At 39.5% G+C, this 144,179-nt stretch overlaps 6 protein-coding genes and 1 non-coding gene across 7 annotated transcripts; 6 read left to right on the top strand and 1 right to left on the bottom strand.

Annotated features, from left to right (window-relative positions):
* Nucleotides 1-4,640: 4,640 nt before the first annotated feature.
* On the top strand, nucleotides 4,641-5,573 carry LOC122104181 (olfactory receptor 151-like). The gene has a single exon (XM_042674893.1). It carries the CDS (start codon nucleotides 4,644-4,646, stop codon nucleotides 5,571-5,573), a length of 930 nt encoding a protein of 309 aa, XP_042530827.1. The 5' UTR covers nucleotides 4,641-4,643.
* Nucleotides 5,574-16,779: 11,206 nt separating this feature from the next.
* LOC122104183 (olfactory receptor 151-like) lies at nucleotides 16,780-17,712 on the top strand. The gene has a single exon (XM_042674894.1). The coding sequence runs from the start codon at nucleotides 16,783-16,785 to the stop codon at nucleotides 17,710-17,712; it is 930 nt and encodes a 309-aa protein (XP_042530828.1). The 5' UTR covers nucleotides 16,780-16,782.
* Nucleotides 17,713-48,592: 30,880 nt separating this feature from the next.
* Nucleotides 48,593-57,164, top strand: Panx3 (pannexin 3). Its single transcript, XM_042674826.1, has 4 exons — nucleotides 48,593-49,413; nucleotides 50,833-50,975; nucleotides 54,515-54,729; nucleotides 56,462-57,164. The coding sequence occupies exons 1-4, from the start codon at nucleotides 49,233-49,235 to the stop codon at nucleotides 57,099-57,101; spliced, it is 1,179 nt and encodes a 392-aa protein (XP_042530760.1). The 5' UTR covers nucleotides 48,593-49,232; the 3' UTR covers nucleotides 57,102-57,164.
* Nucleotides 57,165-61,418: 4,254 nt separating this feature from the next.
* Tbrg1 (transforming growth factor beta regulator 1) lies at nucleotides 61,419-73,011 on the top strand. The gene is made up of 9 exons (XM_042674827.1): nucleotides 61,419-61,711; nucleotides 63,460-63,530; nucleotides 64,063-64,295; nucleotides 65,134-65,270; nucleotides 65,559-65,705; nucleotides 68,499-68,596; nucleotides 68,750-68,860; nucleotides 69,517-69,644; nucleotides 70,272-73,011. Exons 1-9 carry the CDS (start codon nucleotides 61,625-61,627, stop codon nucleotides 70,415-70,417), a joined length of 1,158 nt encoding a protein of 385 aa, XP_042530761.1. The 5' UTR covers nucleotides 61,419-61,624; the 3' UTR covers nucleotides 70,418-73,011.
* A 1,658-nt stretch (nucleotides 73,012-74,669) lies between these two features.
* On the bottom strand, nucleotides 74,670-111,381 carry Siae (sialic acid acetylesterase). Its single transcript, XM_042674825.1, has 10 exons — nucleotides 111,271-111,381; nucleotides 106,741-106,902; nucleotides 96,607-96,782; nucleotides 91,281-91,419; nucleotides 86,752-86,929; nucleotides 84,021-84,127; nucleotides 83,221-83,354; nucleotides 78,893-79,050; nucleotides 77,640-77,841; nucleotides 74,670-76,064 (listed from the first exon to the last, which is right to left on the bottom strand). The coding sequence occupies exons 1-10, from the start codon at nucleotides 111,335-111,337 to the stop codon at nucleotides 75,846-75,848; spliced, it is 1,542 nt and encodes a 513-aa protein (XP_042530759.1). The 5' UTR covers nucleotides 111,338-111,381; the 3' UTR covers nucleotides 74,670-75,845.
* A 127-nt stretch (nucleotides 111,382-111,508) lies between these two features.
* Nucleotides 111,509-123,288, top strand: Spa17 (sperm autoantigenic protein 17). Its single transcript, XM_042674911.1, has 5 exons — nucleotides 111,509-111,628; nucleotides 112,700-112,880; nucleotides 116,474-116,544; nucleotides 119,535-119,621; nucleotides 123,032-123,288. The coding sequence occupies exons 2-5, from the start codon at nucleotides 112,727-112,729 to the stop codon at nucleotides 123,173-123,175; spliced, it is 456 nt and encodes a 151-aa protein (XP_042530845.1). The 5' UTR covers nucleotides 111,509-111,628; nucleotides 112,700-112,726; the 3' UTR covers nucleotides 123,176-123,288.
* Nucleotides 123,289-123,541: 253 nt separating this feature from the next.
* Nucleotides 123,542-123,672, top strand: LOC122104232. The gene has a single exon (XR_006146897.1). It is a non-coding gene; the product is annotated as a small nucleolar RNA SNORA51 (small nucleolar RNA).
* The last annotated feature ends 20,507 nt before the right edge of the window (nucleotides 123,673-144,179 follow it).

Genomic DNA, 144,179 nt, shown 5'->3' with positions numbered 1-144,179 from the left:
CATGATGTCTTGTCATATCAGACAGCAAAGAAGGCAGTAGGGCCTACTACTGTTAAGTAAAACAAATTCTAAGACAAACTAAACAAAATTCTAGGGATCAAAGACAGAAAAATTGAGTCAACAATGTAATAATTTTGCTGAGTTTACAATTACTATGTTTAATTTAAGAACTTTATAATGATACTAAAGTAAAATACCTTAAAACTTAAGACGATAACAGAAAAACAAATCATTATTTTACAAATCAGAAAAAGATGATACTTTTTTACCCTCACTGTAGTGATGGAAATATGAAGCCATTCAATTAATAAATAGCAAAGAAAAAAAATATACCAACATATAGACATAAACAAATGAGAACTGAGGAACTATATAAAGCAGGAACTCTAAGAGAAAAGATGTGTCAATGTGGTTATCCTGGATGTGATATTATACAATCACTTTTGCAAGATGGTACCAATTAGTTTAAAAAACAGATAAAATGGGGCTGGGAAGGTGGCTCAGTGGTAGAGCGCTTGCCTTGCATGCCTGAGGCCCTGGGTTCGATTCCTCAGCACCACATAAGCAAAAAGAAAAAAAGCCGGAAGTGGCACTGTGGCTCAAGCGGTAGAGCACTAGCCCGGGGCTGAAGAGCTGAGGGACAGCACCCAGGCCCAGAGTACAGGTCCCATGACCGGACCCAAAAAAAAAAAAAAAAAAAAAAACAGATAAAATAAAACATTGTATCTTGCTATATCTCACCAGCATAGGAATCTATATTCTCTAAATAAAGATTCATTTAAAAAAAAACTTTACTGTAACATTTTTCATAATAACCAGGTAATACAAGAAGTCTAGACATTCATTTAAGATGAACAGATTTTTATTAAATGCAAATATATTCACAATGGAATACTATTCTGTCATTAAGAACAACAAACTCAGACAAGTATGGTGCCTGACCACTGTAACCTTTGCTACTCAGAAGGCACATATCAGGAAACTCAGTATTCAAGCTAATCATAAGGTCTCATCTTAACCAAAAAAATGTTGGTGTGGTGATTCATCTTCATCCTATCCATGCAGAGGGCATAAATAGGATTGTTGTCCAAGCTAAACATGTACATAAAACTAAAACACCTCTAGAGAAAGAATGAAAGCAAAATGGATTTGGGGCATGGCCCAAGTGCTACAGCATGTGCTTATCAGTACAAAGCCTTGAGTTCAAATCTCAATATAAAAAGAAGGATAAGAAGATGAAAAACATGTCATTTACAGCAGAGTAGATAGAAATGGAAGTCATCTTTTGTGAACTAAGCCAGATTCAGAAAGAAAAGTAGCAAATATTTTCTCTCATATGTGGAATGTTTTTAAAAACCATGACAGTGTAAGAGGGAGTACTGGGAAACAGGAAAGGAATCAGAAGACAGGGAGAAAGATAGGACAAGTGTGGGTAATGGAGAGATGAAACAAGTATCTTGTGTCCCTATAGGAAAATAGCATAGTAAAATCTATTGCTTTAAATAACTACTGTATGATATTACACTGAAAAGAAAAATCTGTATCAAAATACATCCATTAGTAATAAGGCATTAAATAAATGGCTGAGAAGTAAACTTCCTGGTGAATAAACTTCCCTAATGAATGAGCACACAGGAATGAAGAGTATCTATGACTCCACATTCCCATGCCACTCCACACTGTCAGTCTGCAGGTATAGCAGTTAGATGATAGACTTATGTGTCTATCACTTTCGTCTCCCTTTACTAAAACTATAGTTTGCTTTTGAAAATCTTTTCATTTGCTTTCAAAATCATTCCAATGTTAATTAATATGAATAATGAGTAATCACCATAATAGAGTAATGTTGATGGTATGTTGATGATAATGACTGCAATAGTTGTGGAGATGGGGAAGAGAAAGAAGGATGTTGGTAATGATGGTGGTGATGATGGTGGTAATGATGGGGGGTTTATGCTAAATATCACAATCTTCACATTGCGTGTTTGAAACTATAAATAAGAGGGAAATCAACATAACTGGGAGCAAAATCATGATTCACAGAGAAGATGTCTAATTGTTCCTTAGAAAGATCAGAGTCTCTAGAGTAGAATGTACCCCAGGAGATGGTCTATGTACACACATGTAAATACACCCAGACTCAATCACTGGTACTCATTCCTCCTAAGTGTGCAGATATTAGATACAAATCCACCTGCTTCTAGCATTTACTGATGATTGAAAGTAAAGCTATCCATCAAAATTTCCAAGAGAAGTTCATTTTTTCTCAGCACAGGTATTTCATTACATATCCTTAAAACTGAATAATAAAAGTCTTTCTTCCTTGACTTCTTTTTATAATGCAGGCTTTATGACCACATGTAGACTATGATCTCCAAGTACTATGCATTGTAGGAGGATGCAATCTTAAGCCTCTGATAGTCTGGTAATTCTGGAGTTAAGAACTGTAGTAATTCGTAGTAAATATGGGATTCATGCTTGCCATATTCACTTATTACAAGATTAAGGAATGAAAAATTAAACCCAGTTTTTGCAAGTTTCTTCTACACATTAGTATTCTCATTTGTATCTCACTGGGTAAATAATGCTGTCTACCCTGATTTACAAAACATTTGTATTAATGAAAATGTTATCCAAGGTGTATTTTCAATATTTTAAGTCATTATGAGGGTAGAGACTGGGTAAAAAGAACAATATACTTAAGCTATCATCTAGATGAACTATTTGTATAAAGTAAATAATATTTACACATTTACTTCAAATGCTAGCCATTACAAATCGAAAATCTCGCTACCAATAAGTTCAGATACAATTTAGTGCATATTTTTATTCAAACAGAATTGTCTTTTGTATTTTAGTGACTGATCTATTTCATATAATTTAATCTACTCAGACCATATACCAAATCAGAACACTAAAAACTCATATATAAGATAACCAGTTAGTTCAGTTATTATTATTGCAGGGATCAGATGAACTTATTTTGTAATATTGCATTAAAAATAATTATTTTATAACATGATATTAAAAAGCAGGCTACAAAATATGGTTGTAAATGAATTCCTAGAAGGAATGAAAATACCAACAAATGTGTTCACATCAGTATTAGGAAAATGTGGGAAGGATTACTCTTACTGTTTATTTTTGTTTCTAATTTACGATACTGCTTGTATGATGCTTGTATATGCACTGAAATTACTATTATGGTCTTCAAAATTGTAATAATACTTAATACTAATAAAGTAATAACATAAACAAAGATTATAATGAACAATAAGTTTAGTAGAACCAAAACAGGTTAGTGATCAGGATTCCTAAAATGTGGGATAAGATCTTCCCCTTTTCTGATTGGAAAACATTGCATAACCCCTGAAATGTTTTAATTTTAATTTCCTAGACATCTCACAGATAAAGAATCTAGATGGGTCATGTCTACCAATAATGCTCCATGTTTTGTGTCCATAATTTCTTTGCAGTTACCAATGAAATAATGTCATATTTTGGAATTACACTCTGAGAACAGAACACTTATCAATAGAACACTTATCTACTGAGAATGATGCGAAGTGCCAGTGCACAAACTGAACCACAGACCAAAAAAAAAGTTTGTGAATAAACCTAAACTTCAATATTTTCTAAATTTTCAAAGTGATTAAAACATAAATCTAACATTGAAAAGATCTACATTACAAACATATCCAGTGAATGCCTAAAGACAATCCCATACAGTTAATGACAACTCACATTTTTATGTGAATCTAGAACTTGAAATAAAGATAACCAAATCTACGATCCTATGTCATTTTGTGGGGGGGGGTCCGGTCGTGGGGCCTGAACTCTGGGCCTGGGCGCTGTCCCTCAGCTCTTCATTCAAGGCTAGCGCTCTACTACTTGAGCCACAGCGCCACTTCCGGCTTTTCTTTTTGCTTATGTGGTGCTGAGGAATCGAACCCAGGGCCTCATGTATGACAGGCAAGCGCTCTAACACTGAGCCACCTTCCCAGCCCCTGCTATGTCATTTTAACAACCAACTTGGAATTGATGTTTCTAGGTACAAAAATTGACTTATCATGTGATAACATCGTGTGGATATATCATGCTGAAAATTCACTTCAATATTCATGTTCCATATCATTGAATATTAGGAAATACATCAATGAAAGAAGAATTACATTGCTGAAAAACTTCTATCTCAAAGTACAAAATATAATATATACTACTTATCATCTACAAAGAAGAGCTTCATAAACTTTAGATTTAAAAATGAGCAAGTTACTAGATCCATCCTAGTGTTCCTGAATCAGTACCTGTGAAATGAGACCTGAGAATTGGCATCCCCAGCAAGGTCAGGATGAAGGTGATGCTGCTGAATCACAGAAGACACATTGAGAACCAGTTATCTAAGACATTGGAAAACAAGTAAGAGATCCAAGGTTTTCCTTCTTTCCTCTCACCTTTAGAATCTTTACAACACTCATCACTGTCCTGCTCTCAGCAAGCAACAGGAGTAGAGGAAACATGCACCAGCCCTGCAGCCAGCCAGGCTGGCTCAGGAGATGACAAAGGCCAAAGAAATCAGAGGAAGAGCAGCCTCTCACTAGTTATCTCCTCTCCCATCACCACAGGCTTCCTGCACAAAGAAAATGGCTACAGAAAACCACTCAACAGTGGCTGAGTTCATTCTTGGAGGATTAACTAACCAGCCAGAGTTCCAGATCCCTCTCTTCCTCCTCTTCCTTGGAATCTATGTGACCACCGTGGTGGGGAACTTGGGCATGATCACCCTGATTGGTCTCAACCAGCAGCTTCATACCCCAATGTACTTCTTCCTCAGCAACTTATCCTTTGTGGATCTCTTCTACTCCTCAGTCGTCACTCCTAAAATGTTAGTCAACTTTGTAAACAACAAGAACATCATCTCCTATGTGGGGTGCATGTCTCAGCTCTACTTCTTCCTTGTTTTTGTCATTGCTGAGTGTTACATGCTCATGGTGATGGCCTATGACCGCTATGTGGCCATCTGCCACCCCTTGTTCTACAACATCATCATGTCTCATACTCTCTGCTGCCTGCTGGTGGCTCTGGTCTATACCATGGGAATCATTGGGTCAACAATAGAGACTAGCCTCATGTTGAAACTGCACTATTGTGAGGTCTTCATCAGCCACTACTTCTGTGACATCCTCCCTCTCATGAAGCTCTCCTGTTCTAGCACCTATAATGTGGAGATTGTTGTTTTCTTTATAGCTGGATTTGACATTATAGTGACTGGCTTAATGGTGCTTGTTTCCTATGCCTTCATCCTGTCCAGCATCCTCCGCATCAGCTCCACTGAAGGCAGAGCCAAAGCCTTCAGCACCTGCAGTTCCCACTTTGTGGCTGTGGGGCTGTTTTATGGATCCACTGCATTCATGTACTTAAAGCCTTCCACTGCCAGTTCCTTGGCCCAGGAGAATGTGGCCTCTGTGTTCTACACCACCGTGATCCCCATGCTCAACCCCCTCATCTACAGCCTGAGGAACAAGGAGGTAAAGGCTGCCCTACACAAAACATTAAGGAGAAAACTCATTTGATGCAAATGTTAGTCTTCTCAGTCTAAGAGCAAATGGCTGTAACCTCCACAAACACCCACAGGGATGCCTTCTGCATGTCAGCCCAGGGGAGGATGGAAACATGCTTCTCCCAATGGCCAAATCTATGCTGCATCTTCTTTCTTCTTCTTTTTCTCCTCGTTTCACATTTTTTTGAATATCCAACTTAAAGTTTTCTTTCATTCACTTTTACTTCTTGTATATTTAGCCTTATGGCTAACATTTTTTATATTAATTATAAGTTGCAATAAATTCTAACATTAGATTTAGTATTAAATTATCAGGATTGAGATTGGGAGTCATTCATGGTCTTATTGCCTTAACTATAGGAAATATTACACAATTCAGTTTTTTACTTTGGAGTGAAAACTAAAAATTTACATGGCAATTATAGTGGAATTTTAAAATCATAAATAAGTACTACTCAATCCTTTTCTTTTTATTTTATTTTTTGCCAGAAGGTATCACTATATAATCTAGGCTGACTTCAAACTTGAAATTCTTCAACACCTTCCATGTTCTGCAACTACAGGCATATCCTACCATACCTTTCTCGTGTAGACTCTTGCCTCTCCTACCTTTCTCATCTCTACTATTCTTCTCTAGAAATTTTCACCTCATACTTTCATGTCACTTTCTGAATAACAGTAATAGCACATGGCTCATGTCTGTAATCTTAGCTATTCAGAAGACTGAAATCTAAGGTTTGCCCAATCAAAGCCAGCCCAATCAGAAAAGTCAATGAGTCTTTTATTTTCAACCAACCACCAAAAAGCAAGAAGGAGAGCTGTGACTCAATTGATAGTGTTAACCTTGCACAGAAAATCTCAGAAACAACACCCACACCCTGAATTCAAGCCCCAAGACTGGAGAAAAAAGTAAAATTTAAAAATTAAAGAATATATTGATAAATGTTCTTTATTGAATACATCTCAAAACTAACCAAACAACATGCTCTCTTAGATATACTCAAAAAGATAAGACCTTCTTATGTTATATATGCCTAAAATGATCTTCTTAAGCTATAAATGTTGTTGCTTTCTCTTCTGTGTAATAATACATGGATATCTGGAAGATTTTGAGCCCATGATTTCATGAATTTCTACTCTTCCATAACTTCATCAAAAAATAAAAATCAAATAGCACAGCCCAATCCCATGAATAGTATCTATAACAAAAATAGTTGCCATATTATCCCCTTTGGTCACAGAAGCAGCTGGATTAAAGCCAGTACATCCAAAAATTCAGTATAGCATTTTTACATGCAAATATGTAACCAGACATCTGGTACATCTAAGAAGCCCAAGTGACTAAAACCATTTTGGAAACAGTACCTCACACAGCAAGGGGTCTGCGTTCTTTACAAGTGGGTGAAATTGAATGCTACTCTCAAGTCAACTAAAGTGTCCTATAAGATTAAGTAGGTGAGATAAACAGTTGAGCTGGTAGCCTTAGTATGGCCTTGTATGTGATCATTCAGGTAAATGCCCAAAAATGGGATTGCTGGGTCATAGGGGAGCTCTATGTGTAGTCTTTTGAGGAACCTCCATACTGCTTTCCAACATGGTTGAACAAGTTTACACTCCTACCAACAATGCAGTATGGTTTCCTTCTGGCCACATCCCCTCCAGCATCTGTTGTTATTAGAGTTCTTGATTATAGCCATTCTAACTGGGGCGAGGTGGAATCTAAATGTTGATTTGCATTTCTTTTATGGCTAGAGAGGTTTGAGCATTTCCTCATGTGTCTATTGGCCATCCTTCTTTCCTCTTCAGAGAAGTTTCTCTGCAAGTCTTTAGCACACTTATTTCTTTGAGGATTTCTTGTTGGGGATTTAATTTTTTGAGTTCCAAATATATTTTAGATATAAGACCTCTCTCCTTTGTATGGCAAGTGAAGATCTTCTCCTAATGTGGGCTTTCTATTGATCTTGCTATGTCCTTTGCCATGCAGAAGCTCTGCAGCTTCATGCAATCCTATTTGTCCAACCTTTCTTTGAATTGTTGTGTTTCTGGATCTCTATTAAGAAATTTTTGGCCTGTGCCAAGGAGACCGAGGGTTTCTCCTGTTCCTTCCTATAATATTTTCAGAGTGTCTGCTTTGACTTCAAGGTCTTTGATCCATTTGGAGTTGATTCTGGTGCAGGGTGATATATAAGGATCTAGCTTTAGTTTTCTACAGGTGAATAACCAATTTTGCCAACACCATTTACTGAAGAGGCTGTCTTTCTTCCATTCTATTTTTTAGTTCCCTTATCGAAAATTAGGTGGCTATAGGTCTGTGGGTTCATTTCTGGGTTTTCAATTGTATTCCATTGGTCCTGAGGTCTGTTCTTGTGCCAGTACCAAGCTGTTTTGACTACTATTACTTTGTAGTAGAGTTTGAAATTTGGTATTGATATTCCTCCAGCACTGTTCTTTCTGTTAAGGATCGTTTTTGCTTGCAGCATTATTTACCATAGCTAAGATATGGAACCAACCCAGATGCCCCTCAGTAGATGAATGGATCAAGAAAATGTGCATATATACACAATGGAATTCTATGCCTCCATCAGAAAGAATGACATTTCCCCATTTGTTAGGAAATGGAAAGACTTGGAAAAAATTATATTAAGTGAAGTAAGCCAAGCCCAAAGAAACATAGGTCCCATGGTTTCTCTTATTTACAATATCTAGTATATGTATGAGTCAAGCAGAAAAGGTCAGATAATGTGATGTTAGGAAAATGAACCCTTAGATATGTATTTAAATGTTTTTTCTTTCATGCATTTGTTTCTAACTCATTTATAAGATTATTTCTTTGTTGCTTTGTATGTTCCTCCCCCACAGTATAACCCCTGCTTTCACTATATTTGATGTCAGTATAATTTGTGGAGGAGATGGGGAAAAACAAGTCGTTTACAGGTGGACCTGTTGCAACTATGAGAAGTACAAGTTGTCATGTCGAAAACGAACTTTACAACTTTGGTGCGGGGGTGGGGGGAGTTTGGTGGGGGGGAGGCTAGGAAGGGATGTGAAAAAAAATGTGATACACACACACACACACACACACACACACACACACTCACACACACACACACACACTGGAATTCTATGCCTCATTTGTTAGGAATTGGAAAGACTTGGAAAAAAACTATATTAAGTGAAGTAAGCCAGGCGCAAAGAAACATAGGTCCCATGGTTTCCCTTATTTGCAATAACTAGTAATGTGTAGGACAAGAAGAATAGGTCAAAAGCTATGCACATATGACCATATAAGATGAAGTTAAGCGAAATGAACCCCAAGATAGGGACCCAAATATCTTTTTTTTCTTTCTTTCTCTTGTTTCTAAAGTATTTATAATATACCATGTGATTTCTTTGTTTGTTCCTCCCCCAAGGTATAACCCCTGTTTTCACTGTATTTGATGCTGGTGTCTTGCATCTTGTATATAAACTTCTCTAAATCAGAGAGGGCAAGAAAAACCAAATGCTTAAATAAGGATACAATTTGACCCATTGTAACAATGAGATGTACAAAACACTATGTTGAAAACAAACTTTACAACTTCTGTGGGGGAGGGGGGTAGTTGAGGAGGTGGGAGGGAAGGGATGGTAGGGGAAAAACAAAGAAGGAGGCAATAATGCTCAATAGGAAATGTACTCATTACCTTGCTCATGTAACTGTAACCCCTCTGTACAGTATTCTTACAATTAAAAACACACACAAAAAGGGGCTGGGAAGGTGGCTCAGTGGAAGAGCACTTGCCTTGCATGCTTGAGACCCTGGGTTCGATTCCTCAGCACCACATAAGCAAAAAGCCGGAAGTGGCGCTGTGGCTCAAGTGGTAGAACACTAGCCTTGAGCTGAAGGACAGCGCCCAGGCCCAGAGTTCAGGCCCCACGACCGGACCAAAAAAACACACACACACACACACACACACAAAAAGAAAAATGAAAAAAAGATTAAGTAGGTAAGAATAAACTCCAAAATCAACATAATTGCAACAACAGACAAAAGAAAGAAAAGGACCAGATAAAAAGAGAAGGGAAGAAAAGTCATCAGGTCTCAGGTGGCAAGGCATATTTTTGAAGTCTTTATACAAGTAACAGAGGGAGTTCTACCAGAGTGAAGCTAGAAAACATTTTAAAGGAAGTATAATGTCAACAGAATAAAAAGGAAAAATAAAATATGAAATAGAGAATTTATTCAAAGTAATGAATATGGAAGCTTGGTAAAAAAAATATTCTAAATGGCATATTTCCATTTCCTTAGGAATGGTACAATATCATTCTTTCTGATGGATGAGTATAATTCTATTGTGTATATGTACCACATCTTCTTAAACCACTGAGGGACATCTAGGTTGATTCCATATCTTGACTATGGTAAACAATGCTGCAATGAACATGATTGTGCTGGTGGCTTTAGTGTGGCCTGATTTCTGGTCTATTGGATAAATGTTCAGGAGAAGGATTGCTGGGTCATTCATAAGGAAATGGAAAAAGAAAAATTTATATTAAACGAAGGAAGTTAGAGCCAAAGAAACAGGCTGCATGGTTTCCATCATTTATGGTAACTAGAATGTGCCTATAAATTTGTAAGAAACACACTGAATTATTATAATATATGTATGTGTGTTTGCATATATGTGTATATAAATGTGCATATATACAAATATGCATACATATGTGTGTATATTTGCATATATACATATATGTGTCTGAATACATTATATATAGGACATGATAAATTATAGAGGACACTGGACATTCATACATATGCACAGGTGTGGTTGACAAAGGCTCAATAGCTATGAGAATATGATCATATAAAATCACATTCTATGAAATGAACTATAAGAAAAGGAAACAAGAAACACTTTAGTTGCCAACTGTTGCAGGGTTTTTTTGTTTCCCAGTTTGTATTTTGGGGGGCTGTAAAGGAAGTTTCAGAAAAGCTGGAACAAGGATGAACAAATGCAACTGTGGTATTGTACATCTTACAGATGGGAATGGCAGAGAACTGCGCATCTTGTGTGTGGGGATGGGTGGAAAAAACTGGGACAGAGTAATGGAAGGGGAGACATGGCTCAAAATGAATTGTACTCATTACTCATTACCTGATTCATGAATATCAACTCTGTATATCAACTCTGAAATAACAAGAAACAGCCAGAATTGGCGCTGTGGCTCAAGTGGGAAGAGTATGCTAGCCTTCAGCAAAATGAAGCTCAGGAACGGTGTCCAAGCCCTGAGTTCAAGCCTCAGGACTGGCATCATCATTATCATCATCATCATCATCTTCTTCTTCTTCTTCATCATCTTCATCATAAAGGCATTAAATGAAAATTTTAAATATAATAATAAGAATAATATGGTTAGAGATTATATAAGATTATATGTATTAAGAATCAAAAGAATTGTGACAATTAGTAAAATATAAATGAATATTAATATAACATGATTACAGTTAAAAAATTAAGAAATGCCAAGGTGTTGAGTATCAATAAAGAAACACAGGCCAAGAGAATTCAGGGAAAAGTAACTATTCCTAGTGATATATATGTAACTTTATATAAATATATCTTCATAATCAGTTTCATAGTAGAGAAAACATGAAACCTAAGAAAATTATCCCAAAATGAGCAATAAAACATGCCTACTAAAGTTGCTAGACATTTTCATTTAAACAGGAGGAACACAAGATTTTTGAAGAACTGTGTAGTCTTACTTTCTAACTTCTGTTTGAAAACACCACCTGGAAACAAAGATCAGTCCATAGACAGGAAGTTTCCCTTCAGTAACAGTGTACAACAGCTGATATTTTTGAAATATCACTTCTCCACTAATAGAAACCAATAACAAATATGAGATAAATCAGGATGCCTTGTCATATCAGACAGCAAAGAAAGCATGAGAGATTACTACTATTGAATTACAAAAATTCTAAGACAAGCTGAAGAAAATTTCAGGAATAAAAGACAGGAAAAATTGGGTCAACATAATGATTGTGTTGGACTGACTATATTATTATTGTTAAATTGAAAATTTATAATGATACTAACGTAAGATAAGTCATCTTAAGAGGATAACAGATATCTAAATCATTATTCTAAAAATTAGAAAAAGCTGATTCATTTTTACCTGCACTGTAGTGGTAGATAAATGAACCAGTTTAATTAATAAAACAACATAGAACAAAACACACAAACATACACACATAAACAAATGTAAAACTAAGGAGCTCTGAGAAAAAAAAAAAGGTTATGTCAATGTCAGTATCCTGGATGTGATACTATACAATTGCATTTGCAAGATGGTACCATTAGGTTAAAGAGGATTAAAAAAATAAGATCTCACATATTATTTATCACAAAGACATTCGAATCTATAAATGACTCTAAATAAAGCTTCATTTTAAAATATTTACTGTAGCATTATTCATAATAACCAAGTATTACAAGAAGCCTAGACATTCATTAAAGATGAACAGCTTTTTATTAAATGCAAATATAGTCACAATGGAATACTATTCTGTCATTAAGAATAAATTCATACAGGTATGGTGGCTCACTACTGTAACCTTTGCTACTCAGGATGCAGGAAGGTCAGTGTTCAAGATCAAATTATTCATAAGATCTCAACTTAACCAAAATAAATGCCTTTATCCTCTCCATGCAGAGGGCATAAATAGGATCGTTGTCCAAGCTAAACATGTACATAAAAGCAAAACATCTCTAGAGAAAGAACATAAGCAAAATGGATTTGGGGCATGGCCCAAGTGCTACAGCATCTGCCTATCAGTACAAAGCCTTGAGTTCAAATCTCAATATAAAAAGAAGGGTAAAAACATGAAAAACATGTCATTTACAGCAGAGTAGATAGAAATGGAAGTCATCTTTTGTGAACTAAGCCAGATTCAGAAAGAGAAGTAGCAAATATTTTCTCTCATATGTGGAATGTTTTTAAAAACCATGACAGTGTAAGAGGGAGTACTGGGAAACAGGAAAGGAATCAGAAGACAGGGAGAAAGATAGGACAAGTGTGGGTAATGGAGGGATGAAACAAGTATCTTGTGTCCCTATAGGAAAATAGCATAGTAAAATCTATTGTTTTAAATAACTACTGTATAAGCCAGGCCCAAATAAAAGTAAGTTGCATGGTTTCCCTCATTTGTAATAAATAGAATATGTCTATGATATTCTTAACAGAGGATCTCAATAGCCCAATTGCTAAGTGCATAGAGCCATCTATAATGAAGCATAACAACATGGACTCCAAGAATTGGAAACAAGGGGTTCTTATTATGTCCTGCATGCAGTTCTTTCTTTTCTTTTTTCTGCTTACGTTTGCTATACCCTTTGTCTTGTACATAAGTTTATCCCATCTGCAGAAGGGAAAGATTATCACAGAAACAGCAGGACAAAGGATTAACTAATGCAACAATGATGCTATGTTGGAAATGAACTATATAACTAGAGGGGAGGGGAGTGGGGACTGGTAAGCAGGAGAAGATGCGGGAGGGGTAACTGTTTAAAAAGAAATGTACTCATTATCTTACTTATGAACTGTAACCCCCCTGTTTATCACCTTTACAATAAAGATACTTTCTTTAAAAGATCCAAAAAATAAATAACTACTGTATGATATCACACTGAAAAGAAAATCTGTATCAAAATACATCCATTAGTAATAAGGCACTAAATAAATGGTTGAGAAGTAACTTCCTGGTGAATAAACTTCCCTAATGAATGAGCACACAGGAATGAAAAGTATCTATGACTCCACATTCCCATGCCACTCCACACTGTCAGTCTGCAGGTATAGCAGTTAGATGATAGACTTATGTGTCTATCACTTCCGTCTCCCTTTACTAAAACTATAGTTTGCTTTTGAAAATCTTTTCATTTGCTTTCAAAATCATTCCAATGTTAATGTGAATAATGAGTAATAATCATAATAGAGTAATGTTGATGGTATGTTGATGATAATGACTGCAATAGTTGTGGAGATGGGAAAGGGAAGGATGTTGGTAATGATGCTGGTGATGATGGTAATAAAATGATTTAGGTTAAATATCAAAATGTTCATATTAAGTAACTATACATTAATCTACAAATAAGAGGAAAATCAACATAACTGGAAGAAAAATCATGCTTCATAGATGTCTAATTGTTCCTTAGAAAGATCAGAGTCTCTAGAGTAGACTGTACCCCAGGAGATGGTCTATGCACACACATGTAAACACAACCCAACTCAATCACTGGGACTCATTCAGACATTAGATACAAATCCATGTGCTTCTACAATTTACTGATGATTGAAAGTAAGGCTATTCATCAAAATTTCCAGGGGAATTTCATTTTTTCTCAGCACAGGTATTTCATTATATCTTTAAAAATGAATAATAAAAGCCTTTCTTCTTTGAATTTTTGTGCAGGCAATTTATGACCACATGTGGACTTTTCATCACCAAGTACTATGTTCCCTGCGTCCTAGGTTGTCTGGGAAGCAACACTGAACCTCTGATAGTCTGTGATTCATGCCTCCCATATTCATTTATTTTTTTTTTATTCATTTCTTCTGTTTATTTGCTATTCTTTTTTTTTTTTTTTTTTTTGAGAACATACTGTACAGAGGGGTTACAATTACATGGGCAGGATAATGCATACATTTCTTACCAAGCACCATATTCATTTATTATAAGATTATGGAAATGAAAAATTAAACTCAGTTCATCAAAGTTTCTTCTACACATTAGTATTCCCATTTGTATGCCATTGGGTAAATAAGGCTGCCTAACCTTCTTTGTAAAGTACTTGTATCAATGAAAATGTTGTTCACTGTGCATTCTGTATTTTTTTTATCATTTTAGGGTGGAGATTGGATAAAACGAACAATATATTTAAGCTATCATTTAAGTAAGTAAGTAAATAATGCATACACATTTATTTCAAATGCTAGCCATTACAAAGTTAAATATCTCTCCACCAATAAGTTCAAATATAAAATACAATTTAATGCATATTTTCTTTTATTCAAATCAGAATTGTCTTTTGTATTATAGTGACAGGTTTATTTCATTTAATTTAATGTACTCATACTATATACCAAATCAGAATATTAAAAACACTTATATAAAAACACCATCATTAGTACAGTTATTATTATTTCAAGAATTAGATGAATAACTTATTTTGTAATATTGTGTTACAAAATAAATATTTTGTAACATGGAATTAAAAATCAGATTACAAAATGTGTTCATAAATTAATACATAGAGAGGATGAAAATACCAAGATGTTCACTATCAGTGTTAGACAACAAATAGAAAAATGGGGAAGGGTTAATCTGCTTTTTTTATGTTTCTAATTTACTATAATCCTTGTATGTACACTGAAATTAGTATTTTAGTTAATATTAATAAAGTAATACCATAAATATAGTGTATAACAAACAGTAAATTTGAGTAGAGCCAAAACAGGTTAGTGATCAGGATTCCTAAATGTAAGACAAGATCTTCCCTCTTCTTATTGGAAAACATTGCATAACCCCGAAATGTTTTAATTTTAATTTCCTAGACTACTATGTAGTTAAAAAACACATATAGTATTCTTTTTTCTATGCTATGCACATACTAAGATGTCAAACATAAAGCATTGTTGAGATACATCTTCTGATTTAGAAGGCTTCACATGGAAGGAAAGGGAAGAAGCTCATTGCCAGGAGAGGAAAAGGTAAGGTTGGTTCCAAGTCACCTGTGAGTAGTAGGCCTTAGGCAGATCATTTGGTATCTGGCACATCAATTTTCCCAAAGTAAAATAAGAATCAAAATGTGATTTAAATCGACATTTTCTCTAGATCAGTATTTTCAAGAGTCTCTGAGATTGACTTTGAAAGAACATGAAAAACATACCATTACAGAAAAGCTTATAATTGTATCAGGAATAATTAACATAGTGAAATTTGTTTACTAATGAGAAATACATCCCACCTGCTGGGCACCAGTGACTCACACCAGCAATCCTAGCTACAGGAGGCTAAGATCTGAAGCTCAGGGTTTGAAATCAGCCTGGTCAAGAAAGTCCATAAGATTCTTACCTCTAATTAACCACCAAAAAAGCTTGAAGTGGAGCTGTGTCTCATATGGTATAGTGCTAGTCAAAAGCTCAAGGACAGTACGCAGACCATGAGCTCAAGCCCCAGGACTGTGACCCAAAAAAATCCCACAGATAAAGTATCTATATGTATTATATCTACCAATAATAGTCCATGCTTCCTATGTTCATTACTATAATTTCTTTGCAATTGGCAATGAAATAATGTCATATTTTGGAATTACAATCTGAGAATAACAATAATCATGTTATCAATGTAACACTCATCTACCAAGGATGATGCTAAGTATCAGTGCACAAACTGAATCACAGACCAAAAAAAAAAATCTATGAACAAGGCCCAGACATAAATATTTTCTAAGTTTTCCAGTGGTTACATGAACCTAACATTGAAAAGACCTACATTACAAACATATCCAGTGAATTCCTGAGAACAATACTGTAAAGATTGCAAAATCCTATGTCATTTTAACAACCAACTTGGAGTTGATATTTCTAGGTACAAAAATTGACTTATCACACGACACAGCTTGTGGATATAGCACGATGACAATTCATTTCAATATTCATGTTCCATATCATTGAATATTAGGAATTACATAGATGAAACAGGAATTACATTTCTGAAAAAATTCTATCCCAAATTACAAAATATAATATATACTACTTATCATCTATAAAGAAGAGCTTTACAAACTTTAGATTTAAAAATGAGTAAGTTACTAGATCCATCCTAGTGTTCCTGAATCAGTACCTGTGAAGTGAGACCTGAGAATTGGCATCCCCAGCAAGGTCAGGATGAAGGTGATGCTGCTGAACCACAGAAGACACATTGAGAACCAGTTATCTAAGACATTGAAAAACAAGTAAGAGATCCAAGGTTTTCCTTCTTTCCTTTCACCTTTAGAATCTTTACAACACTCATCACTGGTCCTGCTCCCAGCAAGCAACAGGAGTAGAGGAAACATGCATCAGTCCTGCAGCCAGCCAGGCTGGCTCAGGAGATGACAAAGGCCAAAGAAATCAGAGGAAGAGCAGCCTCTCACTAGTTCCCTCCTCTCCCATCACCACAGGCTTCCTGCACAAAGAAAATGGCTACAGAAAACCACTCAACAGTGGCTGAGTTCATTCTTGGAGGATTAACTAACCAGCCAGAGTTCCAGATCCCTCTCTTCCTCCTCTTCCTTGGAATCTATGTGACCACCGTGGTGGGGAACTTGGGCATGATCACTCTGATTAGTCTCAACCAGCAGCTTCATACCCCAATGTACTTCTTCCTCAGCAACTTATCCTTTGTGGATCTCTGCTACTCCTCAGTCATCACCCCTAAAATGTTAGTCAACTTTGTAAACAACAAGAACATCATCTCCTATGTGGGGTGCATGTCTCAGCTCTACTTCTTCCTTGTTTTTGTCATTGCTGAGTGTTACATGCTCATGGTGATGGCCTATGACCGCTATGTGGCCATCTGCCACCCCTTGTTCTACAACATCATCATGTCTCATACTCTCTGCTGCCTGCTGGTGGCTCTGGTCTATACCATGGGAATCATTGGGTCAACAATAGAGACTAGCCTCATGTTAAAACTGCACTATTGTGAGGTCTTCATCAGCCACTACTTCTGTGACATCCTCCCTCTCATGAAGCTCTCCTGTTCTAGCACCTATGATGTGGAGATTGTTGTTTTCTTTATAGCTGGATTCAACATTATAATGACTGGCTTAATGGTGCTTGTTTCTTATGCCTTCATCCTGTCCAGCATCCTCCGCATCAGCTCCACTGAAGGCAGAGCCAAAGCCTTCAGCACCTGCAGTTCCCACTTTGTGGCTGTGGGGCTGTTTTATGGATCCACTGCATTCATGTACTTAAAGCCTTCCACTGCCAGTTCCTTGGCCCAGGAGAATGTGGCCTCTGTGTTCTACACCACCGTGATCCCCATGCTCAACCCTCTCATCTACAGCCTGAGGAACAAGGAGGTAAAGGCTTCCCTACACAAAACATTAAGGAGAAAACTCATTTAATGCAAATGTTAGTCTTTCTCAGTCTAAGAGCAAATGGCTGTAACCTCCACAAACACCCACAGGGATGCCTTCTGCATGTCAGCCCAGGGGAGGATGGAAACATACTTCTCCCAATGGCCAAATCTATGCTGCATCTTCTTTCTTCCTTTTTTCCTTCTCTTTTCACATTTTGTTTGAATATCCAACTTAAAGTTTTCTTTCATTCACTATCACCTGGATGTGAGGGCGATCTGGCTGCGACATCTGTCACGCCATTGATCGCCAGGGTTGATTCGGCTGATCTGGCTGGCTAGGCGGGTGTCCCCTTCCTCCCTCACCGCTCCATGTGTGTCCTTCCCGAAGCTGGGCGCTCGGTCGAAGAGGGCGGCCATCCCGGATAGAGGAGGACCAGTCAAGGGTATACGAGTAGCTGCACTCCCCTGCTAGATCCTCCAAACAAGCTCTCAAGGTTCATTCACCATCACTTGTTGTATCTTTAGCCTTATGGCTAATTTTTTATATTAATTGTAAGCTGACAAAATTCTAATATTCAATTTAGATTAAATTGTCAGCAGTGAGTTTGAGCGTCATTCATGATCTTGTTGCCTTAAGTACAGGAAATATTATGCGATTCAGTGTTTACTTTGGAGTAAACACTAAAACCTATTTGGGGAGTGCACAAGGGAATTACAGTGGAATGTAAAAGTTACAAGTAATGCCTAGTCTCTTTGTTTAGTCTCTTTGTTTTTATTTTTTTGCCATGAGGTCTCACTATTTAATCTAGGATGACTTCAAACTTGAGGTTCTTTAACACCTTCCATATTCTAGGATTACCAGGTGTATCCTACCATGTCTTTCTCATGCAGATTCTTTCCTTTCCTCTTTCTCATCTGTATATTCTTGTGTAGAAATTTTCATCTTATCCTTTCATGTTATTTTCTGAATAACAACAATAATGCCTTGGCTCATACCTGTAATCTTAGCTATTCAGGAGGCTGAAATCTGAGGATTTGGGACCAAAGCCATCCCAAGCAGAAAAGTCCATGAAACTCTTACCTCCAATTAACCACCAAAAAGCCAGAAGTGGAGCTATGGTTCAAGTGGTAGAGGGCTAGCCTTCAGCAGAATAGCTCAGGAACAGCACACAAACCCTGAGTTCAAGCCCCAGTATCAACATAAAATATGTAAAATAATAATGATAATCATCATCATCATCATCACCACCACAAAACACCTACCATGCTTTCAGTGGAGCTTTTCTTGGTGCTTTCATTGTATTTCAGTTACAGTCAGGATGCATAGGTACAATTGTGGTCCTACCTTACAGACATGGAGAGTTGACTTGGTAACTTGCTCAAGATGTACAGATGGTATTTAAATGGTGGATGGAACTCTAGAGTGGGTAGTTCTCAAGCTTACACTCAGAATACTCATATATTGCTCCCTTATCTATGTGATGACATTTCCAGTGAAGAGCATGTTAAGATGGCCCTAATTATGCTCTCCCAATTTCAAATACCTCCTGATAGTTTCTGAAATCTCCTCCTCTTTTCCATCTTCCTGAACCTCTTCTTTTTTCACGACATCTTCAAGATGACTAAAGAAAATTATACCAGATAGCTGAGACAAGCAGAAAAGGTCAGATAAGTTGATGTTAGGTGAAATGAACCCCAAGATAAGTATTCAAATGTTTTTTTTCTTTCTTGCAATTGTTTCCAACATATTTATAAAATGATTTCTTTGTTGCTTTGTATGTCCCTCAACCACGGTATAACCCCTGCTTTCATTATACTTGATGGTGGTATACTTTGTGGAGGGGAAGGGGAAAAAACAAATCATTTAAATAGGGATACAGGTGGACCCATTGCAACAATGAGATGTACAAGTCGTTATGTCGAAAACGAACTTTACAACTTTGGTGGGGGGGGGGGGGTTGGAGGGGAAGGTGGGAAGGGATGGGAAGGGATGGGAAGGGGAAACAAAAGAGGAGCCAACAATGCTTGATAAGATATGTACTCATTTCCTTGCCCATATAATTGTAACCCCTCTGTATGGTAGTTTCACAATAAAAAAAAGAAAATTATACTAGAATGATTGAACACCCAATATTATACACTGCTGCAAAATCTCTTGTCCTGCCTAATCACCAATCTCCTACCAAGCACAGTCAATAAGTGCATCCTCCATCCAATATTTTCTTTCCCTACTTGTTTATAATGATATAAAGGAGAAATGCTTTAGACTAAGAAGGATTTTTGAACATTCTTTTTTCATATATATAACAAATGAGTATAATAGTGCATCAGTCAATGTTTCGTACAGGAAGCAGAAATCGCTACTTGTCTTTAGCCAAAAAAAAAAGATGTAATTTGTGAAATTTTGTACTTACAGTTTTGAAAGAGTAGTGGAAGGGTAAGTGACCCCCAGTTGTATTCCACATTAGATATGACCCTGAAGTCAGGAAGCTCCAGCTGTCACTGTCAACTCTGCCACCATGAAGAATGTTACCTTTACTCATGAGACTAGGAAATGAATGAAAGAGGCCTAGATGAGCATCACTTAAAAACTCCTTAGCAACGTGAATTTTCAGACCCCATTGCAGAATTATTGCAATTTTAACAAGCATTGAGAACTCTGATTATACTGACAAGGGAGGGTCTCTTCACGAATACCTCCTAAACTGCACAAAAGTTTATTTAGTTAGTGTAAATGTATTTGCTGCCATTGGGTTTGCTGCAAGGAAATCTGGAAAAATGCAGTTTTCAGCTTTTTACCATGACTAGCAGGTGAGTCAATGAGATATCAAAATGGGAATATTTAAGTAGCTTTTCTAATCTTATTCTTTTGACCTTATTTTAGGGTAAAATTCTGAAATACTAGAAATCTCTACCCTTGTTAGTCTTCAGATAAGTACATACAGTGCTATATAAGAATGACTGAAGTGAAATCTCTGCGAAAATCTCTTGTCCTGCCTAATAACCTGATCTAATCGAAGGTCATTTTCAATTCTTCCTTCTGGCCTCTCAGAAATCATTTACAATGTGCTCCTTTTTTGACGTCTGTGAAACTTCTTTTGTTCTACACATATTTGATAAATTGATTAAAGCTATACTACTCACAAATGCCTTCTTTTTACGTGCCATCATCCCTGGTTTTCAGATGATAACATTGAGACAGTTAAGCAATCTGCCAGCAGTCATACAGCTAATAAGAGCTGCTCTTTGATATTACCCATGTCTTTTCAGACACTTCCACTGGTCATTGTCCTTTTTCTATTTGTGGGTGCTTCAGGAAAAACTTTCAGTTGTTAGGTCTCCTTTAATCTCTTTTAAAACACTTGTTTGAAGCAGTTCATTAATTTGTACTCTTTCCTCTCTCCCAACTCTGATTTTTTATTGCCACCTTCTTTTTGATCTTTGGTTTTTTAAAGGTTCAATCAGCACTGGTGGTCTTCTCGAAAAAAAATTTGACTTCTTTCTTTGATTCTTTTTTATATCATATATAAGTGTAAATGTATTATTCCTTTACTTATGCTTTGTTTCAACTTAATATATTCTTCTTTCCTTTTTCTTTTAAATGTTTTTTATCATCTTTAACTAGTTGTACAAAGAAACTGATCAATGTTACCTCTTTCATAATTTTCCCCATCTCTCCCAACCCCAACCATCCCCTCAATATTTCTTATTTTCCAGCCTAGAAAGTTGGATAATAATTTTTAGATCTTTCTTATTTTCTATCATATGTATGTAATGGTGTACATTTACCTCTAGGCACCATTTTCAATATATACCACAATCTTGATGAGTTTTATTAAATTTTTATTTAGTTCAAGCTTTTTAAACAATTCTCAAGATTCTTTTTCTTTGACCCATATTTTCCTTAGAAGGAATGTGTTGTTCAGTCCCTAAGTATGTTATTTCCAAATATCTGTTACAGATTTTCAGTTAACTGTAATATGATAGTAGCTATTAAATGATTTTTATTTTTTAATGTTTTGTACTGTTTTATTGCCTAGAGTTTGACCTAACTTGGTTCTCCCTAATCTCAGTCTCCATGCATGCTATTTTCTAGTAGATAATAACAAACCACTTACTGTGAATTCTGTGGAGAGTATGGTCTAAGGGTAATTTGAGGGAGTGAGTTAATTGCATGTAATTTTTATCCACATAAATAATATTGCATTTTATATCTTACTTCTATATTCTTGGCTAATCACTAAAGCTACTTTGCCAATGACTGAGCCTAACAGCTTCAGTCTTCACCATAGTTGATCTGTTTCCTTTCCTAAATGTTCCTATCAGAGGCACCTATGTTGCATCTGATTTTTCCAACACCAAAAATAATGACATAATGGATATCTTTGTAAATGTACTCTCATGGGCCTTGGAGACAATGGATAGATAGATGATAGTAGACTGACAGACATCTCAAACCAGCACTGCTGAGTTCCCATGGATACTTTGACTAATCTCATCTACGTAATGCCTTCTTGCTTTCCAGAACAGCCACAGTGCACATTCAGTCCCTAAATCCCCACCTTCTAACTGAAACATGTCACCATCTAGGATTTAAAGTTTTCTCATGGTATAGCTGTAAGAAGATATACCACTGTTTTAATTTTCACATCTATCTTTAGTAATTGGTTTGAGAACCTATTCATGTGCTTGGTGACGCACTAGTCTTTCTCTTCTATAAACAGGGTGTTTTATGAAACTATTACAAATTCACTTTGTAAAAACATCTATCTTTTTGTACATGCAATGCATCTCTTTTTTTTCTTTTTTTTAATACTAGGAATCGAACTCAACATTGCATTTGCTAGGCAAGTGCTTTGGCACTAAGCTACAACCTAGCTCACACATAAGTACATCTACGAAAACAAAACCAAAAAACCTAGAAGGACAGCCCCACCAGTGCTACACTCCAAGCAGCAAGGAAAAAATATTTTGGTTGTTTTTCTGTTTCTTTGCTTATCTGCATTTCTAATATGCACATGGCATGAGAGGAAAATTCAACTGAACTTTGCAATAAGATCCCTATAGTATCTCAAAAAAATTTAATGAAATAATTTTACTAAAGACTAATAATAAAATGATACACAAAGACAAGATACTACTAAAAACTGTGTATGGTTTAGCAAAGACATAGAAAACTAGCAATCAGAAGTTCTATATTTTACTCCTTGCTCTTCCCAACTAGCTAGATTACATTGGATGAGTTATCTAACTTTTAGAGCTTCAACCTTCTAAAGAATAAAAAATACAGAATTCTTCTTTTCTACATGCTATAGAAATACTAAGATATTCAGTGTCAAACATGTTACAGGTACACATTTCTTACAGATGTACAGATTTATAAACCTACACATGGAAGATAAGGAAAGAAGCTGAAAACAGAGAGAACACTGGCAGGTCTCCATTCATTAGTAGTCTTTGAGCAAGTTAGTGTCTGAGACATCAGTTTTTCTCTATGAAAATGTTTACTAAAATCAATTAGCAAATCTATTTTCACTCTATATCCAAAACCTTAGGATTTAAGGTTCATTGGTCTTTGAACTATGGAGCATTATACAATAGTTAGCTATTATTTCGGGAAGCAAAGAATAAGGATTTATGTTTTTAGCCAAGAAATAAATACTCTCACAGAAGATGTTGTATAAACAATATTGATATTGTATCCTGCAATAATAATTCATGTTTCCTAGAGATATTATAATTGAAATGTGCCACTGGGAATCCATAACCATACCTCTTTTGATATTAAAATCTGAAAATAAATTAGAGGGCATTTGCTAAAGATAAGACTGTGTGTTAGTGCCCAAACTAAACCACAGATTACTTATATCAGAACACCTGTGGAAAGAACCCAGCCTCCAATACTATCTAAATGCTCCAAATGGTAATAATATATGGAGAGTATTGAGAACCATGGCTTCAATATCTCAAATTTGATGTATCACCTGGAACACTTTATTACAACTCACATTCTCACATTCTTAGTATTAGAAATAAGATTTTGTGTATTTATGACTTATTTATTGTAAAGATGATGAATGGGGGATTAAAGTTACATAAGTAGGGTAATGAGTACAAGAAATAGATTTGTTTAACCTTTCTCCCATATATTATTACAATCAAGCTTATAATCAATATCCTTAATTTATTCATCTTGGTTATAGAGATTAATTTCTCACTCAAAAATACAGGTGCAGCCAGGCATCAGTGGTTCACACCTATAATCCTAGCTACTCAGGAGGATGAGATCTGAGGATGGCAATTCAAAGCCAGGCCAGGCAGGAAAGTCTGTGAAACTCTTATCTCCAATTAACCACCAGAAAACCAGAAGTGGTGCTGTGGCTCAAGTGGTAGAGCGCTAGCCTTGAGCTGAAGAGCGCTGGGACAGTGCCCAAGCCCAGAGTTCATGACCAACAACAAAAATAGTAGTAGTAGTAGTAGTAGTAGTAGTAGTAGCAGTAGTAGTAGTAGTAGAGGTGTATCTATGCTATAACCTTAACCTTGCTTCCAATTCAAATTATATATTCACTTTAATGCAAGTGTTAATCTTTCTTAGTGTAAGATTATGTGGTTATAAATGCAGAAGGATGCCCTCTGAATGCTAAGTGCAATACCAGCAAGGACACCTACCTACGATGGAAACAATCACTTCTCTTGATGGTTAGATGCACGCTTTTCTCAAGACTCACTATAGGCCAGCAAGACTATGTCCATTTATCCAGAATGAAGTAGAAAGCAGAAGCCCTCTGAGGTCTTCATGACACAGAGACAGACTTAAAGAAAAGGAAAAGGATCTGAGAAGGTGGCTCAGTGGTACAGTGCTTGCCTTGCATGCATGAGACCCTGGGTTCAATTCCTCAACACCACATAAGCAAAAAATAAAAGCCAGAAGAGGTACTATGGCTCAAGTGGTAGAGCGCTAGCCTTGAGCTGAAGAGCTGAGGGACAGTGCCCAGGCCCAGAGTTCAAGCCCCATGACAAATGAAAACAAAAAGGAAAAGGAATCTCCAAGATGGAGTCTAGGTCACTTGCCCAATTGTTTCTTCCCTCCCATAGTCAACTTTACTTCCAAATGTGAATTTTAAAGAATGGCCTTTTTTTTCTTTTCCTCTCCCTCCTACAGAGGATTCAACAAGTATAGAACAGTGAACATAAAGAGCAAAAAAGGAAGAAATGTTTCTGATTTCTAAAGATAAACATTTATTTATTCACTGACAACACTGAAAAATATTTAAACAAAGGAGGGTATAACAATGCTTTATATGAAATGGACTCATTACCTTGCTCATGTAGCTGTAACCCCTCTATACAGTATCTTTACAATAAAAATATATATTAAGAAAAAATATTTAGTAAAACAGCCTTTCTATCTATATGATTAGAAAAATAACCTCTCACTAGAGCACACATAAGGATAATAGGTTATATTCTTGAAAGTTAAAATCATAAATATAAATTAAGCTTTACAGATCTCTTTATCTTTGTGTCTAGATTTATTAATACAGAAATCTATAATTGGAATATAGTTTAGCTATTTCTTACAAAATTAAAGTCTTATAATACAATCCAATTTCACTCCTTTGTATTTAACCAAAAGGAATAAAAACTTAAATACACTAAACAAAAAAGAAAAAAAATCTAAAAATATTAAACAGGTGGATGTAGTGTCTTATGCCTATAATCCTAGCTACTCAGGAGATGGTGATTGGGAAGGTTATGGTTCAAGGCCAGCTCCCACCAATAAAAAGCTGTGGCACTTGTCATCCCAGCTACATAGGAAGTATAAGTAGGAGGATGGTTTTCCAACCACCCTGGGCAAAAAATGAGACTATATCCTAAAAATAACCAAAACAAAAAAGTCTGGTTACATGGCACAAGTGTTAGAATATCCTGAGCTCAAAGCTCAAACCCCACTACCATCAAAAAAAAAAAGGTAAAGCCAATATGATACAATATTGCATCATGTTGTTTATAAAAGGCGAGGAATGGAAATTGTCATGGGGAGTGGGAGGCAGAAAGGCAAGCTGAAATCTAAGTGAAGTAAGTGAAAGTAAGTGAAGACTACCTACATCAAGTACTGACTGGGGGGGCGGGGGGGGATTCTGCTAGCCCTCTAGGACTAGAACCTGGGTTTTCACATGTAAGGGGCAAGAAATGAGACCTAGAACACAGGCAGATGGAGGTGAGAATAGAGACCATGTCTCCTCTCCACTCATCTACAAAAAATGTAAATTCATGTACAAAAAGTGTAAAACCTGAGTAAATAAAAGAAATGCCTCACTTAAGACACAGGCTGGTCTCAGAATAAGCTCTGAGTGTAGCAGGACAGGGGAAGAAAATCCTTGAGAATTCCTAACCAAGCAAGTACTCATACATGTATGAACCTGAAATTTACACTCTATATCTTTAAACCCCGTGACAAACACTTATAAAGAGGTCCTAGAATTACTCCTAACAATAAATTTTAAGTACGGCACGTGCTCCAGAGAAAAGTAAAGGACTTCATGGAAATGGCACCGGAGGCAAACTGAACTGAGATTACAAGTGTCAGGAAGAGCCTCTCTCAGGAAGCAGAATTCAGAGACTTCAAGGATAAGATATAGTTAAGGTTTGGCTTCCCAGCATTAGCACTTGCTGCTCTGTCAAGAGGATTTGTCCTTTGGGGAATCTTATTTTAAAACTTTCAACTTGGTAACTAGTTGGCACAGCTAGTAAGCTGTATTGTCAATGTATCATGTAGTAAAGGCAGAAGCAACCTCTGTCAGTTAGATAGAGGTTGCTTTCTAAGTCAGGACAAAACTTCTGAGCAAGCATACAAAAAGATCAAGGATCACTTTTAATCCATAACTGAAAAGACGAACATGATAACTTTGAAAAATGAGCAGTGTATATAGAAGAATCAGGTGGGACTAATGGCAATGGCCGGTTGCCTGCTCATCTTTAACCCAGCACATTCCTTACTTTTAACCTTAGCTGTGATTCTGGTCCTCTGGCTTCCCAGGGATCCTAATTCTTGTCTGAATCTGGTGTCCCAGGCTTCTTAGAGTTCTATGAATTGCATTTTACCTTTCCAATGAATCCTTTCCTCCCAAAGTTCACCAGAGTCAGATTCTGTGTTTTACGTGAAGAACCATCACTGACTATAACAGAAGCCAGCCAGATGGAGAGCTGAGAAAGTGAGACAGAGTGGGAAGGAGGGCGTTCTCACTCGTACGGCTGGTCACAAACCTCCTCCACCACCCTCTTGTTAAAGCTAAAACAGGCCTTCCCTCTTGACTCCACACAGTATTTATTTGTGTTGTATTTATACTTGTTTCCCTCCTTTTAGTCTCTTTTTGCTGTTGTATTGAGGCCAAAAAAATAAATGTATGAACTGAACAGACTTCAGACATTATTATTCTTCCAGAGAATAACATCCTTGGAAAGACGATGGAGAAGTGCGTGGTTGATTTGTCTCTCAAGAGTTACTTTGTAAGAGATGAAAACAAATATTAACATCCCAGTGTCAATAAAACAAAACAGCTGAAAACATTTTTGCTTGCAACATAAATATTCATAATGTATGAAGTCAAAATTGACTGGAAAGCTTCTTAAAATAATTTAGTACATTCCCAAAAGTATCCCCAAAGTCTAATAAACAACATCATTACATCTTTGTCACTTATCATGTGGTACAGTGGTGCGTGTTTGTGTGTGTGTGTGTGTGTGTGTGTGTGTGTGTGTTTGTATATATTTTTTGTGTTAGTACTAAGTCTTGAGTTCAAGATGGTACTCTACCACTTGAACCACAGCTCCATTTCTAGCTTTTTGGTAATCAATTGCAAATAAATGTCTCAATGACTTGCCTACCTGGGCTGGCTTTAAATCATGATCCTTAGTTCACAGCCACCTGAGTAGCTAGGATTACAGGCATGAGTCACTGGTACCCAGCTTTGAATTAATATTGTAGAACATCACTGCTGCAGCAGAGGCCAGTCTTTTATGTGACACCAACATGCACATGGATAGACACATGCACACATTGCTCATCTGTTGAAATTCCTTAAATAATACATGTACTACTTTCTTTTTGCAAGATTTATTCTATAATTTTGTTTCAAATTACTATAGCTGAAAACATCTGGTTTATCTTTGCTTTCATAACAGATAAGTAGCCATACCTTTATTCGTTTTATGTTTAATCTTTAATCAGAGACATGTCCTATTTTTCAATATCATTACTATGATTAGTGTCATGGATTTATGATACACAGTAATTTATTGCAGATATCCTTCAATGTACAATGGTTTGACTTACAACTTTCTGACTTTACAGTGGTATGAAAGAAATATACATCCAGAAGAACCTGTTTCTTGATTCTAGAATTTTGATCTTTTCCCTGTTTAGTCATATGTAGTTAGATGCTGTCATGATGCTGAACATTGGTAGTGAGACAGTTTCCAGTCAGTCATAACCGATACTCCACAATGTTGCCAGCATTTTTATATTGTTTTCTGCTTTCACATCCTATCATTCTATGAAATACACATCTATGACTCTTGCCTCTGGTGAGAAATTATCTTGAGATGAAACTCAAGATAAGTGCCCAACATGAAGCAAAAAGCCAGTAATTACTTTCACATATAAGTTAGGACTTTCACAATTGATTTCATCAACTATCTCAAAATAAAATAAGTAGCCAGACACACTGGTACCCACCTACAACTCTAGCTATGTTAGAGATGTGAGAGGGGAAGCAGGAAAAGGTAACAAGGTAACAAGGCCATGTCTCAAAAACAAAGAGGCTGGGGTATAACTTGAATGTTACAACACTTGCCTAGCATGCACAATATCCTGAGTTCAATCCCCAGTGCCATAGATAGATAGATAGATAGACAGACAGACAGACAGACAGACAGACAGACAGACAGACAGACAGACGATAGATCGATCAGTAATACAAGGAAATCATCCTCACTGATTAAATCTATAGTAATCATGAAGAAATGAGCTGGTAATCCAGATAGTATAGAAAAGTTACTTTCCACATGGATAGAAGACTTATACATTAGTATATACTTCTTATTCTACTGACAATCCCAGGTAGACAAGTCTTTATTTTTCTTTCTGTTGTTGTTGGTACTAAGGTTTAAACTCAGGGTCTCACACTTTCTAGATAGGCACTCTACTGCTAGGCCATACCTCCATCTCAAGAAGTCTTTCTAAACACAAAAACCTTGTCCCAATGATCCTACACACATACACACACACACACACACACACACACACACACACACATATACACATTTATAGCAAGTTGTAAGGGGTTACAGTGCTTAAAAAGATCATAATTCTCATCACATCAGTAATGTGGCAGTAAATGCTAATACTGAAGGTGTGAAAGCTTTTAAGAAAGAGCTACACATAACAATTATGAATGAGAAATGTCTGTCAGAATACTTAATATCAACAAAACAGGTTTTCTCTAGAAGTGAAGGTTAGAGAATACATGCATTCACCAAGAGTCCAGGAAAAGACCTAGGGATGTACCACAGAGGTAGAATGTTTGCCTAACACATGCAAAACCCTAAGTTTATACCTATCTCAAAAATAACTAAAATAAAATAAAGAGTCCAAGAAATAGCAGGATTCAAGACATTTAAAAATCATGTAATGCAAAAGATAGCACAGACAACACAAATGACTGGGGGAGTGGTTTAATCAGCTTTTTGTTAGTATTTACTATACAAGATAATCACATTTAGAAAATAAAAATTTTTATTTTTGGATTACAGTTCAGTTACTTTTTCAGGTGGAAACATGGCAGTAGAGTGTGGCAGAGGAAATTCATTCATCTCTTGATCAAAGAGGGAGAAGAGGAGACGAGGGTCTAATGATTCCCGTTAAGAGCAAGCCCTTTAAGTAAACCAAACCTAAAGAAACATGTTACATGCTTTCCTCATTTGTAGTAATTAGAATGTGCCTATAAGTCTACAAGTGAACACAATGAATAGAAAAGACAAAAATTACACTTGGACATGATAAATTAAACATGACTCTAAACATTCATAGTGAGACGAAAGGAGGATCTTCTTAGGAGAAGATCACAAACACACAATAGTTATGTGCAATGTCATTCTTTCTGATGGAGGCATAGAATTCCATTGTGTATATATACCACATTTTCTTGATCCATTCATCTACTGAGGGGCATCTGGGTGGTTCCCCATTTGTTAGGAAATGGAAAGACTTGGAAAAAAATATATTAAGTGAAGTAAGCCAGGCCCAAAGAAACATAGGTCCCATGGTTTCCCTTATTTGCAATAACTAGTATATGTCTGAGTCAAGCAGAAAAGGTCAGATAAGTTGATGTTAGGGGAATGAACCCCAAGATAAGTATTCAAATGTTTTTTTTTGTTTTTTTTTCCTTTCATGCAATTGTTTCTAACATATTTTTTTTAATTTAATTTTATTTTATTTGAGAACATACTGTACAGAGGGGTTACAATTACATGGGCAGGATAATGCGTACATTTCTTACCAAGCATTGCAGCCTCCTCCTTTGGTTTACCCTTCACATCCCTTCCCAGCCTCCCCCCTCCCCCCAATCCCAATCCTTCTCTTTCCCCCCCTTCCCTCCCCCCCCCCCCCCGCACCGACGTTGTAAAGCTCGTTTTGGACATGACAACTTGTACTTCTCATTGTTGCAACAGGTCCACCTGAATCCTTAAACAACTGGTTTTTTCCCATCTCCTCCACAAGTTATACTGACATCAAATATAGTGAAAGCAGGGGTTATACTGTGGGGGAGGGACATACAAAGCAACAAAGAGATAATCTTGTAAATGCGTTAGAAACACATGCATGAAAGAAAAAAACATTAAAATACATATCTAAGGGTTCATTTTCCTGACATCACATTATCTGACCTTTTCCGCTTGACTCGTACATATACTAGATATTGCAAATAAGGGAAACCATGGGACCTATGTTTCTTTGGGCCTGGCTTACTTCACTTAATATAATTTTTTCCAAGCCTTTCCATTTCCTAACAAATGGGGCAATGTCATTCTTTCTGATGGAGGCATAGAATTCCATTGTGTATATATACCACATTTTCTTGATCCATTCATCTACTGAGGGGCATCTGGGTTGGTTCCCTATCTTAGCTATGGTAAATAATGCTGCAATAAACATTGTTGTGCTGGTAGCTTTAGTGTGGTCTTGTTTGTAAACATTTGGGTAAATGCCCAAAAGTGGGATTGCTGGGTCATAGGGGAGTTCTATGTGAAGTCTTTTGAGGAACCTCCATACTGCTTTCCAAAGTGGTTGAACAAGTTTACATTCCCACCAACAATGAAGTAAGGTTCCTTTCTGTCCACATCCCCTCCAGCATCTGTTGTTGTTAGAGTTCTTGATTTTTGCCGTTCTAACTGGGGTGAGGTGATATCTCAATGTTGTTTTGATTTGCATTTCTTTTATGGCTAGAGAGGTTGAACATTTCTTCATGTGTCTATTGGCCATCCTAGTTTCTTCTTCAGAGAAGTTTCTCTTTAAGTCTTTCGCCCACTTATTTATTGGGCAGTTGTTTCTTTGAGGATTTGTTGTTGGGGGATTTAATTTTTTGAGTTCCAAGTATATTTTAGATATGAGACCCTTGTCCGTTGTATGGCTAGTAAAGATCTTCTCCCAATCCGTGGGCTTTCTATTGCTCTTGCTAGCTATGTCATTTGCCCTGCAGAAGCTCTGCAACTTTATGCAATCCCATTTGTCCAACCTTTCTTTGATTTGTTGTGTTTCCGGGTCTCTATTCAAAAAATTTCGGCCTGAGCCAAGGAGACCTAGGGTTTCTCCTATTCCATCCTGTAATGTTTTCAGAATATCTGCTTTGACTTCAAGGTCTTTGATCCATTTGGAGTTGATTCTGGTGCATGGTGATATGTAAGGATCTAGCTTTAGTTTCCTACATGTAGTCTAACATATTTATAAGATGATTTCTTTGTTGCTTTGTATGTCCCTCCCCCACGATATAACCCATGCTTTCACTGTATTTGATGTTGGTATAATTTGTGGAAGGGAAGGGAAAAAACAAATCATTTAACTAGGGATACAGGTGGACCCATTCCTACAATGAGATGTACAAGTCGTTATGTCGAATGAACTTTATAACTTTAGTGGGGGGTGGGGGAAGGTCGGGAGAGGTGGGTATGGGAAGGAATGGGAAGGGGAAACAAAGAGGAGGCAACAATGCTTGATAAGAAATGTATTCGTTATCTTGCCCATGTAATTGTAACTCCTCTGTACGGTATTCTCACAATAAAAAATAGTTATGTACATATTATCATATAAATAGATGCTTATCCAAATGAAATCCAAGAAATGGAAAGAGGACTTTTACTTTTTGTAATTTTTTTCTGTTTTTCCCCCTTTGTCACTGTTTTTTATTTCTGTACCTTTTGTCTTATATGTAATTTTATCTGATTTGGGAGGGGAAGGGGAAGCATAAAAATGGTGGGACAAAGGGAGAACTAATTCAGCAGTAATACTCACTAGACACTTCATTGAAAATTAACTATACAAGTTGTGAGGGGGTTAGAAGAGGAAAAAACTGGGAGAAAACAAGGGAAGAGGTGACACTATTCAAAAAGAAATGTACTCATTATCTGACTTTTGTAACTGCAACCTTTGCAACAAAAACTTTTTAAAGAAAACCGAAAAAAAGGAGCAAGGCCTTCATTACCTAAAACTTCTCACTATATCATGTTGCTTAAATATTTCAACTTCAAATAGCAGCAGGGAGAGGAGGAGGGGGAAGAGGAAGAAAAGGAAGAAAACCACCAAAGGCCTGAACATCCTCACTGTCAGATCAAATGACTCCTTCTGCTACTGCCACCTGGTGGCAACATGTCTAAAATCAAAGGATAGTAATCAAGGAACTTGCTCAGCAGCTCCTTATAGCCCAGAAAAGACCATACAATTAAACGGCAGATTGTAAAATGCATAGAAAGGCCAGATTTTTACAGGTATTCCCCTGTAAATCTACAGGGGAGTCCTGCTGTGGCACTAGCTATAAAGAGAGGCTAAAAATCATATAACTTTCTTAAAAGTGAGGATATGGGAACAGAAGAATGAAGGGAAGGGGGGGTCATTATATTAAATGAACATATGTGAAAGTGGAACCACATAATTTGAGGAGCTAAGTGTGGCCAGAAAAAAGATGGAGGGGGGCAATGTAAGAGGTGACATTGATCAAGATTCAATGTACTCATAAACAGACTTGTTGAGTTGAAACCACTTTTGAAACTACTTAAAGATAATTTTAAAAAAGGGAGCACCAAAGGGGCATCTGGAACCAACCCAGATGCCCCTCAGTAGATGAATGGATCAAGAAAATGTGGTATATATACACAATGGAATTCTATGCCTCCATCAGAAAGAATGACATTGCCCCATTTGTTAGGAAATGGAAAGGCTTGGAAAAAATTATATTAAGTGAAGTAAGCCAGGCCCAAAGAAACAGAGGTCCCATAGTTTCCCTTATTTGCAATATCTAGTATATGTACGAGTCAAGCAGAAAAGGTCAGATAATGTGATGTTAGGAAAATGAACGTTTAAATATGTATTTTAATGTTTTTTTTCTTTCATGCATGTGTTTCTAACGCATTTACAAGATTATTTCTTTGTTGCTTTGTATGTCCCTCCCCCACAGTGTAACCCCCGCTTTCACTATATTTGATGTCAGTATAACTTGTGGAGGAGATGGGGAAAAACAAGTCATTTAAGGATTCAGGTGGACCTGTTGCAACAATGAGAAGTACAAAATGTCATGTCAAAAAGGAGCTTTACAATGTCGGTGTGGGGGGGGGGGAAGGATTGGGTGGGAGGGAGGGGGGAGGCTGGGAAGGGAGGTGAAGGGTAAACAAAGGAGGAGGCTGCAATGCTTGGTAAGAAATGTATGCATTATCCTGCCCATGTAATTGTAACCCCTCTGTACAGTATGTTCTCAAATAAAATAAAATAAAATTTTAAAAAAAGGAGCACCATTTCTTGAATGTAAACAGGAAGCAAAAATACAAATATAAAATATATGTATATACAAATTACAGTAAAATAAGGAAGAGATTTAGAGGAAATGTTCTTAGGGCAATAAAGGCATGATTATGTTTGTGACCAAAAGAAATTAGTTATTAGAAGAAGATTCAAGATGCAAAAAATAAAATGGACATTTGAAGGAATGAAAGGGGTTAGGGAGAGTTGAGATCTAGGATACACATTCGCATCAAATTACATCCAACAAAATTCAATTCCCAATAATTATTTTAAATACCTAATGAAAATTAAAACAGACATTTTGTCCAGATAAATGTGAAGATGTTCTTAGTGTAAAGATACTGGATGGACTCCCAGTAAGACAGACCAGATGAGATAACTGCTACATTTTCTACTAAAATTACAAAAAGGAAAAAAAATGCAAGCTGAGAAAAGTTTTTAAAATCTGAAAAGGTAAGACAATTCCGTATATACAGATGATATTATTATATATTCCTGAGGAACTTACAAAAACAGTGAAAAATACTAAAAACTAGTTAAATTGCAGGTATAATGTCAGGAATCAATATACTCTGTGCAAAACCAACCTGCTAGAATATTGTTACAGTTTGATATTGAATATTACCTGAAGAGGTATGTGATAAAGGCTTAGTGCCCAGTGTGTAATGTTGTTGGGAGGCAGGAGAACTATTCCAGGCAGAGCTTAGTGAGAGGATGTGAGATCATAGGGGCATGCCCTTGAAGGTTATATTAGAATCCCGAAATCACCCCCCTTTCTTTCTCCCTTTCTCCCTGCCATGCGCTCAATCATGATGCACTGCTTTCTCACAGGCCCAAATCAGTGGGGCCAATTGACCATGGGACCAACTAACCGTGGACTCACACCTCCAAAACTGTAAGCCAAATCAACCCTTCTGACTTTTAAGTTGTTTTATTTTGTCATAATAATAGAAACACATTGCACTAAATGTGTAATGTGTCACATTACATCTTGTCACAATAGGAAAATTAAATTTGTTTTCAAATACCTAGTAAGAAATGAAGAAAACATATGCCACTCGAAGTATAAAATGCCTAAAGGCCACAAAAGCAGATCTAACTAATGGAAAGGTATATCATGTACTCCATGGTAATGATTCAATATACAAACATATCAATTCTCTCTAAATTCTCTAAATCACATTATATATGATCTCAATAGATGTAGCATTAAATATTTTTGTAGGATACAAGTTGTTTTTAAAGTTTGTAGGAGTTCGTTTTGCAGCTATTTCTTTTTTTCTTTCTTTTCCTTTGGTTTATCTCCTGTTGTCACTGTTTTTTATTTCAGTACCCTTTGTCTTTTTTAAATAAGTTTTTTATTGTGAAAATCCCTTTGTCTTATACATGTTTATCTGATTTGGGGGTGGGATGAGAAATCACAGAAATGGTGAGACAAAAGACAAAGGGTGAACCAATGCAACAGCAACAATCACAAGACACTATGTTAGAAATGAACTTGTGGGGGAGAGGAGTGTGGGAAGGGAGCAGGAGAAAATATGGAAGAGGATAACAATGTTGAATAAGAATTGTTCTCATTTATTTATTTATGTAACTGTAACCCTCTGCGCATCACCTTTACAATAATATAATAATAATAATAAAGTTTTATAGGAAATAATAAGAACTGATAGCATGGAAAGCCTACGGAGAAGGAAGAAGATATGACATTTACAAGCTAACCCTAACAAATATGGAGACACTCTAAAGCTTCTCTAACTAAAGGAAGATGTTGGCACATGAACAGAATGGTAGATCACTGGAACAGAATATAAAATTGGATAGAGACTCAAAAACAAATGGAGTCAACATTGCTGCAGGTAGCATCTTGAATCAATAAGGGAAGGGAAGTGTTATCATTTTTTGAGAGCATGGTATACTGGATATGCTTTTTGAACATAAAATCCACTCTCACCACCATATACCATACAAATTGCAAATGCATCTAAATGCAAGAGCTAAAATGATTCAAGTTCTGGAAAGAAACATGAAACACAGGTGAAGTTATAACTTGGAAGTACAGAATACTTGGCAGAAGGTAATTTAACACCTAGAAACTATAAATAAGATATTGATAAATGTGGCTATATTTTAAAAAGCACTTTTTGCCTGGGAGAAAATCATTAGAAAAGTCAAAAGATAAATTAAAAAACAGTGAAAAAGTCTAGTAGAAATCTTGGATGCAAGCATCTTTTAAGGAGTTTCCAGAATGTGCAATAAGAAGACCTACAACTCAAAGTAAAAGATAGGTGGAAAAAAACATGAATATTTCAGAGAAAACAGAAATGTTGATGGCTCTAAAGCATACAGAATGTCCAACTTTCCTGATATAAGAAATGTCTATTAAAACAACAAGTAAGGGCTGGGAAGGTGGCTCAGTGGTAGAACACTTGCCTTGCATGCATGAGGCCCTGGGTTTGATTCCTCACCACCACATAAGGGGGGGAAAAAAGCCAGAAGTGGCGTTGTGGCTCAAGTGGTAGAGCGCTAGCCTTGAGCTGAAGGACAGCGCCCAGGCCCAGAGTTCAGACCCCATGACCAGACCCAAAAAAAAAAAAAAAAAAGTAAGATACTTCAAAAGGAAGAGGGACTAAGACAGTCTCTCTTAACCATGATAGAGTAACAGGGCTCAGATTTTCCCTCTATCATCTATCCCTAGAAAACCAAACAGACTATATGCAAAAATGTTTTCAGACATTGAGAAAAGGCAGAAGTGAACTGCAGTTATAAGAGAAGAAGTAGAGAAGCAAAGGTGACCTTCTGCCTAGACACAATTTCAAAACAGGGATGAAAGAATCGGGAAACAAACTGAGAACAGACTGGTGTTGAGGAAAACCAAAGAAGCCTGAATTTGTGGACAGGGAAACTGGAGGAGATGAAGTTATGCAAAGAGCTTCATGGAGAATGGAACTTCTTCACAAACGTTCGGTCATTTCTCTGAGAAAGCAAAATAATGTGGAAAAACACTGACATACAATTTCATCACTTTTGGTTGCTACTTGCAAAAACAATATAAAAAAGAAGAAAAGACTTGCAAAAGCAAGTCTGGAATCATTCGAGTTCCTACAAGCCAGTGGAGCTGAGGCTCAAAGTGGTAGGGTGCTAGCCTAGAGCAAAAGAGCTCAAGGATAGTACCCAGGCCCTGAGTTCGAGCCCCATAACCAACAAAAAAAAGAAGAAGAAAATCATATAAAATTATGACTGAAAAAAAAAAGTTCCTACAAGCCACCATGAAGATGTTCCAATAAACATTCAATACAAATAAGGAACTCAGTACACACTGTGTACTGGGATTTTATCCTGTCTTATTCTAGGAGTACTCTAGAAAAGCTTAAAACAAATTTCCAAAGACTCCAGATCCTTAAAAGGCTCTCAAAAGAAGCTCACACATACTTTAAAGAAATACAACAAAATCCAGTACTCAAGCACTCAAGAACATAACATATAAGGTCTATGACTGAAAATTACTAGATATAGAAGAGGTAGAAAAATTTGGCCAGTTACCAGGAGAAAAATACTTCAACAAAAACATCCCAGAAACCACACAGGAAATGGAATTAGCAATTTAGGCTTTAATAGCAATTATTAATATATTTGAAGTTGGGCACGATGGCTCAAGCTTGCAATCATAGTTGCATGGACAGATAAGATCGAGATGGTCATAGTTCAAGACCAGCCAAACCATTTTTAAAAATCCATGAGACCACTGTTGGTAGGAATTTAAAATAGAACAAACCTCTGGACAGCAGTCTGGGGGTTCCTCAGAAAACTAAACATAGATCTTCTCTTCGACTTAGCCATACCACTCCTGGGCATCTATCCAGAACATCACAAGCTAGGATACCATGAAGACACTTGCACATCCTTGTTCACTGCTGCACTATTCACAATAGACAACCTATGGGAAACACCCAGATGCACTACAATAGATGAGTAGATTTTAAAAAATGTGTACCTAGGAAGTGGCGCTGTGGCTCAAGCGGTAACGCTCTTGCCTTGAGCTGAAAAGCACAGGGACAACCCCCAAGCTCAGAGTTCAAACCCCAGGACCGACAAAAAAAAATGTGTACCTATACACAATGGAGAATTTTATACAGCCAATAGAAGGAATAATATGTTATTTGCAGGTAAATGGATGGACCTGGAACAAATCATGTTAAGTGAGGGAGCCACACTGAAGAGAGACAAATGATGCATGTTTCTCTCATATTTGGAAGCTAGATCTAAAATACACTGAGATATGATAAATCATACAGGATTAGGCATTTACACAGAGTGAGACCAAAGGAGAATACTCTTCGGAGAGAAACACAAAGGCGCAATGCCTATGTACATCTGATCATATAAATAATATTTCTCCAGGAAATGGAAACAAGAGGTTTTCTTTCTTTGTTTTTTCTTTTTGACTTGTCTGTCTGTGGGATGGTAAGGGGCACAGAAATAGAGGAACAAAGTAAAAGGGTGAACAAATGTTAGCAATGGCATTCACTAGACACTATGGTGAAAATGATCTATACAACTGGTGGGTGGGGACAGGAGGGAAAAACTGGGAAAGAGTGAGAGACGGGTGACATTATCCAAAAAGAAATGTACTCTTTATCTGACTTAGGTAATTATAATCCCTCTGTACATCACCTTTATAATAACAATTTTAAATTCTTTTTAAAGAGTCTATCAGACTTTCTCTCAGTTAATGGCCTGGCAGTGATATGTGCTAGCTATCTAGCTACCAGGGAAGCACAATGGTTGGGCATAATGGCATGTACCTAATAGTCCCTAATACAGAGAGAAGCACAAGTAAAATGACTGCAACCCAGGACATTCTTGATAAAGCAGCAAAGCCCTACTTCAGGTAATCAATGAACAAGAAAACTGGAGCTATAGCTCCAGTGGTAGAGTACCTGCCTAGCTAGCAAGCACAAGGCCCTGAGTTCAATCCTATTCATTATGTAATAGCCTCAGGAAGCAATCTGATAAAATCTTACTCCTTCAACAATAAAACAAGTATGTAGCCACTTGCATTCCACACTTTTTATTTTATAATTTAAAGTAATATTAGACTTATATTAATAACATTTTAATAAGGACAGACTTTTAGTCAAAGTGAAACAATTTCTTTCTTAAAGAAATTCAAACCTCAGTTAGCACATAGGTTATACATGTTTTAGAGTTAAAAGCTGGAGAAATAATTGGATCATCACATAAAAGCTGAAGCTTATCTTCTTCCTAGCAAGGCTCATTTATGTTATGGATAGACTGTTCATAAATGGACAGGCCATTTCTGTTATGTTATGCTAAGACAGACTTAGCTTGTGATGGCTTGTCCTTCCCTATAGTCCATATTCCACTAAGGCTCAGGGGTAATAACAATACTTCATTTACAGATTCTCCACTTCAAATGTTGCCACATGCTTCAGAATCACTAATAAACCCCAATCCCTATTCAGAATCCCATGGCACAAAAGTTACAAAGAGAGAAAAAAACAATTCATTATGACAAGCTTCAAATAACCCCACAAGACCAACTTTCCTTGCCACTCAAGAGCAAATCCTTAGAGATTCATTAGAAGTTCACTTTTCTCTAAGAACCCTGGAGGATTCTTGCCTTGATGATGTAACACCAGGGAAAGTTCCTCTTAGTTGTTGCCACAGAGACTATTGCCATGGAGACATCATCTCAGAGACATTTCAAAATTATTAGAGCATTATTTTGTGTTCTTATTTTTATTCTGATTGAGATAAAATTCACATAACAAAATCCACCACTTTAAACATTTTGAAGTTTACATACAGAGGCTTCTAGCACATTCACAATGCTGCCAATAATCCACCTATTTATTTCCAGAAAGTTCCATCACCCCCACAAAGAAACCATAAACCTATGCATAGAGATGCACACTTATAATCCCAGCTACTAGAAAAATATAAATAGGAGGAGGTCAGTTTATGGACAGCCCAGGTGAAACCTTGAGACTCTATCTAAAAAGCAAGCATAATGAAAAAAGTGATAAAGCACCTGTCTGGCAAGTTCAACACTTTGAGTTCAATACCTATAATTACTAAAAAGGAGAAAAACTAACCCCTCTACCTAATAAACAGTCACTTCTTGTTCCCTCTCATATTCAGTCTCTAGAAACAATCAGCCTGCTGTCTATCTCTTATCCATGTGCCTATTCTTGATGTGTCACCTAAATAGATTTAAAGTGATGGAAGAGGTGACATTGATATCAAGATGCCCTGTACTCATGTTGAATTGAAATTCCTTTGTACAACCACTTAAAGATATAATAAAAGCCCGTTGCTAGTGGCTCACCCATGTCATCTTAGCTATTCAAGAGGCTGAGATCTGAGGACCACTGTTCAAGGTCAGCTTAGGCAGGATATTCTGTAAAATTCTTATCTCTACTAAACTACAAAAAAAAAAAAAAAAAGCCAGAAGTGGTGCTATAGCTCAAAATGGTAAAGTGCTATCCTTCAGCCAAACAAGCTCAGGGACAGTGTCCAGGCCCTAAATTCAAGCCCTAGGACACACACACACACACACACACACACACACACACACACACACACACACACACACACACACACACACACACGAAAAATTGCAATAGAAAAATAAATGGATTTAAACAATGTGTGACATTCTGTGTTCCATTTCTCTCACTTAACACAATGTCTTCAGGATTCATCCATGTTGAAGCATGTATTAGTACTTCATTCCTTTTTATGGCTGAATAATATTCTATTGTATTAATACTCATTTTATTTACCCAGTCATCAGTTGGTGGTCATTTTAATTGCCTCCCTGTTAGGCCATTATAAATAATGTTTCCTAGCCAGGCAACGGTGGCTCACACTTGTAACTCAGAAGGCTGAGATCTGAGGATCGAGATTCAAAGCAGGGAAAGTCGAGAGACTCTTTTTTTTTTGGGGGGGGGGGGGGGGTCCAGTCGTGGGGCCTGAACTCTGGGCCTGGGCGCTGTCCCTCAGCTCTTCAGCTCAAGGCTAGCGCTCTACCACGTGAGCCACAGCGCCACTTCCGGCTTTTTCTGCTTATGTGGTGCTGAGGAATTGAACTCAGGGCCTCAAGCATGCAACATGCAAGGCAAGCGCTCTACCACTGAGCTATCTTCCCAGCCCCAGTCGAGAGACTCTTATCTCCAATTAACCACCAGAAAACCGGAAGTGGCACTGTGGCTGATGTGGTAGAGCGCTAACCTTGATCTGAAGAGCTGAGGGACAGTGCCCAAGCCCAGAGTTCAAGCCCCACGACCACCAAAACAATAAAAGTAAAAATAAAATAAAAAACTAATGTTCCCTGAAGGTTCACCAAGATGAAAACTTGGGACCTTTTCAGTTCTCTCCTGATCAGTGCCCAGCCATTGCTTTCATGTGATCTTCTAGCTTTCAGAATCATATAAGAGCTTTGCAAAGTCCATATTTCCCAAAGCACTCTAGGATTTACTCCCAAACTTTTCTGTTAGTCAATTGTTTGCCCAGTTGTTATGCCTTGTTTCAGGCTAATGTATTTGACTTTCATGAGTCCCATCTCCTTACTCCCATCCACTACCCCCTCAAAGCCATCACATCCCTGGGAACATTCCAGGCAAACCTGTAAGCTTTCTTTGGAGAAGGGTAAAAAAGCAAGCTTAATTATTTTAGTATCTGTAGATGGAGGACTAGATAAATTATATGTTGTATACATACATACATTTCAATACATATATGGAATATAATTCTTCCTTTTAAAAGGAGATTCTGGAAGGGGGACAGAATGTCGCAATAATGTTCAATGCATGTCCTATGAAAATAGGAAAATTGAGGTTAAGGGTTTAGGTTGGGAGGGATAGGGAAAAATGATGACTGGGGTGATATTGTTCAAAATGTCTTGTACCTAAAAACTGATTTGTTGAATGGTAATCCCTTTGTTCAGCTACTTAAAGATAAGAAAAATATAATTTTAAAAAGTGATTCTGTCATTTCCAGCAACATGGAGAAACAAGAACCTGAAGGTTATTATGCTTAGGAAAATAAACCAGATGCAGAAAGAAAAAGATAGGCGTGCTCTCTCTCTTATAGGTGAAGTCAAAGGGAAAGTTGAAATCATAAAAAAACAGGATGAGGTGACAAGGATACGTAAAGGGATATGTAGGTCAAATGTGCAAAGTTAAAATGATACAGAATAAATGAATCTAGAGAAATATTACACAGCAAAACAACTACAGCTTAATAAAATGTATTGTAAACTGGAGATGCCACTGGAAAGAAGAGTTTAGGTGTTCTCACTACAAAAAAAATTTTAAGATAACTATGTGAGAGGATAGGTATGTCAAATTGCTTGCTGTAGAAATCATTTCACTATAATTGGGTATATAAAAAATGATATTGTTAATGGGTATGTGGTCACAGTTAAGCAAAACAATATCCAGTGTTTTACAGCATGATAGAAAAACTATGGCTGACAATTAATGGAATATTCTAAAATTGTGAGCAGAAAAGTTTTTGAATGTTCCCTACACAAAGAAATGATACTATGTGTGAATTGACAGATATGAAGTGATCTGATCATTATACATTGTATACATGTATTTAAACGTTTATTGCAGTACCCCATAAATGTATATCATTGCTATACCAAGGAAAAATATTAAAATTTTATATTAAAGTATATAAAGGAACAAAAGTGATTTGCTGTGATAGTCAATTAGATGAGGGAAATATAAACGTGACACAATAAAGCTGTAAGCCCAAGCCAAAAAAAATCATGTTATTTTCACCTTGGATTTGTGCAATTCAAATTCTTTTTTTTTTTTTCAGATTATTCTCAAAGGTTTGTTATGCTCCCTCCACAGACTAGAACTTTATGCCAATTATGTGGGCAGCTTTTTTCAAGGCTGCTGCCAGCAAGCTAGAAGCAGGAAAGGCATCCAAGAGAAGATAAAATGCCACAAAACTCTTACTGCGATTCAGCTTACTATCCTTAATTATGCATTCCCTGGTTGCTGCGTGGTTTTCATCGGTACTCAGAGTCCTAACAAAGTTGGCTCCAAAACTTTTTAACAGGTTTATTTGTTGCTTTGTGGGTGGAGTTCTCTGCTCTGCCATTTCTGCTGACATAGCTCCAGGAGCTGCCTCCTTCCTCCCACACCCTGGTCCTCACCTAGAGTTCAGTTGTATTCACATCTGATCTTCTCACAGGTCTCCAACCTGTGAGGGAATAGTAGCAGAAAACTACACTCAATAAATGGATTTTTTTCTTTTTTTCCTTTTTAAGTATAGTGAGGTTTGAACTCAGGCCTTACACTTTTTCACTGCCAGCCCCTTTCGCTTTATTTTTCTGATGGTGTCTTATTAGTTTTGACCAAGGCCAGTCTGGACCATTGTCCTGCTAGTTACATCTCTTGCATAGCTAGGATAGCAGGTGTGTACCACCATATCCAACTCATTGATTGAGATGGAGCCTCACTAATTTTTTTGCATGGGCCTGTCTCAAATCACAATCTTCTCAATTAGCTGGGATTTTAGGCTTTAACATTCACTTCACTCACTGCCCTTTGAGGCATGGATCTCATTTTCAGGCAACAAATTAGAGATGGTTCCAGTACCTCTTCAGGATCTGTCTGAACGCTGCAGTAGGAAACTTTTCTTAGCTTCACATCCTTATGTTGTACTTCATCAGAAACTGGTATTTTGAGTGTCACTCCAACTGTCCTATCATCAGTCCTAAAATACTAAAAAGCTTTGTTTTTGTTTTTTGTTTGTTTTTGTCCATCATGGGGCTTGAACTCAGGTCCTGGGCACTGTCCCTAAGTTCTGTTTGCTCACTTTGAGCCACCGCTAATTAATTGGTAGTTAATAGGAGATGAGAGTCCCACAGACTTTTCCTGCTCAAGGCTGAGCTTTGTTTTTGAGAAGACTACAACTTTGTATTGAGGACAGCTCAGCTTCTTCCTTGTATTTATCATGACCAACCACATTTCATCAAGACAGCTCCCAATCAGTAACTGTAATTAGTTCAACAATAGATATTACACCTTATATTAAAATTAGTCCTGCTGTGAGATTCTAATCAGGCATTTCTTCTCTCAGGAACGAGCATGAGAGATACCGATGTCCCAATATTTCTAGCATCGTGTTGTTGATATCACAGTGTTCTTTTGGGTTGATTCAACATTGTAATCAGTAGACTAACAGCTCTTATTTCCTATTCCTTATCTCCCAGCATCCTCTCCATCAGTTTCACCAACAGCAAGTCCTCAGAGGCAGCTCTGGAATTTTTCTATGGGTCTGATGCATTCATGCTTCTGCATTATTTTCTATTCTTTTGGTTCTGTTCAGAAAATTTGAAGTCCCTTGTAATGACAACATTCAGTCAGTCTGATGGAAAGGGACACTTAAAAGGAAGTGAGGCCTCTCCCACCTTGAAGCCTTGCACCAAAAGCCATGTTTGTGAGCTATGTGGGATATGAATATTCCAACCTTGGCCAAGCCCTCAGTCAACAAAGACAATCTCTTAAATGGAACCTTGTATGCAATCCTGAACCATACAACTCTAAACTACTACCTGACCTATAGAAATTTAAGAAATCATAAATGGCTCGGGACAGCATGAGGCACATGTTGTGGTCTCCAAGTCTCCCAACAGCTCTACTGCAAAGATGGTTAACAAACCCAAAACCAGAAGGACTTTCTGTAAGAAGTGTGGCAAGTATCAGCCTCATAGTGACCCAGTACAAGAAGGGCAAAGATTCCCTGTGTGCCCAAGGGAAGAGGTGCTATGATCAAAAGCAAAGTGGCTATGGTAGACAGACAAAGCCAATATGAAAGCTAAAACCACCAAGAAAATCATACTGAGGCTTGAATGTGTTGAGCCTAACTGCAGATCCAAGAGGATGCTGGCCATTAAGAGATGCAAGCATTTTGAACGAGGAGGAGACAAGAGAAGAGCCAAGTGATCCAGTAGTAAACTTTGAACTTTTTTGGTCTTAATTTTGGGGAAGATTTTGAAGGTATAGAATGACCTGGTAGAAAACTAAGAGAAGACAGTAAATACCCCTCAAAAAAAAAGAAACAATAAATGTCTACTGTGTAAAGCTGTTACATTATAGAGTAATGCGTTACAAAGAGTAATTAAAACATCTGTGAAGAGATGCTGAAACTCATTAGTTTTCAAAAGACCTGAAAATTAAAATAATGAAATATTACTTTAGGCTGGGTGCAGATGGCTCACACCTATAATTATAGCTACTCAGGAGGCTGAGATCTGAGGATCGAGGTTCAAAGCGAACCCATGCAGAAAAGTCTATGAGACTCTTATCACCAGTTAATCACAGAAAAAGCAGGAGGTGGAGCCGTGGCTCAGGTAGTAGAGTGTTAACCTGAAAGAAATATTACTTTAGACTAGTACCCCCATCAGAACCTAGAAATTTTAGTACTATATATACATTCCAACTAAATTCTTTGTATCTACAAAGGGAAATGAATGGTATTTGTGTAATAAAGAGTATAAGTAAAATGAATGTTCATCAATATACACATTAATAGATAAAACAACGTACATTACAGCAGTAGAAACAAGAGATTAGCTGTGACATAGCTACATAGATTGGCTTTAGAGGGTCAAGATCAATTTTTTTAATGACAGATTAAAAAATCACTATGAATGTTAAGACTGCAACACACAGATTTGAGTAAACTGCAGTATTTTGTGGCAAGAAAATGCTCCCAACACAATAGAAAAGGCTATGTTAATTTATTTTGTGACTATTAGGAGATATGGTAAAAATTACATGAATTGAAATTCCAGACAAGACAGTAATATTTTAAGTGAGATGACAACCTCCAACATAATTTTTACCCTAGAGGAATCTTCTATTTCTGAACACCAGCTCACAATAGGCCTTGATCCAAGCAGAGAGTCTCATCAGAGCTAAGCACCAGTGGTTCATACCCACTGGTTTAGAAAGCTGATATCTGAGGTTCATAGTTCAAAGTCATTCCTGGCAGGAAAATTTATGGGATTCTAATCTCGTTAACCAGAGAATAAATAAATCATTAAAGCTTTCAATGATTATCACTAGGATAGAATAACAGTTGAAAACTTGAGGAACTACAAACATATGGTCAGTTTTGCCCACAGTACATTTTCTATCCACTGGAGTTGTATAGACGTGGACTAGAACCAAAGTGAAATATACTCTCCCTATAGTGCTTAAGAAACAACACTGCAGAAGGAGGAGCTAACACCAAACTTACTGATACAAACTCAGTAAGCCATCAAAATACTTGCTGGAGTTTGATGCTCCCTGCAGCAGGAGGCTTAGCAGCTAAATGGATATCGTCAGAAGAGATAAGAAAACTTCTCACAGTCTTTCTGAAGCTTAAGCCCTAACAGGCTTTCAACCAAAAATCTGGAAACTTCAGGCTTCCAAATAGAGAAATATAAGTGTACACTGAGTCTTCCTAAAATCAACACAGGCCTAACCACACTTAATTCCTCATTGGAGCTACATGCAAGTAAACCAACATTAAACACTTGACAAAAACACAGTTAAAACAGAAATGACAATAGGGGATAGACCATAGGGGGAAGAACATACAAAATAAACAAAAAAGCACATAGAACATTAAAACAACAATAACAAAGAAAAATCTCCTATGTCTATATCTTGGGGTTCATTTCACTTAGCATCATCTTATATGGTCATATGTATATAGCTTTTGAGCTTTTCTGCTCATCTGATAAGATTATCCTAGACATATACTAATTATTGCAAATAAGGGAAACCATGGGACTTATATTTCTTTGGATCTGACTTACTTCACTTTAATATTTTTTTTCCAAATCTTTCCATTTCCTAACAAATACATTTATCTAATTTGGGGAGGTGAAGGGGAATAACAAAATGCTGAAAAAAGGACACACAATGATCCATTGCAACAATGATACTAAGACACTATGTTGGACATGAACTTTACAACTTCGGGGGTGGGGAGGAGTAGGTAAGATAGAGGAGGGAAGGGATAGTAGGAAAAAAACAAAGGAGGGGTAACAATGTTCGACAAGAAATGTACTCATTAGGGCTGGGAAGGTGGCTCAGTGGTAGAGCGCTTGCCTTGCATGCTCGAGGCCCTAGGTTCCATTCCTCAGCACCACATAAGCAAAAAGAAAAAAGCTGGAAGTGGCACTGTGGCTCAAGTGGTAGAGCGCTAGCCTTGAGCTGAAGAGCTGAGGGACAGTGCCCAGGCCCAGAGTTCAAGCACCATGACTGGACCCAAAAAAAAGAAAAGAAAAGAAATGTACTCATTACCTTACTCGTGTACTGTAACCCCTCTAATACAGCATCTTTACAATAAAACAAAAATTTTTTGAAGATACAGAAATGAGGATGCAGAAAGGGTAATAGGGATGTAAGAGTCCCTGTGTTGTTCCCATGCCTGGATCATTCCACTAAGCATACATAAAACACCTCTAGTTGGTCTCTGGCTTGTGGGATAAAGAGAAGAGAGGCAGGCCAGGCCCAAGCATGTCAGTGCAGGAGGAAAGTTCAAGTAGAACTTACAACATACATCTTTTAATAATGGTAAGTAATAAACCAAGTTAACAAACTGTTGAATGAATATTTTACTTGTCTACTCTCACCCAGACACATACACACACCCTGAGCCTTCATAATGACCAGGAATGCCTGGATCTAATGTAGAATCTCCACACTATCCCAGGCCCCTGGCTCAATCTCCTTCTCTTCCTAATTCAGCTAAGTCCTATATTAGGGGGAAAATACAAATGCCTCAGAAGTGTGAGTGCTGTGAGAATACCTCTACTCTAAAACTCTTTCCGAATGCCCACATACAACCACTCCTTAGACCTGGGAATATACACTAGCAGTATAATCTTCACGTGAAAGGTGTTCCTGAAGAAAAGGATACCTTAGGTCCTAGAACCAGGATGAGGTAATATGGGCAGAAATTATAGTCAAGGAACTAAAAGAAATGTTGAGATAGTGAACAGGTTCTGTATAGGCTCAGAATGGCATATTCCTGTCCAAGGATCCCTTGCCTTATGAGAAGAACATAGAGAGTGAAGGCCAGTTAAGGGCCTTTATTTCCAAGTACAAGGACAATACTAAAGACCAAAGTGCCTTATTCTCCCAACCAACCTACCACACTGAACTGAGATGACACTTTATATGTTACCCAGCTTTTCTATCACTGTGATTTAAAAAAAAACTCCTGAGATAATCAACTTAAAAGAAGGAGAAGTTGGACTAAGGGTATAGTCCAGTGGTATAATGCTTCTCTATTTCCTGGCACAGGAATAAAGGAGGGGTAATATTTAATTGGTTCACACTTTCAGAGGTTCGAGTTTGTGGTCGTTCAGCCCTGTTCCTTTGGGGCTGTGGTTGCACTATACATCGGAATATAAATGCATAGCAAAAGAAGCTGGTTAACTTGAGGTAGACAGAAGGTAAAAGAGAGAGAGGAAGTGCTGAGAGTCCCAATATGCCCTTTGAGGCCATTCTTCCAGTGACCTTATTTCCTTTCACTGGGTCCCACCTCTTAATGTTCCACCAAACCATAGCACCCATCCTGCATGTTACAGTCTACCTAATACCTTCACATACACTACTCATAAACAACTACCACAATTTTGTAAGACAGTCTTATACTACCACTTGAGATGTGGAAAAATGATGCAAATGACATATTTTTAAAAATTAGCATTCCTAGCAGTCCAAGGGAGAACTTTTCCCTCCAACTTTCAGAGGTCATGCTCTTTCCTGTACTCAATACTACCATGCATCACCCAGCTAGAAGGGACTAAAAAAGGAATCAAACATTGTAAATATGTGGTTGAAATATTTTGGAAGACCAGAGTGGGGAAGAAAATTTAACATCAAATCCAGAGCAGTTTCTGGGAAAGAGCTGGGGCCAGGAGCAAAATTCATCACTAGAACAAAGACTACTCTACAAGGTTAGCAATCCTAGCTGAGTCCTGGGGGCTCCATTCCCACCTCAACCCACAAAATGAGGGCCTCCAGCCCATTTAAGCAATCTCCACCCAAATTCCACACCAATTATATGGGGGATCTGGTTCCACTGCCCTCTTTCTATCCACCACCCAGCTGAAAATACTTTATTAATGAGAGGGCAGTATAAAGCCACAGGTTACATCTATTTGGAGACAAACCAGAGAACAGCTTGGCACCAGCCACACATGAAGTCCGACCCTCCTCCAGCAAGGACCCATTGAGGCTGTACCTCCCTCTAATTACCATGGTGCCTGGCTCAGGGCCTGGGCAGTTATTTAGAGAATCGTTGCCTGTTTCTAGCATAGATATCCATGAAGCTGGTGCTGAAGCACAGTCTGCTCACAGCCTGCTTTCTAAAGCCATCATCTTCTCACTCTATCCCAGGACATCTCTTGCCACCTCTGCACCCCCAAGCTCTGCAGCATCATGTCGCTCGCACACACAGCCGCTGAGTATATGCTCTCTGATGCCCTGCTGCCTGACCGCAGGGGCTCCCACCTCAAAGGACTGCGCCTAGAACTTCCCCTGGACCAAATAGTCAAGTTTGTTGCTGTAGGCTTCCCCTTGCTGCTGATGTCCTTGGCATTTGCCCAGGAGTTTTCCTCTGGTAAGTTGCTTCAAATGGTAAGTGAAAGACCCTGCTTCATTCCTTTGCATGCCTTATAGTCGAAGTGAGACAGCTCCCACACTGAGTAGGCTTTATCACTTTGGGCTGGGCTGGATTACCAAAGGAGAAGACTGTACATATATTTGGGATACTAATAAAGCAAAGGCACCAAAGAAAAGTGTTAAAAGTCAACTCTGAAATTTTATAATAAAGATAATTAGTTGTAATTTTAGGATTAATGTATTGTACACCATTGTAATAATTAAATTTTATTTGAACCTTTATAGAGATAAGAGACATTGAGGTCCCATAATCTTTTCAGAATATGAAACTTCTTTGTCTTAGTCAACTATGCTGTGGTCTTGTTTTCCCTGAGCCCTTTTTCCACCTTCACTTCCAGGGTTACTGAGAATATATATTAAGAGCTGTGTTCAAAGATGCTGAATAAGCCAGGCACCGGTGGCTCACGCCTGTAATCCTAGCTACTTAAGAGGCTGAGATCTGAGGATCGAGGTTCAAAGCCAGCCTGGGCAGGAAAGTCCGTGAGACTCATATGTCCAATAAACCACTAGAAAACCAGAAGTGGCACTGTAGCTCAAGCGGTAGAGTGCTCGCCGTGAGCTGAAGAGCTGAAGGACAGGGCCCAGGCCCAGAGTTCAAGCCCTGCAACCAACAACAACAACAACAAAAAAGATGCTGAATTAGCTATCTGCCTCCTTTCCATAAACTTCAGATGCATATCTAGACAATAATACCCATATGTATACAGTGCTGTAGTCACTGGATTAACTCAGCAAAACTACTCCATCTACTAAAAGTGGACTCCCTCTATACTTTCTTTCTAGGCTATGCTTATAAGCTTACTACATTTCATAGTGAGATGTCCAAACTACCATTATATCTTCATTCATCTTCAACAAGGGGAAAGGTACTGTTTCCTAGCTCTGCCTTTATTCAGAGACTGATGAAAAACCAGAAGTCAGACTCCTCCAACCATGCTTTCCTTTCAATACCACTGGCTTGATCTCTCTCATGAGGTAGAATCAGAAGTTCAGGAAGTTAGTCTTCTATATTTTAGAATCTAAAAGATGTCACCTCTCTAGGAACAAAGGTGCCACTATCAAACACCAAACCCTCTGGTGCCAAATTGCAGGAGTCTACCTATAGGGGAGTTCAGGGGAGCTCTAAGGAAAAGACCACCAGTACTAGAAGGACAAATCAGTACATTAGTTCCACAGGTCAGTGAGTGTTATCCCATCATGTCCTGACTGTCCATGACACAGCAGAGCCAAACTCAGGAAACAAGCACAAGAAGACAGTGCCAAGACACTGAACTTGGCAGGGTTGTGGCCCCTTGGGTGGGGTTCCCATTCCTCCACTCCAATTCCAGGTTGTGTCAAAGCTGTATTCTTATTTCAGGGTCTCCAATCAGCTGCTTCTCTCCCAGCAACTTCAGTGTCCGGCAGGCCGTATTCGTGGACAGTTCCTGTTGGGACTTACTTGTTCACCATGAACAGGATGAGGCTGGCCAGTACAAAATCAAATCTCTCTGGCCTCACAAGGTAAAGTAGGCAGAGGTTCTATTTGGCTGGCTTTGTGGCTGAGTGGACAGGGACAGAGCAGCACCAATGTATTCCTCTCAACCTATTTCCCCTACTATACCTGCTTATTTTGGTTGCTGACTTTTGTGTTCCTGGCAGTTTTCAAATGCTGCTTGATCTGCATTTGCAACTCTTTCATCAGGAAGCTTTGTGACTGTGGGAGAGACTGTTGACAGATAGCTGTAGTTGAAGGTGAACCCTTTGGTCTATTTCATTAAGAAAAATCCATAATATCAGAGTCTGTTGTAATCTTTTCTTTTGGGCTGGTTGTTCTTCTCTGAGACACTCAGTCCATAATTTGTGGTTAGAAGCAAGGTGCAGGTTTGTAAAAAGCTTGGCTCTCAGCCCTCTGGTAACTCAGCTGTGGGTCTCACCATTCAGTATTCATTCGTTCAATCACCAACTGAGGATGGTTCTTCAGCCTTCTGTGTACTAAAGTGCAGAGTTCAATCTGATTTAATCTCTCCAGAAAATATGCTTCAAGCCCCTGTCATGGAAGGAAGGGTAGGAGCTTCAATGTATCACATTATAAAAAAGCTCTGCAGGTCTGTTGCTCATACAGATGTTCTAATTTTTCTTTTTTTTGGGGGGGGGGGATCTGGTCATGGGGCCTGAACTCTGGGCCTGGGCGCTGTCCCTCAGCTCTTTGGCTCAAGGCTAGCACTCTACCACTTGAGCCACAGCGCCACTTCTGGCTTTTTTCTTTTTGCTTATGTGGTGCTGGGGAATCGAACCCAGGGCCTCATGCATGCAAGGCAAGCGCTCTACCACTGAGCCACCTTCCCAGCCCCCAGATGTTCTAACTTTTCTACATACTAGTTTTCTGAGGCCTTCTATATTTCTGATTGCTGAAGCTTTATGGTTCTAAATAGCTTGCTTGTCCCTGCCTTCTAACCCTGGACACCTGCTCTCTAGCTTTCCACATTTTATTGCTCTTTTCTCTTCTCTTGTCTCCTCTCTTCCATCCTTAGAAAATTATGTCCTTTTTAGCTTTTATTGTCATCCTATCAGGTCTTATGCAGGCATAGTAATAATTTGACATCCAATTCACTATGATTAATCAGAAGTCACTTGTGATATTTTCTATGAATGGTCATTTACAAGACCTCAAAATGCCACAGTTCAATGACCAGAAACTCTATGAAGGAAACTCAAGAGACTTCTGTTACTGGCAGATCAAACACAACATAGGTGGTTACAAGTTCACAGGGTCACAGAGGAGATCTCATGTTAGGAAAAGGTTAACATGCTTGATCATCAAGATCACCAGGAAGCACTCTAAGCCCAATCTCTGCTCCACTTCAAACCTACAGAAGCACTGTGAGAGTGAAGAATTATGGCACAAATAACGTGTCCAATGTTATTTGTCGGACAAGGGTAAAGGTTCTAATTTTCACAAAGGAGGAGGCTGCAATGCTTGGTAAGAAATGTACGCATTATCCTGCCCATGTAACTGTAACTCCTCTGTACAGTATGTTTACAAATAAAATTAAATTAAATTTAAAAAAAAAAAGGTTCTAATTTTCACTTGTGGCAGGATTTACTTATCCTAATGTTTTTTAAAAAAATAATTAGCATAAAGTTATTAAAAATAATTAGCATAAAGCAAAGGTGCTTTATGGTGATGTTTGTTTGCATGGATATAATGTCTTTACATCAAATTCACCCATATATAAAACTCCCACTCCTCTAAACTGTCTTTTTTTTAGCTTTCTTTTGTTTCAGGCCCTAGGGTTTTAACTCAGGGCCTAGGCTCTGTCCCTGAGACTCTGCGCTCAAGGCTAGTGCTCTACCACTTGAGCCACAGTGTGACTTCCAGCTTTTTCTGAGTAGTTTATTGGAGATAAAAGTCTCACAGATTTTCCTGCCCAGGCTGGCTTTGAACGGTGATCCTCAGATCTTAGCCTCCTGAGTAGCTAGGATTATAGGTGTGAGCCACTGGTGCCCATTAAACCAACACACACACACACACACACACACACACATCTTTTCTCTTTGTCCAAATGCAATCAAATATGTAGAAATAGGTACTCTTCCCTTTTTGTCTGAACTCTCCTCTAAAAGAACATCCTTGGTTAAGAAGATACTATAGGTCAAGTAGTCATATAGGGAACCAATTTCCAAATCCCAGCTCCTTAGCCTATTGGGTGTGTAACTCTAAACAGGTACTTAACCTTTCCATGCTTCAGTTAACTTATCTGTAAAGTAGAGGCATTAATCATACCTACCTGAATGCAACCTTGTGAAAATCAAATGCAATAAAATGTTAAGTGCCTAGTAAAAATGTAACTTTAAGAAGCCTTTCCAAATAGCCATTTTTCTATACGCAAAATACTAGTACAAGTCCTTATATTAGTTTTCCAAGGCTGCTATAACGAAGTACAACAAACTAAGTGACTTAAACAACAGAAATGCATCATCTCACAGAACCAGAGACAAAATATCCAACATCAAGTTCCTCTTAGTGATGCAAGGAACAAATCTTCCAGGCCTTTCCTTTTGGCTGTGGACACATCTTTCCGGCTCTTTTCCATGCCTGCCTGCCTCATATAAAGTGTGTGTGTCTGTGTCTGTGTATGTTTTAAGGAAATGAGTCATAATGGACTAGAGACTTACTCTATTCCACCATAATTTCATTTAAAATTAACTAATATAATTAGTTGTTTAGACCCTATTTCTAAATAGTTCCATTCTAAGGTACTAAGGATTAAGACTTCTGCATATGTGGGGTGAAAAACATAATTCAACCCCTAAGGTAACTAATGAAGCAAGGCTTGTGAAATTTGGCATTGCCAAGGGGAGAAAAAAAACTAGTGTGGTTCTGAGAACTCTGTTCCAAGTGTCGCCCATGATTTCAGGCTAGCTGCTCAGCTTACACATTTGAGTGGGGTGGATCTCCCTGTATGCTCTCGCTCTCGCTCTCACTCTTGCTCTCGCTCACTTGCTCACTCACTCGCTCTTTCTCTCCTTTGATCACTTGCTCCCTCATTTTCACTTTTTCTTTTCTCCTTAGGTCCCTAGACAAATGATAGTTTAGAAATAGTGTCAAATGGGGCTGGGAAGGTGGCTCAGTGGTAGAGTGCTTGCTTTGCATGCGTGAGGCCCTGGGTTCGATTCCTCAGCACCACATAAGCAGAAAAGGCCAGAAGTGGGGCCATGGCTCAAGGAGTAAAGTGCTAGCCTTGAGCTGAAGAGCTCAGGACAGAGCCCAGGCCCAGAGTTCGGGCCCCAAGACCAACAAAAAAAAGAAAAAAGAAAAGAAAGAAAGAAAAATAAATAAATACCATAGACTTTGGTTTGGTGGAACATGGAAATCTGCCATCTCTTCTCTACAGAGCCTCCTTATATTCTTCCATATAAGCAAAAAGCCTTGGGTAGCCCACTCTGCACACTGTCCTTCCTTCTGAGGCAGAAACTGAGTAGAAGCAAGTCCCTTTCCCAGAGCTGTCAATCAAGCTCAGCACTCCAGGCTCTCTTCTCAAACTATTCTTGTCCTGTAGGCTCTCCCCTACTCCCTGATGGCCCTAGCTGTGGCGATGTACCTGCCAGTACTGCTATGGCAGTATGCAGCTGTGCCAGCCCTCAGCTCAGATCTGCTGTTCATCATCAGCGAACTGGACAAATCCTATAATCGCTCCATCCGCCTGGTACAGCACATGTTGAAGATCCGACAGAAGAGCTCTGACCCCCATGTCTTCTGGGATGAACTAGAGAAGTGAGTTATCTCTTCTGCCTTTTTCTGAAAGATTCTGTTGAGCATTACAATAATATCCTAAGCCATAAGGGATTACTCTCACTTCTGTATTCTATTCCTCTATTCACAAACTTCCATTACTAACTCCATGCCTATCAAAAAATATACAAGTTCTCACAAGTACTTGTCTTAGGCCCCAACATGCTTTTAACTATAAATTGAGTATCGTTAATCCAAAATTCCAAATTTAACAGCGCTACAGAATTCAAGAGATATTCAGCATCCTAAGTAAAAGTGTTGTAGCATATTAGAATGCCATTCACATTGTTGCTGAGTAATATTCAATATAGACAGAGAAATCATCTGCAAGTGGATACTTAGGTGACTTCTACCTCTGGCTACTATGAATAATACAAATATTCTAAAGTATGGAACATTCCAAGGTTTTAAGCATTTCTGCTCCCAAGCACTTGGATAAGAAATACTTAATCCATAGCAAGTGACAGAAATCTTCTACTCTATCCAAGCAGTCTCCTCCTTTTCCCTATATAGATAATTTATTTAGTCATTTATCAGAGTACCAGGCATTGTGCTAGGTGATTCTGATACAACAGTGTGTTAGAGACAGGAAGCAGGAGTGACAAAGCTAAACCTACCTATGTGAGGTTTACATTCTCTTAAGGCAAAAAGACAATAATGACAGCTCATAGGTAAAACATACATTAATACATGGTGAGTGGTAGAAAAAAAGTAACAGAAGGAAAGGAGATCTGGAGAGCTGAAGGATAGAGAAATGACAGCTCATAGGTAAAACATACATTAATACATGATGAGTAGTGTAAAAAAAGTAACAGGAGGAAAGGAGGTCTGGAGAGCTGAAGGATAGAGAACAGTGCCATTTTTAAAATAGGGCAAACAGGGTGGGCCCTACTAAGGGAATAGTTCAACAAAGATATGAAATTGTATTTTCCCATGTTTATAGGCACACTACATCCTCTCCATCCCTTAGAGCCCAGCTTCAAGCCAATATTCTCTATAAACATTTCTGAACACTCCAACCCACAATGTTATTCCATCTGCTAACGTTTGCAACTACTATGGGTCATATTCATCAATTTGACAAGTCAAATATTCATTTTATTTTATCTGTGCATATTTTTATGCCCCTTTTCCATAAGTCAGACACTCAGCTTCTTGGCTTCACTATACCTTAACATCACAGCTCTCCACATAAATATTACCACACTTGTATAAAATGAATAAGTAAGGAAGTGGCACAGTGGCTCAAAGTGGTAAAATGCTACTAGCTTTGAGCAAAAAAGCTCAAGGCCCATGACAAACACACATAAATAATGACTAATCTAGCCAAGAAAATCGTAGTGAAGAGTATACAGGTCAAGAATCACAATGCATTGATTTGGACTCCCAGTCCAGTGCTAATTTCTTAAGCCTATTGCTTCCTAAGAGTCCATTTCAGCTTAGAGTTAAAATCTGCCTTGGTAGGCAGAAATTTATAGTGACCATTCATTATTTATTAACCATCTTCTGTGTCTATCACACTGCACCCAGTATTTAGAGAATAATCACACACCTCTTTTTAATAAAGATCATGGTTATGCTTGGGAAAGACAGCTTTTCATGTATACCAAGCATGTCATTTTGGATACACAGATCAGTTACTTTCCTTAGTGATTTTTAGGATGTGGTTCTAAATGGCACTTCCTAACCTTGACTTCTTTCTTCCCTTGCCCAGGGCCCGGAAAGAAAGATACTTTGAATTTCCCTTGCTAGAACGGTACCTGGCATGCAAGCAGCGCTCACATTCACTAGTGGCCGTCTATCTCCTAAGGAACTCCCTCTTGCTCCTCTTCACCTCAGCCACTTATCTGTACCTTGGTCATTTTCATTTGGATATCTTCTTCCAAAAAGAATTCAGCTGTTCCATCAAGACAGAACTGCTACATGATGAGACACATGTCCCCGATCTGATCACATGCAGGTTGACCTCCCTATCCATTTTCCAGATTGTTAGCCTCTCTAGTGCAGTAGTATACACTCTATTGGTTCCATTAATAATATACAACCTCACACGGCTATGTACATGGGACAAACGACTCCTATCCATCTATGAGATGCTCCCAGCTTTTGATCTTCTCAGTAGGAAGATGCTAGGATGCCCTATCAACGACCTCAATGTGATCCTTCTTTTCCTCCGAGCTAATATCTCTGAGCTCATTTCTTTTAGCTGGTTGAGTGTCTTATGTGTATTGAAGGACACAACCACCCAGAAGCATAACATTGACACTGTGGTTGATTTTATGACTTTATTGGCTGGCTTAGAACCTTCCAAACCTAAACATCTTACCCAACGAGTATGTGATGAACACTTATAGTTAAGGGGGAAAAAAAATCTCTGTATTGAGAACTTTTGTGAAAATTAAGTCTCTTACCTTCTTTGCAAGTCACACAGAATACACATGCATGCACACGCGCACACACACACACAAATTCACTTTAGAAATGCTAAGCTTGCATACACTTAGGTTAGCTTGTATATCAAGATAAGGAACTAAATGTAAAACTTGAAACTGAAGAGTCAAAGAACTGAAAGGATATGTCTGCAGCATCTATGAATATAAACATAAATGAAAGTCCAGATATTCTGCAAGCCTCCCCTACAGTATAACACCTGCTTTCACTGTATTTGATGTCGGTATAATTTGTGGAGGGGAAGGGGAAAAACAAGTCGTTTAAATAAAGATACAGGTGGACCTGTTGCAACAATGAGAAGTACAAGTTGTCATGTCGAAAATGAACTTTACAACTTGGGGGGGAGGATTGGGGGAGGAGGGAGGATGGGAAGGGATGGGAAGGGTAAACAAAGGAGGAGGGTACAATGCTTGATAAGAAATGTACTCACTATCTTGCCCATGTAATTGTAACCCCTCTGTACAGTATTTTCACAATAAAAAAATAAATAAAAATTAAAAAAAAAAGAAGACTCTAAAGGCTACTATGGAAGCAAGTTCTCACTATATTCACTCCATGGTCCCTATCTGATCCATATCTGGCTTATTCCAAAGCACAAGTAGACAAATCTAATAAGAGATTAATAAAGATATAAAACCCTTGGAAACTCTTGGTGTGGCCTCAAATCCTAAAACCTGTTTTGTGGAAATATCCTTACTAGGCCCACTGAAGCCTGCCAAGTCAGGAGATAATGATGGTTTTAATTTGTAATCTGCTCTTGGGGTTTAAGGATACAGGCAGGGTACTATACACCCATTAGTTAAATTTTTTGGTGCCCAACACTTTTAATCATATAAAACAAGGCTGCATCTTACCAAGGACTAGGGTTATAAGCTGAGAACTCCTTTGCAATGCTTAATGGCCCCAAGTATGCTTTTGATACTTTAGAGGATATTATATCTTCATCTACAGCTAATTATTGAAACACAACTACTAAGATCTAAATAAAGTGGATGGGAAAGTGTTACTAAGCTCCCCTCCCCCTTTTTTCTGGTTCATTACTCAGTTCTTACATCTAACTTCCAACTTTATGTCTGAATTTAATGCCTTAAGTATGTTTGTGGAGTCTTGATCTGACTGCAAAAACTACCACAATACCATGCTGCCTCTCACTGTGTATTTCTTTTTAAAGCCAGATTTACGCATTCTTTTTTTCCTGCAGTATTGAGGGATTGTATCCAGAGCCTTGAGCTTGCTTGGCAAGCACTCTACCATTTGAGCTACACTCCCAGCCATAATACATACTTGTTGAGAGAAGTTTTGCACAAGCTATTTAGAACCTTATTCATATAGGTAAACAGAAAAGTCATGTTGCTGCTGGCACATTCAAATGTTTACCTAAAACAAGTAAAGAGCTAATTTACTGATATTCATCAGCCATCACCTACTATAATTAAAGTTCAACTCTTCAGTTGGTACACAGCCCTTGCATGATCTAGACTCAGCCTACTATTTCAATCTCCCCTCTTGCTTCCCTCCACAAGCAGCTTACACTTGAATCAACTATTTGCAGTTCCTATTTTCTCATTTATTATATACTGTCTTCACTGTCAGCTTGCCTTCCTCAGTACCCACATCAGTTTGAACACTACCTCTTCTTGAGAGTAAAGACAGGCATATTTCCTTCAAGAAACTGTGGCTCAAGTGATAGAGCATTAACCTTGAGCAAAGTAACTCAGGAACAACACTTAGGCCTTGAGTTCAAGCCCCAGGACCAACACCAAAAAAACAAAAAAAAATTTCTATAAGCTTTTGTTCTGTGTTACAACCATTTTGCCAAGACTGTTACTGTTTTCAGTTTTTTTAATTTTTCAGAAAAGAAGAACTTGGGTCAGTTTCTAAACCTTTTAAATTCTAAACTTTTCTACAGTGATTCCAATTAAATTATTACCTATGTAACATATTTTCCTAAATATCCATATACAACTCTAGGATTTTTGACTATTTATGAATCAGTGTAATACTTTACAGTGTAGATATCCCAATCACTTCATACTTATACTGTTTTGGGAGAATGCCACTGAGAATTAGGATTCTCAACTAGTTAATAGCTCTACTGAAAGAATGGAAGTCTGGGGCTGGGAAGGTGGCTCAGTGGAAGAGCACTTGCCTTGCAAGCCTGAGGCCCTGGTTCAATTCCTCAGTACCACATAAGCAAAAAGAAAAATCCGGAAGTGGTGCTGTGGCTCAAGTGGTAGAGCACTAGCCTTGAGCTGAATTGCTGAGGGACAGCGCCCAGGCCCAGAGTTCAAGCCCCACGACCGGACCCAAAAAAAAAAAAAAAAGAAAGGTAGTCTGATACACAACTCTGGACACTTAAAATTTTACACCCTAAATATTTGTATTTCTTACTTGGTGACTTTAAATTAACCTTAGTTACAAAGTTAGAAATATAAAAATTACAATTATGTGTACAAAACACATAATGGTCTCATTAGGGAAACATCTACAGAGTGCTCATTTTTTTGCTAACATGTTAAACCTTCCATCTTCCCTGCTACAATTCTAAGCTTTGACACAAAGCCAAGGCTTTTTCCCTCATCCACTATGGTGAATAAACATTTGTGGCACATGCATTTTTTTTTTTTAAACCATGCCCGGGGCTCCTGGCTATAATCCTAGCTACTCAGAAGGCTGAGATCTGAGGATTGCACTTCAAAGCCAGTCTGGGCAGATAAATTCATGAGACTCTTATCTCCAATTAACCACCAGAAAATTGGAGCTGTGGCTGAAAGTGGTAGTATGCTAGTCTTGAGGAACCCAGGCCCTGAGTTCAAACCCCACGAGCAAAAAGGAGGGGGAAAAGGCAGAAAAAAGTGAAGAAGAGTGGAAAGGAGAAAAAGAAAGAATTTTTTTTATTTAAAAAAAGAAAAGCGGGGCTGAGAAGGTGGCTCAGTGGTAGTAGAGTGTTTGGCAGGCACTGGATTGGATTCCTGGATTCGATTCCTCAGCACCACATAAGCAGAAAAAGCTCGAAGTGGCGCTGTGGCTCTAGTGGTAGAGCACTAGCCTTGAGCCGAAGAGCTGAGGGACAGCATCCAGGACGAGCTCAGGCCCCAGGAAGGAAGGAAGGAAGGAAGGGAGGGAGGGAGGGAGGAAGGAAGGAAGGGAGGAAGGAAGGGAGGGAGGGAGGGAGGGAGAAAGAGGGAGGGAGGGAGGGAAGGAAGGAGAAAGAAAGAGGAGGGGAGGGAAGGAGGAATAAAAAGGGGGAGGGGAGGGAGCTCAAGTGGTAAAGAGCCTGCCTAGCAAGGCCCTAAATTAAAGCCCCAGTACCACAAAAAATGTGGAAGGAGGGAGGGAGGGAGGGAAGAAGGAAGGGAGGGAGGAATGGAGGAAGGGAGGATGGGAGGAAGGGAGGGAGGGAGAAAGGGAGGGAGGGAAGAGAGAAAGAAGGAAGGGGGGGGAAGGGGAGGGCTGGGGGTGGGGAAGCTGAAGAAGAAGCTACCCTGGCAAATTCAAGGCCGTGTTCAAACCCCAGCACCACAGAAAAGGAGGGAGGACGAAGGGGGGGGGGGGGGGAGACGGAGATGGAGAGGGGATGGACGGAGGGAGGAAAACCCGAGTGCCCAGATTTGAACCCAAGTGTGTCCTACAACCCCGGAAAGCCTGTCGATGAGGAGCGTGGAAACGCGTGTTGAGCGGCAAGGCCTGAGGCGCGCCGGTGCCGAGCGCCGAGGCCTGAGGAGAACGCCAACCAGAGCTCGCGGGGGAAAACTTGCGTTGGGCCCGCCTTCACTCTCGAACTGCCCTCCGCCCAACAGCGGAGGCCCCGGCGGGCCTTCCCGCCCCGCCCCCTTCCCCCGCCCCCTTCCCCGCCCCCTTCCCCGCCCCCTTCCCCGCCCCCTTCCCCGCCCCCTTCCCCGCCCCCCTTCCCCGCCCCCTTCCCCGCCCCCCCCCTTCCCCGCCCCCCTTCCCCCGCCCCCCTTCCCCGCCCCCTTCCCCGCCCCCTTCCCCGCCCCCTTCCCCGCCCCCTTCCCCGCCCCCTTCCCCGCCCCGTGACCTACGCTTCCCTCCCGTCACGATTCCGTCTGCCAGAACCACCCTTCTCTCCGAGCGCCGGAAGTTACACCCCGCGTGCGCGTCACCTACTTCCGGCGCCGCTTAACTTCCGTCACGGAAGTACTTGGATGTCCTGGCGTCTGGCGGCGTTGGAGGTTTTCCGGCGGTTTTGGGGGGGGGGTGGGACTACAGGGGGAGCTGGTTTCCTAGAGCCGCGACTCTGCCAGCCCAGAGCAGACTCCACGCCGGCGCCCCGACCCGCGCTTCGCCCCTGGGGCCGATGCCGGCGGCGTCCTAAGGCCCCCCCCCCGAGTGGGGCGGGAACGTGAGGCTGCGGGGCGGCCTCGCCTGCTGGCCTCGGGCTCCCTGGTTGTCCTGCAAGGCCAGGATGAAAAAGTTTCCGAAGAAGAGCCAGAACGAGAAGTACCGGCTGAAGTACTTGCGGCTGCGCAAAGCGGCCAAGGCCACGGTGTTTGTGAGTGCCCGTCGCGAAGCCCGCCTCCGCCTGCACACCGTGTCCCCGCCCGCCCGCCCCGGCGCTTCCCTTTCCCTGAGGGACAGTCTTCATACGGTGATGGGGTTTGCGGTAGACGTCCCTACTTGTCTTCGGACGAGTTACAATTCCCTCCTTTGGAAACGAGAGCTAGTAACTAGTGAAAGGTGCAGTGTTGGAAAAGTAAAGTGCTTGATGCCTAGAAGTTCTCCCACGAAACCTCATACTTTAGTCCTTAGGACAAAGCTCAGAAATGTGATTAGTTCCGGATAACCTGAAAATTAGGTCATTTTTAAACACGCATCACTGAAGCCCAGAGAGAAAATTAATCTTTGCTCCAGGGCACAGTGTTAAGAGCCCTCACTCCAGCTTAAACAGCTTGATTACAGTTTAATGTTTCCATGACACAACCCGCGTCCCTAACAGCTTCCAACCCCAACCATACAAGTGGTGGGCAAATGTGTGTATGTTTGTACTTCCTCCTCCCTTCTAAGGCTGGAACCCAGGGCCTCCAGCATGCTAGCCACAGAGCTAGACACCCAACACTTTCGGAGATTGGTTGCTTTGTTTTTATAATTACCTTACATGAGTTATATAGTTACATTTAGGTGTTTTCCAGTCTCACCAGTCATTTAACTTTATTGAATGAATGAGCTGCCAACTATAAATTTGTGTTACTTATCTATCTTGTCTTAGTGCTTAGAAATAAGGATGTAGTCCTCAAATATCGTCCCACATCTAAAATTAATGGTTTTCCTTTTATATGTATATATATATAGTATATGTACACATTCATAAAGATAGTACCACTAATAAGTATGCTAATATATTGTTATGAATATGATTATTAGTGGCATTAATCCAGCAACTCAGATTATGAGTCAAGACATTTTGAATTCCCTCTTACTATCATTTAGTTTGAGGTTCTAGCTGTGAGGCATTTTCTTTAGTACTGGTGCTTAGGAGACACATTAAGTAAATCAGTAAAGAAAGATGACACTTGAATATATACAGGTAAATTATGAAGTTTAAGAATTGTGCACAGGGCCTGGGAAAGTGGTTCAGTGGTAGAGTGCTTGCCTTGCATGCATGAGGCCCTGGGTTTGATTCCTCAGCACCACATAAGCAGAAAAAGCTGGAAGTGGCACTGTGGCTCAAGTGGTAGAACACTAACTAGCCTTAAGCTGAAGAGCTGAGGGCCAGTGCCCAGGCCCAGAGTTCAGGCCTAACTAACAACAACAACAAAACAAAAAGTACACAGAAGGCCAGGCATGGTGGCTGGTGCCTGTAATCCCATCTACTTGGAAAGCTAAGATCAAAAAGATCACCTTTCAAGGCCAGCTCAGGCAGAAAGTTAGCAAGTCCCCCTCCTCCACAAATATCGGTAGCATTGCAGGTATCTGCCCTCTTAACTAGAAGGAAAGTGTAAATTTGGAAGCTTGTGGTCCAGGTCAGTTTGAGCTAAAACACAAGACCTTATCTCCAAAAATAACTAAAGCAAAAAAGGCAAGGGGTATGGCTCAAGTGGTAGAATACTTCATAGCAAGCTTAAAGCAGAGTCCAAACCCAATTCCCTCCACTATTTCTAGGATATCATGTGGGATGCTTTGGGTAAAATAGCTCTTCTGTTATCCAGAGACACTATATATCTATATATAGATACAGATATATCCTCTTCCCAGCACCTTGATCTTCACTTTATATGATTATGTTCAAATTTTTTCTTAAAGGAAAATGCTGCTATTTGTGATGAAATTGCTCGTCTTGAGGAAAAATTTCTTAAAGCAAAAGAAGAAAGAAGGTGAGCTAGTTTCATCTTACATTCAGAAAAACATTTTTGGAGAATGATACAAGATTATTGCTATGGAGACTTTTCTCCAGTGGAATTTTTGTGCATTGCATTGCCCTTTGGCCACTTGAGCAAGTATAAACTTACAATCAGTAGAATTGGTCCCCACACACCCAAGTCATGTTGGATCATGATGAGAAGACAGCCCCTGAGAAAACCCTCTAATCTTTATTATAAAATCCACAAGTATTTATACAGTCGTACTACTTTAAGCTAAGCATAGTAGATATATATATAAAACTATTCAGATACCTAACACCTTTTAACAAAGATAGAAGAGTATTCCAGGTCAAAGAGAGATATAGGACACAGAAGCTTAGATATGGCTTCTTGAAGTATTCGTTTTTCTCTTGAGACATCACCCCCATGGTCCAAAAAGAACCTTATTTATGAATATGATATTCTCTTTACATAATTCTGGGTTTTTTCTAGAATTAGTAAAATGTAAGTTCATACTTCTGCTCCCTTTCCTTCCTGACCTCAGGTACTTGCTAAAGAAGCTCCTCCAACTTCAGGCATTAACAGAAGGGGAAGTACAGGCTGCACCTCCTTCCCACAGCTCCAGTTTGCCCCTGACTTATGGTGTGGCCGGTTCTGTGGGTGCTATACAGGGAACTGGGCCCATTTCTGGGCCCAGCACAGGGGCTGAGGAACCATTTGGGAAGAAATCCAAGAAGGAGAAAAGAGAAAAAGGCAAAGAGAACAACAAATTGGAAGGTACTTTTGAGAAACAATGTATCAGTTATCCCAGTGATTCAACTAATGATGACAAAAACCTGGTTACTAACTGGTAAACACATGTGGTCATATACACTTCAAGGCTCATAAGTCTTTTCAAACATTTTGGGACTTTAAAGCCCCTTGAGAAGCAGATGCCTTAGTAGAGCCAACTTCCGTTGGAAAGATTTTAGTCAGACTTGGTTAATGTGAAGGGAACAGACTTAAGATTTCTGTCTTTCCTAACTCTTGAGTTGCACTTACTTTCATAAAGTCTTTACTAAAGGCAAGGAAATGGGCTAGGTGGCACTTTGAGCACACAACTAGCTTGAGAAATTTCTCATCTGACTTCAAAATGTATTGAGTACTAGTGGACAGGTTAGAGTAAATCTTGGGACTCTGGAAAAGCCTATTATAGTTCACTCAATACCAATGATTCCTGACTTAGAAAGGCTCAACTTAATGATTTTTTTCAACTTTACCATAGTGTGAAAGCTAAATGTACATTCAGTAGAAACCATACTTTGTGTTTTTATCTTTTCCTGGGATCGTGATACTCAGTATGATGCTCTTTGGTTCCTGGGCAGTAGAAACAAGCCACAGTTCCCAGTCAGCTCCACACAATCACAAGGGGAAACAACTGGGTTTTTATAGTATACTATGTTGCTTGGCTGTAGCATTTGGTAGATAGGCTTATTAATATGTAACCCAAGGTAATTCAAGGAGTATCTATAGAAAATCAAGGTTGACTTATTGCCCTTAGCTCACAAGTAAATTTTTTCCTTCTCCTCGGCACTGGGAGGGACCTAAAGTGGATGACCCCAGATTTGCGTTTCAGTTCTGAAGAAAACATCCAAGAAAAAGAAAATGGAGGGAGGTGCTCGCAAGCTGGTTCAGCCCATTGCCCTGGATCCCTCAGGACGGCCTGTGTTCCCCATCGGACTAGGGGGTCTAACAGTATATAGCCTGGGGGAGGTGAGTGAGACCAGCCACATACAGAGAGGAGAACCAGGGAAATATAGCAGCGGGGTTGAGCTATCCCTCCCTGTTCCCATCAGCAGCACCCCCTTGCTGATCCATACCAGTCCCAGAAAAATCTCCAGTCCCTACAAATCCAGGTCAGCTTCTACCTGCTTTGCAGCTGTCACTCTGTGTGGTTTGTTACTTTGTAGCCCCAAAGTGGTTCTAAAAGCAGCCAGAGTGAACTGGATTATTAAATCCTTCAGTGACATAAATCTCAGGGATGGGGGACTCTTTTTATAGATCATCACCGACCGACCTGGCTTCCATGATGAGTGCACCATCTACCCCGTGGGCTACTATAGTACACGATTGTATACCAGCATGAAGTGCCCAGACCAAGAGTGTCTATATACCTGTCAGATCAAGGATGGTGGTGTGCAGCCTCAGGTACCCATGTGAATATAATTACTTCTTTTGGCTTTTTTTGTCAAGAACCTCTGTTCTAGACACTTAAAATGTGTTACCAGTTTTGACACCTTACAAGATAGATGTGATATCATTGCCATTTGATAAGCTCACAAGATTTAGAAAAAGTGTCTGACCCTAAGTCACACCTCACTTGTAAGTGGTTAAGCTGGGATACGAATATGTATCTAATTTTCAAACTTGACTTTCACTTAAACCATGTTTCTTCTACTTGAACAATACTACTGTCCATATTTTGACTATTTGAGGCTTGATCAAACCTGATTGTATTAAGTACGGGCTTTTTACATGGAAGATTAGTTTCAAGTTTGAGCTATGTGGAGGTAACAGAGAAACCACATTTTAGTTTCTGGATGCATGAAAAGACAGGAAATCCCAAATCTCATTCTTATTAAATACTAAAATGCAAAGCAGCTTATTTTTCCAATCGGTCCTTTGGGAAAAACATAGACCATTTTCAGAATTCCAAGCCTCACTGTCTGATGAAGTAACATATCACTAGAGACTGGTTGGAAGAATGTAAAGGCAAGGTAAGGAATCTTTGAGCAGGTGGGAGAACCTCAGTTCTACCTGATTTAAGTTGTTAATACTGCAGTCCTGTTAAGAATTCAAGTGAACTTGGTCATATAATAGTGCTCTGCAGAAAGGGTCCTAAAAGATACAGATCAGTAGGTAGTTAGACACACACACACATACACACACATATCCCAGAGCTATAAATGTAATGCAAATCTAATCAAAATACTATTAAACTTTTAATGGAAATTGGTACACTGATTTTTAATTTCCTCCGAAAGACACAATGCTTAGCCACTATTGAAATAGAGTAATTCATGCCATATTTATTTACTTACTTACTTAACCTGACATTACTTTTAGTTATATCATGAAATAGGAATTTAAATTTTAGTTTTTTTGCCAACTAGCATTAAGTGACTTTCTAAAAACTTAAGTACATACAGTACTTGATGGGGTCTGTTTCTCAAAGGTTCTGTAGATTTATTTGTCAGTAAGCACCAATACAATAGACTTTAGCTTTATAGAATATGCTATAGATATGTTAAGGAAAATGTGAAAACTTTTGTTTGTTGTTTTCTTTGCCACTCGTGGGGCTTGAAATCTGGCCCTGGGGCACTGTCCCTGAGCTGCTTCTTAGACTCAAGGCTAGTACTCTGCCACTTGAGTCACAGCTCTACTTCTGGTTTTTTCTGTGTTAATCAGAGGTAAGAGTTTCATCGACTTTCCTACCCATGCTGGCTTCAAACTGTGCTCCCTAGCTTCCTGGGTTACTTAAGATTACAGGTATGAGTCACTGGCACTCAGCTGAAAAAGTTTTCTTTAGCAAGACATGAAACAGAAACTGTAAAAGAGTAACATACTAGGCTATAAAAATTGTAAGTACTTCTGAGTGATGAAAGACACCATACTCAAAGTTAACAGACAAGCAGCAAAAAGGAAGAAAAATATATACACCATGGGATTCATGTACAGTTAAAGTGCTGCTACAGAATAATCAACAAAAGTGAAACTGTAAATGACTAGATGAGAAACAGGTTAAACCAAATACTTCATTTGGGGGAGAAAAAAAAACTTAACAAATGATCTCCTAAACCCTGAGCCACACACTCTCTAAGTGTTCACCTTTCCCACAGAATTTTGCTGGAGATTGTGTTATTGAGGAGTAAACTGATATAACCATGAGGAGGTTTGTTTTCTGCATAGTGTGCTTAGAAGCCTAGAGACTTGCTAAATTCCAACTCTTGTGATGTTTTAAAAGATTGTGAAGTTACCAAATGCACATGAATCAAGTTTTGAGATGCCATATAATGGTGTAGGTGGCTTTCCATTGTACCATTTTTTTTTTGGATTCTCAGGCGTTGTGTGGCATTGCAAGAACTCTGTCACATTAACAAATACAATCAAAAGTAAGCATATAAAAATGAAAAATAAAATGAGACCTTATTTTTGCCTCTATACAACTATCAGAGTTTGATAATATCCTGTATTGACCAGAGTTTAGGAAAACAAGTACATTAGTACTAGTGAATATTGGTAGTTTTTTGGAGGATAACTTGTGATGCCAGCAATTTTAATACTTGTGTCCTTGACCCAGGATACCTAAGGTGATCTTATATCATCTAAAGAAATATGTATCAGTGAACAAAGAAAAACATAATAGTGTACACGGAGAGTAATTTCACATGTTTAAAATATTATTTGTATGGATATATACATCAAAATGTCATGCAGTATACTGTAATTATATAGTTTTGTCTAAAATAGAAAAAATGCTCAATATTTTGTTAGAAAGAAAATAAAACTTGAAGAGCCCTAAATATGGCAGGAAAGTGTTTAAGGATATGGTAAGTGGAATAGGAAAGGGGCTAGAAAGGTATAGAAGAGATTAAATGTTCACCCCTGGAAAATTATCAGCCAAGTAGTATAGAATTAAAACAGCCGAAGGACCTTCTCTGTTTACTTGTGATGTTTTTGAATTTGTGGGAGGGTTGGGTGGAGACCTTGAACTTCGGGCCTGGGCGCTGTCCCTGAGCTCTTCAGCTCAAGGTTATTACTCTACCACTTTGAGCCACAGCACTACTCCTGTTTTTTAACAGCATTATAGGAAACTATTTATATCCATCTTCTGATAAACAGCAGCTTCACAATCTAGAGAGAAGAAATATTTATAGGACTGCTATGACTCTCTGCTTCCCTCTTTGCAGATTGATCTAATCATTCCTTTGTTGTTCTCAGTTTGAAATTGTTCCCGAAGATGATCCCCAGAATGTCATTGTTGGCTCTTCTGCAGATGCTTGTCATGAAGAACTGCTTAGAATCATCAATGCTAGAGTGTAAGTTGGCCAACAGCTTAAAGAAGGCTAAAAGGATCAGTCAGTACAGTGAGACTTTCAGTGAAATCCCTCGTTTTATAGAAACCAATTCTGTATCCTTCAAACATCTCCCTCTTAAGCTCTCACGCTAAATTTCCTCCCTCTCCTGTTTAGGGGAAAGATAATGCCTAACCTGCTTCCATCTGGAGCTGACTTTTTTGGGTTTTCTCATCCAGTCATTCACAACCTCATCCAAAGTTGTCCAGAAGCTCAAAAATGTGTCAAGTAAGTGTGGGCAAACCCATTTCATTGGTAGAAGCTCAGGGGTCAACCAACAGGGACTAAACTTTTTCCATTCATGTTTATTGAACTATTGTGGCCAAGGCATGTGTTCTTCCACACTATCATGCCTCTAAACACAGGAGAACAGGAACCAGGAACCCAGTATACTGTATTATGTGTTGAGTATGCCTTATCTAAAATCCTTAGGCCTAGAAATACTTAAGATTTGAATTATTTTTCAATTTTAGAATATTTACATATAATAATGAGGTAGTTGGAGATAAGAGCCAAGTCTATATAGGAAATTCATGTTTCATACCTGTTTATATGTCCTAAAGGTACTTTTAGACAATATTTTAGCACAACTCCATTTTAACTTGTGACCAAACGCAAGGGATTTTGTAGCCTTCTGAGTGATCAAATCAAACCTTTGCAATGGTTTGGAATTTTCAGATTAGGGATACTCAGCCTGTGCTGTTTTCTGTGTGCACCATGATAGCAAAAGGGTTATGAAAGAGTCTTGCTTGTTTTCTTTTTCCCTGGCATTTCATTTGCTTCCTTACCTAAAATGTATATATATAGGAAAGACCTAATTAAAAAAATAAGTTGACCCCTTTGGAGTTAGGACAACTCATGAATGATTCCCTTTGATCCTGCAGTTACCAGTTGGTAAAATTTGATGCATGCAAACCTGAAGAAGGACTACCAGAGAATGAGATAGCTATGAGCTTTGAAGTCTTCCAGAAACAGACTTTTGGTGAAGATCATGATGATCCCATTCTGCCAGGTATCTTTTTGCCTTTCTGGGTTGAAAACTGATCATTTCTAGAGTATCATGCTCTCTTCACACATTGCTGGATGCCCCAGAAATCAGGCATCTGGGCAATAAATGTTTTAAGCCTTCACGAAGAATATGAAGAATACATGAAGTCATGAAGAATACAAAGTCAAACAGATATGCTGCCTGCCTAGATTCCTAGGTTACTCACAAATTTATAGAGCAAGCTAAGATACCCTGACAAACCGCAATATCTCATTCTCTAACCTGAATAAAATCTAAGTACAAAAGGGAGAGGTTTACTGTATGGGAAATTTCAGATGACAGCAAAGTGGTGGTGGCCATGGCTCTGCCTAGGTTTCTTACATTCCTTCTCAAAGTAAGAGGAGTAATCAGAAATTCAGGCATATTTGGGCTATAGAGAGTTGTGTATCATACATAGCCATAGCAAAGTCACTTTCAAAGAGCATTTCATTGTTCTTCATGATAAAAATATCTGTCCTATTTTACCAACTAAAGAAAGAATGGGCTGAATTTTGCAAGGATGTTGAAGAATTAAAAGGCCATGTAAATGTCTGAATAAATCACTTCTAAGATTCCCAAGCATCAGTTGGACTTAAAGATTATTTCTTCCAGGATCTTTGGACCTGCCTGAGCTACAGCCTGCAGCCTTTGTGACTTCTTACCCACCTGAGTTCCTGACACGTGAACCCTTGGTAGGCACTCACCTGCAGCACCTGGAGTGTCCATCACAGTGCAGCCCAGTTCTGTCTTCAGACTGAAGAAAGGATCAGATCTCACTTTATTTTCATCACAATGACTTTTTTAACCAAAACTTAGAATATATGGGATAAAGGCAGCCATTCATGACTGAAGAAGATTTTTATCACATTTCATCATGGGAGTTCCCATGGTGATAATTTACCCTAGAAGCAACTTCACTTTATTTTTAGTAAAAAAAAAAAAAAAAAATTCTCTTAAACATTTGGTTTTCATCTTCTTGTAATCAGAGTATAATCTTGTTTGGCTCTGCCTAAAGTAGACTTCAGTATTAATCTGCTTTGTCTGTTTGGGTTGAGATAGCGAAGTACCATAGACTGAGTGGCTTAGTGACAGCAATTTTATTTCCCATGGTTCTAGAGACTGGAAGTCCTAAGTTCAAGGTGCTGACAGTGCCTACTGAGGACCTGCTTCTGGTTCATAGAGAGCCATCTAGCTGGAACCTCCATAAAAGGGGCAGAGGAACTCCTGTGGTCCCTTTTATAAAGGCACTAATCCCATGCAGAACCCTATGACCTACTTCCCTCCCTGAGGCTTCAACTCCCCACATCATCACAGTAAGGATTAGGATTTAATTTATGACTTGACCTAGTGAGTATGTAATAGCTTTCAATTTTTGAGTAAGGTTCAAAATCCTCTTTAACCCATTTCATATGCTTTCTATTCCTCATTGGAGATTGTACTTTTAGTTCTGTGTGCTGAAACCAAATAACAGATTCACATGGGACATAGTTGGGAGTTGTTCCCATCTCCCTAACGCAGTAGAGTGACATCATTCCATTTTAACCTTGTAGAGCATAACTGCATGCTATACAACTGAATTCTTTGGTCCCTGTACATAGCATTAATGTGGAGCTTAGTGTATCACCTAATCCCATCAGTGCAGGTTCATCCTACCTTGTGCATTGCCTTAATTCCCTACCTTCCAGGTGCCCAAGGCTGGCTTGAGTAGTTAGGGAAGGGACAAAAAAAAAGCAGAAGCAAAATGGGGAAAACAGTGGTGAGAATGAATTGTTTGTGTGCTGTATAATTCATGACTGCCAACCGAAGACAATATAAATAAGATGATTAGGATATTACAGAAATGTGACCAGCAGAGAAAGGAATCAGAAAGAGCAGTATTTGGAGCATAGCACCCTGGCAACTGTCAGCATCTACATAACTGGTATAATGTTTTTTGTTTTATGTTTGGCTTTTTTGTTTGTTTTAGCAGTACTGGGGTTTGAATTCAGGGTTACCTGCCTACTAAGCAGGTGCTCTACCACTTGAGATACTCTGCTAGCCCTTTTTGTATTATTTTTGAAGTAAGATCTAGCTTTATGCCCATGTCAACCTAGACTGGGTTCCTGTTTGTACTTGTTCATATAGTTGGGATGACAGACATGCATTACTATGCCCAGTTATTGTGTTGACATGGAATCTTACTGAGCTTTTTGTACATGCAGTTCTCAAACAATGATCCTCCATCCTCCAAACCTCCACCTCCCAAATAGCTAGGATTATAGGCTTGAATCATGTCACCTAGCCTTAACTATGATTATTAGTCTTTTTGTAAGCTGTCTTTTATAATGCCAAAAAGATATAAAATTTGGGTAATAGCCAAGTCAGCAAAAGATTACTCAAACACTGTTAATATTTTTTATCTGTTTCCTGCATAAGTTGATGGAGCATGCTGCTTTTATCATTTAAGAAATGTTATTACAGCCTGAGTATAAATATATTAAAAAAAACTCATTTTAGGATGAATCTTTAAAAAATTTAATGAATTGGTCCAAGTTTACTAGAACAGTTTTTCAAACTATGAACTCAACCTAATAACTTAAACATAAACTTAAGGAGTCTAGTATACAAGCATCTATCATGGGAAAAGATTGAAACTGGTTTCAGTTAATGGGTATGTTTGAATGTGCATAATGTACATGCATTTGTATGTATGGAGATAGGTGAAATAGTATCAAATGCTTTTGATTATATTTTTAAAAACTTAAAAATATTTCACATACATTTAATATATCGTACCTGTTATATTGCTAAAGATATTTGTGTCTTGATAACATTTTGTGCCCTGAGGATGAGAGGAAAGGAGTATCTTGAAGGAAATAAAAATTGTTTGGGAGGGTTAAGCTGTAGATAAACATTTTAAATATATATTTATCTTTTAATCTTTTATTCCATGTTAAAGACCCTAAGAAATAACTGGACAAGTATGATAGGTTTATATGTCACAGTGTTTGCTTAATAATGGAAATCTGTTAAAAAGCCAATATAATATGTCTATCAGTAGAGAACTGGCTAAGTAAAGAATGAATTTCTACAAACTGAAACACTGGCTATCTTCCTCTTACATAAGAAAATTAGTAGACTAGTCAAAAACACAATGCTGGGATTTCTTGAGGAGTGTTGTCATTGAAAAGCTGTAGAATAATGGAAAGTAGGCAGACCACATATAGGTGAGTTTAGTTGTCTGTCCTTTCTGAAGTTGCATCTCTGATTGTCAAGGCACTGTTTTCTGTACAGTGTTTTGACTTTGACCTGCATAGCTACCCTGGAGCCAGACTGACCTATGGACATACGAATAAAATCTGGATAAAAGGTTCATGCATTTGACAGTTTGTTTTTTTTTGTAAGTCATGGGGCTTAAATTCAGGGTCTAGGTGCTGTCCCTGAGCTTTTTTCTTCCTCAGGGCTAGCACTGTACCACTTTCAGCCACAGTGCCACTACCAGTTCCCTGGTGGAGATAAGTCTCATGTTCCTGCCAAGGCTGGCTTCAAACCACAATCCTCAGATCTCAGGTTCCTGTGTACCTAGGATTACAGGTGTGAGCAACCAGCACCCAGCATTTGACAATTTCTTTAGGTTGGGTTCTTAAAGGGGCTGAATAGATGTTGTCCCAGTGATAAATATTAAGGTGAAAAACAAACAGAACATTTTCTCACTAGGAAGAGAGTAGAGCATGATGAGTTCCCAGATTTAAATCCTTAGTTTTCCCTAATGAGGAGGGACTGATCACTGTAGGGTTCCCTCACTAGGGAACTGTGGTCCTCTCACTAGGCAATACATTTAAACTTGTTAGTTTTGTGTGTGTGTTTTGTTTTTTTTGTAGTTTTGTGTGTGTGTTTTGTTTTTTGTTGTTTTTTTTTTTTGGTCCGGTCACGGGGCCTGAACTCTGGGCCTGGGCGCTGTCGCTCAGCTCTTCAGCTCAAGGCTAGCACTCTACCACTTGAGCCACAGCGCCACTTCTGGCTTTTTTTTCCTGCTTATGTGGTGCTGAGGAATCGAACCCAGGGCCTCAAGCACGCAAGGCAAGTGCTCTACCGCTGAGCCACCTTCCCAGACCTAAACTTGTTAGTTTTAAGTTCTCTTTGTGACCTTTCACAAAGCAGCCTCTTTGACTGGATTAGTTTTTCTTTTTGAATCATTTGTAGAATATAGTTGTCATATAACTCCATTTTCTCCATATATTAAATAATTGTATTCCATTAAAAAGATTACAAAATAAAAGTATATGGTATGTATTATGTAATCCAAACAAATCTAATGTTTCTCTCTTAATGATGATTTTTTATGCAACTTACTTGCTTATACCTAATTTCCTACAGTGATTATTTCATTTTCAAACAGTAAAGTTCATTTGGGGAAATACACAATTGCCACAAAGTGTGCCATCATTAAAAATAAATTCATTTACACATTACTTCATTATACATCCATTGCCTAAATGAAAGTTTTTACACGTGGGATTGGAATACTAGGTGTTAAGATCTTGGGTGTAGAGTTTTTGGCTACCTCTTCTTGCATTAGAAACCTCTTCTATATATATGGGCATATGTGTACACTGGTTTGTCAGAGGTGTGGACAAATAAGATTTACTCTTTCTCAGGTCAATCTTACGTTCATGGTTCTTATGAGGCCAAGTGTATAAGAGAAAAAGGGTGGGCATTAGGACTTAATTATATGCCAGGAAGTCTTAGAGAAGCCAAAGTTCCTTACAGAGTTTATAGTTTGTGTTTTGATTTTTTTTTTTAACCAAATAAAATCTTGACACTGGCAAGCTGTTCTGCTGTTTGGAATTACACCAAAGCCCCTTGGAAGCAGATGTAGAAAGTGATTCTTAGCTGCTTTAGTTCTGATTTTTCACATTAAAGGGATGGCAGGAACCCACAGATGACATTCTTAATCCTTTTCTTACTTAAACTTCAAGAGCAATTTACAAGTCTTCCTAACACAATTTTGACTGGATATATATAAATACATACACAGCACTAATCATACATTTATTTCCAACTCCTAATAGACAACAATTTTTCAAGAACCATCAGCTGTTTTTAATCAACCTATAAACTGCATTATGGTTTTTTAGTTTTGTTTTTGGTGGTAGTGGGGTTGAACTCAGGATCTTGTGCTTCCTAGGCAGGTGCTCTACTCAAGCCACTCCCTAACTCTCATGATTCTTAATAATATACATTACATTAAGGCCCTGTTTTTTACCACTGTCTCAACTGCATTTTTTTTTTTTTTTGCCAGTCCTAGGGCTTGAATTCAGAGCTTGAGTGCTGTCCCTGAGCTAGCACTACAGTCTACCACTTGAGCCACAGTGCCATTTCCACCTTTTTCTTAATAGTTTAGTGAAGATATGTGTCTCAGACTTTCCTGCCCAGGCTGGCATCAAACCAAAATCCTCAGATCTCAGCCTCCTAAGTAGCTAGAATTACAGGTGTGAGCCACTAGCACCTGGCTGGCACCTTATTTTTTTCTATAAGTTTATCATATAGTTCTGCCTTTCAGGCTAACTTTTTCTATGTAAATTAGCCTTAAACTCTTTAATGAGCCTGAGAATTATATTTAATGATCCTTTAGCTTCCGTTACCATTACTTTCATGCTTTACTGAACCTATGATTCACCCAGCACTCATGTGAGTGCTTGAACAAGGCTATAACTACATGGCCCTTTCTATTCCTTAAGGCAGGTTATTGCCTTAAAGAATAAACATATCTGCACTTGGCTTGGTTGGTTTGGCTTAAATCGTCACATAATCATTAAAGGAGCAGAATTGGACTTTAAAAGAAAACAAAGTCTTCAATTACCTAAAAGACTGTCATGGAGTGGTAAAGTTTCATAAGAGAAAGATTTCACTTCAACATAAGGAAAAACTTGGAAACTTCTTACAGAGATTCAGTAATCAATCACTTGCCAAGAGATTTTGTAAAGAACACATAAAAACACTATCTGGCCTCCGTGGCCTTTAAAATCTTCTTCCAACCCGGAGATTCCACAGTTCAGGATTAGAAGGGATAAAAATACTAGCCATTTCACTCCCAGTAATTAGGAAGTGACACTGAACTCTAATTCATTGTAGTACAGAGGCTGATACTAAGGGATAAAGGCAAGCTTAACTGTTATGGACAACCCTGCACTAATGTCCAAGAACCTAGTCTGTAATGAAAGAAGTGAAGGGAGGTGCTGGCAGCTTAGTATGGTAGTCATAGAGAGGACACTGCTTATATTCACAAGGCCATGTGGACCAGGCATAGCGGAGAGCAGCCACAGTGGCAGTACAAGACAAAACATCCAAGGTCAAGATGTGGGAAGAGAAAACTTTCATGACAGCTGGAAGCCACTTGCAGCGATGTTCCACGCAACATGCCATCTAATGAGACAATCAGAAAATAGAAATGGTCAGATTAATTAGATGGTACCAAGAAACTGGCAACTGCACTGTCAGACACATTAGAAAGGAGGGAAGGAGCCACTTTTAGTCAAAGACCCATTTCCTATGTTAACCAGAAGCTGGACCAGCTTTGATCTGGTTGACGAAGCCAAAAGTTTATAAAACGTTCATGTGGTCTGAGAGTAGCTTAGGTAGAGACAAAGTCCTGAGTTCAGGCACGGTCCCAAAATAAATAGATGCATGAGATTAAATTAAGTCAATATATAAAACATACTGATGTAGACAAAGAATCATATCAAACATTTATAAGTTTCCCTGAACATTCTTCCCGTAGTCCTACCTGCTAGATAGCAAAGCAAGCAGGCATAACTATCATTGGCAACTGTACCTGGTTTCCAAAACTTAATTTCTGTCCTGACCTCAACTGGGGTTCCAGGGCCAGATGATGGACAGCCAGGCAGTAGCTGCCAAAAAGAGAGAATGCAGAGCCTTCTTGGGAGCCATAATTCACTTGACATTCATTATGGAAAGAAGCTAAGTGACATCTGAGTGCTGACATCTGAGGCAGGTGGTTATTGCAATCAAGATTCCAGAAAGGTAGGGAGCTGGTGGCTCACACGGTAATCTTAGCTACTCAGGAGGCTGAGATCTGTGGATCACAATTCAAAGCCAGCCCAGCCAGGAAAGCCCATGAGACTCATCTCCAATTAAGTACCACAAAAGCCAAAAGTGGAGCTGTGGCTCAAATGAGAGAGCACTATCCTTGAGCAAAAAAGCTCAGAGACACAGCACTCAGGCCCTAAGTTCAAGCCCCAGGACAGGCACAGAAAAAAAAAAATTTCCAGAGAAGCTGCAGAGTTAGATAAACTCCCATGTGAAGTTTGTCTAATATTCTCTCATCCCCTCTGGTACCCTCTTTACATATGCTCTCCCTGCCTAATGGCCTCTAGATTCCCAAAGACACCCCAATTCCATCCAGGAATGCCTCAACCCACTCACCCCCATCATCCTCAACTATAGAAAACTCATAATTAGTATCTTTAAACCAATAGCTCAATTGCACAACAGAATGGTCCTTACTTAGTATAAGAAGAAAACAGTATCATTAATTCATTCTAAGTTACAAATCACCAAGCTTAAACCTTTAAGGTAGACACAAAACTTAAAGGATATCAGAATGGAGTGTAGTGTAACAAAAACACCCAAAAATGAGGAGAGTATTTTGGATCAATGATTTTGTAATAATCTATTTAAAAAAAAAAAACCAAAGCATTTACATAAGCAAAGATGGCATTGTCTTGGAGTGGAAATACAAAAAGAATATTTAATAGGAGCTCATTTTCCCTTTCTTGATTATCCTGTCAAACTTGCCCCCTGAGATAATGAATTAATAGCTGCTTACTTATCTCTCTGAGATTAGCTCTCCCTCCCCCTCCCCTCCAACCAAGAGTTGCCTCATAGTCACATTATAATGACAGAGAAAGACTTTGTGTCAAGCAACCTTGGCAACTACCATGGGATGAAACCTTTTTTTTTTTTCTTTTTGCTTCTCACCTCAAATGTCCTGTTGCTCAGCTTCTGCAAATAGATCTGGATATGCCGGTTATAAGTGATGTTGAGCAGCCCTCCACGAGACAATAGTTCTAGCTTGTCAGGCAGTGGTCCTTGAAAGATCACATCCGTCTCCCCATAAGCCACAGCACGGGCTCCCAAGTGCAGCCGATAGGCCACAGTCTGTTTGTCTCGAGGGTGGATGCTACAGGATAAAGAATGAAAACATTGGGTTTGAACTCATTTTAAAGGAGATTATACAAAGCATTCCTGAAGTAGGTAAGGATAAAGTTACTGGACTCTTTGAGTAGTACTAGTCACCTTAAAAGAAATAGGAAAAGGTAACCATAGATTTGGCTCTGGGCCTTTGATGAGTTTAGAAACCTGGAAACAACAGAATACTTGGAAGGAAGAAAAAAAGAGAAAGAGAGAGAGAGAGAGAGAGAGAGATGCTAGGTTCCAATGGCTTATGCCTATAATCCTAGCTATTCAAGAGGGAGAGATCATCCGATTAGAGATTTAAAGCCAGGCAAGACAGAAAAATCTGTAACACTCTTATCTCTAGTCAACCACCAAAAAAACAGGAAGTGGAGCTGTGGCTCAAGTAGTAGTGTGTTAGCCTTGAACAAAAAAGCTCAAAGGACAGTTCCCAAGCTCCAGGACTGGCACTAAAACAAAGGTGAGGGGGAGAGGGGAAAGGGGTAGGAATGTACTCATTACCTGATTTACAAAATAACCCTCTGTACAACTCCTTAATAATTACAAGAAAATTAAATTTTTAAAGGGGGAGGGACAGGGATAACAAAGACATTCGAACAAACTTAAGAGAGCTTAACAAAATTATTCCCAATCACTCAAACTCCTGTGTTTATCTGGATTAAATGTTTATCATTTCTGCTCCTTCCAGATATAAACTGTATGAAACTTTAAGGTTGCTAGGGAAGGCAGGTCAATTTGGAGTCTATTGCTCTGGGTCCTGTGAATAAGTACAAAGAACAAAATGTTGGTTGACCTTTAGACCTTTAGACCTGAACTTTAGACCTCAAGACACGAGCTGTTTAGAGTTTTTTTGGGGGGTTGGGTTTTTGATATTGTTGTGGATGTTGAAACACATGCCTCCATTGATTACTGACATAGACAATTCAACTAAGCTCCAATCCTTAGTCCAATTTGTTCTCTCACAAGTAAACATCACAGTAAAGGACTACAGATGAACAACAGGCACTAGTCAAGCACACTCTAAGAAACAATCATACCTGCCGAAAGGTGAGTCCCTATCACCAAGATCCATAGTGACAGCCATGAAAGTGTTGCGCATTACTGTGTTGGGAACAAAGCCAAAATCTGCTGTTTGGTGCCATCGGATCTCAGGAAATCTTTCATCTGGTATTTCCGGTGACAAATAGGAAGATAACTGGAAAATAAAGACATTATTTTTTATTGAGTCAGATCCTATTCCAGAATGCTTTTTATTGGCAGGCTCTGCTTCTGCTTCATTGATCTGACCAAAAGCTCATTCAAAAAGAATTTACTGTGCAGGGCCTTTGCAGAGCTAGATGCAATACTCTTTCATTCCATGTGCCCTTTTACAATGCAACTTACCACAGCTCTCATCAAGAGTCTTGCTTCATCCTCCCATTGAATCAAGGCCAGCCCTGTGATTTGCTGACCAATAGAATATCCAGCTTCTGTTTGCCCCTAGAGGTCTTAACTTCTAGTTCCATCTCTTGGAACCCTATGCTGGTTGTAAGGGAGTGAGAGGAGCAGTTACTCTGGGTTATGCAAAAAGAGGTGGCCTTGGAAACAAAGATTGTGGTGAGAGGTTCCAGTTTCCCAACAATCTCAGCAGAGGGGCTTGCCGTGTGAATTCTACAGTCAAATTACAACCACATACACAAACCTAACTGGTAACACCGCAGGTAAAGATGAGCCTTCCCAGCTGAGTCCTGTCTGGCCAGGCCATGAATTATGAACAGATAAAATACTTAATTTTTTAACTACTAATTTGAGGAGTAGTTTGTTACAATGCAGTAGGTAACTGATTTTTTACACAGCACAGGGAAGCAAAGACCCAGCTGTTGCATATATGATAAGCTGCATCAAAGGCACCAATTCTTTTCTTTATTCCTTCCTATATCCACCACTGCCCTCCTTTTTTTTTTTTTTTTTGGTTGTGGGGCTTGAACTCTTGGCCTGGGTGCTGTCCTTCAGCTCTTCAGCTCAAGGCAAGCGCTCTACCACTTGAGCCACAGCACCACTTCTGGTTTTCTGGTGATTAACGGGAGATAAGAGTCTCACAAATTTTTTTTCTGCCCTGACTAGCTTTGAACCGCTATCCTCAGATCTCAGCCTCCTGAATAGCTAGGATTACAGGAGTGAGCCACCGGCACCCAGCTTATCTACCACCTCTTGCCATGTCACTTTACAGGTTTTCCCATGTTAAGAGGAAGCATAGATCCCCACTTGATTCTGTATTCAGCTACGTGGTTTCCTTTGGCCAACAGATGAAAGCAGACAATACAGTGTTATGGTGTGTCCATTCCTAGCCTAGGCTTCAAGAGACGTTGCCTCACTTGAACTTCTGCCGTAAGTAAGAAAGGGACATGTTTGGTTTAGTCCATTGATCTCTGAGGAAGGATGAGGGCTGTGGAACACAGCTGCCCATCCTCTCCATTCTGGACAGGGCCCAACTAGAGGAGAATCCCCTCTGAGCCACAGAGATCTGAAAGAGCCCCAGAACAGTTGAACCCAACATTATCAAATAAGGAGCCCCCAGAACTATAATATAGCTTATAATGAAGGTTATTATATTATCATAATATGTTAATACAAAAATTATATACTAACAATAATAAAGATTATTGTGAAGCCATGGAGTTTGGAGGTGGTTTGTCACAAAGCAGAAGCTAGCTGGAAAAAGTACTTCACAGTTTTGCTAAAGATATACCTGATATAAGAAATTTTATAGACAAGAAATGTTCATTAACAATGGCATAAAATAGTATGAGTTGAATGGTAAATTAGTGAAACAGTAATTATACATTTCAACTACATAAAGATTATTATAGGAAAACATGTCCTTACGATGTATTTTTTAAACCCTGGAAGGGCACAGTAAATACAAGAAGTCCCTACAAGTAGCCATGATTGTACTTGACATGCTACAATCGTAGAAGGGACAAAAGAAAGAGAATGGCTGTTTTGAGAGTTTAGCCTACGTGGATTGGAGGAATTATGATGGAAAGTCAAGGCTGGAAGGCTAACAGGTAAATTGTGATGGAATTGCCACTTCTGTACACAAAAGAAAACCACTGTAGCGATGGTGGTTGTGCAAACACAGAGTACCAATGAATTAAACACTTCAAAATGGTTAATCCTGAATTTCTTCTAAATTAAACATAGCCACTGAAATAGTTGACAAAAAGGATCACTTAAAAATATGAATACAGTGATCACACCAGAAACACTGATTAGTCAGGAAGCTACTATAATATTTGTTCTAGTTCAGATCTTGAGTGTATGTGCTAAGGCTTGGTTCTATCCTGTGGCTGGATGTGACAGAAACTTTAGAAGGTGGGGCCTAGTGGGAAGAAGTTAGGGTCACTGGAGGTGTGAGGAGAGGCTTATCCTTGAAGAAGATTTTGGAGCCAGGCGCTGGTGGCTCACGCCTGTAATCCTAGCTACTCAGGAGGCTGAGGTCTGAGGATCACGGTTCAAAGCCAGCCCAGGCAGGAGAGACCATTAGACTCTTATCTCCAATAAACCACCAGAAAACCGGAAGTGGCGCTGTAGCTCAAGTAGTAGAGCGTTCGCCTTGAGCTGAAGAGCTGAGGGACAGTGCCCAGACCCAGAGTTCAAGCCCCACGACCGACCAAAAAAAAAAAAGAAGATGATTTTGGAATCCCAGCTCCCTCCTCGCTATTTCAAAATGTCTAACCTCTGGGGTTGATTGAACCCCTCCCTCTGCATAACTAATGTAAGTAAATACAACAACAAAATGTCTGACCCACCCCCATTTGAAGAGCTGCATAATAAACAGATTGTTCTACCCAGTCTTATTAGGCTGCACAGCCCAGGAAATACCTGACATCACCTCTACACATATAGCTCAATAAAACTTTAAGTAGAGGACATTTTCTGCTGAATGGCTTCACAAAGTCATCAGGAAAACATGGAGGGGAATCCATGGTAACAGAAGGAGCTTGGGTAGAATTTCAGTTCTCATTTTTAAGTTTTCCTATGTAAATTCGCTTTAACAGGAAATGATACGAGCTGAAGTTGCCCAATGGAATTTCACAAAAACTAAAAAATAGGCCCTCATTGAGCCACCCTATTTCTTCCACACAACATCCAAAGCCTGAAAATGGAAACATGCTTACCATGCTTAACATGCTACAGTGAAAACCACAGCAACAAAGTCATGAGAAATAACATCTTAACAGGAAAACTTGCTAAGCCAAAGACTAAAGGAGCTCCTCAAGCCAACAGCCTTTCCTCCAAGTGTCAGTTGGCAGAGAATCCCTGCAATTGTCCACTGATTGCACTACTGCATACTGGCCGCATGGTGGCACCAGCATAACACACACACACGCACACGCACACACACGTGCGCACTTGTGTTTTTCCTGAGATCTGATGAGACAGTGCTGTGTCTCCCACAGTGATTTGTACAAATACTGTGTAATGAAGGCATACACCAACCAAAGAATATTAGACAAGCCACATTCCCATGTTTTACAAATAGCATCCAGCAGTTTTCATTCTGTTTTTCTGAGTGCCCTTTGAAAAAACACACTCATAAGGACTATAAGCCCCCAGCCTCCAGCTCTTCTTTTCTCTCAAGCTTCTGGTCACTTTTCTATCAGTAATTCTTGGATACACTTCCTAATCATGGAATTCAGAGTCCTATATCTCAACTCTGCTTACCTGACACATGGAGGACCGTGGGTTCAGTCCCTGGTACTGTGTAAGCATTCTAATCAAGTTGTTCCTTTTAGATCTAACAATTTCATTTCTAGTAACTTATTACAATAATAAAACTACAAGGGATTTACTATAAGGAAAATATACATGCTTCTACTTATAAAAGCTAAATGCTGAAACAACCTAAGTATCTATCTATTAACTCATTAAACACATTACATTCATATTCTACACTCCTTAAATTGTGTTGAAGATAAATATTTTTGGCATGAAAAAGTGTACATAGTATTACATTAAGAGAAAAGACAGAACAGGGTATAATATTGTGGTGTGGGTCCCATCTCATGAGCAGGAAGATAGGTTTTTCTAGACTGTGGAATTATTAGTGCATTTAGTTTCTTTTTTTTTCTTTTTGCTTATCTTTTCATTTTTTTTCCAGCGAGCCTATAGTGCTTTTTAAATAATATTAGTATTTAATAAGCATATTCATTTTTAGATGTATTTGTCTCATCAGGGAACTCAAATGAATTAAGTGTGATTTCAATTCTAGACTAGCACACCATTAAGGGAAAAACAGGAATATGAATTCAAGAGAAAAAAAAAGATCTAAACAGCACATCACACACTGGTGCTCATAAACTCTCTTCCTGTCAGCATATACCTGGACAAACCCAAACGGGAAGAAACGTTCAGTCTGACCCTGAGAGCCATCATGGAAGGTTTGGCGCCAGTCTTCAATGAGCGCAGGGAACGTGCAATTATACTTGTCCCTGTAATAGTCCATATTGGATTCTCCTAAAAATAGTCAAAATTGGAAAAAGAGATTGGAGTAGGTTTCAAAAATAGCATACATTCCTCTCCTCCCTTCCCATTCATGCCCTGAAGTAGGCTCTTCCCACAGTCTCTCAGGACTAGCCTGTGACTTGCCAATGAGGTGACACCACACATGACATAGGTTTAAAAAGTACTTCAGTACGGAGTTTGGCTCTCTCTTGATTCTCTTGCAATCTGAGACTACTATGTGGATCATAAAGGTGCCTGAACCAGCTTGCTGAAGGGAGAAAAGCCATTTGAGAACTATGGGGCAGCAGATAACCCCCCAATCAATGGATGTGAAGGAGAGACCATCTTAGATTCTCAGGCCATCAGAAAACCTAACAGATATATGTATTATTGATTAATATTATACAGAATATTACATTATTATATTAATTATATTATATATTGTAGTAATATAAGATATTAATCAATAATATATTTATATGTAATATTTATATATGTAAAGTTCCCAGCAGAAATTAACTGAATAGTCAAGACAAATGAACAAGTCTTAATCCAGAAAATCATGAGCTGAATAAATTTTTTTAAATACTGTTTTTTAAGGCATTAACTTGTCAGATGGCTTGGTCTATTGTAAAAACTAACTGATACAATGGAGATACTTGCAGATCACACACTCACCCTGATACCATATCACCCCTTTCAGAGTCATTGTATGTAGTGGATGGATCATGGCATTCCAGAGGACTGAGTGATTTCTGGGACCAGTTACAGATTCTGGAATGCCCCTGAAATCAAGAAGATACACAAATGTCACCAGAAAGTTAGTGATTGATCACTTTTTCCACTTTTACTAGGCATCAATTTACTTTGACTCAGGACAAGCATCCGATGAAAGGGGCACAGAAGTAAACTGCTCAACTCTATTTCATTGTGAATAGTCTCTGAATTTTACCGCTGTTTTCTTCCCAAGATACCAGTCAGCTTTGTGTAGGTCCAGAGTGAGGCATGCCAGCCAATGGACAAGGTCAGTAAAGCCAAAAGGGAGGGGTGATTTATTGTGAATCCTCCATACAGGAAATAGATTCAGCTACTACTTAACAGATGAACACTAGATGGGAGTTACTTTCTTGCCTTCACAAGCAATACCATGAATATCTTCCACATAGCTAAAATGATGGCATACTCGCTTAATTCTTGCCCTAAAATAAATTCTCAGTAATGCATTGCTGAGTCAAAAAAAAAAAAAAAAGCACAAAGAAAATTTGGTACATGTTCCAAAATGTCTCGGTAGAATTCATATATGGACTTATCCTTGCAGTGGCAATATATGACTATTTCAACTCTCCCCAGCCAGTCCTTGTATTCTCTCTCTCCCCTGCAGAGGTCTGGGGCACCTGCCCTTAACTCCCAGGTGCTGAGTGTAGGTACTCCTTTTCTACTGTCCTGCAGTTTATTCTTTTTGTCCAAAGTTAATGTATCTAGTCCCCCACAGACAAGGACTCACCTAAAACTACTAAGAGCAAAGTCCTTCCTTTTCCCCGAGTTCTTCCCAGAGTCAATGAGACAATGTTAAGGAAAATGGGGCATGACTGCTTATCTCTATTGTGACAGCAGTACTGGGATTGTTATTAACTAGTTCTTTCTCCCTACATATACTCTTCCCGATTCAACTTTTCTTAAGTGAGCTTTCATATTCAGTATACTAATTAGCATACTGATGTATACTAATTCAGTATCCATTTTTCCATCTTTTATCAACATATTTTAGTTGTACAAGGGATTATCATTCAACAGATCTGTTTGTAAGTACAAATGCATCTTGATCTATGTCACCCCTTCTCTTTTTTATTCTTGTCATTTGTTTTTAAGGACCAGATTCCCCCTGAGAGAGAACATGCTATCGTTGACTATCACAGTGGGGCTTACTTCACTTAGCATGATCTCTGATTCTTCCTGTCAAGGAAATTATTGAATTTCATTCTTTTTTATTGCTGAACAATACTCCATATGTGTGTGACATATATATGTACATATATATATATATATATATATATCACATTTTCTTTATGAGTACCTAGGCTGTTTCTATATTTTGGTTACAGTGGATGAATACTGCTGCCATAAACATGGTTGGTCAGGTATCTCTTCTTTACACTGACTTATATTCATTCAGATATACACCCAGGACTGATCTAGGTGAATCACATGGTAGTTCTAGCTTTAGTTTTTCAAGGAATGTCCATACTTATTTCCATAGCAGCTACACTAATTTACATCCTTCCCAACAGTGTATTAGAGTCCCCTTTTCCCCATATCCTCTCCAGCATTTGTGGTGGTTTGTTTTCTTGATGATTCTGATTGTGACTGGGATAAGATAGAATCTCATCCATATTTTTATTTGAACAAGCATGTTGAACATGTTTCTTCCTGTATTTCTTAGACATTTGTACCTCTTTTGAAAACTTTTCAATTCATTGCCTATTTTTACTTGAATTATTTACTATTTTGGTTTTTGTTTTTGATGTTCTTTATATAGTCTAGGTATCAATCCTTTATCTGACAAATAACTGGCCAAAAAGCCCATTCTGTAACCCATTTCTTTAAATTCTGAAAATGGTTTCCATTGCTGTGAAGAGCTTTTTTTATTTGAGAGATAGATGATAGATAGATAGATAGATAGATAGATAGATAGATAGATAGATAGATAGATAGATAGATAGATTTGGTAGTACTAGAGTTCCAACTTGAGGCCTCCAGCTTCCTAAGCAGATACTCTGTTGCTGAACCAAGCCTCCAGCCCTTATTTTTACATTGTTCCCCCCACCCACCCCACTCACAAAAAATTGGCTGGCCTCAAACTGCAATCTTCCCAATCTTAGCCTCTCAAATAGCTAGGATTATCAAATACAATCCATCAGCACCTAGTCTAATATTTTTGTATATATGTTTATATATTTGTTCTTCCTGTAAAAATACTTATTCCTCAAAGCACAAAGTTCAGAACTGAGACTATGACACTTAGAAGTGCTGTCCATAAGTCAGTCACTAAAACTCTCTGAGACTTAGTCTCTACTCAAGAGATGTTAGTAGTTGTATACTTTAAGGAGTTGTTGTGAGTATTAGAAGAATTAATATCCATAAAGGGCTTAGAGAAGTGTCTGGCATACAGAAGGCTTTCAGTAAGCATTGCTATTACTAAAGAAAAGGATCATAATTCCTTTTTGACATTTTCTTAGGTGACTACAGTGCTGATTTTCTCAGGTGACTGCTGTACATGAATAAATGGGTGGAATTTTCCACTCGTCCACCCATTCAATACATATTTTGACACTCAAGATCTACTTAACTTCCCAAGAGAGTTATCTTCTCATATGAACTTCCTTGATAGGCTTTCTCCCAGAACACTTACCTTGTCAAATAGACTCCACAGGTTCTCAGTGACCTTGGAGATGACCAGGCTTCAATGGGAGTCCCACCCCAGCTAGAAGAGATGAGCCCAATTGGATACTTCAGAGTTTCGTACAGGTAACGCCCAAAGAGCCAGCACAATGCTGACATATATGTGAAATTGCCATGGCCTAAATTTCCTGTCCAGAGAAACAAAACAGTTAAGAAAAAAAAGTAGATAAAACACAAACTGCAGCTACTAGATAGGTGTAGGGGAGAGGAGTGATTCTGGGTCTTTTGTTCCTTTCTGATGCTTTGAAAAGGAGGATAAGAGGCAACGACAAGACCCAGCACCAACACTAATTATTTCCTTCAAACCTTCCCTGAGGAGTATGTTTTCAAAGGGGAAACTGATAGACTTAGTGGCAATTTCCTTTTATCTCTCTTCTATTTTTTTTTTCCAGTTGTTCAAAATGCTTGTTCCCATAATGCCTGGCACAGAGGCAAATGGTAATTATTTTGCTCTCAATTTGGGTATAAACAATTCAGTTACATAACCTGGAAGACACTTGAGGCAGGGAGCAGGATTCCAGGGCCCCTAAGGTTCTTTGAATCTAGGACTACTAGTCTTCCTGAATAGATAAGTGGCACAAAAGTCATTTGGTTCTTATTCTACCCTCTTCTCTCCTTTCCTCTTAGCCAGCCCCTCGCTCCCACTGTGGTTTGTGGGGAAAAAAAAAAAAAAAAAAAGCAAGCAGGAAGTAGGAAGAGAAGAAATGTGTTTTGTTGTTGTTGTTGTTTTTCTAGGAGATTTTATACTCAATTTTATGGCTGCAGTAAAGAAATCATAGACACATAAGAGATGAGAAGTCTGGCAAAAGGGGAAACAAAAGAAAACAAACCAGGTTTTAAACTTTCAGCAGTCTAAACTCGTTTGTCTGCATTGCTTAGAAACTAATACAGGCCAGAGTGAGTGATTTCCATGTGAGAGGCCAATGGATGTAGACAGTGCACATACACACAGCTGATAGGACCAATCCAACACAATAGTCAGTAAAGACTTACTGTGCAGAAGTCACTGCCTGACTTGGCACTATGAAAGATCAAACTCAACACTGTACAATCCAAACCCTCCAAGAGATGGCAATGTAATCCTGTAAGTTCAAATCAATCACAAATGAATTAAAATTGACTGAGCACCTACTATATGTCAGGAACTACTAAATAGCTGGGATACCATAATTTAAAAAAAGATATAGAAAACTGATTCACACCTTAAGTCTTATGGTTTACAGAATAAGACAAGTATTTAGCCAAATAAAATTACTAGCCTGGTTGGGCACTGGTGGCTCACTCCTATAATCCTAGCTACTCAAGAAACTGAGATCTGAAGATCATGGTTCGAAGCCAGCCCAGACAGGAAAATCTGTGAGACTCCAATTAACCACCAAAAAGACAGATAGCGCTGTGAATCAAGCAATATGGCCCTAGCCTTGAGCAAAAAAGCTCAAGGACAAGCTCCCAGGCCCTGAATTTAAGCCCCAGGACAAGCACACATACACAACAAAATTGTAATAATAATAATTGCCTAACAAGCATGAAACCCTGAGTTTAAACCTCAATACTGATAAATAATTAAGTGCACCAAAATGTGTAAGCAAGTTTTAATGAAACTTATTTAAATTTTCAACTTCTAGACTATTTCTTTCACTGATTAGTATTATGTTTCATTTTTCCATACTGGGGATCAACCCCAGGGCCTTGTGTTAGGCAAGTTCTGCACTGCTGCACAATGTCCCCAGCTCCAACTCCTGATAGTACTTAGTTTTAATACCAAAGAACAAAATACCAAGTGAAAAGAAGATCATAAAAAGCCTAATATAGGGTGAGTTTCTTCCCTCCATGCATAGCTCCATCCCTAAACTTCCTGTAATGGTCTTCCCAGGGCTTCCCTCACCCATAACGCTGCTAGTCACCCAAAGGCATGAACTTCATCTTCTTCATAGTATCCCTAATGTCTAGGACATAAGTGAGAGCCAATTAATGTGTATTGGCTTGTGTTATGTGGCTATGGTATTTGGTTCAACGTGGATTCTGCCAAGAAGGCAAAAGAAAGGGAGAAAAGAGATGAGGAGGTGTAAAGGAAAGACAGGCGCTCTCAATAAGCAGAGCCGGCATTCAAGGCAAAAGAAAAATTATGTAAAAAAGAGACCTTAAATAGGAAACTTTCTGAAAGTATTTAGCTGGAACAGAGATTACAAAAGGAAGCTAATGGAAGGTAAAGCTGGAGGGGAAGATTAAAGCTACACAGAGTTAAGAAAATGGAAAGCCATTTGAAAATGTGACTGTGCAGCAGGCAGGACAGACCACCCTCCCCCCCCCCCCCTCCAGATGTGCTCACCCTAATCCCTGTAACCTGTAACTGTTACCTAGAAAACCTGAATGCCTTTGGTGGTATGATTCGGGCTAATCAGCCTGCAGTAGAAGAGGTGTGTCCTCGACCATCCAGGTGGCTCCAATCTAATTATAGGAGTCCTTAAAACCAGAGATGTTCTTTTGCTGGTACAGAGGGACAGGACAACAGGCAACAGGCAGGAGGGGCTGGGACATGGCTCATGGTAGAGCGCCTGCCTAGTGTGTGTGAGGCCCTGTGTTCAATCTGCAGTGCCGCAGACAAGAAAAAGAGGCAGGAGAGATGCTAACGTGGGAGGGACAACCAGGGCCACTATGTTCTTCCCTCAAGATCTACATGGCCTCTTTCAGGAGGCATGACGGGAAGTCACCTTGCTCCTTGGGACGCCTCTGGCCATTCTAAATTGAAAACACTACTCCAGCTCAGCCCACCCTCCCCACTGCCTCTATTCTCTGATGAGTATGTTTATTTTTGTCTCATTAGCACATCACCATTTACCCTACCCTGTGATATCCAAATTTTATTCAGTCTTCGAATTAAGAGACTAACTGGGAATTCAGAGAGCAAGGTGTATATTACCCGATTCTGAATGATTCCTGAGTTCTGAATAACATACACTGTAAGTTCTTGGAGCAAAAGATTTATCCAAAAATTCACCTGAATCCATTCGGTTCTGGAGCTCTTATAGTGTCAGAATAGACAGAATCAGTACATATGTCATTCTTCCAGAATTCTCCCACTCTAGTCTGGAAGCACCATGAAGTCAGGTGTTTTTATTCATTGCTCTGCCCCAACTGCTCAGAATAGCACCTCTCAGATAGTGGGTACCAATCTAAGATTAGGTTGGCCAGATAAAGTGTGGACAGACACAAAAGGATTGGGTCAAGATAGAATACAGGAGCCACATCTAAAAGAAGGAATTGAAGAAACAAAGATGACAGAGGAGAACTAGGAAAAGGAAGTATTCAAGTATTCAGAACATACTGTTTCTAAAAGGGATGGCTGGCAGTCTTGAAGGCAGCAGCAGTCTACATAGTTTAAAAAGAGAAGAGTTGTAACCTTGAGGTGGACAAATTGTTGAGGCGGAAGCAGAAGCCAGATAAAGGATTAAAAACATGAATCCTTGGCAAGGCAGTGAAAAGAATGAAAACAAAAAAATGCTTTAGAAAGACGAAACAAAGCAAAGGAGACATGGAGCTTTGAGAGGATGGTGTTTTGTTATATTAGCTTTGATTCGTTAGGATAAGAGAAAGGCTAAAGTGTGGGGACAGACTGTCTTGTCTTAGTCACTGTGTCCTTGGGGGCTAGCATGGAGCCTGACACGGAGGATGCATGAAATAAAGATTCCATGCGGAAGCAACAGTATGGGAAATAACAGAGCTTAAAGAATAAGAGAAGCCTCTGGAGAAAGTAAGCACTGACATCCAAAGTAGCCTTGAAAGGACACCAGTCAGTTGTCTTCAGACAAAAACAAAGGAAGAGAATACAAGCTGGGCAGCAGTGGCTCGTGCCTATAATCCTAGCTACTCAGGAGGCTGAGAGCTAATGATCAAGGTTCAAAACTAGCCTGGGCAGGAACATCCATGAGACTCTCATCTCCAGTTAATCAGCAAAAAGACAGAAGTGGAGCTGTGCCTCAAGTGGTAGAGTGCCAGCCTTTATGCAAAAAAGCTAAAGGACAGCCTTAGGCTATGAGCTCAAGTCCTACCCACGCCCCCCCCCCCAACACACACACACACACACACACACACACACACACACACACACACACACACACACACACACACACGGGAAGGGAAGGGAAGGGATGGGAAGGGAAGGGAAAAGATCAAGAAAAGATACAGAGAATTAAGGCAATGGAGAAAGATTGGCCCAGATCGTGCTGGGCAGCCTCCATATTTTCACTGAAGTGGAAGGAAGATCCATCTCCTAATCTCAAGGGGAAAGTCTGACAATGTCTTGGAAAGAAACAAGTGAAGCAATGACCATCAGGAATGGGATGGAGAGTTGATAAGAACAAAAGGATAGTATAGTAATAATCAATACACAAGTAAGAACCAAACTGAGGCTTACAGCTTCCAATTATAAGGCGCTAACCCATTACCTAGGAGATGGCTGATGTTGAAGCTCTCACGCACCTGAGGTGGGCTTAGACCACTCCAAGTCAACCTCATCAAGGTCCTCCAGCTCCTTCTCTGACTGAACGAGAGAGATGGAGAGGAGGCGGACAGATTGATAGGCCTCAGTGTTGGACATCTCCTCTGTAGCATTAAAGATCTAGAAGAGAAATTGAAATGTCATTTCATCTAGAGGCTACCACCCCTAAGTAAACACTTCCTGCCGGCTAAGCTCTTGCTGAGACTTCAATATACTGAGATGAAAGAATAACTGGTAACAGGCTGGACTGAATCACATGACCCACTCTGACCAACACAAACCATGATGTATAATGTTCCCAAAGAGGATTCAAATACAGTGAAACCTGTAATCCAGAGCAGGTCTGCATTACACAAGAGGAGCTGTGCAGTGCTGAGACAAAATACTGACTCTCAATTAAATCACTATGATATCGTGAACCTTAAGGACTTCTCTGAAAAAGTATCTGATAATATAAAGCCATGGAATTAACTTCCCATCCAAAAAAAAAAAGTGCTTAAAGAGCTTCTGTGGAGCCCAATAGGTCACAAGGTGGTAGATTATGTGATCCATACCAACAAGAGAATTGCATTGAAGAAGCACACCTGAGCAATGATGGCTGAAGCACTACAATCAGGCTCATGATGCTTATATTCTCAACTCTGTCTTGGCGACTGACTGACTGAAGGTGGTGTTCAGAGTAAAGGCTCTGAATAGTTTGAAGGAATTAAACAATGACTGGGGTCCTTCCAAAGATACATCACATCTTCCTAAATCACTTTTATGAACCCTGGTCAGCTGCCAAGAATATGACAGAGGTGGCTTAGGGTTTGGTGATTTGGGTTTGGATGAGAATGTGTGTGACTCTGTTTAGTTTATTCCTTAGTCTTGTTAAGCCTTATTCTTCTATGAGCTTAGGCACACCTTATTTCCTTTTGTTCCAATATTTAAATGACACCTTTCCTTTACTTAAAAATAATAATAAGTAGGCGATATCCTGGCTTGTATATCCTATTTGTATGCATGTTCACTTGAGTCTCTTGGTCCCTTTGGACTAGTTCAGCTTCTCCCCAAACAAAGGGCAAAGTGGAGCATCAGGAAGCTCAGTTACCATTTGCCTCAGGGAACAAGTGCTCCAGCTGAGTCCGGTGGCACAGCAAGAGACACAGGAAGACAGGATACTTTCCATTGGCTGCTAGCCACGGAGTGTGCAGCTGCCTCTTCTTCCCTCCCTCCCACCTACCACAGAGAATACAGCTGGCCTTCCAGCCTACGATGAAGCGAAAGGATGGAGCAGCCAGGGTGCCCCCACAGAACATCACATTGAAATATGCTGCCCCATGAATTGTTTTTTGACTTGCTACATTGCCCACTACAGCCAAGGAGCTGGTCAGATGCAAATAAAACGGCTTTTTGGTCACAATAGGAGCTAGAGCCTAAAATGCCTCCTGGACAGCAGTGGCTCCAGCCTATCAAGGTTACTGATCTTGCCACATTCAGCACAGAGATTACAAACAGTCTCAGGGAAAATTCCACAGGAAATCCACATCCTCCTTCAGGATCTTGCCTGACAACTTTAAAGTAAAATAAACACTAAAGAGTAAGAACAGGCTAAAACCACTCACAGTATATTCTGGCAGGGAAATAATTTTTCAGCAGTAAGTACCTGTAAAAAGTCACCTCCCTTGAAATTCAGCTCTGCGTTAAACACGAAGCATCATGTGTTGCTTCCATGGAAACAGTGGATGGAGCTGCTTTCATTCTCTCCACCCACACTAGCTTCCGCACTGCCTGGGAACGCAAGCACCTCATGGCGCTGAGATGCCAGCTTGGGGAGGCAGTATGGGAGAATATGCTCCTTGTCTTTTTAGACCCCTTGCTAATGCTGCAGAGTATTGCCAGGCCAACAGAGTCTGGGTGGCTGGCATTCTCCTGTATTATTACCAGCACATGAACAGGATTCAAAATATTGGCTGGAAATTTTCCGTTCTCCAAATCACATTTGTATATTATTTCAAGCCGGTTCTTGAAAGCCACAGAAAGTGTTAACATAAATGGGGGTGGGGAAAACCCATGCTGTACCTGATAGCAATTACTTCTGAAATTGGTATCCTTTCCCAGTATCACTAGGCCTTTTCGATGGAAGCATTTCCTCGGGGATATTGGCAGCAAACTTAGGAATAAAGAGATTTCAGGAAGATTTTCATTTAAATGACACTTGGTTTCCCTGCTGATGAAAGGGGAAGCCTTACTCCATCTGCTGAGATCAGATTTCATCTCATCAAACACCTCGGTGTAATTATTTTCCTACCAAGTATTTAAATGAGGATGTAAATGAATACCAAGGTATTTGAAGTCATTAATGCTGCTGAGGCTGAGGGAGAACACCGCTGTCTCTCTAGGGACTAGACCACTCGCCATCAAAGCAGCTGCTCACTGGTGTTCATTTTGTAACCTTTATACCACATTCTTGAATTAATGAAGACACGTCAAGAATCTATTTCCTCAGAGAACCTTGGCATGAGGTCTCCGTGGGGGAGCAAGTTATGTATGTATGTATGTGTGTGTATGTGTGTGTGTGTGTGTGTGTGTGTGTGTGTGTGTGTGTTTGCACCTATGTAGACACATGCATGCATATGGTAAAAGGACACAGGAGAAGCTTAATTATTTGTGTAAGAGAATTTGGAGATTCTGTAAGTTATTTTACCTTCACCATCATATTATATAGTAGTCCTAAAATTAATGTCGTAACTATAAATAAACTAGTCACTGTCACTGCAATGAATCTTTTATTGGGGCATAGTGCCAACCCTTCCCTCTGGATTTTAATTTCTCTTGTTGTAAAGTAAGAATACAGAGAATGCCAAGCTACAGAAAAATGAATTTGCTGTCTGATATTGCCATCTTTTACTGAGCCTAACTAACTAGAAATATTCAAGTCTTTTTTGTTGGTTGGTCAGTGATATTGGGCCTCACACTTGTTAGACCACTTGCTCTACCACTGAGTCATGCTTCCAGCCCTGTTTTACACTGGCTAATTTTAGGATTGGGTCTCATTTTCCACTCAGTATGCAAAGTCCATCTGCTTTAGGCTTCTCAAAGTTGGCGGGATAAAAGTAAAAGCCATGAAAAGGGAGTATCACTAATTTTTCTACCCAAGTTGGTCTAGGACTGTGATCCTCCTAATTTCATCTTCCCATGTAGCTTAGAAATGACATGCCTGTGCCACTGTACCCAGCTGAGTTGAAAAGGGGATCTCATAAGCTTTTCTGCCCAGACTAGCAAGGAATCACAATCTTTGTGATCTCAGCCTTCTAAGTAACTAGAATTACAGGCGTGAGCCACCAGCTCAAAATATCCAAGTCTTAAGGCCTACCCTGACTTAGGAGCTGACAGATGAACATTTAGACTTTCCTCCATTTATAAACATCTCACTCAGTGTTATAAATAACATTCCATTTTAAAATTCCACTTTACCCTAACAACAAGATGGGCATACAATCTGCCATTTCTTCTTTGAATGTGAAGAGCAGTAGGTTATAGTGAGAATCTTAACTTTCTCAAGAAGACACGTGGAGGGAGGGAAGGAAAAAGAGACCCTGTGTGTGTGTGTGTGTGTGTGTGTGTGTGTGTGTGTGTTTGGAGTCTGTCGTAAGAAAGGAGCAAAAGGAATAAAGGGGGAGTAATGTAATATATTATTCTGATCAAAATGTAAGAGATTAGAAAACTTGGCTTTTAGCATTACCAACATCTAAAATGCTGTCTTGCCACTAAAGTGCATAGTTGTACAAAAATTAACACATGTATGTTTCAAATGGAATCTTTTATTTCTATTCCCTTAGGTCTCAGAGCTCACAGCTTCAGCTTGATATAGAAGATGCTTCAGAGTAAAATCTAGGCAGAAAGAACGTGTTTACTCTCAACAATCAAGATCTGATTTCATTTGACAGAAAATGGGATGGGATCCTTTGGCATAGACTGCTACTGAGAAAATGTCTGTATAGATATAAACAGATCTGGTCCATGCCTTTCTGAACAAACACAGAACAGCAATTAAAGCATTACGGACAGTAGTGTTTTCCTTAAGGAGTTAAAAGCAATTCTACTTCTATATAAATCCATGCTTTCTTCAAATTGGTATCTGTTCACTTATGCTTAAAAGAGTCCAGCCAAAGTTCAGCTTTTAAGTATTTTAAATCAAAAAACTTTCATATATTTAAGTAAGGCAGGAAGTCAGGTAAATAAAATAAAAGAATTTAGATTTTTCTTTCTTTCTTTTTTTTTTTTTGTCATGGGGCTTGAACTCTGGGCTTAGGTGCTGTCTCTGAGCTCTTCAGCTGAAGGCTAGCACATTACCACTTCAGCCACAGTGCCACTTTCAGTTTTCTGGTCGTTAATTGGAGATAAGAGTCTCACAGGGAAGTTCCTGCCCAGGCTGGCTTTGAACCACGATCCTCAGATCTCAGCATCCTGAGTAGCTAGGCACTAGCACCCGGCAAGAATTTAATTTTTAATTAGAAAACTAATGATAAAATGAAATAGATATGTCCAGTGTGGACTGCTCTTAGTAGCATTACTTAATAATAGCTTTGTTGGGCTGGGAAGGTGACTCAGTGGTAGAGCGCTTGCCTTGCATGCTCGAGGCCCTGGGTTCCATTCCTCAGCACCATATAAGCAAAAAGAAAAAAGCCAGAAATGGCGCTGTGGCTCAAGTGGTAGAGCGCTAGCCTTGAGCTGAAGAGCTGAGGGATAGCGCCCAGGCCCAGAGTTCAGGCCCCACGACCGGACCAAAAAAAAAAAATAATAATAATAGCTTTGTTTTGTTTTGTTTTCAGAAGAAACTACAGAGAAGGAACAGAATCAAACCAAGAAACCTTAAAGGATATAAAAGTATTCCATTTTATAATTTTTTCAGAAAGAAAACTGAATTGAACTTATACTCTAGCTACAGAGACTTTTTTACCTCGAATTTAAAAGTTTCTAAGATAGAGAAATGGCTAATAAAGATAAAAAAAATATAAAATTAACTATAGAAGAAACTCCATTTTAGAAAAGGACTAAGAAAAACAGTAACTTCTCCAAGTTTTAGACTCTTAAAGGAAATAAAATCAAAGTATATACACATATTAGTGCTAACCAATAATTGACTAGTCAATAATTTACCTCTTAAGGTTGTTATATTAAATTAGTTAATACATGAAAATACGTTCCTGGCCCATGGTAAATACTGAAAGAATAGAAAAAGACTTCCTTCTTGTTGTTCCCTTCTCTTCTTTTTCTTCATTATTTTCAATATTATTTACTGTTGCTGAAAAATCTGCAAATTACCTGTAAAACGGTCATCTGCATGTTACTCTGCCCACTGCAAAGCCAGACATCTCCAAATAAGATATCATGAATTTTTAGGGTGAATCTCATTATCCCCAAAGTCTGATGTGCCACCAGTTCATAAGGTCCACCTGGCTTCATAGGATCCAGTATAACCATCCAGACATGAGAGGGTGCTGAAATAACAACAATAATTCCAAGGAATTAATCAGTCACTTAAAATGAAGTTAAAGCCCAGCCATACTCATTTGTGATTATTCCCAGCTTGTGATAAGTTGCACTCAAAGCTGTAAAGATTGGCCACATTTCAGATAAGGAGATGGAGCTAACAATAGAAGCAGCATTTTTATCCTTAATCTGTACCAATCCCTCTTTATTTTTAACTGAATATTGATGAGAAAAATAAGTTCCGTAACTGTAATCCTAAATTGGGATAGACAAAAATAAGCACACATTAAAATTCATGAAAGTTGAGTAAAAAACGTAAAATAGAAATTTTCATTATACTATCCAACTGTCAATAGTAACAATCTAATCCCCCTGATTTACGTAGCTCCCCAGACTAACTTGTAATTATCCAATCAACGTGAGCCAAGGTTAGAAAAACTCATTTATAATCTGAATATTCTCCTTACTAGGTAAGATTACCTTGGTCATAAAACATCCTCCCATGTTTCTTACAAAGATTAATACTAGCAATAGATATGGGAAATTATAAATAATCAGTACATGCAAATAATGGTCTTAATGTTTACCAATGGTTCTGTATTCTCCTATCAACAAACAAATTCAATGTAGTAAGAGAGCCAAGCACCAATTGATCATGTCTGTAATCCTAGCAACTCAGGAGGCAGAGACCTGAGTATCTCAATTCAAAGCCAGCCTGGGTAAGAAATTCCATGAGGCTCTTATCTCCAACAAAAACTACTAAAAAAAAGCCAGAAGTAGAGCTGTGGCTCAAGTGGTAAAGATACAGCCTTGTGCAAAAAGAAGTTCATGACAGCCAGTACCCAGATCCTGAGTTCAAGCCCCAGGACTGGCACAAAAATAAAACCAAAACAAAATAAAACAAAAACTGTAAGAGATCCTTCCTCTCAGCTTCAGTGTCATACTCAAAGTCGTAAGAAAAATGCTTCCAAAATGGCAAAATTAAGCTTCATTATTTATGGTCAAATGACTTAAAAGTACAGAAATATGAGTGGAAAAATAGAATAAGATAAATGTTAAGCAAAAATTTCTTTCCAAGAATTTGAACTGATTTATAATCTATTCCCATCAGCTAAGTATAAATTCAAAAGAAAGAATAATATGAACTGAAAAGTTATTATATCCAATTATAATCATTATAAAAATACCATACAAGTGCCTACTATGTGTTAGACACTGTGTGTCAAGTTCTTTTCTAATCAGTAAGGACTACGAATAAGCATGAGATGCCCAGATGCACTTTAAGAGATTAGTAAAAGTTTTAACCACAAGGGATTACTTAAGAGTCCTGGAGAAAATGTTCCAAAACTCCAAAGCATGTTTATCCTACTGAAAAGTGTGACCCACTGAACTTGCTACTCTGTCCCTGGAGTTCGGTTAAGCCAGGACCAAGTATTCACTACTGTTTTTCTATCACCAATAGCCAGACATCAACATATTAAATGCACAATTCACCTAAATCAGAAAAATCACTGTTTTGGAAACAGTGGGCAGCTAGTACAGATTGTGTCGCACAGGTGTGATGTGCTCCGTATGGCTCACACTTCTGAGCAGGCAGACGCTCCAATCTGTCCTAATACAGTCTTGCCAAGGTCTTTCCAGGCTTCCTTCACTGAAGCTCTGTCCTTCTGGCACCAGAATTACTCATTTATGATGATGAGGTCAATCCTCAGAAAACCTGGCTTCATCCAGGCCACAGAGGTGGTAAAGAAAACTGCCATCACTAGAACTTCTGAAAAGGTTTCTCCCAGTAATAATAACAATAATAATAACAACAGAGAGAAAGAAAGAGTAAAGAAGGATGGCTAAACATAGCACCATAATTTTGCTATAGCCAGAGGATGAGCTCTCAGTAGGCCTGGAATCTGAAGAGAATTGGACCTCAAGGCCTGAGTGAGACTCCCTTCCAGAGAAACTTGCTTTCAACTTTCTTAAAGACCCTGGAGAACTTTCTTCTTTGCTAGCTAGTCCTCAAGTTCTTTAGGTTTCTAGCTTTTCTCCTATCCCACTTAAAGGGAAAATGAATTTTAGGAGACTTTTACTTTCAAGGCAGGAGAAACCTGATGCACTATGTAGTGGTAACTAATGATCAAAAAGTGATAGGTTTGCTCCTGTGTGAGTACTGCATATACCAAGGAGAATGTTTCTTAGAAACATTCATGAAATGTTTCTTAGACCAGAGACAAAACTGAGATTCTAAAGGCAATGTTCACAAGGAAGATTGTAGTTCCAGGCCAACCCAGGCAAAAAGTCTGCAAAATTCTATCTCCACATAAGAAAGATGGGCATGGTAGTATGATCTAAGCATGTACCTAGGAAGGAAACAAGACCCAGTCTCAAAAGTAACCACCGCAAGCCGGACACCAGTGGCTCCTGCCTGTAATCCTAGCTACTTAGGAGGCTGAGCTCTAAGGATGGTGATTCAAAGCCAGCCTGGGCAGGAAAGGCCGTGAAACTCTTATCTCCAATAAACCACCAGAAAACCAGAAGTAGCGCTGTGGCTCTAGTGGTAGAGTGCTAACCTTGAGCTGAAGAGCTAAGGGACAGCGCTCAGGCCCAGAGTTTAAGTCTCATGACCGGAAAAAAAAAAAGTAACCACAGCAAAAAAGGGGCTGGAGGCATGGCTCAGTGTCCTAGCAAGCACAAGGCCTAGTTCAAACTCCAGTAACACCAAAAACAAAGACAAAAAGAAACTGTTGATCCACTAGGTTGAATCTAAACAATGAACTTGAGTCACCAATCACAAAAAGCTTACCATTATTGGACACAAGTTCACCCACTAGGAGGCTTTCTGCTGGTACTATGGCTTTCTAAGGGATAGTTGCTCTGTTTTCTCTTTCTAGACACCAGTCACCTGCTATCTTGTTATTATTCCTGGTCCAGGTTTCTGTAAATTCTCATATTTGTTGCATTCTTTCTTCTACCATCTTACAAGATTAATTTTCTTCCTTCATTTTATACTATTTAGAGGGCTTACCATGTAACAAGCACTCCATCAAGTAAATGACTCAAAGCAAACTCCAGCCCTGGGATGCAATAATGAGAAAGCCCATGCAAATTTTCTAAGCCTTTATGCTTTCACATACAACAGTATATTTGGTGGCCTTTCTTGATTTTGATCTTTATATTCCAGCCAAGGGTGTAAATAAGGAGAGAAGTTACTATCTCCATTTTTTCTCATCTCCCCAATTAGCTCCAACCTCAAAATGGAAAGAACAAATAATCAAAGGGATAAAATAAAAACAACTTGTATAGAGATATGGTTAGTCAGAAGGTCCCTTCTTGCCTTTTCTTTCTGCAATTCACATCAGATGTTAATTATTTTGTCAGTTATTGTGCCAAAATCTCAGATGCCAAAAAGAGAAAAAGAAAGTTGTTTGTGACCTTTCCCTTCCCAAGAGCAAAAAACATAATGCTGAAAGAAGTAGCTCTATCCATTTTTCTGCACAGAACTCTGGCAAAAAAATAATAAATCTAAGATAGAAGCCAACCATTCAATATCCCCTGTAGTCTATCAGTCTCTTCTCTTTTTTCTCTCTATGTACATATATACATATACATGTATGTGTATGTGATATTTATCTACAACATAAATGTGTATGTGCACACATACACACAGACATCAACAGTGTCTCTATATAACCCAGGTTGACCTCGAACTCACTATGTAGCCCAGGGTGGCCTGAACTTGAGGCTCAGCCTCAGCCTCTAGAATGCTAAGATTAGAGGCATATACAGCTACAACCAGCTTGAAGTGTTTTCCTTTAAGAGATATTTTCTTGTCCTCTCTCTCTCTATATATATATATAGAGTGTGTGTGTGTGTGTGTGTGTGTGTGTGTGTGTGTGTGTGTGTGTGTGTGTGTGTGTGTGTGTGTGTGTGTGTGTGTGTGTGTGTGTGTGTGTGTGTGTGTGTGTGTGTGTGTGTGTGTGTGTGTGTGTGTGTGTGTGTGTGTGTGTCCTGGGGCTTGAACTCAGGATCTAGGTGCAGTCTCTGAGCTTTTATGCTCAAAGTTAGCACTCTACCCCTTGGAGGCACAGCTCCACTTCTGGCTTTTTGACAGTTAAGTGGAAGTAAGAGTCTCATGGACTTTCCTGCCTGGACTGGCTTTGAATTGCAGTCCTCAGATCTCAACCTCCTGAATGAGTAACTAGGATTACTGGCATAAGCCAACAGTGCCCACCCTAAATTTTCTGGCATGTCTATCTCCTTTATTCCAAATAACATTTAACCTATTTTGCTTCATGGTCAGAGCAAGATGCTTATTGAAGCAGCTTTGCTGACCTCTATAAACTAAAACAACTTTTTTACATCTTATTTCATTTTATTATTAATTAATTTGTAAGCATCTACTATCATAGAAGTAACATAAGCATTATGTCCTCAGTAATGGTAAAGTAGTTAGTATTATCCTCATTCTTTTTTTTTTAATTGTGAAAATACCGTACAGAGGGGTTACAATTACATGGTAATGTAATGAGTACATTTCTTATCAAGCATTGTTGCCTCCTCCTTTGTTTCCCCTTCCCATCCCTTCCCAACTTCCCCACCCCACCCCATCCCTGCCACCCCCCCCGCAAGTTGTAAAGTTCATTTTTTGACATAACATCTTGTACATCTCATTGTTGCAATGGATCCACCTGTATCCCTATTTAAACAATTTGTTTTTTCCCTTCCCCTCCACAAAATATACCAACATCGAATACAGTAAAAACAGGGGTTATACCATGGGGGAGGGACATACAAAAGCAACAAAGAAATCATCTTATGAATATGTTAGAAACAACCGCATGACAGAAAAAAGCATTTGAATCCTTATCTTGGGGTTCATTTTGCCTAACATCAACTTGACTGACCGTTTCTGCTTGTCTCAGACATATACTAGTTATTGCAAATAAGGGAAACCATGGGACTTATGTTTCTTTGGGCCTGGCTTATTTCACTCAATATAATTTGTTCCAAGTCTTTCCATTTCCTACAAATGGGGCAATGTCATTCTTTCTGATGGAGGCATAGACTTCCATTGTGTATATATACCATATTTTCTTGATCCATTCATCTACTGAGGGGCATCTGGGTTGGTTCCATATCTTAGCTATGGTAAATAATGCTGCAATAAACAGTTGTGCTGATAGCTTTAGTATGGTCTTGTGATCATTTGGGTAAATGCCCAAAAGTGGGATTGCTGGGTCATAGGGGAGCTCTATGTGGAGTCTTTTGAGAAACCTCCATATTACTTTCCAAAGTGGTTGAACAAGTTTACACTCCCACCAACAATGCAGTAAGGTTCCCTTCTGTCCACATCCCCTCCAGCATCTGTTGTTATTAGAGTTCTTGATTATAGCCATTCTAACGGGTGAGGTGGTATCTCAGTGTTGTTTTTATTTGCATTTCTTTTATGGCTAGGGAGGTTGAGCAGTTCTTTATGTGTCTATTTGCCATCTTTCTTTCCTCTTCAGAGAAGTTTCTCTGTAAGTCTTTAGCCCACTTATTTATTGGGCAGTTGTTTCTTTGAGGATTTGCTGTTGGGGGATTTACTTTTTTAAGTTCCAGGTATATTTTATATATGAGTCCCTTGTCTGTTGTATGGCTAGTGAAGATCTTCTCCCAATCCGTGGGCTTTCTGTTGATCTTGCTAGCTATGTCTTTTGCCATGCAGAAGCTCTGCAGTGTCATACAATCCCATTCATCCAACCTTTCTTTGATTTGTTGTGTTTCTGGGTCTCTTTTAAGAAAATTTAGGCCTGTGCCAAGGAGACCTAGGGTTTCTCCTATTCCATCCTGTAATGTTTTCAGAGTGTCTGCTTTGACTCCAAGGTCCTTGATCAAGTTGGAGTTAATTCTGGTGCAGGGTGATATATAAGGATCTAGCTTTAGTTTTCTACAAGTGATTAACCAATTTTGCCAGCACCATTTACTGAAGAGGCTGTCTTTCTTCCATTCTGTTTTTTAGCTCCCTTATCGAAGATTAGATGGCTATAGGTCTGTAGATTCATTTCTGGGTTTTCAATTCTATTCCATTGGTCCTGAGGTCTGTTCTTGTGCCAGTACCAAGCTGTTTTGATTACTATGGCTTTGTAGTAGAGTTTGAAATTTGGTATTGATATTCCTCCAGCACTGTTCTTTCTGTTAAGGATTGTTTTTGCTATTCAGGATCTTTTATTGTTCCATATGAATTTTTGGATTGCCTCTTCTATTTCCTTGATGAATGAGCTTAGCATATTGATAGGTTTCACATAGAATTTGTAGATAGCCTTGGGAAGTATTGCCATTTTCACGATGTTGATCCTTCCAAACCAGGAGCATGGGAGGTTTTTCTACTTTCTAAGTTCTCTTTTGATTTCCTTTTTCAGGTTTTTAAAGTTTTCATAGAAGTACTGCACTTCTTTGGTTAATTCCTAGGTATTTTATTTTTTGTGGGGCTATTACAAATGGAGTTGCTTTCCTGATTTCAGCCACGCTTTTCTCATTGTTGGCATACAGAAAAGCCATTGATTTTTGAGGGTTAATTTTATACCCTGCTACTTTGCCAAAGTTTTGAATCAGCTTGAGTAATTTGGGAGTGGTTCCGTCGGATTCTTTAAATACAAAGGTCATGTCATCTGCAAAGAGGGAGAGTTTCACTTCATCTTTCCCTATTTGGATCCCTTTTATGTTTGCATCTTGTCTTATTGCTGTAGCTAGGCATTCTAATACTAAATTGAAGAGAAGTGGAGAGAGTGGACATTCTTTAAAACAACTTTTTTTTTTTTCCGACAGTCATGGGCTTGAACTCTGGGCCTGGGTGCTGTCCCTGAGCTCTTTTTCTGCTCAAGGCGAGTGCTCTACCACTTTGAGCCACAGTGCCACTTCCAGTTTTCCAGTCTTACCGACTTTTCTGCCCAGGCTAGTTTTAAACTGATCCTCGGATCTCAGCCTCCTTCAGAACTAGGATTGCAGGCATGAGCCATCAGCACCTGGTTTAAAGGGCTTTTGTTTGTTGCTGTTTGGGGGTTTTTTAACTTTTTTTTTTTTTTGGTACTGGAGATCAAACTGAGAATTTTGTACTTGCTAAGTACATCCTAGCCTTTCTTTTCTACCAAGTACCTTTGGAAAGTCTGCTAAATACATCTATTACTGTAATCACCAATAACAGTAGCCCCTTCTAATGTGAAACTATCATCAACACTTGTTTCCCTAAGTTCTGCTGGCTATTTTAGCTCTAAATGACTTATCATTTATCACTTCCAAGTGAAACCACTGGAATACTGCTTGATCCGAAACCACTCAATGTGGAAAGACTAAAAGAATCAGCTTCTGAAGGGTGGAACTGTTTGCATTCTTCTTTGTTATTTTTCTAGGGTTTCCATCTTAATATTTTATATAGAGTAAGCTCTTGATAGATGTTTATAAAATTAAACTCAAGATAAATGAGCAGGTTCACAATCACAATAAAGGAAAAAGAAAGCTCATCTCTTAGTGATTGATTACCTTTTATTCCTTCCCATCACCACCTACCCTCCTTGTCTCTGCCTACTTGAGGTATTCGTCCTGAAACAGGCATAAAGGGGGAAAAATAAAGCTCTAAAAATAATGCATATGAACAATTTTTTAAATAAAGCTCTAAAAATACTACATAAGAACAAGTCCTGAAACTTTGTATCTATTTCTCCAAAACTATGTAATCTCTGTTTCTTGAATATTTATTGGTAATTATTATTTGTGCACCAAGGGATTTTCATCTCTTATTTTTTTAAACCATAGCAGATTTTTGGATTTCTAAATTAACATCATTTACAAAGAAAGTCACTATTTGTATGTGACACTGCTCATTTTCTAAGGGGGACACAGCACTTCTGGTTCTAGAATTCACTTTCAGTATACCCTGCATGTCACCAATGGCACGTAGGTCAACAGGGAACCATATCTCCATCAGCTGAAGTTTCTCTTTCAGGTCTGTTAGTTTCACCCAAAAACATTCTTACCTTCAAAACACCTTAAAATCTCAAGGACTAAGAAGAGTGCTGACTCGGCATCTATGCCTACCATATAGTGTTTTTAAATGCTTGCTGAATGGAAATTTACAGCACCAGGGTATGGATGACTCAAGAATGAATCAGTTTTGTATACTGATAAGGCTAACAGGACGAGTCTCAAAGGCCAGTCATATGTATTTTCTAGTCACTGGTGAAACCACCAACTTGTATGTTAACTCAATTGCCCTCCCCCAAGTAGTTTCCTCATCTGTCTCATTCCCACTTCTACATTACATAGCTCCAGAGCTACCTTAACTAAGACTTGGCCCTGAGCATGCTTTTCTGTATCCTGTGAATTTGCCTCTCACAGATAGCTTAATGCATCTTTATCTCTTCTAGATACAGATAACTCTAGAACACTCTCCTTCTATCCATCTTCAGCCATTCTCTTCCATCAAGGCTTCATCATGTCTTGTCTGGATATCATAAAATCCTGCTAACAAACTGCATTACCCCATCCCTATCTTATGACTTACAATCTATCTTTTACTATGCTATCAAAGTGACCATTCTAAAGTATCAGTCTGATCATATGATTTGGCTGCTGAAAATCTATCAAGATATACTCTTACTAGCCAAGGGGTAAAAAGGCCTCCCTACCTTGCCAGGAGATGACTTTATCTCCTGTCATCCACCACAGTTGCTTATTCAAAGTTCCAGGATCAACCCACTTGGCTGACATTTCTTCTTTTTGTTTTTTTTTTTTTTTGGGGGGGGGGGGTCCAGTCGTGGGCCTGAACTCTGGGCCTGGGCGCTGTCCCTCAGCTCTTCAGCTCAAGGTTAGCGCCACAGCACCACTTCCGGCTTTTTTCCTTTTGCTTATGTGGTGCTGAGTAATCGAACCCAGGGCCTCAGGCATGCAAGGCAAGCGCTCTACCACGGAGCCACCTTCCCAGCCCTTGGCTGACATTTCTCCTGCCTCCATGCCTTTGGCTGTTTCCTCTACCTGTTGCCCCTACTCATCTTTCAAAACCAGCCTTAGACTAAATTCATTATCCCTACTACTCTACTAAGGATTCCCATATACTCTGTCTTTCAACATGATGGCAGTAATCACACTTAATTATAATTGCATTAATTGTATTATTTTCCTTTCTCCTTCCTTAATCTGCAGGAGTTATTAGGGGAGAGACCACATCTTTTTTGTTCATCACCATGCCACCAATACCTAAACACAAATCTGCCACAGTAGTAGGCACTCAATAAATATTTGAGTAACTGAGTACAACAATAATTCTATTAGTAATAATCATTAGTGCTAAAACTCATGAAGCACTTAGTGTGTGCCAGAATTGTTCCAAGTACTTTACATATGTCACCTAATAATTCACTTAAGAAGAAGAAGAAAAAGAATCTTATTAGTATTAGGACCATCTCCATTTTACATATGAAGAAACTATGACACAGAAATGTTTAATAACATGTCCAAGATTATACAGCCATTAAATGACAAGAGTCAGGACCTGATCCCAGAGCCAAGGTTCTTAACCATACCTCTACATTTCCTTGATTTTATATGCTTCATCTCGAATTTTCCTTTTCCCAACCTGAATTACATATTTCCTTTCTGTATCCTATGACACCTTCATCCATAACTTTTATCCACATGACTATCTGACTTAGTCTATCTACTTGCTAGATATGCACTCTACCCTTTGAGCTAACCTCCCAGTCCTCATTAGTGTCTATTTGTATTGTTCAATGAACTCCTTGGCAACAGAGACTTTGACTAAGCCTTATTATTCTTTATGCTATCCTTGCCACCTAGCACATAGTAATTACTCAATTAACTTTTATAGATGGATGGATGCATGCATGCATGGCCAAACGAATGGAGCATAACCATTCATTTTCAGATAGTCCAGCAGATGGCAGAAGAAGACAATAGCTAAATAGAGGTGGACTGTCTTACCTTTCACACTGGTCACTTTTGTCATGATGGCTTCCTCATCATGGAACAAGGTCACAGTGACCATGGCTCCAGGTATTCCATAGCCCCATATCACTGCCCCAGCAGGCTCTTTCTGCAGCACCATGTAACTATCGAAGTATGAAGCAAAGTGAAAACCAACACCTAAAAAATTTAGCAAACACATAGGGGAGTATCTTTAGGGAGATTCAACACCAACTGCATCTGGTAAAATAGCAAGGAAAACAGCTTCTATTTTTTTTAATTGAGTATACTCAGCCCTTTTAATCTTCTAAAACTTACTCCTCTTAATTAAGTAAGCAACATAACAAAACAGTTTCCAATAACAAGCATCATAGTACAATACAAGATGACAATTAAGGAAAACTCAAAAGCCTAGAGCCATCAGACTCCTTCCCACCTTTTCAGAGCTCTTGATCCTTGCTCGCATCCATAACATTTTTTCCCTTCTAATAATGAAAATACACCTTCTACACACCCCACAGATGGGTTTTTGTTTTGTTTTTTGGTCTTGGGGCTTGAACTCTGGACCTGGTCCCTCAGCTCTTCAGCTTAAGGCTAGCACTCTATCACTGAACCACCTTCCCAGCTCCCCACAGATGGCTTTTATGAGAAAAATAAACCCTTACTTCCTTGACTTTCCATTACCACGCCTACTCCAACTAGCTAGGAGGAAATAAAAAAGCATGCCTCTCTCCCTCCAACACAGCTTATCTAATATTTTCTCCTCTCAATCCTCTCTTTCCATTCTATCCATGTTAATTTCCTTTAAATAATCCCCCCTTTTGGGGATGACCCACTATGCCACATTTGTGAATATCTATAATATATATCCTTCCTTCTTAGGCACGTAGGGATAAATAAAAATACAAAACTAAGGTCAGTGAGAAAAAGAAGGTCAAAATGTCTGAGGAAGGATCTTCTGTCACAATTTTACCCTCTCACAAGCTCAATTATACAAAAAGAAAAGCAGCAGCACATTTGAAACTTCTAGAGATTCACTAACAAGACTGAATAAGAGCTTACTTTAACAAGATCATTCCTATTTTTAACTTCCAGTCTATATCAAAGTATTTTTAATAACAAGCATCAATCTACATGACCTCAATGAGCTCATCAAAATTTAACAAGGAAAATTACATGTCCCCATTTGTTTGAACAGACCCCCCCCAAAAAAAAAAATAAGAATTTTTTAATATAAAATTAAGGGTTTCTTTTTTAAAGATTTTTAAAGAAAAATTATTGGCAGGAAAGAGATTCGAAACTTAACAAGGCTGACATTTCCCTCCCTGAATGATAGAGATGATGGTGGGTTCCTTAGGCTATACTTAATAGGGCAGTACATCTAACGGGGTCTCCTCACAAGCTTGGTGGCCTACTTATGCTACTCTTCGAATAATAGCCAGATCTTGAAAAAGCTTTCACTTTCTTTCTCTCTGAGAAGCTACTTCAGTAATGCAACCCACATGACAATCAAAGATCACCAGAAGGCCTACGAGGCTGGAGATGCACAGCTACCATGAGCAAAGTACTCACTAAGACCATAACACCCTAGAATTGCATAAGCAGGTTGGCAGCCTGCAGGGAGAAGGAGGAGGCAACGTATGTGGGAGGACCCTGTCTTGGAAGGGGCTTCATATGGAAGCCGAAAACCGAAAATCAAAGGCATAAATAAGATCTAAGTAGAGAGAGGGTGGGAGTGGAAGAATGGAGTGAAGAAAACAGCTGCTGCCTGCATATTTGTGTGTGCAGCCAGTAGCCCATAGGCTGGGAAAATAAGCCTTTTCAAGCCAGTCTGTACTCATCAAATGCATTTTCTGGACCATTTTATGCATAGCTTTAATTCTGGGCTAAAGAATTTAAGAGATGGAAAGAAACTTTATAATGATGGCAAAGTCATATTACTGATCAAGATACTAAAACCCAAGTAGATCAAGCCATTTTCAAAAAATACATTGCAGAAAGCTGAGAGCTGTAAGCCTGTCTATTCAGGAGGGCTAAAGATATAGCTCAAACAGTAGAATGTGAGCAAAAAGGCTGAGCACACAGCGCCAGCGCTGAGTTCAAGCCCCAGTAAGCTTGTGCCCATGCACACACACGCACACACAGACAGACAGAGACACATATACACACACACACTGCATAGTCATTGATTGATTCAAGAAATAATCTTTTATTGATGTAGTGCCAAGTACTATTTAAATATCAAGGATATTAACAGTGAGGGAAAGAAAAAAAGCAAGAATAAATAACTGTAGATAAAAATTCTTGCTAGGGGCTGGAAGTATGGCTTAGTGGTAGAGTGCTTGCCTAGCATGCATGAAGCCCTGGGTTCAATTCCTCAGTACCACATACACAGAAAAAGCTGGAAGTGGCGCTGTGGCTCAAGTGGTAGAGTGCTAGCCTTGAGCAAAAGAAGCTCAGAGACAGTGCCCAGGCCTTGAGTTCAAGCCCAGGACTGGAAAAAAAAATCCTTGCTGGGCTGGGAGGGTGGGTCAGTGGTAGGGCGCTTGCCTTGCATGCCTGAGGCCCTGGGTTCGATTCCTCAGCACCACATAAGCAGAAAAAGCTCGAAGTGGCGCTGTGGCTCAAGTGGTAGAGCGCTAGCCTTGAGCTGAAGAGCTGAGAGGCAGCGCCCAGGACCAGAGTTCAGGCCCCATGACCGGACCCCCCCCCCAAAAAAAAAATCCTTGCTAGCAGGAAGCTTACTATGATAGTCCTAGTGCAAAAAGTACTGCAGACATTAGGCTTCTTCAACGTGCTTCAAGTCACAAAGTAGATTATGAGAGGATTACAAATAAAGTCATCTGATTCCACAGTTCTTGTAACTTTTGACTTTACAGCAGGTCAGTCCTGATGGTAAACCAAAAAAAAAAAAAATGCCCTGTCTTTATAAAGCTCAAATTTCAAGCTGATTAGACAGTAGAATATTACTAAGGAATTGAGCAATGGACAAAAAAAAAAGACAGTGAGACAAGTAAGTGCCTGTATCACACACGAGACACATTTAACATCTTAGTGTAAAAAATATATTATCTGTAAGTAATTAGGGTTCAATTCAACATGTCAATTTAACATTTTGAATTTTTTGAGATCTTTAATTTGTACCTTCATTTGGGAACTAGAGTAGAAAACAAGAATGAGTGATGGAAGAGACCTTCGTAACTAGGGACTAACTAAATTTTAGGACAGTGTTTCCCTGTGGCAGGCACCTGCCTGATGCACTGAGGTAGGAGTAGGTTGGTAGTCTCAATAAAACTCAAGATTCTAGTTCTCAGTCTGAGTGCTAAGCTTATGAGTTATTTCATTACTTTATTGTTACATGTAATTCAGTACATCTGAAATAAGATAAATATGAGCAAACATGGGGGTGATTTAAAGGAAAGACAGGGTATGTAACCTAGTAAGAAGAGAAATTTACTGCAAAAAATGAGTTAATGAAAAAGTTTAACGAAGGTAGTGATAAAATATTGATATTAAAGATAATGGCCTTTACCAGAAAAACTACTAAAATAGTGACTATTCCTGTGTGGTGTGAGTGTGTGTGTGTGCGCACGCACACGTGCGTGTATGTGTACTGGATCTTGAGCTCAGGACCTGGGCCTTGTCCCTGAGCTTTTTCTACTCTAGGATGGTGCTCTGACACTTGAGCCACACTTCCACATCATGGACTTTCCTGCCTAGTCTCCTTAGGAACCATGACCCTCAGATGATCCCAGCGTTCTGAATAGCCTTCTGATTACAGGCATGAGCCACCAGTGCTCACCCAACTTTCATTGCTTAACAAGGATCTTGTGGGGTCAACTCTTTGAGCGTATTGAATAAGAAGAATGGGGAAGAGGAAGTCTTACATTATTACTCAGCATGAACAGATTCTGTCTTCCGGTTTCTCCAGGCTGTGACCTAGAGCAGGTAGCCTAGGGCATTCAAATGGTGTGCTCTGACCTGGCACAGGAGCCACTCTGAGGCGGTCCCCTCCCCAAGGCCACGCAACATTATCCCACCACCAATGTCTGTTCAGCTGCAGCAGCAATCAAAGCTGAGCCTCCACTTATTCCGAGCTAATGAGGGGGCTGTATTCCTTCGCCCTAATAACCACTTAGACGAGTAAAACTTAATTCCCTCAAGGAACGGATCCCGATGCGCACGGGCACCGCTGAGGGGGCAGACGCTGAAATGTTTGGGATGACTCAGTCACCTGTTTCCAAATATTACCTAACTAGTTTCGCCCCCTTTCCCTGGGAGCTTCAGCTTCATACCCCGAAGGCCTCCGTCTGGGCACATTTAGCTTCCCACCCCCGACTCCCAACATCCCCACAAAGCTGCAAGTGAAGGACGGGGACGCGGGAGTGCAGGAAGAGGGGTGGGCCCAGCAAACACCTGCACTACAGGCCCGGGTCAAAGGCGACCGCTCCTGACCCCGGGTGGGGTCAGAGCTGCAAAGAGGACACGGCTCCACCGAAACGGCGGCGCGTGTGAGGGGCCGGGGTCCGGCCGAGCCAGGCCGCTCACCTGAATGTATGCCGACCCACAGCAGTAATGGCAGCACCAGCCCCAAAGCAAAGCCCGGGGCCAACATGCCGGCGGAAGACTTCGTCACCCACCCCGCCGTCCTCCAGCCAGCACCTCGGCGGGGGGCGGGACGGGGCGGGGCTAGGGCGGAGCCGGGGCGGGGCCCACAAGACAGGCCACACCCTCTCCAGGCCCTTCAGTCCTCGAAACCATCCGCCGCCGCCGCCAAGCCCGGCGGCGACTCTCTCCTTCTCGGCCGCCGTAGTTTGTGTTTTTTTTTTTTTTTAAACGGTTACCCAGCAACGAGAAAAAACAGGCGGAACCATCCCATCGGCACTACCTCAGAGAGAAAGGCGAGGTGAGGCGGTTTTTCCCCACCCCCAAACTTCCTCTCCCACCGCCGAGCCTCGCCTTTTCTGGCCGCTTCACCTGCTCTCGGCCTCCCCGACAGCCCTGGGCAGCCTGGAGCCGAGTGGGAACCCGGGCCGCTGGAGCCCCTCGGGTCCTGGACGTCCGGCCCACGGTTTGACTCATGTCCGCACCCCCTCCCGCCTCCCGCCCCCCAGCTCGGTTCAGGGTCTCCCCAGTGCTTTTCACAACCCGGGAATGAGTCAATGCCTCATCTCCCGTCTCTTCAAAGAAAAGATGGGGGGGGGGACCAGCCCCGCCACACAGATTAGGCCTCGTGGAAACAGCCCCCTCCTCCAACCCGGACCCCCCACCCGGCCTCCTCCTTTATTCCCGCATTGACGCGCTCACAAACAGGCCGCTCCCAGAAGAGGCTTTTTACCCAGGAGCCCAGCCCGCTTGTATTCCACCGTGGAAGGAGGAAGCCTGGCAAAGCAAAAACCCGAAAAATACTAACAATCCTCCAATCCTCTAAGGACTTTTTAAAACCATCACACCCATCCCCTCCTCTACCCCCTTCCAGAGTTCAGAGGTACTTTTAGAGCCATTACAGGTCGTGTTTCCAAAGTGGCAGTTGAAGACAGGGTGAAACTTCAACGAGTCAGACTGATTTCGAGAACTGAGGACTCGTTTTTCATTGTCGTTGGACCTTTAACAGAGCCTTAGCGATTGGCAATGAATTCAGTTAAGCTAGCTTTTCAAAAGTTCTGCCTAAATCGTCATGGGATAAACTACCTCACCTTTTAAGAACAGTAAGACAGAAGGACAGAAAGAAAAAGTACTTAGGGTCATAGTGGAAAGTTTTGGTTTGTGAACTTTCTTTCATTGATTTGACCAATCGAATTTGTAATCTAATTCATGATGGATAATTCAAATTTCACTGGAAGAAGTGAGTGCACTGGAGTGGTGTGAATGAAAAAAAAAAGTTGAAGCCCAGAAGGTTGGGGTATGCCAAATAAATTGACATAATTGTGATTATATTAAAATCAATTATAAAGTCAGTACTTTTTGATGACTCTAGGTACCATAAGCAATTCTTCCTAAGGAGATGTCGATTCCATTCTCCAACACCCACTACCGAATTCCACAAGGATTTGGGAATCTTCTTGAAGGGCTGACCCGAGAGATTCTGAGGGAGCAACCTGAAAATATACCAGCTTTTGCAGCAGCATATTTTGAGAACCTTCTAGAGAAAAGAGAGAGTAAGCTTTAAAAAAAAAAAAAAGAAATAGCCATTGTCTAAGAGTATTTGATTATGATAATAAAATTGACCGACCATCTTCATTTTACAGAAAGTCTTTATTAAGCAGGTAGCTTGCTATGTGAAATGATGTGTGCTTTTTGGATGCCTTCAAGTAGTTTTACATTATTTGAGATTGCCAGTTAATTCCTCAGACTTCTTCATGGATACAGAATGGAACTTCAAAAGATGGTACAGTATAAACTTTCACTTCCCAACAGCTTGTTCTAATCATCCCCAATAGTTGATAGTCTGTTCTTCCTCAGAAGATAATTTTCAGCTTTCTATAAATTTTGATTCTTCTGATTTGAAAGTATTATAAGTGTTATAAAAATAATTCACTCCTTAGATTAAATAAATTAGAATTCACTAGAGTATATGAAACTTGTTCTTCAATAAAGACAAACTGCTTTGAAAAATGAACTGCCAAACTTGGAGGAGGTAATTTGTATTCTTTATACTCTCAAAAATCCCAGCCTCTACAAAAATTTAAAATACATGCTAATAGTAACTCTGATTGAAAGTTAAAGTTCCTTTATTTCCTTAAAATCTCTTATCAAATCAGACCTCCTCAAGTGGTCAAAAGAAGATTATTACTGGGCACCCGTGGCTCATGCCTGTAATCCTAGCTACTCAGGAGGCTGAGATCTAAGGATCACAATTCAAAGCCAGCCCTGGCAGGAAAGTCCATAAGACTTTTATTTCCAATAAACTACCAGAAACCGGAAGTGGCACTGTGCCTCAGGTGGTAGAGCCTAGAGCTGAAGAGCTAAGGAACAGCATATAGGTCCAGTGTTCAAGCCCCACGACTGACCAAAAAAAAAGGATTATTAGAGCTATAAATTTATATTAAAACCTACTCTTGGGTTAGGAATATAGCTCAGCGGTAAAACATAAATTAAGCATATGCAAGGCCTAGGTTCAATTCCCCAGTGCCTCAAAATAAATAACCTCCTCTTGAAAGAACAACCATTATGTATAAAATATTATTATTGATTATAGAATGTCAGTAGAGGGGTAAATGTGAATAGGAGGAGCAAAAAGCAAACAGACTTTACATTGTAAATCACTTTACAGAGGGAAGATCTAGCAAAGGGCTTGAATTTAAAAACAGCTCTCATAGCACACAGGTACCGCTCCACCCATTGCCTTTGCTCTGCCCTACAGAACTCAGTTCCTACCCATTTCCTGTTGCTGGTCTTTTCCATATCCAGTCAGGGTGAATATAGATGCACAATCTGAAGCTTTTCTACTGAAAACAGTTGGTAAATTATATTTAAGGGAAGAGAAATCCTTTGGGAAAAGAGATGAACTACCATGAGCATTAATTTTGTTATTATAACATTAATTTTACAAGTTCATGCAGTAAAAAAATTTTAGTCATTTGTTTAATTTTAGAACTCAGGAACATACTATTACAAAAACATTTGAGTCATTGTTACCGGATCACAGTAATAAAAGCAATTGATGATTCAGATTAATGGTCTCAGGATACTAGCTCTTCACTGATAAAAAAGGGGTAAACCATCTGAAACAGTTTTAAACACCACATCCACTTCTACTCATGTCAACCAAAGGTGAATTATCAAACTAATAGAAACATCAAATTTTAGTCTCTCCAAAAAGGCAAAAGCAATCATTACAGACTAATAGCCTAGCCTCCCACACAATGTAATAACTCACTTCCCATCATTCTTCATAAGTAATTTTATTTTATATGGTGCTAAAGATCAAACCAGGACCTTGTACATGGTAGCTCCACCTATGAGCCCATTCTATAAGTTATTATTGGCCTTAAGTTTTGGGAACAGGAGATATGTTAGTATATAATATAAATGGTATCTCAAAGTGCTAGGGGAAAAGTGGATTTCGTATAAAATACTGAGATAAAGATGAGGAAACAAAACAATTCTATATGTTACACACCCTCTCCCTTTCACCCTCTCCATCTCCCTTTCTTTCTCTCCTTTCTCTCCCTCTCCTTCTCCCTTTTCCTTTCTCACACTTGGAAATGAAGCAAATGTCTCCCTCCACATACGCTCCTACCATATTGTACTCTGAAACTACAGACCCCAAAACCAGGGCCAATTGGTCTTGGACTAAAACCTCCAAAACTATGAGCTAAATAAGGATTTCTCTTTTTAACTTGATTCCTCAAATATATGGTTTAGTAATAGTGGATTAACCTGAGGTTTATTCCAGAATTGTTTTTATGTATTATGGACAAAAACAAGTAACTACCTGTGTTAGCAGGAATAAGATTTTTAGTTTAAGGAAAAATAGCATACAGTTATAAAAATGGAAGAGGTTAATAAAATCCTATAAGCCTAAATTGGAATTGAAAAATGTCTGTGCAACCTCTTGATATGTTTTCTCTTAAAAGAAAATACATTTCAGGACTGGGGATGTAGCTCAGTGGTAGACTGTTTGCCTAACATATATAAGGCCCTTTGGGTTTGCGCTCCAGAACTGGAAAAAAAAAAGATACCTTCAAAAACCTCAAAATTATAACTAACACAATATTGTTGAGCATCTCTGAATACCCAGAACCATGGGTCTAATCTGAATCAACAAAAAGACTTAGAAATAGGGTCTGGGAAGGTGGCTCAGTGGTAGAGTGCTTGCTTTGCATGTATGAGGCCCTGGGTTCCATTCCTCAGCATCACATAAGCAGAATAAGCCAGAAGTGATGCTGAGGCTCAAGTGGTAGAACGCTGGCCTTGAGCTGAAGAGTTGAGGACAGCACCCAAGCCCAGACTTCAGGCCCCATGACCAAAAAAAAAAAAAAAAAAAGACTAAGAAATAGACAATGGAAGAAATTGGAGAGTTGACAGAACAGTATTAAGGAATTATATTTTTAGGTATAATTATGGTGTCATGCTTACATTTAAAGAGTCCATATTTTAGAGGTACATACTGAAAGATATATTTGTAGATAAAATAACAGGATTCCTGAAAGGCTAGCCTGAAAATAATCAGAAATGGTGGGAAAGTAATCTGAAGAGTTGCTAATTATATAATCTAAATAATATGCATAAGTTTATTTTACTATTTCTACTTTAGGTTAGAAATTTCTTTTTTATTAGCATATGTTATACAAAGGGATTTCAGTATGCTATTTCCATGCATTTCATGCTTGAAATTTGTCATAAATGAAAAGTTACAGAAAAATTCTGCTTAAATGTAAATACTTCTTCCTGCCAACTGTCTATTTAATGTGCCTCCTTCCCAAAACTCCTGACTATTTAACATTGACTTTATACACTTTCCTGTGTTTGCTAGTATATGTATGAAAGTGTCAATGTTTATTTTTCAGTATTGACATTTGTTCTTTCTCACATTTTGTTATGAATTTTATAAAGGCAAAATACATTTCTAGTGCTTTTATAATATCACTAATGATTCCTGCTTTTGTCTGCTCTGTATAATTGACAGTCAGATTTTCAACTGTCAGTTAAGAACCCATGATTTGAAAAGAGGAACTTTTTTGTGTTATTCTTATAGATTGATTTTAGTGAACTCTAAGTCTGAAATTATTATATTTTTATTATCTAGAAACCAACTTTGATCCAGCAGAATGGGGGGCTAAGTTAGACGACCGCTTCTATAACAACCATGCATTCAAGGTATAGTCCTGTGAAGCTAGTGAATTTAGCTTTTTATTTTCCTGTGTACCAGAGATTACTAGGATCTGTCTAGAATTGTGAGGAATGCATGAGGCATTAACAATAACTTATTAAAACTTTTTTATTGTGCTTTTTCCAATGAGAAATTACTTTCCCAAGTATCTGAATTGAGTACCGATATTTTGCTTAAATTTAACTGATTAACAAGATACTTAAAAGTTATAGAACAATTACTGCATCTTTTATTCACATTTTTAGCACCACAATGTTTAGCAAGAACAAGTTCTAAACAACTTCTGAGTTAATGAATGATATATCATCAAACACTTAGTCCAATTATTTGATCATGTGCTACAGAAGACAAATTAGAATGAAAGATTTATATAATCTTCTCTATAAAACTAATCTGTTCAGAAAAGACAGAACTTATTTTTCTCATTTAGGAGTATTTTCAAAGAAAGCAAGATTCCTCAAAAAAATTCAAACCTTAAATTGAAGGTACCTGTTATTACATGTGTGAGACGTCAGTGTCTTTCCTTAGTAGCCATACAGACCTTAGGAGAGTTGAGAAAGTTCAAGACATTCTCTCTATGTTCTGTTGTTCAGATGAGAAAGACTGATTAAGCACAGTTATGTAGGACCAGCATCATTGGTATCAACTGGGAACTTGATGGAAATTAAAGTCTCAGGCTCCACTCTAGGTCTACAAATTAGAAGTTATGTTTTGATCAGATCCACAAAGTAATTTATAGGTATATTAAAATTGGATTTCATGGGCTGGGAAGGTGGCTCAGTGGTAGAGCACTTGCCTTGCATACATGAGGCCCTGGGTTCAATTCCTTAGCACCACATAAGCAGAAAAAGCCAGAAGTGGTGATGTGGCTCAAGTGGTAGAGCTCTAGCCTTGAGTTGAAGAACTGAGGGGCAGCTCTCAGGCCCAGAGTTCAGGCTCCATGACTGACAAAAAAGAAAAATTGAGATCATTAGCCAGGCTTGTTGATGTTCCTCTGTAGTCCCAGCTACTCAAGAAGCTGAGGCAGGAGAGTTGAGCTCAGAGATTGAGGTCCAGAGCAACATAGTGAGACCCATCTAAAAATAATAATAATAACAATAGTAATAATTGTATAACACTATTGACATTTTGGTTGTATTAAATTATTTATTTTTAGACAACTGAAACAATTCTGTTATTAATAACACACCAACAGATAGTAGAATTAAGAGAAATGAACTCAAAATTCAGGTTTTGATGTTCTCCCGTACATTTGGAGAATATCCTGTAGAAGTAGCTGGCACTTAGTTCATGAGTTCAAAAGTGAAGTTGCAACCATTTATGCCTGTGTATATGGAAGTATTTTATTTCTATTTTAACTAATTTCTGTATTAATGTTTTATATATATTCATGTTTTATGGAAATCAAGAGGATAATGTTGAAAAGTTCTATGTCCCTGTGTCACACAGCAATTTCAGAGTCTCTTTTTCTTTTCAATTCTAAAATCTTTTTCAATTTACTTTTATGTCCTTAAATTTCCATTCTGTGAGTTTTAGAAGCTCTTCTTCTAAAAATGGTGAATTAGCATTGCCTCTATTTTAGAGGAAGATTTGAATAGCCATGTCAAAATTGACCAAGCTGCCAGGTGCCAGTGTCTCATGGCTAATCCATTAATTGGGAGGCTTAAAATAGGAAAACCACACTGGGTGCTGGTGGCTCACACCTGTAATTCTAGCTACACAGGAGAGTAAGATCTGCATGATAGCTGTTCAAAGCCAGCCAGGGCAGGAAAGTCTGTAAAACGCTTCTCTCCAATTAACAACTCAGAAAAAGCCAGAAGTAGAGCTGGGCTCATGTGGTAGAGCATTAGCTTTGAAAAAAAGAATCTCAGGGCCAGCACCCAGGCCCTGAGTACAAACCGCAGGACTGGTGTCTAAATAAATAATAATAAAGAAGAGAATCACAAGCTGAGGCCAGCCAAGGCAGAAAAAAGTTGACAAGATCCTTCTCAACCCATAGCTAGACACAGTGGTGCACACCTGTTATCCCAGCAACTATATGGAGCCAAAAATAAGCAAATCCCAGGCCAAACGCATACCCAGGCAAGAAGCAAGATCCTTTAAAATAACTAGCAAGACATGGTACTAGATGTGTGGCTCAATGGTAGAGCCCCCTGCCTAACAAGTCTGAGCCAGAGTTCAAACCTCAGTACTGCTACACACACACACACACACAAAAAATTGACAGTTTATTTCTCTCTTTATACTTAAATCATTCCCTATAGCAAAACTGACTTCCTTGACTTAGTCTTTAATTAATGTATGCTAATTGTACAAAATGAATTTCATTGTGACATTTTCATACATGAATATATATAATGTATTTTGAACCTATCCACCCACCCCACCCCCATTTGCTTCTCTTACCTCCTTCCCCGATCTCCTTCCTTTTCCCTAATATTGACTTGGTTTCTAATCCATAAATTTAATCCATAATTTTAATCCATAAATTTCATTGGCCTCATATTGCAAAACACAATGGCATTTATTCCTGTTTTAAAAACCATTGACATCTCATTTTCATACTCTTTGCAGAATTTATTAGTTCATCTTACCAACTTTTACTGTGACACATTAGGCTTGCTAATTCATAGTAGTCGTTTGTTTTTAGTGCAATAGCAGAAGAGAGAATGTTGACTTCCGATATTTGTTTATAGTTTGAGTCCCTTGAGTTTCCTTCATTTATTTCCTTTTGTTCCAACATATTTTCTTTGTTAAAAGACATATATTTAATTTAATATATAGTAATTTAATAGAATTTATATATTTTATATATTTAATTTAATATAGGGGAATTGTATATATAATTAAATAAAATTAATATAATTCCCCCTTCTTCTCCATCAGTTATTTTCCATTTACCCAAAGAAGTTTGATCTGGAACAAAACATTATCTACTGAAAAACATTTATCTGTTTGGCCTGTCCTCTTTTACTAGGACCAAGAACAACCTGTGAAATGTGACCTTGTCCAGGAAATGTCCTCAACATCCGAGAAAAAGGAAGATGAAAGGGCTACCGCCTTAGTATGTAATTTTTTCTATATATTTTTTGTATTCCTACAAAGAATATCATTACTCAGTTTAAAATTGTACTCCAAATATGAATCAACCTATTATCTATATTTTTATTTATTTATTTATTTTTGGTCGATCGAGGGGCCTGAACTCTGGGCCTGGGCACTGTCCCTCAGCTCTTCAGCTCAAGGCTAGTGCTCTACCACTTGAGCCACAGCGCCACTTCTGGTTTTTTCTGCTTATGTGGTGCTGAGGAATCAAACCCAGGGTTTCATGTATGCAAGGCAAGCACTCTACCACTGAGCCACCTTCAGCCCATATTTTTAAAGTTGCAATTTTGCTTTCTTTATAGTTAATATCAGTGATAAACATAGATCACTTTCAACCATACCTCTTATAAAGAAAAATTCATTCTTCCATTAAAAATAAAATCTTATTTTTCAAGATTGTCAATGGACAGAAAAATCTTCCCATTAGGAAATGCAGACAGAACAACTTGTAGTCTTATATTTCAGATTCACCTTCCACTTTGGGAATTTTTCACTAATGGTTGCTCATCAACACTACACAATAGAAAGGTTCAAAGAAAAGAAAAATAAAAGCTGAAAAGAATTATAAGTAGCCAACTAAAATGACATCATACAGTGTGGTTTACTTATACAAGTGGGCCCTCTACAAAAACACCCTCCTCCATTGTTAATCTACATCCTAGCCATCAAGATATGGGAAGTCGACATTGCTACCTATCTGTATTATAATGGCATTATAATTTAGTGTAGTGTGCAAACAGCAGCACTCAGGAGATAACTGTGCACATCTCTACCAATTCCATATTCAGTAATATTATTATATTTTTTTGTGACACTGAGATTTGATCTCAGGTCCCATGCTTGCTAGATAGGCACTCAACCATTTGACTCATACCCCCAGGCCTCTTTTTTTTTTTTTTGCTTTAGTTTATGGATTGAATCTTAGATTTTTGGCTGGGGATTTTTTTTTTTTTTTAGATTTTTGCCTCAAACTTCTATCCTCTCAGTCTCCATTTACCAAGTAGCTGAGGCACTATTTTAATAGATTGAAGTCAGCCATTGTGAGAATATTAAAACAATGTGAACACTACACATCAGAACCTGTTTCTTTCTAGAGGACCAGTTGTTAAATATTTACCAACGCCACTGCCAATGTTCTTCATAGTTCAGACTCAGAGAACCAGGTCTGATGAGAAAGTATCAAAAGCCAGGTTTTACCTGGCGCCGGTGGCTCATGCCTGTAATCCTAGCTACTCGGGAGGCTGAGATCTGAGTATCACAATTCAAAGCCAGCCCTGGCAGGAAAGTCCATGAGATACTTTCTCCAATTAACCACCAGAAAACAGGAAGTAATGCTGTGGCTCAAGTGGTAGACCACTCACCTTGAGCTAAAGAGCTCAGGGACAATGCCCAGGCCCAAAGTTCAAGCCCTGTACCAACAACAACCACCAAAAAAAAAAGGGCCAGGTTTCTCAGTCCTTTTCATATCCTAATATTCCAATTAATTACCCAATAGTTGACACCTAAGATCGTCATATCCCTTGAAAAATACCTTACCTCACACCCATCAAAGCATAGATTTTTCCCTGTAATATGTGCAAGTTATCCCAAAATTTTATCAATCCAACCCAATAAGCCTGATACTAACATAATATATGAGAAGTCAGGGATAAGGAAAGGAAGTACCATTTTCTTATCTCTTTCATAGGTGCCCTTATACAAGTTTTTATGAGAGTTGAGGTTACAGTCTCATTGATTTCCAGTTTGAGAGTAACTTATTTGCCCATTTGATACATCATTTTTTATAACACACTTCTATAACACACTGTTTACACTTAAAGATTCAAGAACATAATTTCCCCTAATTTATTTGTAATGAGTGTGGGGGAGAAATTGAACAATCCATTGGGTCCGTTATAAAGAAACTAAGTGAATAAATCAAAGTACATCAGTACAGCTCAATATGATGATGTCTTTAAAATAATAAGACATTAAAATAATAACATAGAAAAGCAAATCAAGCCCCAGCATTGGTAGCTCATGCCTATAATCCTAACTATTCAGGAGGCTGAGATTTGAGGTCTGTGGTTCAAAGCCAGCCATGGTGGGAAAATCTATGAAACTCTTATCTCCAATGAACCACCAGAAAACTGCAAGTGGCACTCAAAGTGGTAGAGCACTAGCTTTGACCAAAAGACCAATTCATAAACAGTGCCCAGACCCCCACTTCAAGCCCTACAATCAACCAAGAGAGAGACAGAGGTGAGAGAGAGAGAGAGAGAGGAGAAGAGAGAGGGGGAGAGAGACAGAGACAGACAGAGAGAGAAAACAAAGATACAGCACTGGGAAGGTGGCTCAGTGGTAGAGTGCTTGCCTTGCATGCATGAGCTCTGGGTTTGATTCCTCAGCACCACATAAGGTTTAAATGTGACATTTTCACACACACACACACATATATAATGTATCCTGAATGTGAACTCATTTTTAAAATAAAAATGCATATATATTGTTTTATGAATGTATTTTGCATGTAGAGAAATTTTGGAAGGATATATATATATATATATATATATATATATATATATATATATATATATATATGCACATGCACATGCACACATAGATGCATCAAACACACTTAACCCATGATAATGGTTATCTCTTAGGAACAGGATTTGGGAAGGTGAAGAAAATCTTTAAACTTTTCATCACAAATTGTATTTGTTTTTTGTTGCATATTTATCATCTTTATAAAATATAAAAAGATATATTAAGTGTTGTGTGTGTGTATGTATGTGTGTTTTCAGTGTTAACCTCAGGATCCCTATGTTTTGCTGTCTGTAAATTATACCTTTTTAAAAGAATAAGATAGAGGAGGAAGAAAGATATGCCAAAAGTCAGTTAAATATGCCAAGGTCAGCCATGTTAAAATCTGACCTTACTGGGATAAACTAATTACTCTTTGTCACTCCACCCTTCAGTGTATGATTCTGGTTTTAGAAATCATTTAGAAACCAATAAGGGAACATTTTAACCCATCTTATATAATCATGATTATTTCAGAACAGCACATTTACTAATCTTTCAACATTTCTTACTGTGCTTCAAGTCTTGTTTTCCTCCTCAAAAATATTATTGCTCAGAAAACTGTTAAATAGGAATTTTTTGTACAAAAAAAAGAAGCTGATTTTTTTTATTGCAGAGACACATTAAACAGTACAAAACAAAATTTCTGTTGTTTGGCATTTGCTATTTGGTACATATACAAATATGTGAAATTCAGGAAGCAACAGATCTCAGTTACATCCCTAAGCTGATTAAATTTATTCATTTATTTTTGTGGCATAGAAAATATGAGCCGTTAAGTCTCTTTCTCTCCTTTTAATGAAGGCGTCTCCTGAGGAAGAAGAAGAAGAAAAAGAAAAAGAAGAGAATGCTGCTGTCAAAATCCAGTCAGTTTTCCGAGGACACAAGGCCAGAGAAGAGATGAAGAAAATGAAAGATAAACAGGAGAACGGAGAGGAGACCAAGTGAGGACTCTGGTCTTACCCTCAGAAAACATGAAAAAAAAAAAAAAACAATCCAAATTCATCAACCTTGTTGTGATTGTCGTTTTTTAATTCAGTCAGGGAGATTTGATGTTGTAACATTTACTGGTGTTATGAAAACTCTGTCATTAGCATTTATTAAATAATAAACCTGCCATTGAAACGTAACACTTGAAGATTTCCCTGAGATCATGAGGATTTTTTATACTTGTCCTAAATTTATATATAGATACCTTTTGATAATAGAGCTCGAGTATGAGTTTTCATTGATCTCAAAAGATATGTGGTCATTTCTATCTCATCTCTGAAAAACTGATTCACTGGTTCACTTTTACTGATAAAAGATATTATTGGCCTCCGGGTGCTTATCACAGGCTGTGTTCTTACACTGATTGTATAGAAAGAGGAGGCAGAGTAAACCTACCCCATATACACCTCAGCCCAGGTCTGTGCCTAGTCTGTATTGTGAATGGGGAGACAAAGGAAAAAAAAAAGATTTTATTGCCTTTCAAGGATAATCTGCTTAATGTTTTTACTAGTAGTATGAATGGAACTCAGAGCCTTGAGCATGCTAGGCAAGTGCTCTACCATTGCTACCACCTATTTTTAAATACCATGAATTAGAAGAACAATAAGGTTTTTAAGAATCTGCTTTTCATTGGTTTTCATTGACACATATGCATTCACTTATTGAAAATATCTTGAGGACCCTTCATGTGCTAGGACTTAATAATGAATATTCTTTCTTTCATTATTGTCTGGCTTGCCAAAATCAGACAAAAAGACTAATAGCATAATTGAAAAATACAAAAGCAATCATTATAGTTTCTCCTTCATCCAAAACTCCCAAGTCTCTTTGATACCAGTTTCACAAACTATGAGACCTTTTATCTTATTTTTTTCTTTTTTTCTTTTTCTTTTTTTTTTTGGGGGGGGGGGGTCCGGTCGTGGGGCCCAAACTCTGGGCCTGGGCGCTGTCCCTCAGCTCTTCAGATCCAGGCTAGCACTCTACCACTTGAGGCACAGCGCCACTTCCGGCTTTTTTCTTTTTGCTTATGTGGTGCTGAGGAATCGAACCCAGGGCCTCAGGCATGCAAGGCAAGCGCTCTACCACTGAGCCACCTTCCCAGCCCCTTATCTATTTTTTTCAATGAATCATCAAAACTCCAAGGGACTTATTTTTAAGAAGCTCCTCTCTCTCTCTCTCCTCTCTCTGTCTCTGTCCCTCTTTCTGTCCCTCTCTGTCCCTTTCTCTCTTTCTTTCTTTCCTCCTCTCTGTCCCTTTTTGTTTCTCTCCCCCCCCCCCCTCTTCTTCTCTTCCTCTCCCTCCCACTCTCCCTCCCACCACCCTTTCCTGGTCCTGGAATATGAACTCAGGCCTGGGTGCTGTCCCAAAGCTTTTTTGCTCAAGATGGCACTCTGCCACTTGAGCTACAATTCCACTTAAGACTTTTTGGTAGTTAATTGGAGAAGAGTCTTACAGACTTTCCTACCTGGGCCCTAATCCTCAGCTCTCAGCCTCCTGAATAACTAGGATTACAAGCATGAGCCACTGGCACCCAGCACAGTCTCTCCCTACCTGTGATTATCCAAGATGCTCAGAATTCACAAAGGAAACATATGGATTCATTTCCCTTCTTGATAAAAAAGAAAACAGTTTTAACCACTTAACTAGCATTACTGTGTTCTGCTCCAGTGATAAAGCCTAGTTCTGAAGTCTGAGGTGATACCCTAGCTCATCCTGATTCCAGCTGTCCCTGTTTTGGTTCTAGGATTTACCTCTTTTTCAGTCACAATTATCCAGCCATTGATCCCCAAAGTCCAGTAACAAGCTGGAGCGGCTCAGTCCTGCAGAGCTCAGACCAGACCCATATTACTCCATGATGAGTGTTGTCCTCTAAACACTTAGATCCTTAGGCTCAGACAGGTGCTTTCTGACACCTCATTGCCCTTCCTAGAACTTACAGTTGTCAAGCTATTCAACAAAGATTCAAGTGATCCTTTCCACTCAAATCCAATGCTATATATGAAGGTTGCAGAAGCCATTCTGTAATCTCCCTCCAGCTCCAATACCGTTCCTCCTCTCACCATCTTAGTGCTACTGAAGACCGGCATGCTAGCTAAAATCCAAGTCCCTTATACACTATACCATTTCTTTTCATCCTCAACAATCCCCTTTCTAAGAAAGTTTCAGTAATTCTAACTTCTTCCTTTGTCCCTCCAAAGATGAATGGTAGCTTTTCCTGCAATCTCTATTGCTAACGGTGGTTCTAGCAATTTTAGTCACCCAATTTGGTGTGTGTACTAAGACTTGAACTCAGGGTCTAGGTCTGGTTCTTTTACTCAAGGCTAGCGCTCTACCACTTGAGCCACAGCTCCACTTCTGGGTTTTCGGTGGCTAATTGGAGATTCTCAGAGTTTTCTGGAGGGATTAGTTACAAACCACAGGTTCCTCAGATCTCATCATCCTGAGTAGCTAATACTATAGGCATGAGCCACCAGTACCCAGCCTGCCCAATTCTTTAAACTTTTATTTCAAGTATTACCATGATTTTTGTTACCAGAAAGTCAGCTGCAGCTCATCACCCTCAATCCTTGTCTCCACAAAGAGAAGAATTTAAGCAAGACAAGACTGTAGTGAATGTGATAGGAAAGTATTAGAAAGAAATATAGCACAGAAAGGAGGATACATAGCATGATGCCACCAGAAGACAACACTTCACCTTCAGTGTAAAGACATGAGTGTTAGTTTTAAATAGAGAAAGAATTAAGGGCACAGAGCAAAGGTGCCCTGCTAGAGTTGTGGCCTGACTGGTCATTATCTCATTTCTAGATTCCTGAGATGATTTCCCCAGCCTCGAGGGTGCAGCCTGATCATTATAGGCAATTATCTTCATTTGAGAGTGATCTGCTCAGCTCAGCTCTGTTATTCTTTAAGGGTAGTTTTAGACCTTTGTCATGAACAGGTTATTGATCAGACCTGCCTTTCCTAGAGCCCAAGGTGACTGCAAAGTGACTACAGAAAGAATGACTTAAGATAATGACAAACATAAAATGGACTTAGAGATGGCCAGACAAAAACAGCTGGAGTACCGAATACAAATACATTTTCAATAGACTGGAAGTGGGCTGTCTCCATGGTGAGAACAGCAGCCTTTGGGAGTCTGAGTACTTGATACTGAAAAATTCCTAACCCTAGATCCAGTTTACAGCCCAGTCACAGCTGAGGTCAGCTGTGAGGAAGTCCTCTTAGAGACTATGTGATCTCCTCCTGTATTTTTGGTTTACTTTACATTTCCTCATTGCTTGTAACTTCCACCTATCCATTTTTTTTTTTTTTTTTTTGGGTCCGGTCGTGGGGCCTGAACTGTGGGCCTGGGTGCTGTCCCTCAGCTCTTCAGCTCAAGGCTAGCGCTCTACCACTTGAGCCACAGTGCCACTTCCGGCTATTTTTTTCTTTTTACTTATATGGTGCTGAGGAATCGAACCCAGGGCCTCAGGCATGCAAGGCAAGCGCTCTACCACTGAGCCATCTTCCCAGCCCCCACCTATCCATTTCTGTGTCCTGATTAGACTGACTAATTCACCTAAGAATTGAAATTGTATTCTTTTGTTGTTAGTGGTGGTGGTGATCGCAGGGCTTGAACTCTCCGCCTGGGCACGGTCCCTCAGCACTTCAGCTCAAGGCAAGCGCTCTACCACTTGAGCCACAGCGCCACTTCTGGTTTTCTGGTGGCTAATTGTAGATAAGAGTCTCACAGAGGGCTGGGAAGGTGGCTCAGTGGTAGAGCGCTTGCCTTGCATGCATCAGGCCCTGGGTTCGATTCCTCAGCACCACATAAGCAAAAAGAAAAAAGCCGGAAGTGGTGCTGTGGCTCAAGTGGTAGAGCACTAGCCTTGAGCTGAAGAGCTGAGGGACAGCGCCCAGGCCCAGAGTTCAGGCCCCACGACCGGACCCAAAAAAAAAAAAAAAAAAGAGTCTCACAGACTTTCCTGTCCGGGCTGACTTTGAACCGCGATCCTCAGATCTCAGCCTCCTGAGTAGCTAGGATTACAGGCAGGAGCCATCAGTGCCTGGCTTTTCTTTTTTTTTCTAACAGTACTCCAGATTGAAGTTGGCTTGCTAGGCTTGCAAGGCAAACACTCTACCTCTAGAAACATGCCTCCAGCCCTTTTTTATATTAGTTACTTTCAAGGCAGACTCTCACTTTATTCTTAGGCCAGCCTGGGTTGCAGACTTCCTACTTATGTTTCTTCCATGTCAGTGGGAATTATAGGCAGGTGCCATTATGCTCAGCTACTGTGCTTTCCCTACAGCTGGAATAACAGGCATCTGACAATGGTGCTCAGTCACTGGGTGAGATGGAGTCTCCCAAACCTCTTTCTGCTTAAGCTAGTCTCAAACCAAAAACCTCTGATCTCCACTTCCCAAGTAGCTGGGATTACAGGTTGAAGCCACTATTACACCTGGAGAAATACCACTCTTTTTAGTTAGAAACTTCTATATTGACATGGAGAACTGCATCTAATTTTGTGTCCATCCAAAACACAAAACAACAAATGATTATTTCTCAAAAAAGAAACACCTAAACGTGGTTATGGCAACAAGAAATAAGACAATAACATTTCAGGAGCTGAAAACCAGGTTTATCTAGCAGAATAGGAAAAGCCAATTCCCAAACTCACAGTGAGGAAGGCTGACAATCAATCTAATTTGCACCCAAAATTCACAAAAGGCATTGGGTTAGCAAGTACTAGGTACTACCAGAACTAGAATTAAATGGGGGGGGGGAATCAAAAAATTGAGTAAAAGCTGTTTGCAAAACAAACCTTTTTCTACTATCTCGGTTAGCAAAAATTTAGAGATGTGTAGTCTGAGGGAATAGGATAATCTCTAAACTGCAAGATATCAGGTCCTGAGAGAGCAGAAATACCAGACCCACAGACAAGGATGAAATGACTCCAACATGTACTGAATTGTGAATAGTGACTGACAATGTTCTTCTCCCAAATACCCCTTAGGACAAAGATTCTAACCTTGCAGAGGGGAGATCAAAAAGCTCTTTGCCTTGAAAACTGACCTAAAAATAAATGACATTAGGAGTTCCCAACAAACATCCCATGAAATCACTCAGAAACTCGAGAGTCCACAAAACTTCTCATAAGAGGCAATCTGCTTCACAGTTCTCTATTCTTCAATAAAATCACTTCTGATCATCCCAGGATTATGAGACATTAGGGAAAGCCTCTATCACAGAAAGCAGAGTGGTGGTTAGGTTGTTTCTGTTTTTTGTTTTGTTTTGTTTTTTACAGTCCAGGGATTGACTGTTCCGTACCTTTTATACCATGAATTCATAGGTTCCAGCAGTTCAGGCTCCTTCCCATTAGCTCTCAGTTATGGGGAAAGGAGGTTGGAGGTTGCGGGAAGGGGAGGGGAGTGTCAGAGGCGGGAGAGAAGGATAAAGTTGGGGAGGGGGGGCACTGGTACTTCAGTTAATCCTATGTACCTTTCTCTTTGGCTTCCTATTCCATTCGGTTTCCTTAATGCATTTCAGGAAGCTATTGCTCTTAGAGTGGTTAATATGAATCACACACACACATACACACACACACACACACACACACACACACAAATCATAACAAGAGCATGCCTTAACCTAACCTCTTGGTCTACCATAGTCTAGTAGCATGCAAGGTAACATTATAGACACAATTTTGCCTTGGTAATGGTTGTGGGGCACTTCTTTTGGAACAGTGACCATTCTCTGACCACAGCTTCCTTGTAGATTCACATGTGTATGGGCAAAGGAACAACTCCCAGTTTCCTTAAAGGCCTAGAGAGAACTTGTACTTTGGTGAAATTACTAGAAGATGGTAGCTCTAGCCAAAAGGCAACAGATTGTTTTGTGGAGTTTTGGTTGTTTGCAGTTTTGTTGTTGTTGTTATTTGTTTTACGGTGTTGAGGTTTGAACTCAAGGCCTTGTGCTTGCTAGGCAGGGTGCTGTACTGTTTAGCCATGTCTCTAGCCCCTGAATGTCTTTTAAATTAACTTTGGTGAGACAGTCTGTGCATGGAAAAGGAATCTTGAACAAACAGTATTGGTGTCACCAAAGAGAAAGGATAGATAGTGGATTCGTTTGTTTCGACAAGAAAATTGCATTTGGTTACAAACCCACCTCAATTACCCACATTTGAGCATGCTCTATATTTTCTTCTGGAATGCAGTTACATACAGGGATATTACAGAACAGACTCTCAAAATACTATTCAGATATTTTTTTGCTTCCATGTCTTAAGAAGCTCATAACCAATCTCCCCTAACCAGGAGAAAATGAGATACTGGCAATTGATAGCATCAGATGAAATAACAATGATAATTTTGCACTGGTGATAGCAAGAATGATTTCAGGTAGAGGGCAAGAGGAATAAAGTGACAGTGGTATTTAGTCACCATGGTGACAATAATGATTATAAAGACTGTGGAAGTCAGCTGACTGCTTTTGATGGCTCTACAGAAAATAAACAAGGAAAAGAACAAACTGAATAGCTTAACTACTCAACCCAGAATCTGATGAGGAGGCAGAAAGTCTCTGTGATAGGTCTAAAGGTGTCCTTCCCCTTGTATCATTAGACTGATGGATGAGAACTGTCTAGAAAATGATTTTAATAATTGCAAAGTTGAAAACTTGTCATATTTACTCCTTCAGTTTCAAGATACAGGATGAAGACAGGTGTGTAGATATGGATAAAACTAGAATCCAAACATTAAAACCTTCAAGAGGAGTTTGGCCTTTGGACAGCTGCCTGACAATAAAATGTGATTTTCCTTAGGATTCACTTCCACTAGCCTCATTGCTTCCACCAGCCCTGATTGCTTCCATACCCAGCTAAATTCCAGCCTAGTTGAAATCCTAAAATATAAGACCTACCAGTCCCCCATGGCTCACACCTATAATCCTAGCTACTCAAGAGGCTGAGATCTTAGGCTCCATGTTCCAAGCCAGCCCAGGCAGCAGTTTGTGAGACTCTTATCTCCAATTGACCACCAAAAAGCAAGAAAGTGAGATGTAGCTCAATTGGTAGAGTACTAGTCTTAAGTAAAAAAAAAACTAAGAGACAGCACCCAGGCCTTGAGTTCAAGTGCTAGTATCAGCACAAAAAGAAAAAAAGGAGAGAAAAAAGTGCTAGGGTCAGGCCTAGAAGAGATGGACTTTATGCCAAAAGAGCTGTAGAACTTCAGTATTTTGTATCAGTAGCAGAGTAGGGAGTATGTATTTTATAGGTTTCTAAGGTTGTTACACCAAGAAGAATACAATGTAAGACTTGATTAAGCCGAATTTATTGAAATGGGTTCGCAATGGGGAATTAAGATTGAATGTCATGGCTTGAGCGCTTGAAAAGTAGTATGAACAGTCAGCTAAATTGGCTAATCTCAATAGTAAACCACAGTCAGTTAATCTGAAATGCCAGAACAGACAGGCAGAGGAAGAAGCCTAAATGCTAAGGGATAAGAATGGGGAAAATGATCTACTGTAACCTTGATCGCCGGCCGGTCATATCCCCTTTGAAGGACCAGAGGACGGTCCCTCCTTCAAAGCATTAAGAAATGAATTAAAGGCTGGGATGTAGCTCAGTGACAAAGTGTTTGCTTAGGAAGAGCAACCTCCTAGGTTCAATTCCCAGTACTAAAAAAGAAAAGACAAAAAGAAAGGAAGGGAAGGGAAAAGAAGGGACGGGGAGAGGAGGGGAGGGGAGAGAAGGGGAAGGGAAGGGAAGAGAGGAGAGGAGAGGAAAGGAAAGGAGGGGAGAGGAGAGCAGGGGAGAGGAGAGGAGAGGCGAGGAGAGGAGAGGAGAGGGGAGGGGAGGGAAGGGGAGGGGAGGGGAGGAGAGGGGAGGGGAGAATCGAGCCAGGAGCGGGTGGCTCATGCCTGAAATTATAGCTACTCGGGTGGCTGAGAGCTGAGGATCACAATTCAAAACCAATCCAGGAAGACAAATTCAAGTTAATCTTATCTCTAATTAACCAGGAAAAAGTTGAAAGTGGAGATGTTTGCTGAAGTGGTAGAGGGAGAGTTTTGAGCCAAAAGCTAAGGGAGAGCATGAAGAAGCCCTGAATTCAAGCCCTAGTACCAAGAAAGAAAGAAAGAGAGAGAGAAAGAAAGAGAGAAAGAAAGAGAGAGAGAGAAAGAGAGAGAGAGAAAGAAAAGAAGGAAGGGAGGAAGAGGAAGAGGAGGAGGAGGAGGAGGAGGAGGAGGACTCAACCTTAATCATAGACCCTGAAATGCCATCTTAGTTTACTAATGAGTTTGTAAACTAGGCAAAAGATTAAGTTTTGGTCTAAGCAGAATGGGATCATGGACCAATTTTTGTGTTCCCAACCTCAGGGAAAAGATATATTTAATAGCTAGTAGAATACTTATACTGGCTTAACTGTGGCCAGAAGAGAATAGTAAGTAGCAAGTAGTTAGAACTTTCCACCACATACCCTCTTTTGCCAGATGAGGAACTCAAAAGCAAACCCAATATCCTAGAGGAATTTCAGACTGCTCTATGAATCTATTCTACTATTAGAATAGAGCCAGGGGTGTGATTCTACCCACATCTCCATTTAACTTCCTTTCTGGCTTTTGCAAAATCCAGATGGTCTTGAAGAGTAACTGCAGACTATCACAGGCTTAATCAGTGATAACAGTCATGGCTGATTCTGAATGTGGTCACTTTATGGAGCAAAACAATACAACCCTTAAAACCTGGTATATAGAAATTATCCTAACAAATTTCTTCTCCCATTCTTATCACCAAAGATAGTCAGAAACAATTTAACTTTTCAAGACGTGCACTGGAAGCATGCCTTATCTCATATTCCAGCCAAAGTTCATTTTGCTCTTTGTCCTCAAATAGTGTAGAGAAATCTCAGTTGTCTGGATATTCTATAGAACACCATACTGCTCCCTTCATTAGTGACATGACAGAAAGTTTACAGCTAGGTGCCAGTGGCTCACACCTGTAACCCTAGCTACTTTGGAGCTGAGAATAGTAGGATTGAGGCTTGAGGCCAACCCTGAGAAGAAAAGTTTATGAGATCCCCTTCCCGATGCCTGCCTGGGTGCAATAACACACACCTGTCACACTAAGCTATGTGGGAAGCTAAGATTGGGAGGAGCACAGTTCCAGGCCAGCCTGGGCAGAAAAGTTCCCTAGACCCCATCTCAACAGAAAGAAGTTGGACCATGTTCATACACAGCAATCTTTTCAGCTAGGATGGAGCCCTCATATAGGCTGATGGTAGTCCCCATATATCCAGTCAGGAAGATCTTGCAATCTTATCGCAGATATAGCACCAAAATGAGCTGGAGGCATTACTCAGTAGTAGACCACTTGCTTAGCAAGCATAAGACTCTGGGTTCAAACTCCAGTCAGGAAAAAAGAAATCGTCATATCAGTGAAGGTCCTAAAGGTCTGGGGTCTAGTTCATGTCATATTATATTTTCTAAAGTTAATAAAAGAGAAATAGGTATAATGCCATGATCAAACTAATGTATAATATACACAAGGCCCTTTGAACAATTACCAATTTAATAAAGTGAATACCAGGAAGCTGAAACACATATCTACTGACTTAAGGGACTGAGGACTAAGGGAAGGGGGACAGTAGACAAATAAGAGTCATAAAATTCAATGTACTGGGGCTGGGAAGGTGGCTCAGTGGTAGAGCACTTGCCTTGCATGCCTGAGGCCCTGGGTTCGATTCCTCAGCACCACATAAACAAAAAGAAAAAAGCCAGAAGTGACGCTGTGGCTCAAGTGGTAGAGCGCTAGCCTTGAGCTGAAGAGCTGAGGGACAGCGCCCAGGCCCAGAGTTCAGGCCCCACGACCGGACCCAATAAATAAATAAATAAATAAAATTCAATGTACCTATGAGAAAATGGAACTAAGTAACCAAGAGGGTGAGTAGATTGGCATCAAGTAGAGGGGAAAATAACCGAAGAGGTGACAATGTGTTGGCCTCATAAACTGACGCGCTGAATTGAAAACCCTTTGTACAACTATTTGAAGATAAGAAAAAGAGGGGATGCAGGTGGCTCACACCTGTAACCTATCTACTCAGGAGGCTGCGATCTGAGAATTGGTATTAGAAGCCAGCCAGAGAAGGAAAGAGAAAAGCCCATGAGACTCTTATCTCCAATTAATCACCCAGAAGCCAGAAGTGGAGATGTGACCCTACCGGTAGAGCACCTGCCAGCCTGGAGGGGAAAATAAGAGCTGGCGGCCTTACCCCAGTACCAAAATTCCAAAATAAATCAACAAATAAACCTAAAGCTCATGCACTACTCAGAAAATGGGTTGAAATAGTTATTTGCTCTCTTCATCTGCCATGTACCACCTTAAAATTTTTCTCTCCTCTTCCCCACTTTTCCCGTGTGTGTGTGTGTGTGTGTGTGTGTGTGTGTGTGTGTGTGTGTGTGTGTGTGTGTGTGTGCAGGTTCGTGCACTCCTGGGGCTTGAACTCCGGGCCTGGGTACTGTCCCTAAGCTTTTGTGCTCAAGGCTAGCACCCTACCACTTAAGCCACAGCCCAGGCTGGCTTCAAACATTGATCCTCATATCCCAGCCTCCTGAGTAGCTGGGATTACAGGCCTGGGCCACCGGGTCTCACCTCTCCCCTTTTTGATCAGCCTGTTGGGGAGAGAGACACGTTGAAACTCAGCAGGCTGGGACTGGCAACAGCTTCTACCATCTCTCCACATCAGAAGTGAGCACCAACCCATCAGAGTCGGCGGCCCGCCGTGGCTGGTTGGCTGAAGAGGTGGCAGAGTAAATATTTAGCAAACAGCTGCTTCCAGAGCGAGAATGGAGACTGCAGAGATGTGAGGGCAGGATGGAGGCCCAGGCCAGCCAGAACATTTCCTTTTTGTGTCTAGCAGAGATCCCCCCCTTCTGAACAAGCACCTCCCAGTGGAGCCCCAGGGTGGGGATGGGGGTGAGGATGGGGATGGGAATGGGGGGCAGGGGGATGGAGGACGGGGCAGGGTGGCAGAGGCGCCCACCAGGGCGCAATGCCCATTGTGTGAGTGGCCGCTGGGGGACCGGGAGGGGGCGGGGTGGGGCGCTAGGCAGTCTAAGACCTGTTGCTCTCTTTTTTTTTCTTTTTGTCGGTTGTGGGGCTTGAACTCTGGGCCTGGGTGCTGTCCCTGCGCTCTTCAGCTCAAGACCAGCGCTCTACCACCAGAGCCACAGCACCACTTCCTGATCTGTTGCTCTCTAACCACGTGGTTGTCAGTGGTGGTGGTGGTGGTGGTGTGTTTATTGTGGTTTGGCTCTTGGCAGCCTCTGTCTTCCCGACAGGGGTTCTCAGCAAAGCTCTTCCTACAACTCCTCACCACCTCCCCAGAACCTGGGTCGGGGGCGGGGAAGGGTGCAGGCAGGCCCCTGAAGTCTCCTGAAGCCCCAGAAGCACCGGGGACCCAGGGAGTGCATTAGCGGGGGAGGGTTGCTGGCTCCAAATGCTAAGGTACTAATTGTATTAATGAAAATGGCAAACATACATCCTTTCCATCTGGAAGCACAAAGGCAGAGGCTGTTGGGGATGCAATTACCCACTGTAGGAGAGACTAAAGTATTTGTTAGGTTTAGCAATAAAAATTAATATTCCCCAGAGAGTTCTCAAGATGGCGACGGGGCAGTAGGGAAACGCCACAGCTCTCTCCAACCAAAAAGAGAGTTCGAGTTCCAACCTTTAATCTCCCCAAGAGACCGACAACAACAAAAAGACGAACACTCAGAGAAAAACCAGAGGTGGAAAATAACAAAAAAAGAAAGAGAGGAAAAGAAGAATTTCAGAACAGAGAAGAGCGAAGACCCCTCCCCCAACCTTTACTGGCCGCGCGGCAGTGCGCCAAGCCGCCGGCCAGCCGGCCCGGCAGGGGCTGCCGGAGCCACAGAGACACAGGGGGCTGCTTGCAGATCACCAGGTACCGGATTGCAGAACAGCGGATCGCCAGGAACAGAGAAACCTACCAGCCGGGAGTCTCCAGGAGGATCCCACCCCACCCATCACTCTCCACCGGAGCGGAGAGGCTCCATCCCGCCAAAGCCGCCCGGCACCAGCAGCGCCACAAAGGGACCTGTCGCGATCGCAACGACCCGGCGGGGGGCCGCCCAACCCAGCCCGCAACCACCCCAACTGAACTCGGACTGCAACAACAACTGACGGACTGCAACAACAACTGACGACCTACAGGGTGAGTACCCATCAGGGGACAGGGAATCCATCAAGGGAGACCAGAGCTGGAGGGAATCCCCAGACCCTGACCTAGACTCCCTACCCCAACACCCGGACCACAGGACCCACTAAAACTGGGAACTGTTCGAGAGCCCCACCAGCCGGTGGAGCACACTCTGCTGGCAAGGCCAGAGCAAGAGCGCCCCGGGAAGGGAGCTTAAATGCTCAAGCCAGGAACAGTGCCCCTGGGTCAAGACTACCAACAGTAGAAGAAATTTGAACTGTGTCCTCCAGGCTGCATAACCAAGGTGGTATACACATTAGCACAGGCCTAACGAGCGCGCTCCAGGCTGGGGCCGGAACCAGGCCAGGGGACCGGCGCCTGAACAAAGCAAAAAGGGTCAGAAGTGGGGCTGTGGCTCAAATGGTAGGGTGCCAGCCCTGAGCTGAAGAGCTGAGGGACAGCACCCAAACCTAGAGTTCAAGCCCACAACCAGCCCAAAACAAACAAAAACACATCAGGAGCCCATAGCAGACTCCAGTATTTGGGAGAGTGCATCCAGAGCATCTGATCTTCCCAAGAGCACCCGCAGGAGCAAACACAAGCAGTCTAGGCTGCTCAACCCTTCCAAAGGCGGGAATTGCTACAGCAGAGAGCTGAGAATCCTAAGTGAATAGCAGCTGGAAATAGGCTCCCAACAGAATCCAGATCAGACACAGACTCTCTCTACCAATAGAGAATCAGCAACCAAGCAAAGACAGACACACCAAAACAAGATTGAAGAGCAGTCTCCTGAACCCCCATGCGAAAATCACAGAGAAAAATCACAAGGTTTACCACTACCCAGGACAGCAAGCTCACCTCAAAAGCCAGCAGCCACGCAGGGGAGAGCCCCAGTGGGAGCAAAGCAGGAATGGAAGACAAAAACTACATCCAAGGGTTGCTGGAGGCAATGACTCAAGAAATAAAGCGAGAAATGGATCAGAAATTGAAAGAGCACAAGGATGAACTATCAAAAGATATACAGGATATCAAACAAAAATTGGATGCAAAAATAGAAGCTGCACAAACCTCAGTAAGAAGTGAGATAAACGCCAAATTAGAGGTAATGCATACTGATATCACCTCATTGAGAGGTGAGATCAGTACTCTGAGAACCAACATTGAATCCATAAAGGGATCCATTTCCACCATGCAAACCACAATAGAAGCCACGGTCAACAGAGTGAATGAAATGGAAGGTAGAGTGTCAGATACAGAAGACAGAATACACCAACTGGACCAAAAAGTGACAGATATGGAAAAATCACTCAAATTAAACCAAAGGGAAATTCAAGAGCAAGCAGATAATGCTAAAAAATTTAACCTTCGCATAATCGGAGTGGACGAAGGTGAGGAATTCCAGAGCAAGGGAATGCAACACCTATTTAACAAGATAGTCAATGAAAATTTTCCCCACCTCAAAAACGACCATCTTAACTACATCACAAAAGCTTATCGAACACCCAACAAGCAAGATCCCAGGAGAAACACTTCTAGGCACATAATAGTAACAATGATGGATCTGAATAATAAGGAAACAATCCTGCATGCAGCAAAAATGAAGAAGGAGCTATACTACAACGGGAAAAAAATTAGAATCACTGCAGATCTCTCCACACAAACAATGAATGCAAGAAAAGCCTGGGAAAGCACCATACGAGCCCTGAGAGCCAATAACTGCCAACCCAGACTGATATACCCGGCAAAGCTAGCATTCACATTCGATGGAGAACTGAAAACTTTTAATAGCAAAGAAAAACTAAATGAATACATAAACATTAAGCCAGCATTACAAAGAATTCTAAGAGGGGGGACACAACCTGAAGAAAGCAACCAGGAACTGGGACCTGCCCCAAACAGGCATTACTCAAAGTCTAACTGAGCAAGCACAGGAGGAAAGGAAAGAAGAAAAACTTAGGAAAACGGAATGGCAGGGACAACAATGCATCTCTCTATACTTTCTCTTAATATAAATGGGCTGAATTCGCCAATTAAAAGAAAACGAACTGAGGACTGGATCAGAAAACAAGACCCATCCATCTGTTGCCTTCAGGAGACCCACCTCTCAGCCAAACATACAAACAAACTCAGAGTGAAGGGGTGGAAAAGGATCTACCAATCAAATTCCCCCAATAAGAAAGCAGGTGTAGCTATCCTGATATCTGACAAAATAAACTTTTCATTAAAATCAGTACAGAAAGACAAGGACGGACATTACATATTAATAAAGGGAACAATCCAAGAGGAGGATATAACCATCATCAACTTATATGCCCCAAATATCGGTGCACCCAGATATGTTAAACAAATGCTCTCAAACTTACAGAATAAAATAGATCCCAATACGATAATACTAGGAGACTTTAACACGCCACTCTCACCAAAGGACAGGTCTACCAACCAGAGGATTGGCAAAGAAGCTACCGAATTAAGTGAGGCCATACTTCAAGCGGAATTAACTGACATCTACCGAGTATTTCACCCTAAAACAACACAGTACACATTCTTCTCAGCAGCTCATGGAACTTTCTCCAAAATAGACCATATCATAGTTCATTCAAGGAACTTAAGCAAATACAAAGGGATCGACATAATCCCCTGTATCCTATCTGACCACAGTGGAATCAAGCTAGCTCTCAATAACAAAGCATACCGCAGAAATTTCTCTAATACATGGAAATTGAACAGCACACTCCTTAACAAGGCCTGGGTAACAGAAGAGATCAGAGAAGAAATAAAGCATTTCCTAGAACTCAATGAAAATGAAAACACCTCACAAAGAAACTTGTGGGACACAGCAAAAGCAGTCCTGAGGGGCAAATTTATTGCCCTCAGTGCCCACATCAAGAGAATGGAGACAGACCAAGTAAATAATCTCATGTTGCAACTAAAACAGCTAGAAAAACAAGAAAAAATGGGACCTAAAGCTACTAGACGAAGCCAGATAACCAAATTGAGAGCAGAGATTAACCAATTAGAAAATCAGAAAACCATAACCAAAATAAACCAAACAAAAAGCTGGTTCTTTGAAAAAATAAACAAAATTGATGGCCCGTTGGCAAGATTAATTAAAAAAAGAAGAGAGGAAACCCATATTAATAGGATTAGGGATGCCACGGGAAACATCACAACACGTACCCAAGATATCCAAACAATTCTAACAGACTACTTTCAAAAGCTATACTCTCTAAAGGAAGAAAATCTGGCGGAAATGGATGCATTTTTAGAGAAATACAAGTTACCCAAACTGAGCAAAGAAGAAGTTAACCAATTAAATAAGCCAATATCCTATAATGAGATACAGGAAGCTATCAAAAGTCTTCCAACAAAAAAAAGCCCAGGACCAGATGGATTCACAGCAGAATTCTATAAGACCTTTAAAGAAGAACTAATACCCATACTCCTCAAGCTCTTCAGAGAAACAGAGAAGGAGGGAGCTATCCCAAACTCATTCTACGAAGCCAATATCACACTCATCCCCAAACCAGGCAAAGACCCAACCAAAAAGGAGAATTACAGGCCAATCTCCTTGATGAACACAGATGCAAAGATCCTTAACAAGATTCTAGCTAACAGAATCCAGAAACACATAAAAAAAATAATACACTATGATCAGGTAGGCTTCATCCCAGAGACACAGGGATGGTTTAACATACGTAAGTCAATAAATGTAATCCAGCATATCAACAGAGCCAAGGTCAAGAATCACATGATTATCGCCACAGATGCAGAAAAGGCCTTTGATAAAATTCAACATTCATTCATGCTAAAAGCTCTGGAGAAAATAGGAATAGAAGGAACATTTCTAAAAACAATAAAAGCCATTTATGACAGACCAATAGCCAATATTATACTTAATGGGGAAAAGCTACAACCAATCCTCCTAAAAACAGGAACAAGGCAAGGATGTCCACTGTCTCCACTCCTCTTCAACATAGTCCTAGAACCCTTAGCCAGGGCAATAAGGCAAGAAAAAGACATTAAAGGGATCCGCATAGGGAAAGAAGAAGTGAAACTATCCCTTTTTGCAGACGACATGATACTATACCTCCACGATCCCAAAAACTCCATCCCCAAACTTTTAGAAATCATAAGTCACTTCGGCAAAATAGCAGGATACAAAATAAACCCACAAAAATCAGTTGCCTTCCTATACACTGATAACGCACAGGAAGAGAGGGAAATAAAGGGAGCAACCCCATTCACAATAACCTCCCAAAAAATAAAATATTTAGGAATTAACCTAACCAAAGATGTAAAAGAACTATTTAATGAGAACTATAAAAAGTTAAAGAAAGAAATTGCAGAAGACACTAGGAAATGGAAAGACCTCCCATGCTCCTGGATAGGCCGACTTAATATAGTAAAGATGGTGATACTTCCAAAATTAATATACAAATTCAATGCAATTCCTATTAAAATCCCAATGACGTACATCACTGAAATACAGAAAACAGTCCAAAAATTTATATGGAACAACAAAAGACCTAGAATAGCCAAAACAATTCTAGGGGATAAAGACAATATGGGAGGGCTATCCATGCCGAACTTCAAACTCTACTACAGAGCTATAATCACAAAGACAGCATGGTACTGGCACAAAAAACAGACCCGAAGACCAATGGAACAGAATAGAAGATCCAGATATAAATCCACAGGCCTACAGCCAGCTGATATTCGACAAAGGAGCCAAAGACATACAATGGAAGAAACACAGCCTCTTCAACCGCTGGTGCTGGGAAAACTGGGCAGCCACATGCAGAAAACTAAAAGTGGACCCCAGCCTATCACCATGCACCAACATCAACTCAAAATGGATTAAAGACCTTAACATTAAACCTGAATCTCTGAAACTACTGCAGGACAGAGTAGGAGAGACACTTGAACTAATAGGCACAGGAAGGAACTTCCTGAACAGAGTCCCAGGGTCACAACAAGTTGGAGAGAGACTCGACAAATGGGACTACCTTAAAATAAAAAGCTTCTGCACAGCTAAATCTATCGCAACTAAGCTAGAAAGACAACCAACTAATTGGGAAAAAATATTTACCAGCAATATATCAGACAAGGGGTTAACATCCTGTATATACAGGGAACTCAAGAAACTAATCCCTCCCAAACCTAACAAACCAATTACTAAATGGGCAAGGGAACTAAAGAGGGACTTCTCAAATGAAGAAATAAAAATGGCAAAGAAACACATGAGGAAATGTTCATCATCCCTGGTGGTGAAGGAAATGCAAATAAAGACAACCCTGAGATACCACCTTACCCCAGTCAGAATGTCCCACATCCACAAATCAGCCAACGACAAATGCTGGAGGGGATGTGGAGAAAGAGGAACCCTATTACACTGCTGGTGGGAATGTACACTTATACAACCACTTTGGAAAGCAGTCTGGAGGGTCCTTAGAAAGCTAAAGATTGACCTCCCTTACGACCCAGTCATACCACTTCTAGGCATCTACCCTGAACAACAGGAACCAATATACAAGGACACGTGCACCTCCATGTTTATTGCAGCACTGTTCGCAATAGCTAGGATATGGAAACAACCTAGGTGCCCCACCACAGATGAATGGATCCAAAAATTGTGGTATCTATACACAATGGAATATTATGCAGCCATTAGAAATGACAAAATAATGGCATTTGCAGGGAAATGGATGGAGCTAGAAGGAATCATGTTGAGCGAGGTAAGCCAAGAACGAAGAGACAAACGGTACATGGTCTCCCTCATAAGTGGATGCTAAATCCAAAAGGTTAGTGATACGACAAAACTAACAGGACTTAAGAAACAAAGAACTCCCGCTCATCTGGTTGAACCACTACTAAATATCCTCATGCTGCTGATCACAAATATGGTATATAACATGTGAACACTGTTATATATTACAGACTGTGGTAGACAATTTGCTCCAGGGAAGTTAGAATGAACTTGTGACTTTGAAATTATGTAATCATTTAATCACAATCAAAAAAAAAAAAAAAAAAAAGAACCTCGGGGAAGGGAGGGAGGGAGGGGATGGTAGGGGGAAAACAATGGAGGGGGTAACAATGTTCAAGAGGAAGTGTACTCATAACCTCACTCATGTAACTGTGACCCTCTGTATAGTAGCTTTACAATAAAAAAAAAAAAAAAATACTGGATTCACAAAAATAAAATGACAATCTGTGTTGTCAAAAAAAAAAAAAAAAAAAAAAAAAAAAACATTATCAGAACCTATAATGAAGTAAAACTGTCACCTTATTTCTTATCCTCTGCCACAGTTTTTTAAAAATGTGGTTTGGTGTGTTAGCTTCCAAAGTTTTGTCTTTTGAATATATACCTATATATGTAGTGATTATAATAAATTATACCAACAAGTCATTAACTTTTCCAAATGTTTCATGTTTTAAACATTTATATAGTATTCCATTGCATGGTATTATAGAATGAATTTTTGCTCCAACTTTCAAGTGTTAGATTCTGATAAATGTTAAATTTTGGCCACAAAAGTGATGTGCAACACAACCAAAGGAATAAAAAAAAGTAATAACAACAATGGCCTCTGCTTTCTAAATACACCTTTCGAGTAAATGGAAATGAGGCTTTCAGGAAAGTAAAAGGAGAGTGACAGACAAAAGCCCCGAATGAACTCAGGCACAGAAGAAGAAGAAGAAGCCTAGACCATCCTTTTAGACAAGAAACTAGAAACTTGCTGCAAAAAAAAAAAAAAATGTCTGGCATATATCAAAAGTCCACAGTTGCTAGCTTGCTTAGGCTCCACTTACTAAATTTTGAGTGATTTAGGCACCCCCATACATCCACAAAAAATGATCTTAATAAAAATTAATTTAAATTGCACATTAGTGGCTCATGCCTATCTTTAATCCTAGCTACTCAGGAGGCTGAATTCTTTTTTTTTTTTAATATTTCTTATTGTTGTCTTAGAGGTGATATAGAGCGGGTTAACTTTTGCATATATCAGGTGATATGTACATTCCTTTTGCTTAGTTTCAGCTGTTCTCACTCTCTTTCTTATTCCCTCCCTCCCATCACTGCCCTTGAGTTGCTTAGTTCACTTTCATCAACATCCAGTGCAGCTGATGAGCCCCTCTGATGTATTTTTTCACCTGCCTTCCACTGATTCCTTGTCCTCCTCTACCTCCCCTCAGATGTGCATGTGTATACACCATATACAAGGTAAAGGGTCATCTAAAAACGATAAGACAAATTAAGAAGAGGTCCTTCGTTTCCTAATCTTTGGGGTTTTTTTCAACACCCAATCAAACAAATAATCTTAGTGTGAATCCAGAGTTTATGCCATCCCTAAAAAAAAAAAAAAAAAAAAAAAATTAATATTCCCAATGACTAAAACATCGCTAATGAGATGAATACAAATTGCCTTGCCTCCTCGCAGGAAAAGAAAAAAAGCCCATCACATATAAACCCCAAAATGCCATTTATTTGTATGTATGTATGTATGTATGTATGCATGCATGTATGTATGTATTTGCCAATCCCAGGAATCTCTGCCACCAAGACAGGCATTTCTGCATGTCTGAGGATTCAGGAGAGTAAAGCTAGAGGTGCTGTTGTAATTGTTGGCGACAAGCACCTTGCATTCCATACCCTTAGGTCCACTGGAAATCTGTGCACTCAGGATTTCAAAGAGGGCTGGACAAGCCCAGGCCCAGCCAAGATGGCCAAGAACCCCCATGCCTTCCTGGCACCCTTCCCGTTCCTTCTATGCGGCTTTCCAGGTCTCTGGTAAGCCAATGGTAGTAGTCCACTTACCGTCAGATATTTTTGCAATTTCCGATGTTTTTTTCCCTTTGTGAAATTTGTATATAGCAAAAGCCGGGTTTGCTTTGGGCAGAGCATATGCTTCATATTTATTGGAATAAAATTTTTAGTTCCTTAGCATTCTGCTCACTGATATTCCGTATGGTAAAAATATCTCTGCTTTTCCCCTGATATTCAGTAGTAGGCAGCCACAGTTTTCCTCTATAGGGGTGTGTGTGTGTGTGTGTGTGTGTGTGTGTGTGTGTGTGTGTGTGTGTGTGTGTGTTTTAAATCTGGGTAGAAACCAGAACATGCTCTCTCCCCAGTCTGGGGGAGTTTTGGTACCTTTACAGAGCCTGACCTGGTTTCCCATCAGAGATGAGAAACCTGATTTTCTTACTTTCCACCAGTTTTACAGATAATGCTATCAAACAGTCTGATTCCAGGGACCAAAGACCCTTACATTAGAAAGGAAAAAGCCAAGTTCAGGACCGGAGCCATACCTCCAGTGTTAGAGTGCTTGCCTAGCAAGTGTCATGGTCCTGGGTTCAATCCCCACTAAGGCCAAACACTGTTTCTCACTAAGGAAGTCTAGAATTCTGACTCTTCTTGGTCTATAATGTTTTTGATGTGGGAAGCAAAAGAGAAAAGGATTTAAACCTTGGTGCTTCTGGGACTTCAGGAGACATTTGTGAACACTACAGAGACAGGCAATGTGTCTTTCCCAGGCCTGTGATTTTCTGGGGACCTCTGGTGCTGAGCCCACAGCTACTATACCCATGGGACTTAGAGGTCTAATGGGGGAGGATGTCACCCCTGCAGAGACACAAAGAGACCTGAGGAGTCACCATCTCAAACATGGGACCTTGATTTTTACAACTCTAGCAATAAGAAAATAGTAAATCAATATTACCCACATTTGAGAAACAGAATTGAAGTTAAAGTGACAGAATGAAA

The sequence above is a fragment of the Dipodomys spectabilis genome, unplaced genomic scaffold, assembly GCF_019054845.1.
Source record: "Dipodomys spectabilis isolate Male_0828 unplaced genomic scaffold, ASM1905484v1 ptg000023l, whole genome shotgun sequence".
NCBI classification, from domain to species: domain Eukaryota; kingdom Metazoa; phylum Chordata; class Mammalia; order Rodentia; family Heteromyidae; genus Dipodomys; species Dipodomys spectabilis.
Note: the sequence above shows the minus strand (reverse complement) of the source record. Positions and strands in the feature narration are given on the sequence as shown.

Excerpts from the sequence above, each read along its gene's own strand:
- LOC122104183 (XM_042674894.1), top strand. The coding sequence starts at position 16,783 with ATGGCTACAGAAAACCACTCAACAGTGGCTGAGTTCATTCTTGGAGGA.
- Siae (XM_042674825.1), bottom strand. The coding sequence starts at position 111,337 with ATGTTGGCCCCGGGCTTTGCTTTGGGGCTGGTGCTGCCATTACTGCTG. Across the intron at positions 79,051-83,220 it reads TCCCGTTTGGGTTTGTCCAG|TTATCTTCCTATTTGTCACC; the intron begins GTATATGCTGAC and ends TTTATTTTCCAG. Across the intron at positions 77,842-78,892 it reads AGGGACTCACCTTTCGGCAG|CATCCACCCTCGAGACAAAC; the intron begins GTATGATTGTTT and ends TTTATCCTGTAG.
- LOC122104181 (XM_042674893.1), top strand. The coding sequence starts at position 4,644 with ATGGCTACAGAAAACCACTCAACAGTGGCTGAGTTCATTCTTGGAGGA.
- Spa17 (XM_042674911.1), top strand. The coding sequence starts at position 112,727 with ATGTCGATTCCATTCTCCAACACCCACTACCGAATTCCACAAGGATTT. Across the intron at positions 116,545-119,534 it reads ATAACAACCATGCATTCAAG|GACCAAGAACAACCTGTGAA; the intron begins GTATAGTCCTGT and ends CTCTTTTACTAG. Across the intron at positions 119,622-123,031 it reads ATGAAAGGGCTACCGCCTTA|GCGTCTCCTGAGGAAGAAGA; the intron begins GTATGTAATTTT and ends CTTTTAATGAAG.
- Tbrg1 (XM_042674827.1), top strand. The coding sequence starts at position 61,625 with ATGAAAAAGTTTCCGAAGAAGAGCCAGAACGAGAAGTACCGGCTGAAG. Across the intron at positions 64,296-65,133 it reads AGAGAACAACAAATTGGAAG|TTCTGAAGAAAACATCCAAG; the intron begins GTACTTTTGAGA and ends TTTGCGTTTCAG. Across the intron at positions 65,271-65,558 it reads CAGTATATAGCCTGGGGGAG|ATCATCACCGACCGACCTGG; the intron begins GTGAGTGAGACC and ends CTCTTTTTATAG.
- Panx3 (XM_042674826.1), top strand. The coding sequence starts at position 49,233 with ATGTCGCTCGCACACACAGCCGCTGAGTATATGCTCTCTGATGCCCTG. Across the intron at positions 50,976-54,514 it reads AATCTCTCTGGCCTCACAAG|GCTCTCCCCTACTCCCTGAT; the intron begins GTAAAGTAGGCA and ends CTTGTCCTGTAG. Across the intron at positions 54,730-56,461 it reads TTCTGGGATGAACTAGAGAA|GGCCCGGAAAGAAAGATACT; the intron begins GTGAGTTATCTC and ends TCCCTTGCCCAG.